At 44.6% G+C, this 144,179-nt stretch overlaps 1 long non-coding RNA gene and 1 other non-coding gene across 4 annotated transcripts; both read left to right on the plus strand.

The window, feature by feature from the left end:
• Window positions 1-7,471: 7,471 nt before the first annotated feature.
• Window positions 7,472-40,208, plus strand: LOC122237195. 3 transcript variants are annotated; one of them, XR_006215460.1, is made up of 6 exons: window positions 7,472-8,075; window positions 20,803-21,114; window positions 27,279-27,417; window positions 38,805-38,976; window positions 39,510-39,731; window positions 39,809-40,208. It is a non-coding gene; the product is annotated as an uncharacterized LOC122237195 (long non-coding RNA). The 3 variants fall into 3 exon arrangements; XR_006215458.1 differs by having other exon boundaries at window positions 39,510-40,208; XR_006215459.1 differs by lacking the exon at window positions 20,803-21,114 and having other exon boundaries at window positions 39,510-40,208.
• A 12,338-nt stretch (window positions 40,209-52,546) lies between these two features.
• Window positions 52,547-52,677, plus strand: LOC122237535. Its single transcript, XR_006216137.1, has one exon. It is a non-coding gene; the product is annotated as a small nucleolar RNA SNORA27 (small nucleolar RNA).
• Window positions 52,678-144,179: the final 91,502 nt, after the last annotated feature.

Here is a 144,179-nt window from a genome sequence, read left to right on the forward strand (position 1 = left end):
TTCTCAGCGAGAAATTGCTTGAAAGGCCATTCCTATCCCAAGGCAGGTAGTATGGGGAAATCTTTATGTGCGAGAGTTCCCTGGGAGCCAGGGTGAGAAAAGAAACTCTCTGAGGTTCAGATCCTCATCTGCACGGAAGGATCGGAAACTGTACCATTTCCTCTTGGCTTTGATGTGGGGGTAAAGTGAGAGTGTAGTTTATAAACTCAGTTCAGTGCCAGGCAAATAGTAAGAATCTTTATATCATCAAAACTAACTGCTATTCTGATGGCAGCTCAATAAGATAAGAGGTCTGCAGAGGCTTCTCCCATCAGAGCAAAGGCGGAAAGGCACTACACCATAGCAAGGGGAAAATAATTTGAAACAGCTTTTTATTGCTTTAGAACCTTGATAATTAAAGAGGAAATAGAGTGTAGTGCTTAGGGGTAAAATATGCTTGAATTCTGGTTGTGCTGCTTGTATGACCTTACAGGTTAGGATCTTGACCCCTACAACAGTGGCCAGAGTAGTCTTTTTGAGAAATAAGTCCAATGAAGTCTCTCACGTGATCAAAACTCTCTGATAGGTCATCATTTCACGCAGAATAAAAAGTCCCTGGGGAACCTGGGTGCCTCAGCCGGTTAAGTGTCTGACTTTGGCTCCGGTCATGATCTCACGGTTTGTGAGTTGGAGCCCTGCATTGGGCTCTGTGCTGACAGCATGGAGCCTGATTGGTATTTTCTTTGTCTCCCTCTCTCTATCTCTACCCCACTCATTCTCTCTCTCTCTATCTAAAAATAAATAAATACATAACTAAAAAAGTCCTTATGACAGCTGCAAGGTCCTGTGATCTGGCCCTATTACTTCTCTGGCCTCCTTCCTCTCCTTGTCACTAATTCCACCCACTGGATGGAGCCGCTGATCCTGCCTGCCTCAGGGCCTTTGCATTTGCTGTTCCCACTGCCTGGAATGCTTTTCGCCCAGATATCCACGTGGTCCTTTCCTTCACCTCCTTTAAGCCTCTGGTCAGATATGGCCATATCAACGAAGTATCCCCTGATCCCTCTACTTAAAATTACAACCCAGAACCCACCTCCACCCTGACTCTCCAGGTAGATTCCAAGTCCGTAGTACTTCTCACCAGCTAATATCCTAAGTTAACTTACTTGTTAGAGTTCTTGGTTTTTTTTATTTCCTCTCTAGAACATAATCTCCATGAGGGCAAAGCAATCTTTATTTCATTTGCTGCTCTACTCTAAGTCCCAGAAAGGGGACTGGCACATAGCGACACCCAAATACTTGTGGTAGGAACGAATGAATTCCTTAACCTCTGTAAATCCCAAAGTCGTCTTCTTTAAAAGTATTACTAGCAATTTACAGGATTATCAGGAGGATTAGGTGAGATGGCAGTGTTAGCAAAGTTTTGCCACATGATAAAACACTTCAAGAACTTATTACCATTAATCTCATTTGGTCATACCAGTTTGGGTACAGTCTTCGTTTGTAGAGTAGCTCATCTCTTAGTCGAGGATTATTTTAATGAGTCAGTATTGGTTACATGATCAATTACATGACCATCTATGATCAGGAAGCAAACTTCAGGCAGACCACAGGGCTCTCAGACTAGGAATCAAGGAATGAAGCTACTCCTTTTTATCTCTTGGGTGCAGGAAGATGCCTTTGGCATGTGCCCGTCCTTTCACTTTTGGGGGAAGGTTCACAGCTCCCCCTTCTCCAGGAATTTGGGGGTGTATGTGGCTGTGTATAACCTGGTTGTCAACTTTCGCCCTAACTGTATATCCCCCATTATTGGCCCAGTCCATGAATCACTTCTGAATTCCAGGAGAGAGCGTGTGGTTGCCTTTGGTGGGCCGGTTGTCCATCACTGTCTCATTGGGACAGAGCTGCTCATATAGAAGCTTCCATTTAAGGGGACTAGGGCTTGGAGGCATGGACGGCCATGACTGTCCTAGCTATCAGGATGGCAGTACAGCACAATGCTCAGGGGCCCAGGCCAGGTTTAAGTGTTGGTGATACCACTGATCTCAGATAGGTCACTTGACTCTTTGTACTTCAACTCCCTCATTTGTAACATTGGATAATGATTATAATAACCATAACCTTCTAGGCTAGTTGTAAAGCTAAGTGAGCTGGTGTTTCATTAAGTGATTTAACATATAGACAGATGTATAGAAGTACATGATTTTTAGAAGCCCCGTCTCTAAGAAGCCAGTGAATATTTCCAAAGCAGCTGATCACATCCTGCAGGAAGTCAACATATATAAGAATCTATATAATCTGCATGCCTTCTCTCCCTCTGTGCTCTCTTCACATCACTTCTGATGAGCTTACACCCGAGTGTTTTCCTGCAGAATCCAGGGAGCAAGGCCCCTGATCTCTGCTGGCCTGAGAGATTAATATGTCTCTCGATACCTCCCGATCTTACGGGAAAGTTCAGGCCTCTGAGTTGAACTGTGTGCATTTCTTGGGAACTGCATGCTGGAATATCTCTCCCATCAATATCCCTCACAGATTAAGTACTTCTTTTCCTTTTCTTCAGTCAGCTCAGCCCCATTATCTTTGAATCACTGCTGTGTATCCTAGACCTGTACCTCTCTTTCTGGCCTAAACTTAATCTCTGCCCCTAAAAGCCATCAATTGCTCCAACAGTGCAAGCCCTGCCAGCTGTTCCTGGAACAGTGGTATCCCCAGGCCCCTGAACACCACTATCCAAGAATTCTAATCCTGGAAGGAATCAGGGGAGGTCAGAGACCATGCATCCATCTACCCATCCATCCATGTTTGCCTTTTAGCAGATGGCAGCCAGCCCCTGAGGGTCTTTCTGCTGGCAGAGTCATGTCTGTGACATATGCACCACTCACCAAGTATGTTTCACAGCAGCCGCCATGTTCAACAGGTGGGTGTGGCATCCTTCTTCGCTTAGCCAACAGAGGTCAGGCCTGGCTACTCTAGTGGCTGGGAAGGGATTCAGACCCCTGCTGCTGAGTCCCAGGCCGCAATTAATCAGAGCCAAGGGCCAACGCAGGGTCTGGACGTTAAACTAGGCAGTTAAGCAAAGGGAGCAATTAGGAGCCAGGATCAGGGTACTTGGGCAGGGTCGGAGAGATGGAGGTCAGGACCTGGGGGAAGCACAGGCTAGAAATGGAATTCAAGGTCAAGAGTGTAAGAGAATGGAGGCTGAATGTCAATCAAAGTGAAGAGCATAGGGAAGCAGAGTGAACAAGGGCACTGGTGACAGTTGTCTTGTTCATGAGCTGGAAAGGAAGAAAACCAGAATGGCAGAGCCCCTGTGCAAAAGAGGGACCGATGCCCAGGTGCCTGGTGGTGTGGCCTCCTTTCCTGAGAGTTCTCATTTTCACTTTTGTGTCTCCCCTTCAACTCTTCATCTGGTCTTGCCCCTCTGGGTCTGCCTTACCCCCTCCACCATGGAGGTTGCATGCAGAAGGATGATGAGTGGTGATGAGCGCAGGCTGGGAACCCAGGCAGCCTGGGTGTGAATCCTGCCTCTGCCCTGTACTAGCTGATCAACTTTGGACACGTAACTAAACCTCTCTGTGCCTCAGTTTCCTCAGTGGAAATAGCATGCCTCATTGTTGGGCTGTTAAAGGAGATTGCATTTTTGTCAATACAGGGAAAGCACTTAGAACAGAACCTGACACATGAATTTGCATCATATACATGTTTGCTTATTATTATAAAATAAATAAATACTTGTGTCCTTGGAGAAAGGGTCATGCACAGGCCATCAGAGCTTGGAAGTTGTCCAAATCTTTTGGAAGACAAACTGCCAAGATTGAAGGAAAAAAAGGTTTCAAATTTGGGATATTGTTATTATTGTACATACGGGGGGGGGGAGTTCATTTTTCCAAGATTTTGCCTGATTGCCCCAGAAAGAAAACATTTTCATTGTGTGGTCATGATTGGGAACACATGTGAACCACACCCCGTGTAGCTCAGCCCCTTTCTGTCCTTAGTCTGTCTCCCTCACTCCCTCTCTCTGTTACTAATTAGAAAGAAACCAAGTAGAATTTGGTGTTTCCTTCCCAGTCGTGGTAGGGGAGCCTGTAGTGGATTAATTACCTCAAGCAGTTCTGGCTTCCCTGAGGAACAATCAGCGATGGGGCTTGGGGTCCGGTGGCTTAGGGAGGCATGACAAATTTAAATCTCCACCCGAAGGGAACAGAAATTAATTTTAATAGGAGGCAGTGTGGTCTGAAGTTTAGTGGAGGAGGATAAGCAATCAAAAGTTATGTTTTCTGTCTTAGCTCAACCACTAACTTCTTGTGAGACTTGGCTCTGTTGTAGAATTTAGCTTGTGGGGAAAATAAATCTACCTTTCAGCTAAGCGGCGCTGATGGTGGGTAAGGACAGTGCTGACGTTTAATGAGTTGTTACTGGTAAGTACCAGGCATGGTACTTACTGTTTGTGTATATTTTGCCTATTTGACGTATAAAATACATACGGGTACACACAGCACACGTGTGCACACACAATACATGTGCACACAACACACACACATGCACACACAACAGATGCACACATAACACCTCCACATAACACATACATGCACATGCGATGCATCGTGTACACGTGATACACACATGTGCACGTGATACATGGAAACATGTGATACATGCATGTGCATGTGGCACCTATAATGCATATGCGTGCAAGGATGTGCGTGCATGATGTGTGTGTGTGTGTGTGTAATATATATACGTATATAATAACATACGTGTATGCATTTAACCCTCACTGATAGATAGGGCTGTGATTATCTCCATTGTATAGTTGAGGAAACAGGATTACTAAATGATCTGTGGTTTTCCCAAGGACCCAAATCGGGAAAATGAGAGCCCACCTGTCACATTCAGTTCTGACATAAGCTCAAGTCCAAGACCCTAACGCCCCATCCTATCGTTTATTCATGCAGAGGTACACTCATACATCTTCGAATTACCTCAAATAAATCAGGAATTGTATCTGAAGGGTTAATAAAATGGTTCAGTTGGCTGAGAAATCCATCCCTCAAATACCCTCATTACTCTGTATTACTCTGCTAATTTACTTTGGATATGATTTTTGGCTTTGAGGTTCTAATAAATGAAGCTAATTTTTAGAAAGTTTCCAGAAAACAGCTAGTTCCCATCCCTATAAACATAGTATTTTCCCCTGAAGGAGTAAAGGGGCACAGAGCTGAAGCAGATTCTGCACAAGATGCTCGGGCCGAAATCAGGAGGGCAGTGGAACGGGAGGGCGGTGGTGGGCACGACAGTGCTTCAGGGCCTTGCCCGACTTGAGGAAGGACCTGATGTCCCCTGGCAAATCGGAGGTGGAAGTCAGAGCGGAGTCAGGCTGGTCATCAAGAAAGAGGAACCATACGAAGGTTGGTTTGGATCTTGTCTACAAATGATTCCTTTGCTCCCACAGTCACTTCTGATTGGCTTACAAATGAGTCCTTTGCTCCCAGAGTCACTGCTGATTGGCTCAGCTCTACAGGCAAATCCACCGCATGGCCTTGGCCACCAGCTGCTTTCAGTAGAACATTGTAGCTATGTGTCTTTGTGGTATTACCATGGCTCCCGATCTGGAGCTCCAAATGGCTAGTGGCCAGATTCAGTCTCCCTAACCCCTTCTGTAAGAACAACTCCCAGTTTCCTGTTTTTTTTTTTAAGTTTATTTATCTATTTTGAGAGGGGAGGTGCATAGGGACAGAGAGAGAGAGAGAGGGAGGGAGGGAGAGAGAGAGAGAGAGAGCGAGAGAGAATCCCAAGCAGGCTCCATGCTGTCAGCACAGAGCCTGATGCAGGGCTGGATCCCATGACCCTGGGATCATGACCTGAGCTGATAAAAGAGTCAGACACTTAACTGGACTGAGCCACCCAGGGGCCCCTCCCAGTTACCTCTTACTCTGGAACCTTGCAATACGAGTATTATACAGAGCCTCCATTTTCCTCAACGTGCCCACTCACACACTCAGAAGAACTCAAACAGAACATTATTAAGGGATAAGGAATTCCCTGGGGACAGGAGGGAAACGAGGTAATTTCTTTACTGGTGGATATTGCGTGCCCCCATTAAACAGCAGCAAGAACCCCAGAGAAGAACGTATACTTAACAGTCCAAAACACAGCTCAACACGGGGAAGGCAGGCTTGTTTCAATCATCTGCCCCTTGTTCTATAATAAAAATGTATTTTTTTTCCAGAGAACAATTTAGTGTGGCCAATAAAAGCCCAGCTAATTTCTAAATCAGCATGGAGCCAAGTCAGCCACCCAGGAGCTCTCTCCTAGGGCAATATTTCTGAGGCGCACACAATCTATACTAAAGCGATCAGCTTCCCTCCATCCTGCCAAGGGGATACGTTAGCGAAGCCCAAAATATGACAAGAGGAAATTTATGTGCAACTTTTACACATAATATCTCATTATGACTCTTCCCAATCTTTCAATTTTAAAAATAAACAGCCTTTGTAATGATTTTACCAGGGGAACATCTAAACTAAGATTAAAAAGGAAAGAGAGAAGGGTTCAGCTGCTGTGATTTCTTTCCTTTCTCCTGGTCTTCATGGAAATTCACTCCTTCCCTCTTCTTTCCTTCTCTCCTTCCTCCCCCCCTCCTCCTTTCCTCTTCTCCCTCCCCTTCCTTTCTCTCCGTTCTCTCTCTTTCCCCTCATCTAAGGAGAAGTAGAAATTTGGGGATCTGACATCTCACCTAAGGGCACGAGATCTCCGTTAGAAGCCAAAAGGACTCTGACTCTTTGGTAATTGAGAAAAGTTTCCACTTAGAATTCAGCATCATTTGCCCAAGAGTCTGGTGTTAATTTGTATCCTACCCCCAGATTCTACTGTGTCAGTGTCCTCCTCTCTCCTGCTCTTCTGTCTCACAACAAGATTGCAGACAGACACGCCCACGAGACACAGGAGAGGCCATGGGCCTCCTGTGTTACATACCCCTGTGCTGTCTGCTCTGTTCATGCTGGGCCCAGGACTCCTGGCTTGGCATCCCCTTGCTTTGTGGGGCAGCCAGAGGAGCAAGAAACAATGGATTGTGGTCACTGGGTGGGGCCCAGCTCTTTAGAAAGACCCATCATTTCTTCCTCTGATATTGGCCTGCAGCTTTATGACTTTGCCCATTTTTATTTGGTGGAGACATCCAGCTCCTGGGCTCTCTCCTCCTTGAACATATGTATTTTTCCCTTCTGCCTGAGCCCTGGGGCCTGTATCCTTGGACACCCTTATCCCCCAGAGCATCTCCCAAAAGTAGGGCTCGGAGGCTGGTTGTTTATATTCAGTAACTTATTTGTTCAGGCATTGTCTACAAAGAGGAGACTCTGTCCGGGCTTGGAATCCATAGATGGATTAAACAGCATAGCTGCCCTTTAAGAATTCCCTTTAGCTGGGGACACAGAGTCATAAACAAAAGTCATTACATCATGAAAGTGTCAGAATGGAGGGTGGACTGGGGTGGGGCAGGTGTGACCAGCTGTGCTTGGGAGTGTCAGGGGCAGCCTTTATTCAGAAACTATTTGCCTTGAAGTCAAACCTGGGTATAGGACTTTCTGATGAGCACTGAAGAAATATTAATGGAACTTTCCAAACACCATGTTTCCTTAGCATCTGTGGCTCTGAGTTCTCAATCCGAGCTGGACTCCCGTGAGATGGGATTCTACTTCAAGCTGGCAAAACATGGTTTCCTGTGTGTATAGGAAGGAAGCGCTCTTTTAAGGGCATCCCAGGCATCAAACAGATCCGGTCAAATTAGAGGCAGATATACTGAGGCAGAGATGCTGATGGTTTGATCCTTGACTTGGAGGCCTAAAGGCGTTGGCTGAAGCCATGAGAAGAGCAGGCTGGATAATGGATGTTACCCTGGGCCTCTGATGGAGGCTCTTAAGTCCTACAGCGTATTGCCTCTCTGCTCACTTCCCATTTGTCTTGTTCCTTGCTTCCAGTAGACATGTTAGCTATGGTTAATTGAGCATGTCACATGCGGACTATCATCAAGATGGTACTTGCGTCCATGCCCTCCTTTAACCTCCTTGGAAGGAGACCTTCTCACCTCTGTGATACAGGTGAGAAAACTGGGGTTCATAGATACTCAACAACTTGGCCGTGGCACCATAGTCATCAGTGTCAAGGTGAGGTTCAGCTCTGGGGCTTCTAAAAGCCAGGAAGTACCCCTTGAGGCTGCTTGCCACTCTCTTTTGCATCTGAGCGCTTACTTCTGGTTGCCTCCTTTGGTTACCCAAGTCCTTTCCCTGCCTCCACCCCTCAGCCTGATTTTTCTGACTCCCCGCCCACCCCACCCCCCACCCCAGATCTTCCAGAAATGTCCCTCTGCACAACAGCCTTGCCCTTTTGTGAAGTTTCTTCTCAAACATTCATGGAGTCACTACCACCTGCTAGGCTCTGGTGCAGGTGTTTTCACGTGCGGCTTGGTTTTAGTCCCCATGTTAAACTTGAGAGATAAACCAGAAGGCCAGCCCCCACCACCCATTACAAAAAGTGGAGGCTGAATTCATGGAGTCCAACTGACATGCAGAACATCACATCCATGTAAGTGATGAGACCAAGCCTTGCATCCAGCTCTGTCTCCCACCCCAGAACAAAATTCACTGCCACCACCTCTGTGATGCCCTCCCAGCTTTGTTTTGTTTCAGTGAACGCCATGGTGTGTTGCATTCATAGACAACATATTTTTGAACAGTGAATGAATAAATGAATTAGTATACGTTAGGGAGGAGAAAAGCACATGGAGTCTGAAATTGGACTGCCGGGGCTCAAACACAGACTCTGCCACTTGGTAGTCATGGGATCATGGATAGGTGGGCTTCTCCTCTGTCTCATTGGCTGGGATACGGCCACCTGCCTACCTATGACCAATCACTAGCGAAGCCATGAAACTGGTCCAAACTGCCTCGCATTTGAATATCTGCCATATTCTTTATCACAGGGACACACAGTGTAGCTCTATTATTATTGTTATTGATTTATCATCATCATCATCATCATCATCATCATCATCTCAATTTTCATTCAAAGGTAATAATGCTAGCTGGAATTTTTCCCGAAATGGAAAAATAAGAACAACATGGAAGGGGAAAAGGAAGGAAAGAAGATAGTATAAAGTTGATATTTGATAGGCACTTACTAAGTTTTGGGCTCCAGATTTGTACATAGAGGCCATTCTCTAATTTAAACGTCCCAACCAACCAGCTTTCAAGTGGAGAAATAATGTAGATGCCGAAGGAGAATCACGGAGAACGTGTATAATCTGTCCAAGATCACAGAGCTATGGAGTATCTGGCCAAGATGAGGACGTCTTCCAATTCCAAATCCAGTCCGTCCTTAGTCACAGAATTGGGAATTTTTGCTCTCTGAAGTTCAGTGCAAGGGCTTGGGGTCAGAATTCATGGTCTGGGTGAGACTTGGCCGGCAATAAACTTTGACTCCTCTATTCCAGAAAGCAAACAGATTTTAGGACCCATCACCTGGAAGTGCTCTCCTGAACTTTTACTTCCTTGTATTTCTACTCCACCAAGCCAAAAGGCAAAGTCAGGACAGTCTTGCTTTTTAAAAAAAGAAAAAAAAGACTTTATTTGAAAAGCCTCAGAGAGAAGGAGTTAACTGTGTGTCTTCTTTTTTCCCCCTTAAAGCGTAAACAGCCCCCCCCCCCACCTCTTTAAGTGATAAATTTGAGTCTACAACACAAAGTGGAGCACATTATGTAGAAAGTGCTTATTTTCTTCTGATGTTTGATAGGAATTAGGATTGGTAAAACCCAAACTCTGTTTCCCCTTTCACGCAGCCTGTCATTTTTGTCAAACAAGAAGCTGATTAAGTTTCAATCAAAAGAACAAAAGGCTCCAGAAAGATTCTTCTTGGAAAAGCAGTGGCTTAGGCAATTACCCCATGGAAAGTAAATTTAGTGTTGAGCTTGTGACTTAACTCTAAAGCTGGTGTGCTCTTTCTGTGTGGGAAACATGCTGACCAATCACATTTAATCCAGCCTCTAACACATGAGAGAACCTTATTAATGAATAGCATCAAAATCTCTGCATGTTCCGCATGCATGTTGGAGAGATTCCTCTTTGGTAGTGAATGTAATTCAGGTCAGTCATTGTAAGTGGAAGGAGGAGGTGATTCTGTCAAGAGGAAACAGGATGAGTGGAAGGGAGAAAACAGTTGTGGTTGATTGTACAAATGGTCACACGTGATCTTCCTTCCTCTGTCCATGGCTTTGGTAGTGCCTTCCCACATTGTCTCTGGACTACCTTCATGACATGTGACCCAAGCAATGCTTGGAAAGTGAATGCACATTAGGTCCTCTCTGGCCACACTTGAGAATCTTGTGACCAAGGCCATATAAATGAGCCTGAGCTAGCCTATTGGGCTATGAGAGACATGTGATCAAATCAACCCCATAGCCCCAGCTGACTTTGTGCCAACCACTAGATGTGCGGCCATCTTAGACCACCCAGCCTCTGCCAAGCCAACCCTGACCAGAAGAGCCCTCCCCTACCCCTACCAGAGAGTCATGAATCTTGGGAAATCATGAGAAATGATAAATGTTTACAGTTACAGAGGTTTTAGGGTGGTCTGCTATGCAGCAAAAGCTAACCAATCCACTGATCTTCTCTTTCCTCTCCAGATTCTAGTCTTAGTCTGTTTACTATGACAGAGTATAGTTGTAATCAGAATTCAGAATGCCCTGTTTTTGAGATCTACCATCAAAGACTTTTAGGCATAGAGCCTATACTTAGTAAATTCAAAACGTTGGCCCCTTTGTTTACATGGCTTGAAGTTTTTCCCTTTCAGAACTGGTACATTTTGCTTCTGTCTTATTGTTTGACTATAACGCATCCAATTTTCTATTTAGATAGTGCAGCCCTGATGCTTCCAGATAGGAGATTGTTTGCTAAGTGGAGCAGACTGATGAGACATCAGGTACCCAAGTTGCCTCTGTCTTGAATTTTCTCATAATCATTGTCCCCAACCCCACACCCCCAATACTTTTTTTCTTCACCTGCCACAGATACCCCCTTATGTTTTGTTGAACTACATTGGAAGGGGTGAAGTTTCAGGAATGGGTAAATTCCCAAACTCTTTGGCCTTCTCTATTATGAGTGATTTAGACATGTTTCATGAGACAAGAGTTCCTTGTCTGGTCCCAGGGACTCTGAGTTCTGGCTTGCTTTGATGAGTTACCTTTCCTGGTACAGACTCGTGTTAATAACCAGTTAAATCCAGGATCTCTCCCCATCCAGTCTGCATTTCATGAGGTCTAACAGTCATCATAATCAAATGTGTACTCTTTGGCTGAAATCAACTTTCATTTCAGGGTCATTCCCTGGCCCTGAAAAAAAAAAAAAAAAAGCAACAACAACTTAAAGATGGTGAACTCAAGCAGGTCAGGAAAATCACCAAACCCACACAGCTTTGAGAGTTTTCTAGGTACCAGAAACTTCCTACATTTTCTGCAAAATGTGGCAAGACTCCAAGCCCCAGTGCCAGACCAGATGAGCCCATTCTCATACAAATACTGGAAGAAAAGCTGTCACATTTGTTTTCTTACTGGCAGCCAGCCCTGATTATCTCTGGTCTCACCACAGCCTGCTTCCCCAAATCAGCCAGGAAGACATGCCTGTTCACAATCCCCCTTCATTTCTAGCTTTATTCATTTTTTTAAGAAAGTCAAATAAACTTAACCTGGGGTTTCTCAGGGGATGTTTCGTGTTCTTGCAGTTTAAAGCACGGAGTGTGCCAGTAACAACATGGGAAGGACACCAGAGTTATAGCAGAATGAATGGTATCTTCTTATTAGTCTAATGGAGAGGAAAGATGTTGGTGTGGACGCATCTAAGACCTCTAGACTTCATTTCTAGGGCAGAAAGTGAAAACTCCAGTTATTCATACCAGGAACCCACTTTTGTTATGGGCATGACATCATGTTGTTGGTTGGGAGATGCTGCTGTTTGGGAGATGCCTGGAGAAATGGCGTACGGTGTCTGACCTTAGACATCAGCTTCTGTATGACCCGTTTGGGAAAGCTCAATTCTGCCATAGTTCTTTCAATTCTCTTATCAGATAATTTCTCAAAAGTGCATTATAGCCTGAGTCCTGAAACAAGGGCAGCTTTAGTTGGCAAAGCCATCATAAGGGGACTGTGAGTCAGAGTTGCTTTGTCTCTTATGGAGGAAACTCGTAGCCATCTTCCTCTCTTTAGTTTTTGCTTTAGATGTAATTCTGTGGAATTCAGTAACCGCAATGGATGCGGATAGCGCTGCAAAGGGGCTGCACTGGAATGTTATTGAAGTTAAGCTGGTATAAACTCAAAGTAAAGTATTAGAACTATAGGGCGCTTAATGGTAACCACAAAGGAAATAGTTATAGAATCCACAAAAGGAAATTCGAATAGAATTAAAACATTTCACTATAAAAAATGAACTAAATGCAAAAAGAGACCGCAATATCAATAATGAGGGACAGAATGCTATAGGGTATATGAAAAACAAATTGCAGAATTATAGAAGTCCCTTCTTATCAGCTATTCATTTAAATGCAGATGGATTAAACTCTCCAAAAGACAAATATCCACAGAATGAAAAAAATGATCCAACTGTGTGCTGTCTGTAAGAGATTCCCTTTAGATCCAAAAACACACAAATGGTTGAAAGGGAAAGGTTGGAAAAGACATTCCTTACAAAGAGCAAACAAAAGAGAGTAGGGGTGGCTGTACCAGTATTAGACAAAACCAATGTCAAGTAAAAAAGTTAAAGAGACCAAGAAGGACACACCATATTAACGAAATTTTCAGTGTAGCTAGAAGATATATAAATTATAAACATTTGCACACCTAATAACTGTCCATCAAAACACATCCAGAAATTGAATGAGTGGAAGGGAGAAATAGACAGTTCTACAATAATAGCTGGAGACCCCAATACCCGACTCTCAATAATGGATAGAAGAGCCAGGCAGGAGAAAAGTAAGTAAATAGAGGACCTGAGCAATACAATAAACCAACCAGATACCCAACAGCAGCACACTGGACATTTTTCTCAATTGTACTTCTTGGGACATTATCCATGATTGATGATACGTTAAGTCACAAGTTAAGTTTTAGGACATTTTGAAAACTAGGTGTCGTACAAAGTATCTTCTCTGACCACTGTGGGACGAAGTTAGAAAGCAATAACGGAAGGAAAACTGGCCATTTTGTAAATTTGAGGAAACTAACACTCTTGAACAGCCAATGGATCAAAGAAGAAATCACAAGGGATATTAAAAACGCTTAGAGATGACCAAGAAGAAAACATACCAGAACTCATGGGACTCTTACATCACATACGAAAATGAATTCACAGTGATTCAAAGACCTAAAGGAAAGAGCTATAACTATAAACCTCTTCAGAGAAAACATAGGGCAAAATCTTCATACCACTGGATTTAACAATGATTTACTGGATATGACACCAAAGGCACAGGAAACAAAAGAAAAAAATTGACAAATTGGGTTTCACAAAAATAAACTTTTGTGCATCAGAGGTGACTATTAACAAAGTGAAAAGGCAGCCTACATAATGGTAGAAAATATCTGTGAAGCTTATATCTGATAAGGGATTAATTACCATAATACATAGAGAACTCCTAAAATTCAACAAAATACAACTAATCCAATTAAATGACTAAAGGATTTAAATAGATAGTTCTCCCCAAAACATCTATAAATGTCCAATAAGCACATGAAAATATGCTTAATGTCAAAAATCATTAGGGAAATATGAATCGGAACTACCACGAGGTACCACCTCACACCCGCTAGGATGGCTACCATCCAAACAAAACAGAAAATAAGTGTTGGTGAGGATGTGAAGAAGTCGGAATCATTGTGTGCATTTTGTAGGCATGCAAGATGGAAAACAGTATGGTGTTTCCTCCAAAAATTAAAAATAGAATTACCATATGATCTAACAATTCTACTTCTGGGTATATGGTCCAAGAATTTAAAGCAGGGTCTCAGAGTTATCTTTACATCCACCGTGATAGCAGCATTATTCATAACAGCTTAAATGGGGGAGCACCTCAAGTGTCCACTGATAGGTGAATGGATAAACAAAGTGTGGCATAGACATAAAATGTAATGGAAGTCTTAAAAAGGAAGGAAATGTTGACATTTGCCGCAGCCTGGATGAACTTCAAGTACATTATGCTGAGTGAAATAAGCCAATTACAAAAAGACCAATACTGTAGGGTTTCACTTATGTGAGGTTTCTACAGTAGTCAGATTTATACAGAAAGTGGAGGGGTGCCTGGATGGTTCAGTCGGTTAAGCATCTGATTCTTGATTTCTGCTCAAGTCGTGACATCACATTTTGTGGGATGGAGTCCCACGTTAGGCTCTGCACTGACAGCGTGGAGCCTGCTTGGAATTTTCTCTCTCTCCCTCTCTGCATCTCCCCCACTCACACACTCTCTCTCAAAATAAATAAATCTTATACAGAAAGTGGAATGGTGGTTGTCAGAGACTGGGGAGAGGGGAAAATGGGAAGTTACCGTCTATTTGGTATAGTGTTTCTATTTTGCAAGATTCTAAGAGTTCTGGAGATGGATGTGGGTGATGGTTGCACAATGAGTGTCCTTAATACCACTGAACTATGTACTTAAACGTGGTTAATGTAGTAAATACAGTATAACCTTGGATTTTAAGTAACTTGTTCTGCGAGTGTTCCGCAAGACGAGCAAACATTTCTAATAAATTTTAACTTGATAAACGAGCGATGTCTTGCAGTACGAGTAGAACGTGATGCCGAACATCACATGATCACAACTGAGCCAATGGCTCTTGAAATTCACTTTGATACACAAGTGCTTTGGATTACAAGCATGTTTCTGGAATGAATTATGCTCACAAACCAAGGTTTTACTGTATTATGTTGTATATATTGTACCATAATTAAAAAAAAAATTTAATGACAGAGCACATTATCCTGGTCCTAGAAAAGAGCTCATAACAGTGAGTGAAAGAGTCAGAGATCAAGCTAAGGGGTCTGCAGTTGAGGACCCCTGAGTACATAGCAGCAGCCTTAGAGGAAAGGCTGATGCATTTGCTATCCTTCTTCTAGGAACACTGGGGATGATGACAGTTCAATGGGTATGGACGGACCAGTCGTTCACCTTGGGTAGACTCAAGGGCCCAAGGCAGCCAGACTTTGAGTTGAGGACCTTCAGTTAAAGTGGTTTGGGAAGCACGAGTTAACAGAAAACTTACCCAACTGGGGCTAGGACTCTAATCCTCGATATGTATCTCCCACCCCTGTTTTCTGATGCTGTTGTCAAGCTATGTTTTGTTTCAGGCAGGGACAAAAAAATCCAGAGATGCATTAGCCTTGAGAGTTGGATATCCCAAGACTCTGTGAGTGCTTAAATAATAAAAAAAAATGACTCTGAATGTCCTCATCACTGAGGTGTATGGAAGGACTAGGGTGGAGCTAGCTGAACCAACCCAGCAGGGAATTGTTTTAGGAAAATTCAGTCTCCTACTACGATTGCTTGTATTTCAGAATTAATCCAAACAGTCGCAGAGACATCATTCATGGATGTGAATCAAAACACTATAATTTGCTATCTTTTCCCTTGAGGAAGATCCTGGTGTCTCCCAAGGGCTCTTTAGAATTAGACAGATTTCTTGACAGATTTCTTGAACTAACATGAAAACTTGCTACCTTGGCCTCAATCATTTTTTTTTCCTTGTTTGCAGCAAACACATTCTCCTTTGTAGCAGTGTGGTTTTTTTTTTTTTTTTTCTTCCGTTGACCCACTGTGTAGGATGAGGGTGTTTTGGAGTCTGGGGTGGCTCTGAGTCCCCAGATGGAGAGCAGAGGGAAGTAGAAGTGGGTGGATCTTGTTCACTTCCTGCAAGGCTCTGCCGCTGGATGTGGACCAGCTACAGATTTGGAGTGACTACTACAATTTCACTCCAGCTGCCAGTGGATGAGGCAAAGTGTGTTCCCATCGTACCCCCACCCTGCCATCGCCAGGCTCTGGGAAACAAACAAACAAACAAACAAACAAACAAACAAGATAGGGAGGATGTGGAGCCATCAGTGAAGGAAATTGCATGTTATAACTTCAGTAATGGATACTATGGCCTAGACAGGCTGGAGAGATGGGTGAGAATTAGTCTCACAAGGATAAAGGAAAAACAGTTGCCTCCAATTACCATCTAAGAGGGAATTAAGAACTGTATAAATCAGGGATAGCCGTAACAATTATAAAGTCTGTAACATTCTGTATTTGCACCTGCCTTTTATTTTATTCAATTTTTTTTAAGCTTATTCATTTATTTTGAGAGAGTGTGAGAGAGAGCCAGGGAGGGGCATAGAGAGAGGGAGAGCGAGAAGGGATCCCAAGCAGGCTCTGCACTGTCAGCACAGAGCCTGACTTGGGGCTCGGATGAACAAACCATAAGATCATGACTTGAGCCAAAATCAAGAGCCAGATGCTTAGCCAACTGAGTGATCCAGGTGCCCCTGCCCCTACCATTTTTTAAAACAGATTTTCTCCCCATCCTTCTGAAGGCTGTGTCTGATTCCTTTCCCCCTCCTTCCTGTTAACCTGATCAAACAATGTACATCAGATAGAGAGGCCTCAGTGTGGTTTTCTGGCACACTTTTCAGTATGGTACAGTGTAGGGAAAACCTGTATGGATCAGGTTGATGTGGATGTTCTATTAGAAGATAATGGAGGCTATGGTACTTCAGTGAAAGATGGCATTCATTCATGAATCCATCTGTCTATCCATTCTTCCACCCCCCAACGAGTGTTCATTAAACATTTATTATGTGTAGACAATGGGGGCGAGACCAGGGTTGATGTAGAGTCCTGCTCCTTCAGAGCACACGTTACAGGAGGGGAGGCAGAATTATTATCAAATATGTAATGGACAGTACAAGCATCCCATTGGTACGAGTGCTATACAGAGAAATTAAGCTGGGTCACATGATCAAAAGTAAGGTTAGGCTATGTGGTTAGGAAAGATCTCTCAGAGGAGGAGATATTGAAGCAAAGCTCTGCATGATGAGAAGAACCAGAAATGAGAAAAGTAGAGTAAAAGCTATAAGCCAGAGAGCCGTCCGCACAAAGGCTCTGAGAAAGGCACTACCATCCACGTTTGCAGCATTGAAAGAAAACTGATGGTCTGCGGCAAAGAGAGTGGTTAGTCGTGACATCAGAGGCAGAAAGGAGCAGAAATTGTTACGTGTTTAAAGCTCAACTAAGGAATCTGGCTTTTGTTCTACGCCTGATTGGCAACCATTAACGTATGTAAGCTTGGGAGTGGCGAGATCTAATTAGTGTTTCAGAAAGATCACTCCTGGTGCATGGATGTAGAATGTAAGAGGGTCAGGAGTAGGCAGCAGGAGAGTTACTGCTGCAGGCATGAGAGGGTCTGTGGAAGTTAGAGATGTATGGAAGGGGGTGAGTTATGGAGAAGTAGTGGACAAGTTGGCCGCCGGTGGTAGAAATTATGAGTTCTCTTTCATTCTTTCCAAAGAAATGTGTTGAGCACTTAACTTTACTATGTACCTGCTATGCAAAAGTCAGTAAGTTAACCTAACATTGTGTGTCAACTGTACTCAAATACGTTTTTTTAATTAAAAAAATCAGTAAGTTAAAATCCCTGACCTGAAGGAACCCAAATTCCTAGTGGGGAAGACTGAGCGGCAAACAAATAATTAAAATACATTTTGATAAATACAGCAATCAAGGGGTATACGTGGGGGCTGTGAGAGTCCAAAGGAAAGACTGATTAGCTATTTTAAAATTAAATATGTCAGTCTTTTGACAGACATTATATTTATTGAATTCTATCCATTGGTCCATTGGGTTGGGTTAATGTGAAAAAGCTCAATAAAATTTATGTCAGTCAAATGTTTGCATTCATGTTCTTGACATAAAATTGACAACTCTGGACAACTCACTTTGGCTTCTTTCACATCTGTAAGATAATTTAAGTCATTACCACCTCAAACTTTGCACGCTGGTGTAGACTGTGGTAGTCGCTCCCTGGTTTCACCTGCTCAGTGACCTCTGGTTAAAGTTGGAGCTTTGGGACGCCTGGGTGGCTCAGTCGGTTAAGTGTCTGACTCTTGGTTTCAGCTCAGGTCATAATCTCTTCGTGCTGTGGGTTTGAGCCTCTTGTTGGGCTCTGCGCTGGTATCCCGGAGCCTGTTTGGGAATCTCTCTCTCCCTTTCTCTCTGCCCCTCCCCCCACTTGTGCTGTCTCTGTCTCTCTCAAAATAAATAAAATTTTAAAAACTAAAAAAAAATTTTAAAAAGCCGGGAGCTCTGGAAGCCAGCTTGGTGTAGGGAATGCTCATTCCCTCTCTATGGACCACTGGTGATGAGAGAGAGGTTGCACTAGTTCCAAAATGTCCTTTCTTTACAGTTTTGAAATTAAAGTCTGGTGTTCCATATGGTAAAAATAACTGTTTCTGGTTATACAGTTCTGGGAGTTTTGAAAAATGAGTGACATCTAACTACCACCAAAATCAAGATACAGAACATTAACAACCTCCACAAGCGCTCCACCCACCTCCAACTCCAGGGTCTGCTCTGTTTTCCGTTCCTGTAGTATTTGTCTTTCCCAGAATATCATTTGTCTTGGTCCATTCAGCCTATTATAGCAAAAATACCGTAGACTGCATGGCTTATAAAAAATGAATTTATTTCTCAAAATTTGGGGGGCCGGGGGGTCCAAGATGAAGGTGCTGGCACATTCATTGTCTGGTGAGCTCCCGCTTTCTGGTTCACAGATGGCCAACTCTCACTGTGTCTTCACGCGGAGGAAGGGGGTAAAGGGGCTCTGGGGGGGGTCTCTCATAGAAAGGTGCTAGTCCCCTTTCTGAGGGTTTCATCGTAATGGCCTAATCACGTCCCAAAGGCCTTGCCTCCAAATACTGTAACATTGGGGATTAAGTTTCAGTATTTGCAATTGGGGGACACCCTTCAATCCATAGCATCTTCTACACAAAACCGTATAGCATGAAGCTGTTTGTATTAGTGGTTGGCTTCTTTTTTAATACTGAATAGTATGCCAGTAGATGGATATACCACAGTTTATCTGTTCTGCAGTTCAAAGGCATTTGGGTTCTTTCTAGTTTCTGATGATTATGAATAAAACCACTGTTCACCATAGCTGTTTGGTTTTGTTTTTGTTTTTGTAAAGTTTCATTTCTCTTGGGTAAATACCTATGAGAGAAATTGCTGTCATTTGGTATATATATATATATATATACATACATATATATATATATACGTATATATATATATGTATATACATACATATATATATATACGTATATATATATATATACATATATATATATACACACACACATATATACACATATATATACATACATATATACACACACATATATACGTATATATACATACATATATACACATATATATATGTATATATATGTGTGTATATATGTATGTATGTATATACATATATATGTGTATATATATGTATGTATGTATATACATATATATGTACATATATACATACATATATACACATATATATGTATATATACACATATATACATATATACATATATGCATATATACACATATATACATATATACATATATGCATATATACACATATATATGTATATATATACATACATATATACATATATGCATATATACACATATATATGTATATATATACATACATATATACCTATATATATATATTTAACATCATAAGAAACTGTCTATTTTCCAAAATGGCTGTATTATTTTGTGTTTCCACTAGCAATTCATAAAAGTTCCAGTTAACCTGTAAAATTGCCAACACTCGATAGTGTCAGCATTTTTTTTTTTTCCATTTTACCTGTAAATCTTGTTATTCAGGTAAACTTATGTGTGTTTAGTCTTCTCTTTGCAGTGCTAGAGATACACAAATAATTAAGTCTCGGGGTCTCCCCTCAGGAACTTCCTTCCATGCAATGCAGACAAATATATCACACTCTCAAATGTAATGGGAGTGGTTCTGTGCAAATTCTGAGTAAGGTAAGATTACAGCCTTTTAGGACAATAGGAAAAGTCTTCAGAAAGCACATAAACTTTGGGAAGGCTTCAGAATTTCATTTTGAAGGGCATCCTGGGACTGGGCCATGGGAGAGTGCGTCCCCAGGAGAGGTAGGAATCCCATTAATGATGGAGACAGAGAAGAAACGGACTATATTGGAAGCAGAGGGCTGAGTGCAGGACAAAGATGGGGAAAAGGAGACTACACAGAACATGAGCAGGGAGGTCCAAATCAATCAGGGAGATGGAAGTGTGTGGCGGCTCAGAGACTGTCCTGACTACCCTTCCCCCCAGCAGGGTTCTCCTGCCTCCACTGCCCTTGCTCAGAACACCCTGCTGGGCCACATCCTCGGGGCAGAGATGGAACCGGTTCATCCGCAGCTAAGATCCTTCCTCCCTTCCCCCTGCTCCGCCTCCAGCCCCAGCCTCCAGTCCGGGTGGCAGCCAGTTTGGCAATTTGCATCTTCTTCCCACCCGCCATGGACCTCCCCATCTTCATCTCCAGCTGGCTGCCAGGGCAGAGGCTCCCTAAAAATGGAAAATTAATGAGGCACCTCCCAACACCTTCTCCACCGGAGCAGTTGCCGCTGTGTTGGGGCCAGGGCAGGACCAGGGCAGGAATCTACCGTAGATCCCAGTCTTTTGTGACAAAGTGGCCCTGTAGTTCACAGCATCTCATTTGCCATACTGCAGAGACAAAAGGGCAGTGCAGCGGGAGAAAGTCCACGGACTGGTGGTCTGATCCTGGGAGTAGAGGATCTTGTCTCACCCGGGAAGAAGACTGAGGCAGAAAGACGAGACCTGCATGCTGCGGCCATAAAAGTCCTGAGCTGTGAGCTTGTGTCGATGGGACCACAAGTCTGCCCCCATCATTGCGGGCACCTTGCAGCTGCTTCTGGCAACCAGGTTCTATGACCGCAACGAAGAACAAGGTGGTAACTTGCATCCTTGTCGAAAAGCGTGACTAATGTGAAGCTTTTGCATTTTCCTTTGTTTTGGCACCAGGTAAGAGAGATGGCTATTACTAGCTGATATTTGTCATGTCCTTGCTCTACCATTAAGCAATTTATTTTCCTCAAATAGCGGGTAAGATTTATTTCTCCATTTTAAAGATGTAAAAATTGAGCTTTAAAGAGGTCAACTAACTTGGTCAGGGTCATCTTGAGAAAGAGACACAAATGGGATATAAATCCAAAAGATCTGATTAAAGAAAATACGTTCTTGCCCTCTACGTGAAATCACTTCCTTGCGATGTACTCCAGTCACCTCTAAGGAACTATGCAGACTTTTTCTCACTTTTGAAATAAGGTTATAGTGAAATATCAAAATTAAATGACCCATCACATCCGGCTTGAGATGTTTTTGAGTGATGGTTGTCATGTTCATTATACCCTGGCTAACTGTGACATAATAAGAAATACATATTTGGTCTCTGCCCCTGGTTGTTGAAGCATAGCCCTTAAAAACCCTGGTAATATCTGGAATGATAGGAGTTCTAGGAGCATCTTTTGTTCTTATATTTGGTTTTTGACCCTGTTCCTGACAGAGCTCCCAAATCCCTTGCAATCTCCTGGATGCTAAGAGGGTCTTTTGTTCTAATGAGGTGACTCATGGTGGGCTTCTGGATGGGAGCTGGTCACCAGAAAGACCAAGCATGGTTAGAGACTTGGAATTTTCAGCCCTACTCTCTATTCTTTAAAATTTTTTTTAAGCGTTTATTTTTATTTTTGACAGAGAGAGACAGAGCATGAGCTGGGGAGGGGCAGAGGGACAGGGAGACACAGAATCCGAAGCAGGCTCCAGGCTCTGAGCTGTTGGCACAGAGCCTGACGTGGGGCTCGAACTCACACTGCAAGATCATGACCTGAGCCGAAGTCGAATGCTCAACCGACTGAGCCATGCAGGCGCCCCTACTCTCTATTCTTTGGGAGGGAGATTGAACTTCTAATCAGTTATGCCTATGTAATGAGGCCTCCGTAAAAATCACATAACTATGGGCCTTGGAGAGCTTCAGGGTTGGTGAACGCATCCACGTGCCAAGAGGGTGGTGCACCTCAAGTTCACAGGGACAGAAGCTCCTGTACTCAGGACCCTTCTGGACCTCACCCTGTGTTCTTCTTCATCAGGTTGCTCATCTGTATTCTTGGTAATATCCTTTATAACAAACTAGAACACTAGCTATTATGTAGGTTATTTAATTGACTGAGCTCATTGTCCAAGTCTGTGGCTATATTCTGCACAGTTTATGTCCATTTTACTGTATCAAGCTTTTCATGAGGGTTATTTAAGAAAAAATCTGCCATAATTGTCTTTCACATTTTTTTTTTATAAATTCTTAGACATCTTCTATCGTTTATTGCTATTGAAAAAGAAATCCTTAACAACAAATTATTGTAAATATCTCTTGCCGGTTGTAAGGACGCCAGCTTTTATATTAACGGAATGGTCAGCTATCTTACTGTATTCCTATTGCGTCCACTGGGTTCAGCGAGGAATACATAGACCACTTCAGGGTTGCAAGCAAAACTGATTTTGTAGAAGCGACTGATGGCTCACAAAACCCCAAGAAAAGCTGAAGGATGTAAAATCAGGATGAGGGGAAACACTGACTCTCAGGTTTGGGTTCAGAACAGTGAAGAAGGAATTGTCTCACCAGAGATTGAAATGTACAATAATGTGACTGTAATAAAATCAGTTTGATACTGACATAAGCCAAGGGGGATCAGAGAAACAGACTAGAGTGCCCAAAACAATTCCAGTATGTATGACCACTTAATAAATTAAAATAGTATTTCAATCCAGTGGAAATATAATAAATGATGCCAGCCCGACTGGTTCTCCATCATAAAGAAAAAGTGAGGTATTCACTTCATGTTACATTTAAAAAAATTCTAGTTGGGGTAAAAACAAATATTTTTAAATGTTATGAAAAGTTAGGAGACAATATGTTAAAACCTAAGGGTTTGAGAAACTTTTATAACTAAAACAAAACCCAAAAGCGTTAAAGAAAAGGCAGACATTTGACTGTATAAATAGTAGATCTTTTAAAATATTTTTAAATCAATACTAAAGCAAATAAAAAATAATAAATTCTACACATGCTAGATTAAGAGTTAGAATATATTAAAAATATACAAGTTGAAAATAAAAATATATACAAATAAGCTGGAAAAAATGGACAAAATATATGAAAAGACAATTGCAAACAAATGGCCAATGGAAATCAAAGAATGGGTGCTCAATCTATCTATTAGGACCATGCAAAAAAAATTAACAAGGTGGTCCTCTATATACCCATCAGATGAGAGACAAATGTTTATTGTGAATAGGGTTATAGACTATGTGGAGTTCATATATTGTTGATGTCAGTGTGAATCAGGAGTATAGCTTTTTTTTGGACAGTAATTTCCAAGGATCTTTAAAAATTAAAAGTATACATATCTGTTGGCCCAAAATCCCACTCCTGAGAATCCAATTTATGGAAATAAAAATACCAACATGTAAGGACCCATACATGGAAAATAAATATTTATTGCAGGATTTTTAACCTCAACAAAAAATGGAGGTGAGGGAGTCAATACTATTCAGATGAAGAGATTATGGTACATTCACAATAGGGAATATTATGTTATCCCTACAATAATGCCTTAGATTCAGACCAAGTGATTCAAAAGGATTACCATAATCTATGTGAGGGAGAAAATCAAGATGTTGAGAAGCCTTATGGACTACGGTCATTTTTTAAAATAATAGCAAAACCTTTGCTACTTATATCTATATTGGTACTTAACTCTGTATCAACAGTTAAAGCCACAACTGTAGGCACTGGATGTGTGATCATTGAGTAGGGAAGTATGATATGTAAACTTCATTGTTAGCTCTCTGGGGCAGGACGGGGGAACAGGAAAAGAAAAGCAGGAGGCGCACATCAAAACTGAAATCTGTGTTAAAACAGCTAAAATAAGAAACAACTTAATATTTGTATATACGTATATACACATATATAAAGAGGTTCATGAACAGATGATCAGTAACACTGATTTTGGTTACCTTGGTACAGCAGGAGTTCAAGGAACCATTACATTTATTTTTATTTTCACTTTATTTTTACTGTAACACGTATTTACAGAATCATAAGAAACCGTGAAGCCAGTTTCGCTGTTGAAAAATAAGGAAGAAAGTTATTTCGTTTCTTCCAGTTGTCTCCACGAGCCTTCTTGGCCACCTCAGTGTGAACCCCAAATCAGTAACCGCTGATACTTGGAAGACAAGTCCCTCTACATATCTGGGTGCACCTCAGTGGATCCTAACAGATCTTCACCTGATAAACTTTCTACTTTCCTGAGTTATCTGTGTGATGTCAGCTCATCGGACAGGACTTTCCTGACCACTTTACCCACTTGACCATCACAAGTCATTCTCTAACTCTTCACATTGACTTTTTGGTAACACTTAATGCAGACTCCCCTTTGTTCTTTTTTTACTGCATGCAGTTGAAATCAAAGTTTGTTTTGCTTTCAGGCTCCCTGTTTTAATAATAATTTTAAAAGTTTAGTTCAGGCTATGTGTTTTCCTCTGGGGAAAAAAAAATCTAGCTTTAGCTGTGACCCACAGGTTTTATTTTGAGGGTTTTTTTCCCCTCATCCTCGTTCAGTTTTGTAAAAATAATTTGTGATTTACATTCCCCCCCTTTAATCTGTTGTAGTTTGAAAATGTTTTTTAAGTAGAAACGAGCTAGGTGCATATTTCAGGGGTAAACATCATTTGTTACTGATTTCCATTTTTCGAGGGACAGGGAGGAAGGTGTCAGAAGTCAGGGCCTATAAAATCTGTCCTTTGGAGATTTATTAACTTTTTTTGTGTGACTAGGTATATTAATTCTTTTTCTTGAAGTATTCCAAGGGCATAAAAAGGACATTTTTTATATTTGGTTAAGATAACACATTCTATTATATAAATATATTAAATTGTACTATTGATTGTATTTCTCAAATAGTCTGTTTTTACCCACATGAATTTTTATATTCCAAAGTAGTTACACAGAAATTTTCCAAATTTATTTTAACAAATGACCATGTTTTGAGTGTTCTAACCCAAAGTTTACATTTTGCTGCAATGTTTTTTGCTATATAAGAATGTACATCCTCTGTAGGTCTCTTTGTGGGTTGTTCCATTTTATTATTATCTAATATCCTGTTGAATGCACATGACCTTGATTTCTTTGTCCTGACATCAGTGTTTTCTCTAACCCTTAGGTATATTCATATTTGTCTCATAACACGCAATAATTACATTTTTCTCCATTCTCTCTTTGTAATTTAGAAGCTCTATTATATTTTTAAGTCTGCTAATGATTCTCCCCCTCTAATCGTCACAGTGAAGCCTGTATTTCTCCCACTGATATGTCACATATCTACTCCCCCCCCCCCCCCATGGACAGGAATGCTCTAGACAGTGTCACTTTTCACCTTGCTATGAAACCTTTGGAATTGCAGTGAACCCTGCCAATGACGAACATGGAGATGAGCTATGAGTGAGTGGCTCCTGGCCTCTGTCTAGCTCCGGCTCCCTGGCAGGGGCGGGTTAAAGTTCTTATGCTTTAACAGGGTGGGTTGTGGTTGGAACATAAGGACCTCGCGACCATTTGGGACGTTCTCAATGCAGGCACCTTTCAGTTGGATACACTGTACTTCTCACCATCTCCACTTTTATGATTTTTGACAATACAGACCTGCAGATACCATTGTATGATACGTTTCATCAAATTCATAATACCAATCGTCTGCATTTTTCAACAGTTGAATTGTTTGGACCTCACTTCTCCTATTATGGTGGAATTGTATCATTTTTTAAATTAAACTTTAATTATCTGCTCTTTGCTACTCCCTTCGTTTGCCTCCCCCCACTCCCATTTGGCTGGGAGTTGGGTTTTGGTTTCAGGGGGACAGTCTATTAAAAGGTCTTCCGTTGCTGCTCGTGTCCTCTTTTCCAAGGCACCTTACTTAGTACCTAAGTACTAAGTACTTAGCTTAGCACCTAAACTACCAATTCATAGCAGCATTATCATCATCCAATCACCCACTAGACCATATTTATATAAACATATATATCATATCCATCTACTTTTTCATCTATCTTTACCTGCTAAATATTTAGTCATTGCCCGTCACTGTTTCTTTCCCTTTTATATGTTCCAATATGTTGAATGAAACCTCTGATTTTACTGTACTGACATTCAGAGGGCACAGTTATCAATGGACACAGATTGCATTCTCAGAGACCTTTCCTGATTCAGTTTTTTGCCAATGCATGTATGATATTTTCTCACATGTACGATATAGACATTGTAGCTATTCCTCTTAAGAGTCTGTGGTGTTGCAGAATAGGTTCCCATGTTAAAGGGAAATCTGATATTAGGCAGGTTTACTCTGCTATGTAAAAATAATCAGCTATTTATAACTGGGAATGTTCAGGATTTATATGTGGCTTAGAAATTAGGAGTTTTAAAGGCTTAGATTTCTTTTCAGTAATTTTTTTCTTGAGACCCAGTGAGAACATTAAAACTGCAAATTTGTCTTCCTTTAACTCTAAGAAATTATCTTATGTTTCTTTTAAAATTACTACTTTCCCTCTCTTTCCTTTTTCCCTCCTGTTAATCTGGTGATTCCAATCAGATATCCTGATTCTGCCCTCAAAACTCTCATTTTCGGGCGCCTGGGTGGCGCAGTCGGTTAAGCGTCCGACTTCAGCCAGGTCACGATCTCGCGGTCCGTGAGTTCGAGCCCCGCGTCAGGCTCTGGGCTGATGGCTCGGAGCCTGGAGCCTGTTTCCGATTCTGTGTCTCCCTCTCTCTCTGCCCCTCCCCCGTTCATGCTCTGTCTCTCTCTGTCCCAAAAATAAATAAATAAATAAATAAAAATTAAAAAAAAAAGTTAAAAAAAAAATTAAAAAAAAAAAAAACAAAAAAAACTCTCATTTTCCCTCTTGAATCTATGGCCATGTGTTTGCTCCTTCATCAACTTCATCTCCAGATCATGACAAAGTTACACTGCTTTGTATAATTTATTGATTTTTGAAACTGCAAAATCATTAGCTGCTGAAATTCTTTTCCCTAATTTTACCTCCTTGACAAATCTTCCATAGACTAAGCACCCCTTCTCCAAACCTAGGATGAAAATTGACCCCTAATACGAAGAAGGCCTTGATGCACTTACTCCCACAGTTGGATAGACGGACCCAAAGTGTCGAAACTTCACAGAATCCAGCAGAAACAGACCCCTGCTGTTGTTAGATTTTTTTTCCTTAAAGGTAAGATATATTATTTAAAATGGATAGAGGGATTCATTTTAACTCCTAAAACCTCCGTGCTCAACTCCAGTAGTTTCACAACGCTGGAGTAATAGAAGCAAACATTTTACGCAATAATTCAGGAAAGGTTAGGAGACGGATTCTTCTGGAGCATCATGAAATACAGGAGCTATGCCAACAGAAGTTCTCATTTCCACTCTTAAAGTGTTTTGGTCCCTCACCCAGAGACCAGACCTAAAAGAGGGCTGCTTTCCTCTCCTTTTCACAATCTCAGCATCTGATAAGCCCCTTCTCCACTTCCGTCCTTCATTGAGCTGAGGGATTAGACACAGCAGTAAGTGACAGTAACTGGCTCCAGCAGGCATGCCAGAGGCCGGGACATAGGCGGTGGGGCCTCGTGTGCAGAAGGGGAGCCTTAGGATAAGTTCAGACCATCAGGAAGAGCAAATGGCAAAACAGACCAGGTCCCTGCTGCCCAAGGTCCACACAACAGGAGACAGGGCTCAGACCCCTCTGCCTGTGGAATGAGCTCAGAGAAGAGCTGAGTGGATCAGCCCTGTAGCTCCAACTCTCATTTCCTTCAAGCTCTGCCAGGGTTGGGTTATTTTGTTACAAGTCCATTACTGATTAAACTTTCTCCAGGATTCCAGCAAGATCTTTCTGTCACTGACTTGAACCACTGTTCTTTCATTTCACAATAAAAAACCGTTTCCTGACTTACACACAAAGCTTTGAGAAATGGAATTATAATAAATCACAACTATAATTCCTCCCATAAAGTAGAAAAATAGTGATTTTTAGTGGAGACATCTGGCATGACCTTAACCATGTGATGAAGGTGAACATCACCAGTCATGTCATGTGGAGATCATGTGCCCCTGTGGGATCCTTGCCAAAAATCCATAACCATGAGGAGAATTAGACAAACTCAAATTGAGGCACTTTCTATAAAAGCCCATGATCCTTCAAAATAGTCAAGATCATGAAAAACAAGGGAAGACTAAGAAACTGTCACAGACCAGGGTGGACTAAGGATGAAATAAGTATAGTATGTTTCAGTTGGTTCCCAAACAAGAACAAGAACAAAGGACAGTAATTGGGGGAAATGTGAAATCCAAATAAAGCGACAATTAACTGCCAATGTTGGTTTCTTAGTTTTGACAAATATACCACAATAATATATGATGGTAACTTTAGGGGAAACTGAAACTGAGTGAGAGGTATATGGGAACTCTGTACTATCTTTGGTAATTTTTTAATCTATAATCAGAATAAATTCATTTTTAAAAGAACCCCCCCCCCCCAATCTAAATACTGCAGTTTACTGCTCTTTAGCTCTAGGCTAGATGCAGTTTACTTCTTCTTTAGATCCAGTTACCTAGAAGAGCAGGTGTACCAGGAATATGGTGCTGACCCTCAGAGATATGTATTGAGCACCTACTGTATGCCAGTGATATGATCGTTCAACCATAATGTATAGATATTACCCATTGGATGTGGCAAAACCATCATCACTGGGGAACAGTTTCCTAGAGCTTATTTCTTGTTCTGCTGATTTTCTATCCTTCATGTCTCTAGCCATCTGAATGCTTAATCAAGATATTGAGGACTCTCCCCCACCCACCCACCCACCCACTGAAATTTTCTTTTTAGTAGCTCTTTGAATACATTCAGTGACTCTCATTTGGGTAATGCACTGAGTTTGCTACCAGCATTCAAGCTAAATGGGAACAGTCTCTGAAATGGTATCTCTTTGCAAAGATAGAGTTGTTCAAAGGACATGGGACACAACTGGATGCACACCTTCATTCCTGCCCTCAATCAGGTCCAAACCGGATGGTGGGTAGAACAATGGGAGGCAGATAGCATCAATTTCTTCGCCAACAAAAAGTGCAAGAAATAGTATTTCCCCTTCCCCTGAAACCTGATGGGAATTCAAGAATCAAGAATGATCCTGGGGTGAGAGGAGAGGGTGTTTGGGAAAGGAAAGAGGAGAAAAGGCAGAAGCTGAGCCAAGGGTCCCGCTCTCTCTTGCCTTCTTCCTCTGCAGGGATGCATGTGGGGGAAGGAAATAGGCCATTAGCAAGTGTGTGCTCATTCCTGACAAATTTGAGATAATTCCCGTCAGCCATGGTCTCATCATTGTTGGATGGGCCATTGGAAGTTGAGTGTGTCCTCTCTGCATTTAAAGTCAGAGGAATGGATTTGGGTCACAGCCAGATCCCCTCTGGCTATCAATGTATCCCGCCTTGAACTGCAGCAAGAGAGAAAGCAGAATTTTCTCTAGGACCCCACGCTTCCAAGAGCTAGGTAGGCATTCATATGTTTTCTTTGTAACAAAGTCTTTAAACATTATATAAAGAAGCTTAGGTCAATTTAAAAATCTCTGACCAAGTAACACCCGGTTTTCCAGAAACAGAAAACATGGTGATTGCTAACTTCTTCCTAAACATGACTTACTGAAAGCTTTCTTGGTTAGGTGTCAGAAGATCTAAATTCTCAAGCTTTGCACAAAGTAGGTACTCAGAAGTCAATGGGTCCTGATGGCTGTAAAAATCCATCTAAAAATATAATACAGGCTGTTGACTGAGAGATTAATGTTCACCGTCTGTCGGGTGGAGCATGACAAGGGGTATCACCTAGGTGGATGATCAAAACTTAGAGGTGAAGGACAGAGTAGGTAAATTTCCAAACAATTGAAACAAGCCAAGGAAGCATCTTGGAGCCATTACCTACATAAAAAGCAGGAGGGAAACACCACCACAAGTCCTACCGTTATTAAAACTACATTCTAACCTGCTAGCACACATTCATTTATACAGCATGCGGTTCAACGTCAGACAAGGCTGAGACAAATCAACAAATGTGTGATAATCTCATTATATTCTACACCAACAGCCACAGGGCCCCAGACTAGGGGTGCAGCTCAGTAGAAGGGACTTTTTTTTTTTTTTTTAATGAGGCAGGTTTATGCCTGTAATGCCAAGGAGGCAGCTAGCATCTTGAATGGTTTGCTACTTAGTGTTTTATTATAGAAAACATCTCTCCTCTGAAAGATTATTTCTGAGGTTCATACCCTGGAACACAGGGCTTCTTCATGTCAGTAAATTTCTTTGAAGGGAGTCCAAGATTATATTTGCAACTAGAAAATAAAACAAAACAAAACCTTAGAGGGATGATTGGAGTCTGCCTTTTCTATGCTAACAACATTTTATGGGTTATATAAAAACTCAGAAATTGTACAAGTATCAAGAGCGAGCCCAGGGGAGACTATACCAGAGAGAAGGACACAGGAAAAAGTACAGCCTCTCTTCCAGTCTCCTGTGAAGGCAAATCCAATCGTGGGCTGGGGGGTGGGGGGGTGGGGGGGTGGGGAGCCTCTCCAGATGGGCTCAAGAACAAACCTCCACATCTTACTGATCCCCAAGAATTAGATAAGAACTCTCCAAAATAGAAATTTTAGAATATTTCTGTTTAATGTTCTATAAGGTGTGAAATCTAGGAAATCAAAATAAGCATACATTAAGTAAAATGATCAAAAGACAGAAAAGATAGTTAAGGGGGAAGATTAAAAGATGCATTATTTGCTTGATCTTTGCATTAAGGACCCATGGTAAAAGTGGTAAATAATAGATTTTATGATAAAAAATTACCTATATTGGAAGAGACAAAAGGGAAAGGGGACTTTGAAATTTAGATGCAAACAAACAGTAAGGAGCCTAGTGCAGTATAGGGTATATATATATATATATATATATATATATATATATATATATATATAAAATCTATGGTGTGTGTGTGTGAGAAAGAGAGATGTGAATATAAATAAACTATGCATATAAGACCCATCAGAAGTAATATTTAAAGGAATATTAGAAGACATTCTTAAGTAAAAGAAGGCTGCTGACTACAATAATTCATTAATCCTTGTAAAAAAAAAAGTTAACAACAGAGTAAAGCTCAGGTAACATACTGGTAATTCAAATATAAAGCATACATCCTACGTGGAAATGGGAATAAAAGGTAGCTTGATTTAAATAGACCCCGAGTCATGGTAGCTTGATAGTTGGATACCCGCCACACAAGTGTCTGAATAAACCAACCGCAGAGTTTTGAGGGGAAAAGATAATGGGCCCAATATCCCATACCCAATTACTCCGTGAGGGCAGATGAAAAACATTCTCAGACAGGCATGGGCTCAGAACAGAGGCAATCCGTGTTCTCTTGCTGAGAAAATTACTCTAAGTCACTCTACCTGAGCAAAAGATAAATCAATATAAACAACTCAAGAATGAGGAAGTTGTGGTAATAAGGGATTGATGGTGTCCCTTTGGGCATTGTACTTCTTAGCCCTTATTGAGTTCTTTCCACGGCTTGACTAATGGTGGGGCAGATAGCATGTGGCAATCTCTTCCTTTTAAGAGGGAAAGGCATTGCAGTTGTAAAACAGGACAAATGGATGTGCCTCCTCCCACCGGCCCCAGAGGGGAACAGAGAACTCCATCAGAACACGCCGGTCCTTTCCATCTGCTTCAACTGTGGTCAGCAAGGGCACAACTCGGTCAGCCCCCAGAGTGAGCCCCGGACACCTCTTGCTGGCTTTGGCAACACTCCTCACAGGTCTGGCTGCAGCCCACTAAAATGGAAAATGAACGAGCAGGGATGAATTCTACGTCCGCAATTCTCTTTCTCTAGCTTTTTCTTTTTTTTTTTTTTAATCAAAAATAACTCCTCTGGATTAAACTGATGCAGTCAGGACCTGATTTTTCTCTCCCATTACTGCTTTCTCCTTTACGTGTCATGAACAAATAAATGATTTGGACAGTTAAACTTTGTATGAGAATTGCATTTATACATATAACGAAAAGCTCGTTTTCACACTGTCCCAAGTTTTCTTATGCAGAAAACCCTATCTAATCATTGGGAAAAGTTCTTGGTAGTGGAAAAGTGCGTATTTTTTTTAAATCCCGAACACTAATACCATTGTACCAAAGCTAACTGATCTTCAGTGTGAAACTTCCCTGCTATTTTCAGTGCAACTGGGATAGACTGCATTTTAAATGGTGGCGATGCATTTACAAGTGTTTCTTCCTAAAGACACAGGTCGCAGCCAGTCAGGATCTGTATGATGATCTGGAGATAAATAGTCCACACAGCAGGAATGTGAAGAAAACCCATATGTAGGAAGTCTCCTGCAAATAAGAGAAAGCATCAAGCCTGCCTTTAACCAGTTGGAAAGGCATGCAGACTTCTTTGCACTTTGCGATTCTTCCCTCAGCACTTAATTCTGTAATCATCACACAATCATGAAAATTAGGCATTGCAGTTTCATCCCTGGGGGGAATATGTGGACGCTGGCACCCTGACAAGTGTAACAGTATAAAAGGAAAATTACCTTAGGCTTACACTCCTTTTCCCCCGCGTTTCCAAGAAAGAACTAAATTTTTGAGGTTCATAGCAGAGAATTCTGCTGTGACTTCATCGGCATGGTCTTCCACCCTGTTGAGCGCTTACAAAACTCTACGTGTTCCAAACTCGGTTTCCTGTCCTGGAAGGTTAACCATCCACCCTTCATTTCCAAACATTCCACAGATGTATTCCGAGCCCCCCTCTATACCAAGCCTGTATGTAGTGACCTTTGGGAAGCATTACAGCCTAGCGGGGAAGAGTGGGCACTCCAGGCACACGTAGTCTGGGCTCCAACCCAGCTGTCACTTACTTACCGTCTTGGATGGCCTTTCCTGTGTTCCTTAACTTCTCTTATTTCTTCACTCGTGAGGGAAATACGAAAGCCAGCCTAACAGGTTATCGTGAGGACTACAGGAGAGTATGCGTGTAGGGTGCTTAACTTCTTATTATTAGCCATAGTAGCAATGTTAGTAGAAATAGTAGTCTGCTCAGGCTGGCATTAAAAAACACCTCGGGTGGGTGGCTTCAACACCAGAAATTTCTTTTCTCCCGGTTTTGGAGGCTGGAAAGTCCAAGATGAAAGCCTGTAAGATCAAGTACGGTTTCTGGCATGTTCTCTTCCTGGCTTCCGGATAGCCACCTTCTGTAGCTGGAGAGAGAGTAGTGGAGAGAGATTGAGCAAGCTGTCTGGTGTCTCTCCTTATCAGGGCACTAATCCCACCAGATCATGGCTCCACCCTCGAGACCACATCTAACCCTGATTACCTCCCAAATGGCCCACCTTCAAATACCATCATATTGGTGGTAAGATTTCAACATATAATTTTGAAGGGACACAATTCAATCCATATTTTTTATTATGATGATGATTATTATGATTATTTCCACTTTTAAGCAGCATGATGGATCATTTATATCCTTAAGAGGAAGAACACACATTTTTTAAAAGATGTCAGAACCTACATGGAAGCGTAACTCAAAAGAAATCACCGTTAGACCTTCAAGAAATGATTCAGCTCCTCATTTTAATGACTGTCTATCTCCAAGTATACTGTATATTTGGGGGACCGGTTGTCTGCCCAACCAGGCTCTTCAGTGACCAACAGCAGATAAACATCGTAACATAAGGATTGTAGACATTTCTGAGGCAATATTTAGAACGGCCCCAAGCCATCCCTCTAATTTGGCTGAAATGTGTCCACAGCGTCAGGATTTACCAGTTGGCTTATACCATGTGCACACAGGAGACTCCAACAACAGGGCTCCCAGCTGGCCTAAGGAGAAACTTTCTTAACCCATCCTTGAAAAGAAAAAGCCAGCCTCTCACTCACCTCTGGATGGGCGTATCAGGGTTTCTGGAACACCCATCTCACTTTATGGAAGGAGGCCGAAGATTCCTGATATCTGGGAAGAATGACACACTGAGTGGGGATGGGCTGATGTCATGAGTAGGGCCGTGTCCTCCTTATACCCTTCAGGGGAAGGTAAGGAACCATACAACAGTATGCTGGACCTGGGCCAGACAGTCGTTAAATACTTGGGCCTTTTGCAACCTGATTGTTGAATCTCAGCTTGAAATTGGTCACGATGAGAATATTTACACCATGAGAATCAGCAAATACTACAAGTCAGGACCTTTTTCTTCCCTAGAAGTGTTGGTGTATTAGCATACCACTGGACTTCAGTGCCTCCCATTTCAAAAAGTCCTACACTGGGATATATCAATACAGATTCTTGGTTTCCACACAAAATTTAATGCATTATACTCTCACTCCTGACTCGGCATGTGTATTTTGGAAGGAAAAAAAAAAAAGAGTTGCTACAAACCTGGAAAACACATTTTGGAGGAATTTCTAAAATCCAACTATATACGTGAATGATCTTAGAATGACAGTGAGGAATGGGAATAAAACCAAATAATAAAGAAAGTGAGGGATCTTGACCAGATGACAAAAACATGCCAAGATCCCTGATATTTAAATTATCTTACCATTTGCACCTGAGGTATAAAGAGTTTGGGTCCAAAGTGAATCGAAGATATTTCAGTGCTAAGTGTGGTCCACGCACACGTCCCTGTAATCCTGCAAGCCAGTGATGGAAGGAGTCACGTCTTAACTAGTTTCGGCGCTCATTGTATTTACCACAATGCCTGGCACGGAGAAAGCATTCAGAACATGGTTCTAGAATATAGGAGCATGTGAGTGAAAGAGTGAATGGTGATAATAATAACAATAGCCCCAATAATAATAAAACTCTAATGTTTGAGCAATATTTGTTGCAAATACACATTAGATGCCACCACTGACTTGTTTAGGAGCTACTAACGGCTTCCCATGTCACCCACACTCACCAGCCCTGGCCCCAAGCCCCTCCCTGCCCAGTTGCCTACCTGATTCTCATAGTCTCGTCCTCCGCGTCTCATTCGCTTGACTCTGGCTATGCGTAACCTTCTCTCTTCTCCTTGAATGTCCCTGGTTCAGATCTTTTAGACCTTGACTTGGCTCGCTCCTTGACTCATGCAGGTCTTTGCTCAAATGTCATGTCCTCACGGGAAATTTCCCTGGCCAATCTACCTAAAATGGAATTTCCATCACCTGGACAACGTTTGATCTCCTTAACCTGTTTTCCAAAGAGCCCTTATACTTTCTGGCATTTGCTGATTTAGTGGTTTGTTATTTGTCTTCATCTCTCTGAAGACTGAGTCTTTAGGGGCCTAAGGACTTTGTCCACCTTGTCTTGGTGCTGGAATGGTGCCCATTATAGCAGGTTCTCATTAAAAACTTGATAACTGATAAATAAATGAGTGACTTACTTTATTAACAAAATGCAAAAGAGTGACTGGCCAATGCAGCATGGGCTCGAGGTGAGTCCTGATTTGCAGAGGTGAAAAACAACCCTGCTACCTGCTCCCCGAGGCAAGCTCCTGTTTCCACATTGTTCAGTGCAACAGCTTTTCCGTCTGAATCTCCTTGTAATCTAGCTCCCGAGCCACAGAAACAGGACATACCCACGTGTGCGATGCAGACATGCCTAAAAGCTAACTAAATGCATTCCTCACCCCCAATTTCATTCTTATTCCAATTCATGACATTAGCAAAGCCAGAAAATGGGATATCATACGGCATTTTCTGATTTTCCACACTGCCACTCTCAGAGATAATATTCAGAAATGAGAGCGATCATACTATGCCCTTGGTAAAAACATGTTGGTGCTTATAGGTTAAAACCCAGATCCCCGGGGAAGGCATCAAGACTACTACTGCTCTGACTCAGACCTACCTTTCCATTTTCGTCTCCAGATTTGTATCCTCTTTTCTTGCCATTAGCTAGAGTCTTTACTCCAAGCATGCTGAATCTGGGTTTTGGTTTCTTGGGTCCACCATGCTCGTCCATGCCGCCATCTTTATACTTTCTATAACCTCTAGATTGCCCTGTCTCTCCCCAGCCTGACACGTGGACCGTCCCTCCCCCATCCCAAAGCTGCCTCTGGTAAGAAGCCCTTCCTAACAACCACCAAGCTCACTTAGTTGACTTCTCCTGCTATGTTCTTTGGAAATACTAAATGGGCTCTGGTTCTAACACACTTTCCCTCTTGAAATAGCTCCAATAAGAGTGTTAATCTCTCGGGTACACATATTTAACCCTCATCAACGAACCAGCTAAGTATACAAAGAAATTCTCTACAAATGCTGAGAGGAGAGAGCCAAAGGCCTAATTAATTTTTCAACACTGAAGTCTGAGTTTTACAATTTGTCTCTTTTTTATGGTAATAAATTTTTCTAAAACAAGCAGGGCCTAGTGATTGGGCAGGGGGCCAGCAATTCCCATTTGGCAAGGAGTTTTCTTGACTCAGACTGTGTATACTGGGAGAACAATGCCACAGGTCAAGTGTCAATGCTAGCCCAGTTCCCTTCTAATGAGAATGGAGGCCTTTCGTGTGTGCTATCTGCCAAAAGATAGCTGTGGACGTCCCGCCGTCTCTCACTCCAGTCTCTACAAGCACTCAGGGCCCTAGCGTATGCCAGTATTTTCAAATTCATTTCACAGACTTGAGGAATAGGTGATCTGGAAGTGAACTTAAGAGTTAGTTAGTTATTCAGTTAATCGTTTATTTAGTTATTCTATATGCAAGAAGTACGCATGCTTCCAACACTAGCCTTTGATTCATTCTTGCCATTTACCCAATCCTAGCTGTTCACAAAGATCATCTAAATGTCCACCATCCTCTCTCTCTCTATTCCTGGGTCAAGTCCCAATATTTCAAGAGGTCAGATTTCTAACTGCAAGTTGCAACCAGGGTAGAAATAATCCCTGCCCTTTTCCTAAGGCCGTAGGTGATGTGTGCCCACTCAATGCTGTAGGTGATTATCTGGATTAAAAAAACTTCACAGAGAGGCATTGGTAAATGATCAGGAAAATACCCACTTGAGTATAGCCAGGACTTTTGAAAGTTGAATTTCCTTTTTGCATCAACCATTAGTTTTATAGTCCTGGGTAGCAGCTTAAAATGACGTAAATGTATGATCTCATAGTTTCCGTGGGTCACAAGTCTGGTGTAGCATGACTGGATTCTTAGTTCAGGGTTTCGCTCAACTGATGTCAAAGAGTCAGCGAGGCTCCTCTTCTCATTCGATGCTCTGGGTCCTCTTCCAAGCTTACCAGTGGTTGGTAGAATTTATTTCCTTGTGGTTGTTGGAATGAAATCCCTGTTTCCTTGCTGGCTGTGAGCCAGGGGCCACTCTTGGCTGCCCACATTCCCTGCTGCACGGAACCCCTCCACCTTAAGCCAGCAGTGTCGCATTGAATACTTCTTATGCAAATCTCTGACTTCCTCTTCTGTGATGCTGGAGGAAACATTCTATTTTCAAAGGGCTCCTGTGGCTAGGTGAGGCTCATTGGATAATTTCTCGATCAGTTGATATGGGACCTCGATTATACCATCTGCAAAATCTCTTCACAGCAGCGCCTAAATTAGTGTTTGACTGAATAACTTGCAGTAGATATGTGTAAAGCAGGGGCCACAGATCTTGAAGGGTCATCACAGAATTCTGTCTACTGGTCCTTCTCAGAGCATTCAAAATGTGGCTTTCAGAGAGAACATGGACACTGTTCTCCTACGCCCACCTTGAGTTTTCTCTTATACACATCTTTGCCAAGGTGTTGTGCAGGCATCCTGACGTCAGCGTGTTGTCATTTCAGATGGCTTGATAGAATAGAGTGGGATGAATTTGGAGAGATAAGGCAGATACAGCAGAACCATGCTGGTCATATCAAAGAATCTTGACTGCACCTATAGTGTGGTGGGATGTTATTAAAGGGAGCAGGTAGGCATGTAATATGGGATGCAATCATACCATAAATCAGCTGTGCCGGAAAGAAGAATGAGTGCATGTGAAGAGACCAGGGTGGAACTGTCACGGTGCCCCGGCAAGAAATGACCATGGCCTAAACTAGATAGGACGGGGCAGGAAGGAGTCCTTTCCCACTGGTACAGCCTGACTAGGCGTTCACTTAGCATCCTCTACACTTCCCTTTCATGTTACTCATTCCATTATGTGGAACTGTTGCTTAGCTTGTCTCACTCCCTCTCCTGACTGCACTGCATCCCTGACATGGCACCAGGCACATGTAGGCCATCGGGTAAATGATCACGAATCACCTAATGGGTTCTCTACACCGCAGCAAACCCCAGCACAAAGTCCAGCTGCCTCCTTTTGCAAACCTCTGCTGGCCTTGCTCCTGCTTTCTGTGCCTCAGTTGCACGGGTGTGCTCCACGGGACGCAGTGGCAGCTGGGTCCCTGTTGTCTTCCCTCTGTGCCCGTTCAACCCAAATTGGTGTTCTCTCCTCCCGGCTCCCCTTGGCTCTTGTTTACAAGCCAGGACTGCACCGTCTCCATCGCGATTCTGGCAAACCTGAATATTTTATTGCCTCCCCCTACCCTAGAGGCTATAACAGAGACCACTTTTGTTCCACCAGTGAACAAGGACAGGAGTTTCCATAGCCCCAGAATCACCAGGACAGAACAGTTCCATTGAATAGACCATTGCTATCCTATCCCAAAATGCCCCTGTGAGTTCTGATGAGTCCAGTTGCAAATGCTTCCGGTTTCCCCTGTTCGATCTTCGATATGACCGCTCCTCCCTGCTGGGTAAGTCCTGTGAAAATTACTTTGCTCGTAGACTTAATTGACTTCACTTGAATTTTGCTTGCAGTCCTATTAGAAGACGAGCCATTTGCTCCCACACCCAACCCTCCCCCTTCAAATGAGTGTCAAGGGAACTGTTTGTGTTCTGTTACTAAGACTGTTGTTGGACTTGAGGCTCCGGTAAGAGCAGGACCCTCTTGAGTCTTGGAAACCAAATCCCACACGGCCTCACTCTGTTGGTTTTGTCCTCTCAGCCCTGTTCCCTTGTGGACAATTTGTAAAATTAGGAAATTAAGAAAACAGAGACTGGAAAAAAACCTGAGAAATGCTTAGTAAGGAAAATCCCTTCCTAGAGATGAGAAACCTCAACAGCAGATTTGCCAATGGAATTTGCACCGTAGATTCTCATCTAGGATGCCGTAAATAATGAACATTCTCTCTCTCTCTCTCTCTCTCTCTCTCTCTCCCTCTCTCCCCCCACCCTCTTCCTGCAAAACACAGTAGATGCTAATTGGATATTAATTTATTTTCTCTAGATGGCTGGGAAGGAAAGACTTCCTTTGGATTCAAAATGGCGATTGATGCATGAACATCTTCCATAAACACTGGGACTCAGTTGGAGACTCACTCCAAGCTCTTTCTTGCTGTAATTTTTCTTAGAACCCTGCATTGTACTCCATCCTTCCCTTTCCTGGGTTCATGGAATCCACGTTCCCAATCACAGAAGTATGAGGGCTGTTGCTTGAATGAGCTGACAGGTACCTCTTTTCATGCCATTAATGTGGCCCTCTTCTCCACGTGTGAAATATCACACTTGTAAACATTTTACCCACAGGTTTATTTGAAAGGAGAAGCTGTTTTCAGGAGAAGAAACAGGCCCTGGTTCTGATTTTCCCCATGAATGTTCTGAGTCAGCCAAAAGGATACCTACACCCAATGGGCATCAAGAATGGGAAAGAAAGGAATTCCATATAAACTTCTGTAAGGCAAAAAACAAAGACGGGTTTTATCTTCAGTGTGACCACAACTTTCACTTTAAATAAGTTTTACTTAAATCACAGCGTTTGAAATTTACATCCAGAGTCTGCCAGGCATTAGGCTCTCTGCTTTTATAGGAAGATAGTTCCCTCTTAACTGGCTCACGGGGTACAAAGGGAGGCATCTGGGTACCATGTGAGGCATAGCTTTAATGTCACCTCTCCCAGGCTGAGAAGTCAGCTCTGCACTCTGGCACGGGTCTTGATTCCACCTCCTTGGCTACAAGCTAAAGAAACAGTGATCACAAACTGCTCTCAGTCTGTGTCCTCAAAGAGACTGTGAGCTCTTTGAGGCAGAAGGCTGTATCTTATTCAGTTGTAGTCGTTGGTCCTGTCCCCCTTGTCTGCTACAACTGGGGCACAAAGACCAAAAATGAAAAAGAGAGAGAGAGAGAGAGAGAGAGAGGGACAGAGAGAGAGAGAAAGAGAGAGAAAGAGGAAGGGAGCAGCAGGAAGGAGCAGGAAGAGAGAAGAGGAGGAGGAGGATAAGATAAGGAAGAACAGGAGACAGAGACAATCCCTACAGAACATGCTGCTATAGGGGCTCCTGGGCGGCTCAGTCGGTTAAGCGTCTGACTTCAGCTCAGGTCGTGATCTCATGGTTCGTGGGTTCGAGCTTCATGACAAGCTCTGTGCTGACAGCTCAGAGCCTGGAGCCTGCCTTGGATTCTGTGTCTCCCTCTCTCTCTCTCTCTCTCTCTCTCTGCCCCTCCCCTGCTCTCTCTCTCCCCAAAATAAATAATCAAAAAAAATTAAGAATATGCTGCTATACAGGATCGGAAGTAAGAAAGGCATAAAAACAACTCTACTACAAAATTCCCCAAACCACCAGCAATGTGCTGTTTCCCTTCTTCAAGCAAATCTGCTACAGAGGGACAGTAACTGGTGAAGCCATGAGACCACCCTGCCGTCCTTGTCACTACACATATCCTGAGGTCCGAGAGGGCTCAAAGATCATCATCACCTTCTCCACCCCAGGAACTGGGGCAATGGGAGCTGTGAGCCTGTTACTTCAGGGAGAGAGTGGCAGGGAGAAGTGATAATGATGTATGAAGTGTAACTGTTCATTTATGCTCATTTAGTGAACAAATTAGACACTTCACATATCTTGTTAATTTTTGCAACTTATTCTGAGAGTTGAGATTGAGATATTTTGTTGACATTTTACATAGCATGACCATAAACAACTCCCATCATACCGAGAAACATTATTCTGAATTACGGAGGGTCCTTAACGTTCCCAGAAAGACCTCAGGTACCTATTCTCAGTTCCCATGAAGGGTCTTTGTGAAGGAAGGGTGGATCTGAACTATCAGAAATAGAAGAACTATTTTCGGAGTACATTCTATGGGCTGGGCACTATGCCAAAGGCACTTTTTTTTTTTTCCTACTCTAGAGCATTTGACTTGCCCCCAAACCCAATTTTCACACCCGAGTACCCGGGTCCCAATTAGAGATGAGCAAGTGGAGACTAAGTTATTGTCCAAGATCATGCATTCTGGTGAAGCTGATATTTGAAATGAGATCTATCTGCTTTCAAAGCTCATTCTCTTTCCATCACATCATGCAACTAAAAATAAAGAACCAACTGGAATTTAGTTGACATGTGCTTCTACATGACCCAGTAGAGGCAAAGACTGTTCTGGGGACAGGGACTTAGAAATTCTGAAAGTCCCCACAATGTTGATCATCCTAGATGATGGAACGTTACATGCCCATGACTTCACCATTGACATAGCCAATACGTACTGTGAGAACCAGCATTCTCCCATGTAACATGATGGAAACTCGACATGGGAACCTGGATTAGAACTGATCTTGACACAAAGTGATCCTGAGATAAAAATAGCTATCTCCCCACCCTCTCCGTTTTCCTTTTCCTTCCTCCCCTTTTCTCTTTTGCCTTTCCCTCTCCCCCTCCTCTTCGTTCGTCCCCTCCTTCTTCTTCTGTCTGTATCCTTTGCTTTTCCCTATGTTGGTTGCATTCCTTCCTACAGCTGACTTCCTCCATTTATTTGGACAAATGAGAAACAGAAATGTCTACAGAATGCTCCACACTTACGTCATGCCAGCCTTGCGATGGCAAAGGTTGGAGACATTGTCATTCTTCTGTTATCAATACATGAAATCCTCTGGAATTCACTTGATGGATCCTTTGAGATCATAGGCTCACCCTCTGTACTAATCTCCGTGAACAAGGCCTATTACTGGCAGCCCATGCTGTGGTCTAGTGCAGTGGGAAAATGTGACTTGTCATCCCCATCAGAGCCGTATGGAATAGAAGAATGGTTATTTCTCGGGAGGGAGGGTAGGCTATTACCACAAAAAGGGATGAAGAGATTACAAGCAGAAAGTGATTGACAAATGTCCACAAAGATTCATTTTGACCTAACCTCACTCAAATTCCCAGAAGCATGGTCTTTCTCTCCTTCCTTGATGTCCAAAATTTGTAGCTCTCTTCCAGGTTTGGAGTTAGTCCTTATAATTTATTTTAATATCATCATCCTATAGCTGGCACTAAAATATTGACGTGCACGCTGTCTAGCAAGGCATAGAGGCCCCTCACGGTTTGGTTAGCCATCATGATGATGACGAGGACAGTGATCACCACCACTGTTACCAAGTGCCTACGATATGGTTATGAATCTGGACTCTGAAGGCCTAGATAGATAGAGGTGGTTTCAAACCAGCTGGTCACTTGCGGTTCGTGGGATCTTGTTCCTGACTTCCGGTTTCCTCGTTGGCAATACGGTGCCAGGGTGATGGTAGCATAAGCCCCCGGGCGCTTCAGTGAAGTTTAATTAGAAATGTACTTATAAGAGTGTCGGGCACATTGCTTGGCACATGTGAAATACATCAATAAACTGTAGCTACTCTTTGTAGGTCCCAGTCCCAGCTCTGGACATGTTATTTGATCCTAAACAGCTGAGTAAAGGGGGAAAGTGTTTCCTAATTTGTTTCGCAGGGGAGAAAACAGAAGCTCAGGAAGAGCCGGATCAATTTGCCCCGACACATGTGGCTCATGAGTGGCAGCCTGGGATTTGAAGGCATCTCTTAGACTTCAGAGCCCTAGCCGTTTGACCGCCAATGGATCTCTGTCACTTTGGGATACAAATGTAGGTCAGAGCCTGGTAAGGGACAAGACCCTGAAAGCCGGTTCTGTACCTGAGTATGCAGAGTGCCCAGCGGCCAGGACAGACGGCAGGCATCCCCGCGGTTCTGTGCGTGGCTCTACCACTGCTGTCTCAACATCCCTCTTCCTTTAATGTTCCATTTATCATCTTGCAGACAGTCTACGGGGTGGTTTTGGAACTGCTGCCTTGGGCGTTGCTACCCAGAGACTCCTGGGAGGCGATGGGGTTGCTGCCTGGTGTTGTTATTTCTTGAACATGCTGGGAGCGTTTTGCGGGATGGGTGGGTTGAGACGAGGGCCCGTGCCAGCGGCCTGCGCCTTCCTGTCAGAGAGTAGCTTCTTGGGGCTACCCAGCTGCGGGTGATGATGCTGTTGAAAACAATTTCTGTCGAGCAGAATCCTGAGCAGGGGCCAGGCTGTGTCTGTCCTCCTTCTCCTGCCGCTCCAGTTTACGTCCGATCCCGGGGTAAGTGTTCCCATCTGTGTTATTCTGTTAACTGAAAAGGAAGGAATTAGCGCATGAACTTGTCACATCTTGTGACCTGTTGCACACTGAGATGGGAGGTGGTGGCAGAACGAATACCATTCTTTCTCTCAGCGCCTCGCAGGCTTGCGCAGGGGAGTCAGAAGAGCCCTTCTGGCTCCGTGAAACACGCCGGCACCAGCCCTCAAGTCAGACAAGGCCCCTCCGAGCTGCACCTTATGGAGAGCCGAAGGGAGAGGGTGGCACAACCTCAAAGGAAATCTCCCCTCTCTGCCAAGCTCCAGATGGAAGGCCTTCCCACGGAAATGCTTGCTGGAGACGCTTTGCTGACACAGAGCGTTGCCAAGGGAAAGGGCCTCTGGTGGGGCTGCTCTTGTCCTTTCTCACGGGGGGGCACAAGGCTGGGGAGGGGGCACAGCTCCTCCTTGGCGGAAGGACCCTACGGGAGGGCCCCGTGTGAAGGGTGTCGGGGAAGTTCTGACCTCGAGCTGCTGGTGGCCACTGACCCCTCACGCAGAGGTTTTCAACGCGACAACACTTTGAAGGTGTCTTTGATCCGTGTTTTCTTTTCACAAGGCTTTTATAGGAATCCATGCTTGGCTAAGTGTTGGATGCAGATTCAGGGAAAGAACACACTCGGGTATGAAGTGTTCGGGAGAACTGGGCTCCATCTCGAGATTTCCTGATGGCGTCGGTTTGTACCCGTTTGCCTTGGCAGAAACTCAGTTAGGAAAGGAGAGGAAGAGGGAAAAAACATAGAAAAGAGAAATCCTTTTTGAATTCAATGAAATCGTGCCCCCGTAAATGGCAGAGACCAAGGGTCAGAGCAATCGTAGGCTCTCTCTTCAGAGATAGCAAGAGACGGGACCTCTCTCTTGGGTGAGTTGGTCGAGGCTGAGAGAAGGCTCTGTAGGCCCCAGAGAAGTTTTGCCCAGAAGAAGGGGCTCCCTGCCAACTCGGATTGCCACCAAGAGGCATTGTCTGTTTCCCACTTCCCATGTCCTCTCAGAAAAGAAACACTCAGCTCCACGAAGACAAACATTGATTCCAGGATCTCACAGACCCAGCCTATGTCATGACCTCTAGAAATAATTTCCATCAGCAAGAATATAAATACGCTTTTTTTTTTTTCCTCTCTCTCTCTTTGATTTCCTCTGTTTTTAAAATTTTATGGCACACGCTGGGAGCCACTGTTGAGGTAGTTCCAGGCAAGCTATTCTCTGCCTCACCCGTCACCAATAAGCTGCGAACCGGTGAGTCAGGGCTGAGGTCAAGGAGTTTCAATAAGCATCTGACCCACAGGACTGTGATGCCGATGGTGCATCGGCCTGCTTGGAAACACTTTGCATGGGGGACTCCATCTGTCTGTAAACCCACGGATAATACCTGATTCAGCCAAATGCCCCAAGCCTCAACCTGAGCCCTCCTGTTGGAAGGGTGTATTGGATCCCAACGGCCCTAATATGCTGGAACAAGACAGAATAACATACCATCCACACTTTCACGCTCTTTTGGTACATAATGTCCTCAATAATTAAGGGCTCTCCTAGATTATAGATAAGCAGTGATTAATCCAGCAAGATTAATCCAAAGAACATTTTATCAGGCACATTTTTTTTTAAATACTGTGGTTGCCTTTGGTAACCTACAGATGATCACAATAAATGGTGGTCTAGAAGGAGTCGCAGCCTTGTAATAAATATTTTCAATTGGACATAATAAAGATATTGGGTAGTATCTAATTCAGCCTTTAATATCACTCAAGGGCTGTAAATATATTAAAGCATTTCATCAACTGTATGGAATAGGTGCCTGTGGTTATCCGCATTTTACTGATGAGGAGACTGAAGCTCCAAGAATTTGGGTAATTTGCTCACGAATATTCTACTGGTGATGCCACTCTGGTGCCCAACCTGGCATGCAACTCCAGAGCACATAGTCTTTAAATTAAGCTGTGATAGTTCTCTGGGGAAACTGGGAAGGTGTAGTGTATCGTACTGGGACAGAGAGGGCAAATTATGGCGATTATTTCACACCCTGCATTTTCCTCTATGTATTATTTGGTAACCACCAAAGCCATGACCCCATCTCCACCTCTCGTGAGCTCCACTTACCATGTCCAACGTCCACTGCTCATCTGCACCCACGGGGCCAAAGGCACCAAGAAGTCAACACATTCCAACATCAACTAATTACCCTTTCCTCTAAATCTCTCTTTTCTCTCCCACTTTCTGGAAAAGTGGAAGACTTGGCTTTTTCCTTAAAAAGGAAAAAAAGAGACAACTAGCTATGGCTGTCTCCAGCCTGAAAATAAAGAGATCATAGGCTACAGCATCAAGAAAAGACATTCCCTTTCTTCCAATAAAGATAAATTTCCAATTTCCAATTGAAGTCAAATGACCACACATGTGTTTATTCATTTCAGGTCTGTTTGGCCTTGAGGGTAAAACTAAGTCTCTCTCTCTCTCTCTCTCTCTCTTTTTTTTTTTTTTTTTTTTTTTACTATATCCATGTACCTAGTACAGTACCTTTAAATACTTAACAAATATTGTGGGACCAGTAAATGAATCCCTACATTGGATTCTGTACATTGTACAACAATCCCTACATTGTTGATTCTTCATAAAGCTGATGCAATACCTACCGTGTGCCAAGGGTTCTCTTGGTCTTGTGAATGCAGAGCCACAGAAGACAACAACTTATGCTTAAGAAGCTGATAGTTTTGGAAAGCCGTAGGGGTCTTTTAAAATCACAGATCAAGCTTCTTGTCTGGCTGCAACTCTCCAGTGGGTCCCCATGTTCAGGAAGGGTAACATCGGAACTGGAGCATGGTCTGCAAGGTGCTCCCAGCCCGTGGTCGGTGCTTCCCACCTCATGGCACCTTCCTTGTTGTTGAAAATGTACAAGCTCCATTGGCCTGTTGATCTTTGTCTGCCGTGAACCTGCTAAGCTCATTTCCCTCTTTGAGCCTTTGTATCAGCCGCTTCCCTGAATTCCCCTTTCCTGATCTTCCCCTGCCTCCATCCTTTGGCCATTCATTTACCAGCCTTAATGACCGCTGCTTGGAGAAGCCTTCCCAGATGATCCAACTAAAGTGGATGATGCTGTCTCATACCATCCCGTGTTGATTCCTCATGTAGTGCTCCCGGATATCTAATACGTCATTTGTTTATAAGTTTATAATCTATCTCCCCTGTTAGCTTCTATGCTGTAATAAAAGTGACATTCTCTGACTTGTTCTCCATTGCATCCCATTATCAGAGGAGGACGAGATGCATTGTGGATGCCCAATAAATATGAGATTAAGAATTGAATTACTGACTAAAATCAACCTCCAAGCCAAGGTGCTGGGCATGGCGTTCCCTTCTCATTCTGTAGCAGCCTGAAGTCTGTTTGTTTTAATTTTCAAGAATCTATGATGTTTTCCGATCTCTCTGGTACTTGATGGTTTTGTTGCATCGGGTTCAAACTGTTTGTGGAAGTGCTGTTTGTAATGTTCAGAAATTAGAAGGGCTTTATCATCAGTAAGGACTGGGTAAATGAACTGCCTCACCCCCATAAAATAGAAAACTGTGCCATCATTAAAATGCTCATGGATGCCTTTATTTATTGACATGAAAAGCTAGTCACATAGATTATTGACCAAAACATGTATAAAATATTAGTTCATTGAAATTGTGTGCTTTCAGAAAGTTCTTCAGTGAAATGTTAGTGGTCGTTTTCTCAAGGTTGTGGGACTTTAGGTAATTTAGAAATATTATTTATAGGAGCCCCTGGGTGGCTCAGTCAGTTAAGCGTCCGACTTCGGCTCAGGTCATGATCTCATGACTTGTGGGTTCAAGTTGTGCATCGGGCTCTGTGCTGACAGCTCAGAGCCTGGAGCCTGCTTCGGATTCTGTGTCTCCCTCTCTCTCTGCCCCTCCCCTGCTTAGCTCTCTCTCTCTCTGAAACATAAATAAAAAATAATCATTTATAATTTTTCTGTAGATTAGTATGCTTATAATAATTATACAAGATTTCCCTTGATGGAAGGACATTTTTAAAAGTTTTTTTCCATTTAAAAAATAAAGTAAGAAAGCGATATTTGGAACAAAAAAAAAACCCCAGAGACAAACAAGAATATGATTTATTGTTCTTGGAGCTTTCTCACGGACCCCTATTTCCCACAGAGTGAAGTCTGAACAACTCAGTGTGGCCTCAAGATCCTTCTCCGTGGTACCATCTTCTATAGGCTGGCTTTCCAACAAGACGCCCGCTAGGATTCTAAACCCAGGCACACCTCTCCTTTTGCAGTTTTCTAAGACGGCCTTGCTCGGCCATGACCTCATTTCCGTAGCTGCTCCCTTGGACGACAGTGCCCTTCTCCACCTTGCTATCAGGAACACATCTGTGTATCTTTGCACCTGTGAACTCAGTGCCACACTCCCTTCCCTCTGAGACCTTCTTTTCTTTCTTTTTTTTTAAATGCTTATTATTATTTATTTTTGAGAGAGAGCAAGAGGGATAGAGTGGGGGAGAGTGGGGGAAGGGCAGAGAAAGAGGAGACCCAGAATCCGAAGCAGGCTCCAGGCTCCGAGCTGTCGTCACGGAGCCCGACGCGGGGCTCGAACCCGCAAACCGTGAGATCATGACCTGAGCTGAAGTTGGACGCTCCACCAACTGAGCCACCCAGGAGCCAGGAGACCTCTCTTCAAACCTTGCACGTGGCTGTGTCAAAGCCCTCCTTCTCTCTTCCGCCTACATCCTGGTATCTGCTTGTTCACATTCATGTCCTGTCTAATAGCTGGCTCTGTGTCCTGGTAATTAACACATGCCTAATAATTGTGGGAAACAGTCTTGTTCTTAATTCATCACCACCCTGCAAATACTAGCATTGCCTCCAATTGACAGTATGGAAGGAACATTGAAGAGAGTTTCCCAATTTCACACAATCAGTCATTCGGTGGGAGTGCCAGGATTCCAATCCAGCCAGTTCTGTTCCAGATTATTTGAGCTTAACCATGACATGCGGCTGCCACCCACCTGCCGTAGCACAAGACACGTTATGGGCCTTTATTTAGACTTAAGGAATGGCCAATGCCACAGAGGTATCCATTTTCTCACTGGGATGAATCTCCATCCTAAATACAAGAAATAAACCTCAACACTTACGTGTCCTCGCCTTTTTGTGGTTTAAGATACTCATCTTATACTACGATTCTTTTTTTTTTTTAATGTTTATTTTTGAGAGAGAGACAGAACACGAGGCGGGAAGGCAGAGAGAGAGAGGGAGAGACAGAATCTGAAGTAGGCTCTGACACGGGGCTCGAACTCATGAACCACAAGGTCATGACCTGAGTCAAAGTCAGATCCTCAATCGACTGAGCCACCCAGGCGCCCCATAATTCTTAAAAGTTTTCTCTGAAGTAAAGCCTTGTGAAGATGCGCCTTCAAGAATATGTCTCACGGTAGAAGGCCCCAATCCTGACGCCTTGTTTCTATTTGACATTTTAGTTAGTCCCTTAGAAGTACACAGAGGTACAGTATAGTCTGTTACTAGAAATTTAAAAATAAAATTTGGTAACTGATAGTACAGAATGGTGTTTCTCTGTTGCATGCAGTACTTAAGAGCATAGAGCTCTGGACTCCCAAGTTCTCCTTTCACCTCTTACTGTGGGCCCTTGAGTAAGTTCCTTTTCTTTTCTATTCTCCTCTGCCCCATGAAAAAAACATGCTATACTACCTTCCCCACAGGGTTATTTTTAGGATGCAATGCAATAATGCAGGGGAAATGATTAGCATGGTCTGGAGCATAAGTGCTCACTCAAGCACCAAATCCAAAAATTAGCTATGGCTGTCACTATTTTCTACTCTAGGGACCATATCACACTGGGAAGAATAGAGGCCAGGTAAGACACTCAAAGCTTGAGGTCCTGAAGGAAATGTACCTTCCTTACTAATCTGCAGACATATCATACAAGACCAACAAATCCGGTAACTGCTAACATTTACCTCTTCCCAGACTATATTCCCCTGTATTTTTTCCTAAAGGTTTGGTGCCTCCCTTTTGCCTATTTTTTTTTCCAGTAACACTTTTCTCTAATGCTAGCTTGCATCGACCCTAGCCCTAACAGGTGAGGGGCGGACAGGTAAGCACTCTGTCCCAGGGCAAGGGGAAGGGATAGGGATCCACATCTATAACTTTCTCTTCCACCACCCTCCCTCTTGGACCACAACCAAGTGGATCCTGGTACTGTTCCCAGCCTAGCAGGGTCCCAGAGTGGGAGCCTAAAGTGTGTACATCCTGAATATGCAGACTTGTCTGGAAATGCCTGGAGGGTTAGCCTGACAAGCAGGATGTTCGCCAAGGAGTGGGTGGGATTCCAACCTATGATTATCTTCCTACCTGGCCATCGCCCTGTTAGAGCAACTGTTCTGTTGCAGCTCTTAGCTTGCCTATTGGTTCTTCCCTAAATACTCAATTCACTGAGGCCTTCCAGGATGCCTGCCTTATTAATATTCATCCAGCACCCCAACAGAGAGCCTGACCCACAGAACACACGCACTAATCATGTGTGGAAAAATGAGTGAGTGAATGAGTGAATGAATGAATGACAAAGAGCTCAAAAGCTCCTGAGTTTGACCCAAGGAAGATAGTTTTCTATATACAGGAGAGGCCATTTTGAATCGAACATAGCATGGTGAGTCGTTCAAGTGGAATTTGGCTACCCCTGCCCCTAGGAAGTGGTAACGATACACTGTAAGAAAACGACTTTAAGTGAGACAAATTCCCACCAATCTCCGTAAGCGAGGATAACACCGAATGTCCTAGCTTTAGGTCTGTTTCCCAAGAGCATATAATGAGAGGGCCTGGATAATTTCTTTCACTAGTGCTTGAACACTTGAGGATATTGGAGAACAGAAATAAGGAGAAGCTACAAACGTTCTGGAAGCTGTCAAAGAGGGAGACATCCCTGAAATGACCTGGGAATCCCCGCGACTAGAGACTGAATAAGAATCCACAGGAAGGGTCACTGGAGAAGGGAGATGTTTCTGTGATAAAAAGGAGTGTTAACAGTACCAGCTCTGCCCTGCACTTATTCTGTGGCTTTGGGCATGAAAAGCTCCATTTTTTCATCACTAACGTGGAAGTTTTAATGGCATCCACGCTGGACATTATTGTAAGATTAAGTTACATAATATATGCACAGTGTTCTGCATGGTTGATAATTCCAGTTGTGATAGTTTAGGAAGCATGATGAAGAGGAGGGTGATGATGAGGAGAAGAATGATAGATGATGAAGTCACGTTGCAAAGCTTATCAGAAATACTGCATTCTGATCAGGGTAGGGAAGTCTTAGTGAGTTTTCCCAATTCTGGCATATGGCTAAGGAGCCAGAGAAAGAATGTTTTATAACCAGTCTGACAATCCAAAGGTATTTAAGACGATTGTGGTCAGGACAAAAAAATCAAGGATTGCAATTTTGAGGACTTACCCAGATGTATTTAGCAAGTGCCCATCTGGACATCAGCCAGTTTCTACTCCTGCTATTAGAGCCAGTTCATCCTTTGTGAGCAATGGTGTGAGACAACTCTGGAATGGAGTTCGCTGGTGTGAGACAACTCTGCGTCCTCACATATTTTTGTTTTTTTTCTCTAGCATGGGTGATACGAATGAGTTCCTCTAAAAGTCTGAGCAAGAGTTAAGTCTTGGAAAGTTGTTCAATACAGCAAGACATTAAAAGGCAGTTTTCTGTGAAGGTAGAGCTTTCTGTGAAGGTAGATTCAGTGAATATTCCCAAGAGTTTACTTGTATAATGGGAACCTAGAGAGTCCATGAGTCTCCGAAGAGCTAGTCCTTATTTATAGAAAAGGAGTTTCAAATCTTTCTAGAAAAGACTGGGTGCTTGCATGTATGGGAACACATGTATAGTGCCGACTCCAGAATGTCAGCAGAGAAGTATGACCATACGGGAGGACAAAATAGAGACATAATCCACATTCTTATGAAAACCATGCCCTAAGGAAAATTAAACCAGTCCGAGGAAGACTTCCTTGAAATTCAGCAGGAGAAAACTCTTGAAACATAGCTGGCTAGATGACTATTCATTCTTTAGGTGTATCAGGTGTAGCGTACAAGTTTGTGTGTTCGTATCACGTTAATAAAGCCTTCTCCCTCCTTATTTATTTTGTCTATATGATGTGTCTAGTTGAGAGTAATGTATATATTCCAAACAAAACATTTCCTTTGAATTTCTAAAAGATTAATTTACATATTTATTTAATACTCAGTCATTGAGACTAGCAAAGAATATTAGTTATTTGTTCATAACGGGATCTAACTCCAAGTAAGTTCACTCTTGTCCTCTTTGTATATTTTTTTCCGCCCGGGAGTCTACTCTGTCCGATATTAATACTGACACATCTATGTTGTACTTATTTGCATTTTCCTGATACACATTTTCCAAATACTGTGTTTACATCTTATGAGACATTTGAAAAAAATTGTTTTTTCCAGGAGGTGTGTTTTTGTTTCTCACCTGAACCGGTGGTTTCTAAATATTGTGGTTTTACAATCATTTACAGTTATCATCATAAAAGATAAATTCCCACTTCCTTCTGCGATCTTATGTTTTCTGTATCTCATGCTTTCCTACCATTTTCCTCTATTTCCTGTCTTTTGCTAGTTGAACTCTGATTTCTTTAATCTCCTACAGTAATTTGGGAGGAATCATCCTGTTTTTTTGTTTCTACAAAATTTTGCAAAATAACATACTTGATCTGATATTCCTCTAATTATCAAGGTCAAGAAGAAACAATAGCCTTGACTCCATCCTATTTTAGTCAAGAAATTTAGCACATTTTATTTTTTCGTCCCTTCTCCCGTTTCCCGGCATTTCGCAGTGTAATATGTGATTCTAGACAACTGTTATTATTTCTAAAATATTTTATATTTTGAGTTAGAAAATCCCCCTTCTTCAAATTAAAAAAAAAAGTGGGGCAAAGGAAATATCCTTTTAAAACTCAAGCATACTGGGTGTTTGCCTTGTATCCTGTCAGAGGAAACAAATTGAAAAAGAAAAGAAAAAAAAAGAAAATCCCCCTTCTTGTTTCTTTTAGAAACATTCTTCACACTGTCTCTCTCTCTCCCAAAAATAAATAAACATTAAAAAATTAAAAATAAATAAATAAATGAATGAATGAATAAATAAATAAAAAGGGGCACCTGGGTGGCTCAGTTGGCTAGGCATCCGACTTTGGCTCAGGTCGTGATCTCACGTTCTTGGCCTTGTTCTCATTAGTTTCCACTTTAAATGTTCTCATTCAGTTTGCTTTTCCGTGGTCTCTGCAGGGTGTTCTGATGTGGCAGTTCCTTAAATGCGATGGCCCCGGGTCCCTCTGTTCTGTGCCTTTTCCCTCCCAATCTCTATAGCCTCTTAGGTGATCTCCTATATACTCAGGCATCTGGTCATCACCTCTGTGCTTTTGACTGCCCGCATCTCTGTCCGTCTATTTCTCTGGTCATCTGGGCATCTGGTCATCACCTCTGTCCTTTTGACTGCCTGCATCTCTGTCCATCTGTTTGTCTCCTGACATCGAGATGCGTGCACCCAACCAGGTTGCTGGATGTCTCCACCCAGTCTTCAAGGGGTGGCCTCATGTAGGAAAGGAAACGTATGGCTCGACCTTGCCCTAACTCTTGGGTGTCTCTTGAAACTCAGTGATTGCCCGACCAGCTGACTTTACTTTTAACAGCTCGCAATTGCCGGTCGTGCACCAAGACCTGTCAGTGTCAGTACTTAGATCCAGGCTGATTGGAAGCCAGAGCCTCAGACAGCAGCTTTTAAAGTATGCAAATATATACAGGCTGTCTACCAAGAAGACGACGAGGCTGTAAAGCAACCAAAAGCGTTTATTTGGGGTTTTGGGGATTGCAATCCAGGAGACACAGAGTCGACTGAAATCGAAAGTGTGCTCCGAATTCCAAGTGGGGAGTGCAGGCGTATGAAAGGCAGAAACCACAGGGTTACATAACTTGTTGGCAAGGCATTGTGGTTGGGGCTGACGGAGTTAAACTGACCATCTAACGCATGATTGGCGATTTAGCTACCAGGTGTCACATTATCTTTGTTGCGGTCCAAAGTTGAAGGATGTGTTCCAGAAGGCGGTCCAGGTGCAATTGACAAATTACAATTGACAAAAGTCAAAAGTCCACGGTGTTCCAAAAGTGGAAACAGGATTGAATAGGGATTGCGTAGGCCTGCTTCCTCAGTATTCTCTAGAACCTACTTTTTGTGATGCTTATTTATTTGAGAGAGAGAGAGAGAGAGAGGGAACACGCCTGCACATGGGGGAGGGGCATAGAGGGAGGGAGAGGGAGAATGGGTTGTCAGTGACAAGTTCAACCCGGGGTTTATCCCATGCACCATGCGATCATGACCTGAGCTGAAATCAAGAGTCAGACGCTTCACTGAGCCACCCAGGAGCACCCAGACCCTAATTTTAAGGACTCTCTTAGCACTGCTTCCTTCACTTTGGAATCTTCTCTCACAGGTGCACCTCATTTTATTATGCTTTGCAGATAATTGTGTGTTTTGGTTTGCTTTGCTTTGCTTTTTACAAACTGAAGGTTTGCGGCAACCCTGTCTCCAGCAAGTCTGTTGGTGCCATTTTTCCAAGAGGGCTTGCTTACTTCATACCCCTGGGTCACATCTTGGTAGTTCTCACAGTGTTTCAAACTTATTCAGCGTTGTTAAATTTGTTACGATGACCTGTGATTACAATTCACTGAAAGCTCAGAAGGTAGCATCTTTTAGTGATAATGTATTTTTTAATTAAGCGATCGATGGACGTTGTTTTGGTTTTTAGACGTAATACAATTGCACGCTTAGTAGACTACGGTATAGTGTAAACATGACTCCTATATACACTGGGAAACCAAAAAATTCATTTGACTCACTTTATGGTGAGATACGCTCGATCACAGCGGCCTGGAACGGAACCCTCCATATCTCCGAGGTGAGCCTGTACAGTGCCGTGGGACCGCAAGCCCAAGCCCTGCTGGCCACCAGACCATCAATGCCGTCTTTCCCAGAGATGCTCCCAACAGCCCCCTCCCCCACTCCCCGCCCCGCCACCAGACAGCTTTAGGTCAGAAAATAATTCACATTCAAGACTGGGTGTTTTTCAAGTGGCTGCCCCTGCATCGGGCCCTGGAGTGAGTGAGCCCATGTGAGCCTTTGAGAGGTACTTCACAGTTTGCCTGGCCCGTTTGGATCTCAGGGAGGCGGGCCCCACTGGTTTTCAAGGCCAGATGTTTCGGGAGCTCAGGTGCAAGTCTTAAAAGTTGGGGTGCCTGATGCAGGGTATGAACCCTTCGCTCCTGAGGGAGAAGCTCCAGGGTTTTGAGTTCTCTCCCAGTTGTGGGTCTCCTCAGGGTTGAGGGGTATGGCGGGACTGAGTCACAGCCTCTCCTGCCTACCTCAGATGTGTCCCTTTTCACATTTTCCCCGTGGGAAGGAACCGCTCCACAGCTGTCAGGTGTTTCGCAGAAGTGGTGGTTCCATACATAGTCGTATATTTCACGTGTCCTGGGAGGAGGTGAGTTCATGGTCTTCCTGTGTCGCCATCTTGGACTGCCTTTCCTGGATATCTTCTTTAATATCTCAGAGACACACAAAGCTTTTCAATAGGAATGATCACAGAAATAGAGACTTCTCGCATTATTCTGCTGTTCTCTTAAGTCAAGGGAATGTGCGGAGAGCTAACTAATAATGAAGACCTATTATATGCCTGTCACTGCATGAGGCATTTTTTATACTCAATCCCCACTTTAACACTCTGGTCTGAGGACTCAAGTGTCTAATGCTAAGAGTGGGAAAACTGAGTCTCGGGAAGGTGAAGAAACTTACCCAAGACTCAGTTTTTTGTTTTTAAATGCTTGCATTTTCTATTTCATCCACATCAAAACTTTGCTCTATTGTTTCTTTGGATCCCCTTTATCTTCAAGCTCAATTTCCTTTCTTTAAGGAGACAAATCTTGGGGCACCTGGGTGGCTCAGTCGGTTAAGCGTCCAACTTTGGCTCAGGTCATGATCTCACCATTCCTGGGTTCAAGCCGTGCGTCAGGCTCTGTGCTGACAGCTCAGAGCCTGGAACCTGCTTCAGATTTTGTGTCTTCCTCTCTTTCTGTCCCTCCCTTGCTCATGCTCTCTCCCTCTCTCTCAAATAAACATTAAAAAAATTTTTAAAAATAAATAGACAAATCTTACTCTTTCCATTTGGACTCATCCTTGTAGGCTGCCCATTCCTTTCTGAGGTTGTTTCCAGGTTTGGTTTAACCGAAAGAGACCCTGACAGTGGAATGACTTCACCCTACGGTTAGCCAGGAGACCAGCTCCACTCCGTAGTGGGGGGAAGGGGATGTCCTAGATCCCAACCCCTGTGACTCTAGTGGAGCAATCCATCGGTTGCCAGGACCCAGACCTTGAGGTGAAAGGAATGGTGGGGATTATATCCTATGGGATTCTGCCTAAGAGATTCGTTGGCCTTCAGCACTATTTTCCTTCTAGTCCTTCCCATTTCGCTTAAGAAGATGGGTGGGACTAGAACAGCATACAGGTTTTTTTTTTTTTTTTTTTTTTTGAGAATGGACTACTGTGTTTGAAGTGCCATGTGGAAGGTTCTGGTTTAGTGTTAATCCTGGAGGATTCTTCCACTGGCCCTGTTTGTCCGCAGCCAGGTTTCTTGTCTCTGGCACTCCAGGTCAACCTAAAACATGGCAGAGTATTTACAGTGATCGAGCTAAAGGAGCTCTCAAATTTCCATGTAAATGGAACGGAAGACTGGAACTTTCCTACCTATACTTTGGGTGGTACAAAATGCCCACATTCCTGTAGTCCCGCTTCTGCAGACCAAGGCAAACAGATTGTCCTTTGAATGTCTCAAAAGCTCTTTATTTTTTTTCTTGTAATGCCAAATGCAATATTTGTTTGAAAAGACTACACCAGAAGTTTCCCAGCTGAGAAAACAGGCTTGTGAAAAATGGTTTCAGAAAATGAAATAAACCATGCAAAAGTTGTTCAGGGTGTGTTTGAAATGAACATCTGGATATGAACTGCTAAATTACCTCCTTCCTCCTCCTCTTTCTCACAGCTGTTTGAAAGAGTCCTGAGGGCAGGGAAACAGGTCAATGGACCAAATTGCACCTTTCCCCCACTGCTGATCCCTTTTGCACCTATGCAAGGAATCTAGTGCACATGTGTGTTTAATAAGTGGGCACAAATACAGGACAAAAATTATCTCAATTCCTGTTGACTCTCTACAGCAATACCAAAGGAAAATAAACTCTGGATTTTAAAATTTCTCAAACAAAACTTATGGTTCCAATAAAATATCACTTTTCAGTTGACTTTTTATATCAAGAGCTGAACAGACCACTCATTTCTCTTCATTTCTTCAGAAAGAAGGAATGATTATTACATCACACTTTCCCCAAAGTCAAGAAAGTCCAGTTCCCAAAGCCCTGCCTTTTAACTCATGATGGAGGCACATGAGAAGTTCTGCATGTTTGTGCCGTCACGCAGCCCCCTCCATAGCCACCTCTTCGACACACGCATCTAAAGAAGTACGTTGGGAAAGAACAAGTTGACGTTTGTCGATCTTCACGAGACTATCAGTGGCCACAACTAACGCAGAAAATATGAAATAATTGCCTCATGTTAGAAGAACGTGTAGGCGAGTCTTTGGGGAGACATGATAGATGTTTTCACATAAGAGGAGGCTGGCTGGTGAACTCTGTACTGTCAGAGGCCAAAACGGGCCTGATGAGAAAAGGAGACGCCATACGGAAACAGGTTTTATCCTCTGTTTCAAGTGTCTGTTTCCGCTACAGCCTCTCCTCCTTTCTAGGATAGGAAAGGAGCCTCGCTCACCCTTGGATCCTGGTGCTGTGCGGTCAACTGTATACAGTGCATTACAGGTGCTCCTGTGATGGACGAACGCCTAACTGACCGACTGAATGCAATTCCTAGTTTAGGTTTTCCAGAAGAAACAGGAGAAAACTCCCTTATGAATACACGGATGAATATTTGCAGGGAAAGTTGGAGAAGGCGTTGGGAGCACACTTCTGAGATCAGATGGATTCCAAGGCTCTCCCATGGTTTGGAATCTGAAATTCTAAGTTCTCCTTCTGTATTGTTTAGAAGGAGATGTCCATCCACATGCCAGGGCTCAATCTCAGCCATCCTCCTTTCTTATATCCCCTAGGCTCTACTCGACACTGAGCTGGTTCTTGGCTAGGACCACTGTAGAAGGAGTCTTTGAACTTGACTCAAAGCTGCATGCCTCTAATCTAGGCATCTCTTTCCAGCTGATTTTATTTTGTTTCGACCTCTTGTTCTGTACCAAGAAAACTGTGCGTAGTAGTGGATACCTACTGGGAAGCTGTTAAATTGCATGGCAAAGAGAAATTACCCAGCCCAGGAGATCAGAGAAGGCTTCCCTGAAGAAGCAGTGTTTGAGGCAAACAAAAGCAATGTAGATGAAGAAAGCATCCAGGAAAAGGGGCTTGGAGTACAAAAGATCATGAATGATACCGCACTGAGCAGGGGTACTATAAGCAGCTGTGGCTGGAGAATAGAACACCAGGGAGAGAATGTGTGATGGGAAGTAGGGAGCGGAGGCCATGGTGGGGAGTCTGTGTAAGTTCCCCTAACTCGCACTTGACAATAATCCAGCCCAAATGGATGACATTTACTTCTCAGGTCAATGCCATTCATCAGGCTGTTCCGTCTGCATAGTACCCTTCTAATTTCTACCTGTTTAACATTTTCTCTCTCCTCGAAAGCAACCCTAATGCTCCCTTCTCCGGGAGCCTTTGATGATTTCCTCCAGTGGACACACTTCCCCCCATGGGTGTTTGTACCTCTCAGAGCACTTCCACATTCTGCCTCTCTGCTGGCTGGACTTGTGACATTCCATCCCAGACACCTTGAGCTTCATGACAGCAGGGGGTAACTCCTACCACTCTTCCTGCCCCATTCGACTCAGTAAATATTTGTTGATGAGCTGCGGACAACATTCTGCTCAAAATAGAGTGTTAGTCAGGAGGCGCGCGGGCCAGGCTTCTTAGGTTAGAATCTGGACACTGTGACCTGTTCGATGTGGAATCTTGGGCAAGTTGCTTCATTTCTTCCAGTGTCATTTTCTTCAACTGCAAAGTAGGGGTGGTGACAACACCTATCCCCTAGGAATTGCAGGGGCATTAAAAATAACATTTGCGAATAACTTGGCCAAATGCTCAGATATGTTAGTCATGATAAAATCCCGAGGAAAGATTACAGAGACTGAATCGTCAAGCCTGATTCATGCTCATTTTTTTTTCCAGTTAAGTCAACATCTTCAGAGGATTTTGTATGTCTTATGTCCCATTCTAGTGTCTGTGTCCTCAGCCAGCCTACAAGAATGCAAATTGGGAACTGACATCAAACATTACATTAGTTGCAGGTGTACAATATAAAGGCTTGATATTTGTATATACTGCAAAATGATCACCACAGTAAGACTAGTTAACATTCATGGCAATAGTTACAGATTTTTTTTCCTTGTGACGAGAACATTTAAGATCTACTTTTTTTAGCAACCTTCAAATATGCAGTATAGTATTACTAACGGAAGTCACCATGCTGTACATTATATCCCCGGGACTTACACATTTTCTAACTGGAAGTTTATACCCTTTGATGATCTCACTTGTATGTGGAATCCTAAAAAGAAAAATCTGAGCTCATACAGAGACCAGACAGATACACAGAGCCTAGGTTGTGCTTCCTCACGTGCATGTACAAACAAAAGTTGAGCTAAAGGAACAAGCTGAGTGAAATCCCGGGCACACGAGGGTAAGGGATGCTTGAGAAATGGTGAAAAGCACTTCTTACTTGAGCCCCTGTTCTGCCTCCTGGTCTGTATTCCCTGTTGCCATCTGAAACTGGGTCTTCCTCAAGTGACTGGTTTGCCCCCAATGGATTGTATCCCATCCAGTCTCTCATTGTAGTGTACCTAGGTGTATAAATTACACAGTGACTATGTAATGTGTAACTAGGACACTTTTGTGGGGGGTGGGGGGGGATAGGCAGAGGGTGATCTGTTAAACTTTACACTGGGACCGCAGATGTGAATTGGGACAGTCACAGGCAGTTCAAGCTGTGCAATCGTCTAAGTTAGAACCAGCAGTCATGCTGACTTGGGTCACACAGCCTTCAGCGTCTTTCAAGTTCAAACCTCTAGCTCCCAACCAAAAAAGAGTAAAGGGTTTTTTTGATCCACTTTATTTTTAATTGTATCAGGACATTTTCAACTCAGTGTTGCACATAGGTTTCCTGGAAGGCTATGTCAATATATTGTGAAACATCTGGATCTTTGCATATTCGGATGTTGGACTATAATGAGCAGTTTTCATCCCAAATCTTTAGAGTCATGTAGATAAACCGATTGGTTTCGATTCAGGGAACTTAACTGCCAGCTTCAATTAGCCTGGGTTCTTTAATATATTCTTTTTTCTAACATAGTAGGCAACTTCAATAAATTATTATTTATAGAGTACTTATTAAAATGCTACAGGGAAATCGTTCCTGGAAACATCTCGCTGTGTAACTGTAAATGATCAAGCCCTTACTTGCTGATTGAGTGTTTGAGGACTGAAGTCAGATCATAGGATCACAGCTACTCATGCCTGAAGACCTCAGACAGCACCCACGCCAACTCTGCATCCAATCCCTGAACCCCTTCGACAACATCACTGCTAGATAGCTGCCCAGGAAATATTTGATGTCTTGGTGATGGAGGGATGCATTCCTGCTCAAAGTAGCCCTTTCCATTGCTGGGTGGCTTTGCCAGATACAAAATCTTGCCTGGTTTTAAGTGGAAATCAGCTTCCCAAATTGCCATGCACTGAGCCCCGTTCTCTAATAGGAACTCCATTCTCTGACAAAACGAATCGCCTTCAGCCCCTTTCTGTTCTCCTATCATGAGAGGTAGTGCAGACCTGCATCATCTGAGCCAGTAAGAAACAAGCACAGCCCATGAAGTGAAAGACAGTACAGCAAAGTGGTTTATCCCATCCACTAGGGCCAACAAGCTTGAGTTTGAATCCTGGCTCCACCTGTAACAAGGCGAGGCATTTAACCTCAAGGAATCTTAGTTTTCCCATATGTCCAATGGGAGATGTTCCTGGGTATCTTCTTGAGGCATTCTTGAAAGATTATAGGAGGTGGTGTAGGTAAAGTCCTTAGAATAGTGTCTCCTGGCACATAGTAAACACTTCATAGACTATTATCACATAGAATCCTAGCAAATAGAGTCTGGAAACCATCCTTCAGTTGTAAAATCACTACTCGGTGGGTCAGAAGTTATTACTGGACACTTTGTGACCTAAGATGCAGCCTCCTCAGAAAACTCCATCAAGCATTCCTAGTTCTTTGGGTTGAATGATACATTACTTTTTGGAGGGGATAAATCCTGGCAATTAAGAGTCAGGGCCTGGGAAATTGTATTCAGCACTGGATATACATTCAATTGATTGGACAGGTTTGTTTATTTTTTAATAGCCATGAAATGAGAAATACTGAGGGTTCAGCAATGGATATTTTCCCAAAGCTCCTCATGAAATGTGAATGTGCACTCAGATTAAGAACAACAGTGAATCTCTATGGGTCAGGGTCTGGGTTCCTTCAATAATCAGCTGCACAACTGTGGGGAAGTTTCTTCATTTCTTCAGGCCTCTGTTCCCACATCTGTAAAATGGAGATGAAGATAAAAGTTCCTTCCTCATAAAGCTGTAATGACCCTTAAAGGAACTAGCACATATGGAGAGAAGAGTGCTCATTGGGTATTTATTCTATTTGTTTCACTGTAATAAGTATCTTCCATTCTTAATTCTTACCCCATCTCCATCTACCACCTTTGCCTCAACCTTTTGGCAGGTGTCAAAGAGCACTGAGCACCATCTTGGCTATGGGTACAACCCAAGGTCCAAGACTAGGATTTATCAAGAAACCCTTTCCTAGCCAGGGTGCACTTCAGGCTGATGGTGGCCCAGTTTTCTTTGAGTAATTAAGAATGACTTGCATTTATACAGCACTGGAATAGACCTGGGTCCCTAGTGGCAAAGCAATTAGGAGAGATGACAGCATGATTATTGTCTTCGGCTATGGCTTACATCAGCATTAGAATCATCTGGGTGGTACCTGTCACTTAAGGATCTGCTTCAAGATTGGCAGAAGGGCTCTACATACCTGCTGCTCACACTCTGGGACCCAAACCAGCAGCATGGGCGTCACCCGTGAACTTGTTAGATCTACAGAGTCACTGGTCTCACCTTAGACCCACCAAATCAGAAAGGGTCTAGTTCACTGAATCCCCAGGTGGTCAATGTGCCCATTAAGGTTCGGAAGCATGATTCTTCATCAGCATTGAGAGGAATTCATACCCAAAGTTTGTGAAATGTTCCAGAAACCTTCATTCTACCACCCACCAAAAATGAGGCCTAGATAAAGCTCTTCACAGCCCTTGAATCACAGTCCCTCTGAGTTAGCAGCTCTCTCCATCTCCCCACCATCCTGTACCACTGGTTTAGCACTTATATAAATGCCTTCTTTGAGTTATTTTCTGGTTTGGATTTTCTACCTGATCCTTGGTCCTTGTTGAGAAACGGCACCTGATATTTGGCATAATGGAGGCCCCCCCTAAGACCTGTTCACTATTCTAGACATAGAAAGAAGGTGTGCTGTTAGTTATTCCTGCTTCTATCACTGATTGGTATCCCTTTCCTATGATGTTCCACTCTGGGGAATGCCATCTTCAGGAAGGGTTTGGAGCCGAATTCATAAAGAAAGAGAAGTCTGGCCTCAGGTAATATGTGCTAAAAGCTTTCACTAAACAAACAGACAAATAAACAGAAAACCCACAGTAAAGTCAGAAAAGAGTTTGCCCCAATTATCATTTGGCTTTATGTTGACATCAATACATAATGAAATCCCTGATTTCACTGGATTTCAAATAGCTGGGGAAAAGATGGAAGGGGGTTAGTGAATAAAATTCTGGGATAAGTCTTGGGGTGTAAGAGGCACACACACACACACACACACACACACACACAAACACACATACACATATTGAACATCTGTCATTATGCCGGACAATGGGGATCCAAAGATGAGCAAAACCAAGTCCTGTCTTCATCTCTCACCCTTGGCCCTTGTAGAACCTTGAGAGAAAATAGACATGGTCAAATAACCACCAAAGTATGTGTTACATCCTAACAGCGATCACCACCCATAAAACTGAGGCACAAGTGCCTTGAGAACGTGAAAAAAGGAGACAGATCTATTCAGGACATTTCCTCTGAAGAAGCAACAAAACTGTAGGGTGGGGAGGGTTCAGAAGGACAAGGCGGGTGTGACAGGGAGGGGTGGCCCAGCTGGTGCTCATGTCGTGTGACCAGGGAAATCTGTGCCCCTTGAGGAACTGAAACAAGCTGGAGTGCGGGGAGCCCAGAGGAGAGAAGGAAGGGGAAGGAGGATTGAGAAAGCTGAGGCTGGAATGATGGTGGACGCGCTTTGGTCCTCGACCTGAGAGCACTGGGAAGAAATGAAGGGGGCAACAGGGCCATATTTGTGTTCCCCAAATAGTGATTTTTTTCTGCCAACATGGAGAACAGATTGGAGAGGGACGAGAAAGGATGTGAGGAGCAGACCGATTAGGATTGCATCACGGCCCCCGGGGTAGGGACATGGCACCTGGATTGTGAAGGTGGTAGGGGCGGTGAAGAGAAGTGGGATATTCCAAGAAATAGGTGGGAAAATGGAAAGGACTCAGGTTAGTTTGGCGGGCAGGAGCAGGGGAGAGGGAGGTGTTAAGGATCACAGTTTGCTGAAGTTCCTAGATGCTGTTCTTTTGGCTAAGGCAGGGAGTGCTGGGCGGATATCGGATGGGGAGGTGGGGTGGGTCATGAGTTACATTTTGAACATTTTGAGTTGGAAGCCTTCCCTGACCTCCCAGACAAAGCTATGCAGGACTGGAGTGTGGATGAGAGTCCTAGGCTGGAGGGGACTATTTTATAATAATAATTTAAAAAGTAGAAATAACAAATGTTACCACTCATTGAATACTTACTCAGTGCCAAGGCTAACCATCCATTATCTAATTTAATCTCGCAGGACTCCACGAAATGACTGATCATCCCCACGTTACAGATGAGGAAGTGGAGGCCCAGGGACAGCGTCCTGTCCAAGCTGTTAACCACTGTGTCACATTGCCCCCTGCTGAGCACCTACTAAGTGCCAGGCTCTTAGAAAACGATGGTGTTTAAGACCTCCCCAAGGAGGGGCTTCTATTCTGGTAAGGTAAGTTCACGGATGTGTGTGTCTTCCCTAGCAAACTAAAGGAGGAGAAGCCCCGAGGTAGGAATTTCTGCCTTTTGTCAAAAATACGGTCACTCGCCTACAAGCCACATCCCTCTGGCATTCACGTGCACAGATTCGGGGCATGCCCCTGCCTTCTCTCTAAACTTTTTGTTCAGAAACTGAAAGAACAATTTTGGGTTGTTTCTGCTCCCTGCTTTTAGGTTGCCTAAGGGCAGGTAAGTTAAGTAAGAAGAGTTTCACCATGCATCCACCGGGCAACCCACCCCCGTTAGCCTTTGATTTCAGGGTCTGACACATAGGAGGGGAGGGCAGCCCCACACTGCTCTCCTTTTGGTAAGGCTCTTTATTTGCCGCGAGCGGCTTCTTGTGTTTACCTGTCTGGGCATTGTTCCGAGGACTGTGAGAATGACACTCCTCAAGCCAGCTCTGAGATGGAAACAGACTCACCACAGCAGCTAAAGAAAGAACGTGTATGCAAAATGATCTCTTCCAGCACGTTCTGCTTTTGCCCAGGCGTTGCACATAAGCATGGAAGAATTTTACTGCTCCTGTTACCCAGAAGAGCTTGAGATTTGAAACTGGGAACCTTTCCAGAGCTTACATGGAACGGAGCATACAGATCAGTACTGAAAACATAAATCACTCTTCAACCCTTGATTCTTATTATTTTAGTAACAATAGTCTAGTTGAAATTTAACACTCTGCGCCTCCGTGTGTGTGCGTGAGTGTGTGTGCGTGTGTGTGTGTGTGTCTGTGTGTGTGTGTACAGGAAAATAAATACATTTTCAATAATCTGCGTTGGATTTAACTAAACCTCAACTTTATCTATTGTCAGGTGTGCTTCTGCTGTTCAAATAATATCAATCTCCTAAAAAACAAAAAAACAAAACAAAACAAAACAAAAAAAACCTGGGGCCCCTGGGTGGCTCAGTCCATTAAGTGTCCGACTTTGGCTTAGGTCATGATCTTGTGGTTTGTGGGTTCGAGCCCCGCCTTGGGCTTTGTGCTGACAGCTTGGAGCCTGGAGCCCCCTTTGGATACTGTGTTTCCATCTCTCTCTGCTCTCTCTCTCTCTCTCTCTCTCAAAAAAATGATTTAAAAAATTTTTTAAAAATCCTATTTAGGTTTGGTACAAGTGATGATAATTAGTGCCAATTTGGGAAGTGAGAAGTCCCAAGCAATTGTGCCCCTTACTGTGTTTCACTTTTACACACACGATAAAACTTTTCTTTCTTGTATAGAGTCATGCTTTTCATATTTTGTGATTTTCCTTAAACGTATATCCCAGATCATAAAAGAAATGGTATTTGGATTATCCAGTGTGAGGCAATTCAGAACAATGCTGTATTTGAGCAGATAATCAATGCTACCCTCAAGGACTGTCTGAGGTTATGGGCCTTTTGCAAACAACAGAGAATATGTAAACCCGAGCCCAGAGGGGAGCATTTCATTTTGAGCGTATTTTTCCAGAAATATTATTATGATTTATTTTTACTCAGAGAGTAAAATATATTCATCAGAAGTCTTTTGACTATTAGGGGGAAATAGAAAACAGTCCTGTTGGGAGGGTGGGGAAATAACTGTTAGCAGTTCCCTCCGTGGCACCTCAAAGCAGAGTTTAGGATAACTCACCCCCCCCCATCATATAATTGTCCACACATTCGTGTGCAATAATGTTAATGACATCAAACCCAGATTAAAAGCAATTCTAGGAATTTCTGTATTTCTACCTGAGGCAGTTCCTTCATCTGTGCCCTGGATGACATTAATTTCTGCTTTTTCAATAACTTTGCACTCTCTAGACTGTGGATCTTTCCAGAATATCATTTGCTCAACAAATTATTCTTAAAATAAAAAAAAATTCTTAAAAAAAAATCTTCCTTGATTTTACTTCCCCATTAACTCTTGTGCCGCGTGCCCTCTGCGAACAGCAACATTTCTCAAAAAGTTGCCGACCCAACTAACACCCGTTTCCCAAGACTGTACTCACTTCTCCAAACTTACCGAATTTGGCTTTCATTCTTATCAGTCTAGGAAATAGTCTCTTTTCACCACCACAGGGGGGTCCGTACCACTAAACAAAATGGACACCTTCGATCTCTTTTTCATGTGTTTACTTATCCATGTGTTTACGGAGTGCCTCCTATGTGCCCAAGTTCTGTTCCAGGTATTGGGGACACGGCAGTGAAGAAAACTGACAGGAAAGCCGTTCTTTTGGACTTCACCGTTGTAGTGGAGATTACGGATAGTAAACTTAAGAAGTAAACTTGCATCTTCTGTATCAGTGAGGGATCACTCGCCAGACTTCAAGAAACTTGGCGATTTCCTGCTGGGGACACTCGTGGCTTCTGTGACCCAAACTCCCGTGTCTCCTCTTCCCAATCTGGTCGATTTTTTTTTTCTTCAGTCTTTGTCAACTCTTTTTTTCCTTTTTTTGTCGGTTACACCATCCTGGAGTCCCTCAGGATTTTGCTTTAATTTACTTCTTTGTATTCTTTCATTCATTTCTTTGGCCCTCACTTGTGTATATTCTATTTTATTCCTAGGTGATTAAAAAAAATACTCCCCATTGTTTCAGCCACCACCAGACCCCAGTGATGCTAAAAATGGTGAATCAAAACCCAGAAATGGTTGTAACGGGTTTATTGCAAAGCTAAGGAGGCTGTACTTCTGTCAGGCCATTCTCTTCATGGGCCTCTGTGAGTGTTGCAAGTTCCCAGGGATTATATAACATCTCAGGTGTGAAGGGAAATAGAAGTTACAACCAGGGAGCATTTCCTTGGAAGCATTCCTGGAAAATTGCCTAAAGAAATCTCAGAAGGAAAGAAACTGAATCTTCAGGATTATAGTCATTTGTTGTGACTTCTTTTCCCACTCCAAATAAATACTACCTTTTATACCTAAGTTTGTGCTTGTAATTCGGTTCGGTTTTTTTTTTCTGAAAGATGGTCCCCCAAATTGCACAAACTTTAGGCCCCATGAAAACTGGATCCTTCCCTGTCCAGAACTGGCCTCTCTTCTGAGGTCTAGTTAGTGCCAAAGTCTTTTTAAGTTTCTACTAATTCCATCATTAGCCTCTAATCCACTCCAGAATTCCTTTCTTGCTTCCTAGATTATTATAATATCTGTCTACTTGGTCTTTTCAATCACAGGGAAGCTCCCAACTATTTTCTCTACACTTTGTCAGCTAAATACAATCTTCAAAGTATAATTTATTTATTTATTTTTTAAAAACAATTTAAATGTTTTTATTTAGTTGTGAGAGAGAGAGAGAGAGACAGAGCATGAGCAGGGGAGGGGCAGAGAGGGGGAAGACACAGAATCTGAAGCAGGCTCCAGGCCCCGAGCTGTCAGCACAGAGCACGATGCGAGGCTCGAACTCTTGAACCGCGAGATCATGACCTGAGCCCAGGTTGGACACTTAACCAACTGAGCCGCCCAGGAGCCCCAATTTATTTATTTATCTTTAAAGATTTTATTTTTTAAAGTAATCTCCACACCCAGCACAAGGCTCGGACTCACAGGCCCAAGATCAAAAGTCACACGCTCCACCAGCCAGGCCAGCCAGGCGCCCCACCAATGTAAACCTTTATAAACAGAAATCTTCAGTGCTACTTGGATCTCAGAACTCCTCGGCAGTTATCCATTGTTCTTAGAATCCAAGGACTTACATTGAATCCAATATTTTTAACACTGCACCCATGTGCTGTGGGGTCTCGCCCTTGCTTCCATCCCCATTCTCATTCCTGTCTCCCCCTCGATGAGCTGGTAGGTCTTTCCTCGTTTCCTCCCAAAGATAGCATTCACTCCTCCGCTGGGATTGTGCTCCATGATCTTTCCACTTGTTGAGACTCTTTTCTGCAAGATTTTCACCTGGCTAGCTCTTAAGATCTTGGCTTAAACATCTTCTCTTTAGAAAATCCCTCAGCCCCTAGAGGCAGGGATAGAATGTGCTTCACTAAAAATATATGGGATCAGGAGGAGGTGAGTGGTATACAAAGCAGGAGCAGGTTGCCACTGCCACAAGAAGGTAGATGAACCCAAGGGAGAAAGGCTGAAATAAACTGGTGTAGACAGCTGCGTTTATCATGCCCGGTTTCTTCTTCATCTGGGGTACATAGCCCTATGGTGGAATGAGAGTGGTTCAGATCTGGCCCCATGCAATCCTCCAAGGCCATTCTCTCTTCCCTTATCTTCTGGCAGGATGCAGGCGATCTACTGTTAAGACTCGGGGGCCCTAGAACTTCATGGAAGACCACCTTCCAAATACCCAACTGAACTTTTGATGATCAAGAAACAGACTTCAGGGGTACCTGGGTGGCTCAGTCAGTTGAGCGTCCAGATCTTGGTTTTGGCTCAGGTAATGGTCTCACGGTTCCTGGGTTTGAGCCCCACATCAGGCTCTGTGCTTATGGGGTGGACCCTGCTTGGGATTCGTTCTCTCTCCCTTTCTCTCTCTGCCCCTCCCCCACCTGTGGACGTTCTCTCTCTCTCTCTCTCAAAATAAACAAATAAACTTAAAAAAAAAAAGAGGGCACCTGGGTGGCTCAGTCAGTTGAGCGTCTGACTGGTTCACGTCACAATCTTGCGGTTTGCGAGTTTGAGCCCCATATCGGGCTCGCTGCTGTCGGCCCAGAGCCAGCTTTCCAATCCTCTCTTTCCCTCTCTCTGCCCCTGCCCTTCTTGTGCACAGTCTCTCTCTCAAAAATAAATAAATAAAAACATAAAAAAAAAAAAACCTTCACTAGATGACGCCTCTGGAATGTGGGGCTTGTTTGTACTTTAGTTAGTATCACTTGTTGTAATAACCTCAGACAAATTAAGAGAGAAGCACCCACTGTATGCCCTCATCCCATTTCACTTTCTGTTCAAGTGGAAATGTTTTATTTAACCTCCCATACCCCTACATGGAGATGGACTGTCTCAAAGAACTCATCTGAAAGGCCCACTGGACTATACCCTTGCAGAAATCCCAAGACTCAGAAGGATTGTTCGTTTTGATGGGCAATAGACGTAGTGGTTAAAAGCTAGGACTTTGGAATCTTTCACAAGCGGACTAATGCATTGTGGCCTGCCTGCATGCATGATCACTGTCCTTTACGTTGTAGTCCCTTCCCTTGTTGGCTCTGGGTTCAACCATGTGACTTCCTTGGTTACTGAGTTATTTGCAAACCTGATGCAAGCGACATCTTGAAAAGCACGTTCATATTCCTCCTTTCTCCTTTCTTTTGCCCAAGTGGGCTGCTTCATTCTCATACTTGTTTCTTTCCAGAAGCAGGTGCCGTTCTAAGCTCCTGGAAGTATGTGAGGGATACATGGAGAAAAGCCAAGGTCATCTTAGATGACTTGATAGCTAGCTGACTCCCCCACTCCCCCGAAAAGTGAGAAATCCCAGCCGAGATTAGCAGAGTCACCTACATAGCTCCCAGTTGACTTCGGAGACATGAGTGAACCAGGCAAGACCAGAAGAGTGTAGCCTACTCGAACCTCATTAACAATACGTGGCTATTGGTTTGAGCCAGTAAGTTTGGGGTGGCTTGTTGCAGGGTATTATGGAAGTGATAGATCAGGGTGAAATAGGTCCAAGTGAAAATCCCAGGGCTGACCTTTATTAGCTCTAGGACCTTTGACAAGTTACTTAATCTCTCTGCCTCAAGTTTTGCATCCAATAAATGGGATCTGGCAGTGTTTATTTCAAAACACTGTTGTGAAAAGTGATCAAGTTGGTGGGTGAAAAACACAGCGCTTAGTTATCAGTGTGTTGAAGAAATCAGTAAATCTTAGATGTGATGTATAGGAGACGTGAAGGCAGAGGAGAAGGAAAAATAGAAGGGCAGTGAGATCTTCTGTGGGTCAAAAGTTTGGGTTGCTCAGCATTCTGGGTATCTAAGAGGGAAAAAAAACATTGAGAAATATAAACCATTAGGCAGCCCATCCATTCATTACTGAATAAACTAAGCTCTGTGTTTTATAAGATGTGTCACTGGGAGGTTGGTATGCTTAGTCCTTGTGAGCTTACTCCCTTGGAAGACATTCTCCACCAAATCTTGCTTCCAGATTTTACCTTTGGTATGTATCAAAGCTGTTTCCTCAAATAACCGTCTAAAAACCACTTTTGTCTTGGTTCCAATGTTGCCATAAGGGTGTTTTCCATTTTACCTATCAATACCCCCGTTAGAAGTTGTCACGTAACATACTTCTTTCCAATAGAGCAAAATACAGAGAAAGAAATGGGGCTTATTATATCTCCCTAGGGATCAACTTATGCCCTCCTTTTTGATAGACTTTCCTCTTAACCCTGACCACCAGGAAGCTCAAATATATTACTCATCATAACAACTACATTACTCTTAAGTTTAGCATTCTGTCTAATTCTCCAAAGATTCTGGTTTCTTACAAATACAGAGTTTCTCTAATGCTCTTTCTTATATGTCATATGTTTTAGCCACCTCAAGTTGTGCATAAGCAAATGGGCCTTTTCTAGTGTGTGACAACAGTCTAGAACCAAATGTTCACAAACATTTGTAAAATCTAGATGAGAAGCTGTTTCCTAAGGGCCTCAGCTCAATCTCTGAAACCTGTTTTATGGTTGCTCAGCCTTGGTTTTGGAAAAGTCATCAGGTTGCTAACTGCTTTGGCGATCATAAAACAAAGTTTTCTCCTAAACAGAGGAAAAGGCTCCACGAAGGAAAAACTTGTTCACAGAACACAGAGTGAGAAAAGGCCCCTCAGAAGCCTTGCTGGCATCAGTCCCAAGCTCATGTTACCAGGAATATTTACATTAAAAATATATCTCCAGCTTGACCAGCAGCTCTGAGGTCAAGCTCAAAATCCTGCCTGGGAGTTCTTTGGTTTTATTACCATTTGTCAGCTCAAGCTTTGGCTATGATTTCCCTGCCTTCTGAGGCATGAAGGCAAACAGAGCAGAGCGAGGGCTGGGAATAGCAGCCCCGATAGTGTGAGGTGGGGATGAGGGGCTTCTGAGGTTTTTCAGCAGGAAGTATCTGGTTGAAGTCCTCTTGGCCAAGAACTTTCCTTTTACATACTGGTCTTTTATACACAAGGAAATGCCCACAAGGGAGGTTAGTAGGACTAAGTAGGCAAAAAGTTTGCCTTCTTTTCTGAGACCTTCTCCTAGAGATAAACTTACTTGGTCCCCTTTCCCCACCCATCCAGAGCCCCCCCTGAGAGGCCTCACCAGCTGGAGGAGTGAGAAGGAGAGATTTATGAAGTTTCCTTTGTAATTAGAGCTATAATTGTATTTTGATTTTCACTAGGTTGCTACTCAGCCTGACATTAACAAACACCTGCTGGAGAAACGTGTAAAATATAATTTTATCATTCACACTGTTTTGTTTTAAAATAGTTCAAGGATCTATGATTAAAGAAAAAATAAGTGAATAAATAAACCATTCTAATTTCAGTCCCTCTCAATAACAATACCAGCCAAGGTAATTCTGTGAGAGACATAGTACAGGAAAAAAAAAAAAAAAGATTATTGTCACACAGAATTGAGGTCAAATAATTCCATCACGTTGCAGTGACATATAAATAGATTTCCAGCTCTCACCCACATTCCAGTCCTGGTTCTGAACATCTTGTCCCAAGTCATGCCTCACCTTTTACTCAGTGAAGCTTCCAGGCTTCTTAGTGGATTGCTTTTTCACCAGTGTTAGTTACCTGCTGTAGTTTGGATTTGACCTTAGGGCAGTAATTACCTTTTGACCTTTCACTGCTGCATTCGAATCTATTTTCCAGTTCATGGATTCTCTCTTCAGCTGTGTCTATTCTGGTATTTAATTTGTTCATTAAGGCATTTTAAAAAATTTGTTTTCTCTATTTTTTCCTAGAAGTATTATTTGGCTCTTTTACAAACATCCTATTTTTTATAGCATGTTCCCATCGTGTTTCTTATTATGTCATTTCATCTTTAACCACATTTAAAATTATCTGATAGAATATTGCAGATTATCATCGTCCACTCAAATCTTAGAGTTACCTGTGTATGTTGCAGACTCATTGACTCTCCCTTATGAACTTTCAGGCTGACTCTTGGTTCCGCCCCTGCTTTGGGCAGCCCCATAGGAAGAGCACATTCCCTCTGGGTCGTGATAAGGAGACAGAAAGCTTTTCATCTTACAACACCACAATCCTTCTGGTCAATCACACTGATGAGCTGAACACAGAATAGAATGTGGATGTACAGCTTCATGATTAATAGCTACATCCTCTTAAGATGGCAGGAGAAGCAATAAATAAACAGCACCTAGAAGCTCTTTAGAGCATATAGCCTCAGGTTAATTCTTATCAGAAAGTATGACCTCCTCCCTTGATGTGCACCAGAGACCTCCCCAGTACATCCTCCATGGGGTGCTCACCAGACTACAGGTGCCTCTTCCTACCACCGTTGCCATGGATGGATGATAGGAAACCTTCTCCCCTGTTTCCAAATATAAGGAAACGAAGGGTCAGAACAATGAAATAATTTTTCAAGGTCATATAAGTAAGTAGAAGCGTTAGAATTTGAACATTCTTTCCGATTCCAGGGCCTAAGTTTATTTTCCCAGCAGTAGAAATCAGAGGGGAGTGGGCACATCAGCCTACTGAATCAGAGGCCCTCCCAAAAATGCATAGTAAAGGCAAGTTTGCTTTGTGTCTTTTGTTCTATGTTAAAAATTAATATGAGTCTTATATATTAATTCATAAAATTTTGTGTCAGTTTTTTTTTAAATTTTTTTTAATGTTTATTTATTTTTGAGAGAGACAGACAGACAGAGCACGAGCAGGGGAGGAGCAGAGAGAAAGGGAGCCACAGAATCCAAAACAGCCTCCAGGCTCCGAGCTGTCAGCACAGAGCCTGATGTAGCGCTCGAACTCACGAACCGTGAGTTCATGACCTGAGCCAACCCGGACACTCAACCGACTGAGCCACCCAGGCGCCCCTGTGTCAGTTTTAAAGTGAAGACGAGAAGATGTTCTGAGTTAAATTGCCTAGTTTTCATTTTAATCCCTTTGCCTTCGTAGATATTTTCCTCCTTTTTGTTGAGGCCTGGGCTAGCTGTCCTCTAAGAATCCATGCTCCCTCACCATGATAGTGCTGTTATGGGACTGTGGCTACCTGATCAGGAACGGAACTTCCTGACCCTTTTTGGGTAATATGACCAAGTTCCTTACATCCAAAGGGATATGGGTAGAAGTGATGTTCCATTTATAATCATGACTTGTAAAAATTCTCCAACTGCAATTTTCCTCCCTCTCCATCTGACACCCCCATGTAGATGTACATGACACCCCCATGTAGATAGATTTCCCAGGCAACCTCGGAAATTATTCTCTAAAGATGGCCAAGCCCGCATCAGCTCAGTCCTTCTCAGGGAACAGAGAAGGACTTGCCTCTTCCTTGCCTCTTCCAGTTTCCCCTGGCTTCTAGGCTTGCTTGGCTTAGAACTCGCATCTCTACTGCCCTCTTACGATAACAGGTGATTCGATTTAGGACCCACTTGGATAATACAATATACACCCCCCCACCACCACCAAGTCAAGACCCTTAACTTAATCACATCTGCGAAGACCCTTTTTCCTTATAGGGTAACATTTACAGGTCCCAGGGATTAGGACCTGATCTCTTTGGGGGCTATTCAGCCTAGCACACCACCAAAAACGGCTTGAGTGGACCCAGAACCAAAGACCACGAGGGAGGAAGGAGCTCTTAAAATGGGGAGAATGTTGAATTGGGGGCGACTAAGATCTTCCAGTGACTTCTTCAGTAAGGATCAGAAAATCCAATCTGCACACGCACAAACATGCACACTCGGTGAGGAGAGGGGTTCACAAGCTCTCAGCAGTGGCTCAGGCCGTGCAGAGAGCCTCACGGTTACCCGATGTGTGCACTGAAGCCCCGAGGAACGTCACCGTGGGGGGCTGCAGGCTTACCTCCATCCCCCCCTTTTACTTACTCGGTCAACAAACGTTATTCAGAACTGTGTTCTATGTGCTGGGGATACATCAAGGGAGGAGATGAAAGCAAGAGTCCCCGTCCCTGTGGCGGGTTTGGCAGTGAATAGTACTCTTGGTTGATGGCGAAGTTAATTGTAAATAAAAACATTCCAGTTTCCAGCCTTCTGGCATCTCTCCTTGTTTCCTTGACTCCCCAAAGATGTAAAGTAGAAACCAGTAAGTCATCGCTGGGCACGTTCTCGTCACTCAGGTTGTGTTTGGTCCTTTTCTCAGAAGTGTTTTCGATTCCTTTTTATTTGGGGTTGATTTTTTTTTCAGCACATAGTAGGTTGCCGCATAACGTCCTATTGATTTGCAGGTTAGAATTACTCTCCAAGGACTGGGGCACCTGGGTGGCTCAGTCTGGTAAGCGTCGGACTTTGGCTCAGGTCATGATCTCACAATTCGTGAGTTCTAGCCCCGTGTCAGGCTGTGCTGACAGCTCGGAGCCTAGAGCCTGCTTCGGATTGTGTGTGTGTGTGTGTGTGTGTGTGTGTGTGTGTGTGTATGTGTCTCTCTCTGTTCCTCCCCCACTTGCGCTCTCTTGCTCTCTCTCTCTCTCAAAACTAAATAAACATTTTAAAAAATGAAAAAAAAAGAATTACTTTCCAAGGACAAAAATGTACTCTGCGCCTGAAACTTCAGCTGCACAACCTTGTGCCTTAGTGTTTATATATATATATATATATATATATATATATATATATATATATACTTTTTATTTTTTTAATGTTTTATTTTTGAGAGAAAGAGACAGAGCATGAGCAAGGGGAAGGGCAGAGAGAGAGGGAGACACCGAATCTGAAACAGGCTCCAGGCTCTGAGCTGTCAGCACAGAGCCCCACGTGGGGCTCGAACCCATGAACCATGAGATCACGACCTGAGCCAAAGTCGGATGCCTAACCAACTGAGCCCCCCGGGCGCCCCTAGTGTTTATATTTTTGTCCATCTTTCCTTGCGGTCAGTGCATTGCCTCTGCCCTCCCCCCCACCCCACCCTCCGCCCCGGTTCTCCCATTTAAGCTCACCCGGGGCTGTACAGGCAGCCAAGAGACAGACAGGCAGCTTATCACAGCCCCACCGACACCCCAGCCTCTCCCGTCTGGCCCCACTCTCAGTACAACCTGATGAAAAGATGTCACACCGCAGACAAGCGGTTCACCTCCTCACCTCTCCCCTTTGCCCTCTGCCTTGTCTAAGCAGCAGTGGGGGGAGCTGGGGGGGAGCAAAGAGATTAAATCAGGTAGTTGAAAGCTAACACCGTCTCTAAGCAACCCTCAAAGCGAACCCAGGAATTTCAACTGTAATATTATCCCCCAGGAAAAGGAGCAAGAAAATGAGAAAGTCAGTGCCTTGCTGGGCTCAGCATTGGGGTGCCCAGGCCCAGCTGGCGACAGGGAAGGGACAGCAGCCTGGCCTTAGCTGGAGAGCATCTGGGGGCAGAAAGAAAAGTGGGGCTCACACAGACATCCATGTGGGAACAATCAGGAACATGCCTGCCAAGGCTCCAGGGCTCTGGGACACATTCACAAACTCCAAACAAGTGCATGGGAAAGATATACTTTGTTTCCTTCCCCCCAACCCCACCTCTTGCTGCCCCGCTGAGAAATGCTGGGTGTTGTGTTTCCAGGGGAGGCTTTTGTGGCTAATTTTGAAAAATGAAGCGAGCAGGTAAACTAGAGCTAATGGCCCCAGGCGGGGGGCAGACATCTGGGGCAATGTTGACTTTGCTGTGGGAGAGCCAGCTGGCCTTTCCACGGCTCTCCCTCCAACCCCTTCCCTGCCCGCCTCCAGGGGGCCTTCAGCTCCTAAGCAGCCAACAGCCCAGCCCCTTGCTTACAGCACCAAAAATGTTTGGTTTTTATGCATGACCTTGGCCCGAGCACACCTTGTCCCTCATCCTGAGGGGCAATGGCTTCCCACCATCCCTGCCCATGCCAGGGGATGAGATTCTCAGACCCGGGGAGAGCCAGACTTGGTAGAACTTGTGATATGAGCTCATCTTAACGACCAAGAGGGCAGGGAGAAAAGTGACCTCGATGCCAAACACTGTGCCAGCTAGGTGCTTGGCACACTTTGTCCCTGCAACTTAGGACATATGATTTTTTTTTCTCATTTTATACATGAGAAAACTGGCGTGTAATGCATGTAACAGAACTAAAGCCACAAAGTAACCAGTGCTCAGGTTGGATACAAACATAGGTCAAATTTAGTGCAAGGCTGAAGCGTGTTGTTCAGGAGGTCCTGCTGGCCCGGATGCTGCCCGGGCTCTGCCGGCTTACTTGCTGGGAACCTCAGGGTAGGTAAACTTTCCTCCCTGAGCCTTGTTGCCCTATGTGTTAAAGAAGGGGTAATAGCTTCTGCTTCTCGGATTGTCCTGATGGCTGAGTGAGATGATGAATGGAGAAGCTTTAAAAGGTAAGTGACCCGTGCAAATAAATGCTCAAAAGGTATTTGCTATTGATATTAGAACATTAGCGATCTTTCCACTGTACTGTACGTAGTTGGTTTCTAGAGAGTAGAAAAGTGCTTAGCTTTTCAGTACATATAGTAGGAGAGCCCTAAGGTACGTGCGGATGTCCCAGCTGGGCTGGGGCTGCAGAGAAGGACATGTCACCCCAGGGCTGAGAAGCGAGGTCTGGTTTCCCCTCGTCACTGCGCCAGCAACAGAAGGTCACCTTCCCAGAAGTGACTGGAGTCAACTCTGTCAACAACCAGGAATCCACAAGACTCCTAGAATGGAGTTCTCCAGTGCCTCTTCCCCATCCTTTCTTTGCCTCGATCCGGGATCACGGGCATAGAAGAGAAAACGGGGGTTAGGAAGCCCCTTCTCCCTGCTACATGGTCTCATTCTTTGTCCGTCCATCCATCATCCATCCATCCATCCACATTTTCTTAGCATGGTGCTAAGTGCTGCACAGGAACAGAGAGGAGAAGAGACATCTACGGTGATACCCGGATGTAAGTTTATTGCAGGAACAGTGCCCCGCCCCTTCCCAGCCTTCACTGCAAGTCGGAGGTCTGGATGTGTGCAAGGAAGGTGTAGGCACCCGCAGCCAGAACAGCACAGGCACAGAGTAAGGACATTCTGTGGTTGTGATCTGACTAACCATTTCGTGTTAGCCGAACACAGACTCTTGTGTCTGTTTTTACTCTTCCACTCCTGCCCTGGAGCCCCGGGGTCCCCCCCAGCCAACGCTCCACTGCTCTGCCTCCCCCATCCAGTTGTATCCTTCTGACTTCATGTCTGAGTTTACAGGGAGGGACTGTCCAGCAGAGCTTCAGACTGAGCTCCCATACTTTCACAAAGAGCAATTCCGTGTTTCCTTCATCCAGAACATCAAACAGAATATCTCCCGCGGGGCCCCTGAAATCTATGTTGCCACCTCGTTAATGACTATCTGGGGGAAGGTTTTATGAGGTATCGGGGCAGATGTGAACAGATATGGGAGAACGGATGTCTTCTAGCCTGAGTCATCATGGGGTAAAAGCAATGCTGACCTTTTTGTGTATCTTCCCAAGTCATTAGCATGCATTTACTGGGTTTTTGCCCTGTGCCCGCCCTGTGCTCATGACCCTGGGGAGACACAACAAAGCAGGGTTACTTTGATGGAGGAGTGTGATGGCTTAGCCTCAAAGTCTGCAAAAAAAGCATGTGAGAGCAGGGTTCCGATCCTTCCTGCTGTCCTGGTGGCTGCGGTGGAAAGTCACAGTGTCGTGGCATCCAGAAAAAGATGTGGATACTTCAGTTTCCGGTAGGGTTATCTGCTGGCTGTAGAGACAGTACCTAGCATAAAGTGAATGCTCCATAAATATTAACTGAATGGATGATTCCATGAACAAGTGAATGAGTGGGTGGTGGGAGAGATGTGGCAGCTGATATCCCGAGATGGTGATGATGTGCGCAGTGCTGTCAGAGAGAAGAGGTAGGGTGGGGAAGACCTTGACCTAGGAGATGCCCAGCACAAGTTAAACTATGTACTTTAGATTCTGCAAAGGAAACAGGACTTCAGGGCAGCTTTTTAATCACTGTAGGGAAACTGAGGCGTAAGCCCAGTCAACAGTACTGGTTACTATTGGCTAGTATGATAAAAGAAATAATAAAGGCCAAATAGGTTGAGCTTTTATTCTATGTCAAGAACTTTCTAAATGCTTTAACATTTACTCTTCAGAGCCAAGCACTATCACATACGCGCTACGTTTATTCCAAATTTGCAGAAAAACGGAAAGGAAGGTAGAGGCTAAAAAGCCTTCCACATTCTGAGTGCAAAGGTTCAAATCCAAGTGGTCTGATCCCAGAGACTGCATTCTTAAAATGATCATAGAGGCAGGGGAAAAGTTCAGTTCCGCGAGCAAGTGGATGTCTGGGGCTCCTCCCACACAAAAAGGGCAAGATCCTGTCCGGACTCCACCCGTCGTCCGGGAGGCTAAATCAGTCTTGCAGGGTGGACATGGGGACTGGACAGAGATGTGACTGGGAGCAACACAGTCACATGAGCGGGCAGGGACCAGGCTGTCAGGCTGCTGCCGTGGACGTGCTGTTCTTGGTGCACATGGCTTAGACCTTCTCTTCCTTTCTCTTTCTGTCTAGTCCTGGCGCCCACACTCCTGCGTCTGTCTCTGAGCTGCAGCACCCAGCTCCGTGCAGGCGGGTTCCATCTACATCTCCGTCTCTGATTTGTCTTCAGGTTTCCACTGCGCTTTCCCGAATGCCTTCTGGTGTGTGCTCTCCATGCCTTGTCAGCAGCTACGACCTCCAGCAAGGCCAAAAGGGAGCCATCTTTGTCCCCAACTCAATCTCCACCACCTCCCCCCCTTCCTCTCTCTCTCTCTCTCTCTCTCTCTCTCTAAATATTTTTTATGTTTATTTATTTTTGATAGAGACAGAGCACACGTGGGGGAGGGGCAGAGAGAGAAGGAGACACAGAATCCGAAGCAGGCTCCAGGCTCCTAGTTGTCAGCACAGAGCCCAACTCGGGGCTCGAACTCACAAACCGTGAGATCATGACCTGAGCTTAACCGACTGAGCCGCCCAGGCGCCCCTCCCACTTCCTCTCTTCTGCCCACACCGCCGACATTCTGTCTCCCGGGGCTAAGCCTCAGAGGCTCCAGATCACTCTCTCTCTTTACATAACGTGAAATCACTTAGGAGTCCTTGTCAATTTTCCTCTTATAACTGAAGAATTTTTTTCGTTAAATTTCTATGCCTGCAGCTGCTCTTTCCTTGCCATTCCTACTGCCCATCCCTGAGCGCAGTTGCTTCGTGTTTGAAATAGCGTATGGACTCTCAGCGGATTCTTGCCTCCAGTTTCTCTCTCTTTGGTTCCATCCCCCACGCGCTGCCAAACCAATCTCCCTAAAGTGCACTTCTGAACATGTCAGTCCCCTGAGCCACAAGCTTCAACGGCTCCCCATTGTCTGCCAAATAACGTCCAGATTCCTTATCATGGCTTTTCACATCCACTTAGATCTGGTCTCAACTCAGTGCACATTTATTGAGTCCTGTGTAGTCCCAGACCCTGTGCAAGGCGTTGTAAATGTAAAACTGAGCCCAGGATGCTTCCTGCCCTTGGGGGAAGAAAAAGAAGAGAAGCTGGTCCTCAGATCTCCAGCCCGTACTTCTTCCCACTCATGCCCACCTGCCTAGGGTATGAGTGTGGATTTTTGCTCTTCTCCGGAACTTCCTTGGCACTTTCTTGACTCTGTGTCCAGGAATTTCCTCATTTCCATCAACAACCAACCCTCTCCTGGTTTACTATCCCCTCCCTATATAGACAACCATGAGCGGCCCTTTTGAAGATGAATGCTTCTGACCACTCTCCTTTGCACGATTCTCGTGATGGATCACGGTCCGCTGTACGTTACAGATTTGCGTCTACCTTTATCTCCGTACCTTTATTCCCCAGACTGGTGTGCAACAGCCAGCTGGTCCGCTGAGGATTCATTTATGTATGTTCTTAGAAAAAATCAGCAACCTTAGGTACTGTTTTCATTCAACAAAATGTGGCAGTTTTTTTCTCCTGCATGCCTCCTCGGAGAGTTCACCAATTGTGTTTTATGGATTCAGAATCCGTAAGAGAATGGTGGAGTGTCTTAATGTTTTCAAAACATAGGAATATGGGATATTTTCCTCACATCTATTTTATTTTCATACGATTCGATCACATCTCCTGGAAATAGGGTTCCACGGAACACAATTGAGGAGACCCTGTCCTAGAAAATGAGACCATGGAGTAACAGTGAGAATAATGATGCTAAGAAAAACTTGTTATTTGAACATTTGCTCTGTGGTAGTCACGACACCAAGGGCTTTTCCATGCAGGTTTTTATTTAATTTTCACGAAAATCCAATGCACAAGTGGTAATTTTGACCCATTTTGCAGGTAAGGAAACGGAGGCTCAGAGCTCTTAAGTGATGTTCCCAAGGTCATTACTGTCATCGAGAAAGTAGTTAAACTACAACATGAAACCAACCTAGCCAACCCCAGAGCCTGTGCTCCTTGAGGGAGGGGGGGCCTGTTTTTAAAATCTCTGTGATCCCTCTCGCCCCCAAATTCATAACGGTCTGTGACTCTCGAACACACTTAGGCCTTTGCTTTTGCAGTCTGATTTTTGCATTCGTGCTTTGATGCTTTACAACAGAGAGTAGAAAGAACACTGCTACACTGCTCCTTGGCTCGGGAGACCTGAGTTTATGACCCCAAATCTGCCTTTAATTAACCATGTGTCATTAGGCAAAGAATTTCTTCCCTCTGGGGCTCAGTTTCCTCAGCTGTAAAATAACAGTGAGGTTGGACTCGTTGATATCTGAGGTCCTTTAACCTCTTTTCACCACGCTCTTCTTTTTGCCAAGTTTCTGTGATTAATAGAATTAGATGAGCCCTTTGTTGCCTATTGTATCTGCCACTGAGAGAGCTGGAACCGTCTCTCAAAGGAATCCAGGCCATGGCCAATTCAATGTGTTGACTTTGAGGCCACCTCGATGACCCACACAGTCGCTGGCAGCATGAGGAGCAGAAGCATTGCCTTTGACCAAATATGTTCTTCCGTTAGAGTATTTTTTTAATGTGAAACATCAAATGAATTTCGAAATTTTATCTGGATGATAGAAGTATAAATGAGTAAAAAAAAAAAAAACAGATGGGATACATTTCCCTTGCAATATATATGTGATTAAAAAATTGAGGGGGAAAAATGTTTGTAGCAAATATGTTTTGGATTTTCTGAACCAAAAGCTCTTGCAGAATAGTTTGAGGCCTCCAGAGTACCAGTGTGCAGCTGCTTTGGCCGGCCTTCAATGACCCATCAAACCCCAGTCGTCTTGGAAACCCGCCTGCATCCTGGGAAGTGTTCTCCATTGAGCAGCTAAAATGGCTTCCAGTCTTCCAGGGTAACATAGTTTGACTATAGTTCACCTCTTGGGAACCTTCGTACAAACAAGATGTCTATCTCCTGACCCCAGAGCCGTAAGTGGCATAGCTTGAAGAAATACAACAACAGTAGAGGCTGATGTTCGTTTGGGGGTTTTCCTGACGCAAAGCACAGAATTTCAAGGATGGGGAATTTCACCGGTAAAAATGTCTCCCATTGAATTATCCTTACCCGTTGAGTGAGGAATTCGGGGTTAGCCTGAGCAGCCATAACGGTTGGAAGGGAGAAGAACAACGAAAGGGAACGGGGATGATTCTCTCGTTAATTAAAATGCTCTCAGGCTTGGGCTCACAAGACTTGGATTTCAATGTGAATTCTGCAGTCGTTAGGATAATGCTAATGCTATAATTTTAATGATGGCAGTTAGCGTTTATTGAGCACTTCCCATGTGCTAAAGCCTTAAACTGATCATTTTACTTATCTTTTTAACACTGGTAGCAGAGTCTGTTCGTGCCTAGCCCGGTCACCTCTGCTTATCTCAGAGGCCACCACTGATGCTGAAGAGAACTGTGCCTCTCTGCCTCAGAGCGTCCCCTGGCCACAGGAGGGGTTTGGCCCACTGTCCTGGACAAGCAAGAAAGGCCAAGGTGCTACAAGAACCGTCACTAACCCCCAAGCCACGAGGGGTGTCAGTTGGCGAATAAACTCCCACTTTCCTTGCCCTCGGCAGGACAGTTCTGAGACGTGATCTATATGGGTTCGCAGACAGTCCCAGTGGGATCACTGGAGGAGTTAGTGAGACAGGGATCCAGTGAGACAGACGCCGGTGACGTATTGCGTGGGGAGAAGCCCAGGAGGGTTTGAAGCATAGTGACCCGAATACCAGCGAAACTGGAGGGCAGTCTTATGTCTTCTCACACACTCACGCACGCTCACGCACACACTCACACACGTGCACACACACACAGATAACCCACGTGAGCATTTACCAGATGACCCACGTTACAGCTGAACCGAATGACCAATCTAGAAATGAATTGTTTTCTTCTTTCGTGGCAAAGCAAAGATTGAAGCTCGTGTTTGCGTTACTATGGTTTGTTTTTTTTTTCCTGTAACACACCGTGTGTGTGAACAACATGAAAAGATTCTTGAACCTTCGTTACTTCCATATGTTTGTCACCCAGTGCCTTTCTCAACATTTCTCTCTAGTAAATAATTAGTAGTAAAACCACGAAAACAAAAATGACCAGTATTCTTCTCAGCCTTGACAGCAAAACCCGGGAGAACAGAGGATCCTGTTCTGGGTCACTTCTTCCCGTGCCTCAGGGAGCTTGCTTTAACAATTATCCACTCTTTCATTTGGTTTCTCAATTTGTTTTTCATGGCACCACCCCCTCAGCCTCCAAACAGAGTCAGAGGTTTCCCATTCTAAGAAGGGTCTCTTCCCTTAACTTCTACACCTTACCTGTTAGTTAGAATAGGTCACCTGCAAAAAACTGCAAAATCTCAGTGACTTATACAGTCCTAGTTTACTTCTTGCTAATAGCAGGGGGCAGGGCAGGCCAATGGTGAGGGTCCCCATGCTATGCAGTCATTCAGGGATCCAGGGTCACTTTATCTGCCATTTCTGCTTGGAGTCCTTGTCTTCCTCTTCCTTCTGTGGCCGTTGGGGGGCGGGGGGGAGACAAAATGGAAGATCTCCAGTGGCCAGTTTTATGGCCCAAGATTGTAAGTGATGCACATCACTTCTGCACATCACGTGAGATTGGTCACAAATAATGACTTTGCCCCGCTTATGCAAGAAGAGTGCCAGGAGGTAGAGAAGACCCCGGATATAATGAAAATCGTCAGCCTTAGTCATGCCCTTGTAAGCAACCCCTCATCTCTTCCTATTGTTTCCCCTTCTGTCCTCTTTGAAAGAAAAAGAAAAGTTGCTAACCTCTGAATAGGGTGTTGCATTTAACACAGCATCGACCCGCCTTGGCACTCATTCTCCCTAATGTTTTACAGTCTTGGATTAGCACCATTGCCCACCCCCGCCCTGATTCACTGTTCTCAAGGCACTGAAAACCGGCTCCATCTATGTCAAAATCTAGCACCTAGAACAGAGCCTGACACAGAGTAGATAGATGTTCAGCTTCCATTGGATGGATGAATAAAATACGTAATTTTGGCGGTATCAGCTTCTTTCTTTGTGCAAAAAAAGCCATTGCTCTCCTTCGATGTGTCAGATTTTGTTCTAGATGCTGGGTAGTCACTGGCTGAGGCCGTCACAAGCAGATGGTGAGACGGAGTTTGACATACAGTGTTTTATCAGGGGTTAACACTTTTGGAAGGGGGAGGCGAGGAGTAAGATAAGGCAGATGAAGAAGGCAACTTGTGGTGGAGGCCTGACAAAGACTTAGGCTACCATACAGGAAGTTCTGCGGAGTCATTCCAGCCACGGGTTATGGGCTGCCATGGGGAAGGTGTGCCCTTGGGTGAAGTGGACCTCTGTGACTGAGGCAGACCCTGTAGGAGTTGACAGCTGAGATGCCTCCTTCTGTGAAGGGACATGTGAGTGGCATAGTTCTCTGTCCACAAGTGGGACTATAATAGTAAATGCAATATGGTTTTTGCTCCAAGATCTAGTAAGAGACGTGATTATACACACTGCACATTTCAAAATAACCTAGCAAATGTGATGATAAAGATTTGCAGAAGGTGCTTTGAGTGTTCTGAAGGGGCATTTGGACAAACTTAGGTGATAAAGGTGTTCAGTTTCCTAGATGAGTTTTAAACGTGAGGTTTCCTAGACCAGATGGCCCTGCTCTGGCAGTTGAAACATTCACAGGAGTCAACAGGAGATGAAGTGGACAGAGGGTTTTCCAACAGTGAATGCAGCCCGAACAACGGTATGGAGGCTATTTCTTCTCTGACTTCTCCGGGCCACTCCTTGCCTTACTGATAGATAGAGCAGTTTCTTTATTTTCCCCTCTTGCTTCCTAAATATTAGATCTACCTAATCTCTTTACTTATGTTCTCTTTTGCATGAGCTATACAAATTTCCCTAATGCCCTCCCTAGCCCCCAGCTCTAGCAGCCATTACCTCTAAAGTAGCCTTTCTCAAATGGGACCATTTGATGATTAGAGTGGATCCTCTCCATTCTCTCAAGGACGGTACATAGCGAATACCATTTCCACGCACAGGAGGAAGGTCAATTCGTTATACTCAAGGGATGCCTTAGGACATCTGGTTTAATTCTTTTGGAAACCTGATTGAGAAGGGCCATTCTAAACCGAAGACCCCAAATTTGTATCTGTGTCCTCAGCCTCCATACTGAACTTCAGTGCTATTGAGCTGATTTCCAGCTGCCCCCAGTAAATCTACAGTATTGCAAACTCCACGTGTCCTAAGCTTCCCCTCTTTCCCTCCTCACGCTTGCTCCTAATTTTGATCTTTCTCTTTGAGTCTGTGGTATCACCAGCCAGGTAGCCATCAGGATCCTCAGCATCCCTTAGTGGCCAGCATACCTCGGGGACTGTCGGGTCCTCTAAAACGTCCTTCCGTTTTTTTCTCATTCTACTCCCAAATCCATGCTTTAAAACCATTTGTTATTTGCTTTTACCCAAACTCTCCTAACTATCCCCTCGACAGATACACACACACACACACACACACACACACACACACACACATTCCCACACAGGTTTTCTCTAGAACCTTCCAATTCCAGTGTCTCCTTGCTACAACCACAAGTACCAACTTGCTAAAGGGAAGCCCTTAACATGTCCTTCCCCTGGTCAAAAAGCTGCAAAGCTTCCTAGATTCCTTCACATGACCGTCTTTTCATCAAAAGCCACAGGTAAGTTAGGGGCTACCTCCTTGTCACCATGGCAATATTCTATAAAGGCCCCAAATAAGAAGGATGGTTCAGCACCATCTGAATGCCTAGCCTCAGGTCCACACAATTCCTCATCCGTGTATGCGAAGTTCTCTACCACACTGCGGTAACTTCCCTTTTCTGCCCAGCCCCCATGATATCATGATTCATCGTCTCCAATCCAGCCAACTCCATGGCTGTTCAGGCTCTGGAATCTCCTTGTTCCAGGCATTTATCACTACCATCCCGTCCCCTCTCCAAGTCCTGGTTTCCTTTCACTTGTCAAAATCCAACTCACCCTATCATGTCATATTTTTCATGATATTTTTTTTTTCTGATTTATCACCGGATGTTAGTTCTCCATTCCTAGAAATACTACAGCACAAAAACGTGTGCCCTTATCATTTTCTCGCTGGTAATATGCTTGTCACTACACAGGTAACGAGGCCCCATCTGCATTTCTACCAGGAGAATTCCAGCGTGAGATCTCCGCTGAGCTTGTCTAAGTTTCTGCCTGAGCGCAAAACTCGTGAGCCTTGTAGCAAAAGATGCTTCTGCTGAGAGAGAGCTCCCTTTCCTATTTTCAAGTATTCTTAAAGTCAGATATGTCTGTGCCTTACCTGCAGTTTGGTTTTCCATCTCTGATTACATGCTGCAGTCCTACATTTGAAAGATACATGTGGCTTTTGCCTGAGCTAACATGATCTGGATGTCTTTCATGGGAACAAAAAATGTTCTGCCCAATACACAGGCCAGGACAATGCAACTCCTTACATTGGCTTTTGAACAAGCCTTGAACTAACTAACTCCCTCCCTCCCTTCCCTCCTCCCTTTCCCTTCTGTTCTTCCTCTCCCTCTCTCTCTCTCCCCCACCCTTTTTCCCTGCCTCTCTTCCTTCTTCTCTTCCTGCTTCTGACATTTCCTGACTCTTCTCTGCAAGAAGAGAGATGGAGCTTTTGGGCAAACACTCTGCTATTAGATCCTAGAACCGCTCTGTCACAAGCTCCCTTTAAGAGGGTGGTGATGGGTGCTTGGGTGGCTCAGTTGGTTAAGCGGTTAAGTGGTTAAGCGTCCGACTTTGGCTCAGGTCATGATCTCATGGTTTGTGAGTTCCAGCCCCGCGTCGGGCTCTGTGCTTCAGCTTCTGTGTCTCCCCCTCTCTCTGCCCCTCCCCTGCTCATGCTCTGTCTCTCTCTGTCTCTCAATAATAAATAAACATTAAAAATTAAAAAAAAAAAAAAAAAGAGCGTGGCGAAACCCAAGGAAGTGTGGCTCAGTAAAAGAGTACAGGATTTGGCTGACAGGTCTGGGTTCAAATTCTAATTCTATCACCTGCTATCTGTATGACCCCCAAAAACTGACTCCTACCCTCTACGTTCCAGTTTATTCGTTTATAAAAGGTTCACATAGTTATGAGTTCTCCAACCCCACAACACTCCTAGGGCACGATTGGGACCCAGGGGAACGAGGGTGCCCTGTTTAAGGGGGCGCTCCCTCCTCACAGCCCCGACAGTGAACACCTCCTTGCATTGTGCCTCTGGGAGCCTCCCTCGCCCCACCTCAGTCCAGGCCTGGAGAGCTGTGGGGAGGATTGAGCGACTTGTTACACGGAAAGCGTTCGTAGCGGGAACCGGTCCGTAGTCCGTGTTCACAAGCACGAGGCATTGCTGTTTGCTGTAATTACGATAACCGTCATTCTTCTTTTTTAAACAATGATTGACCGTGACCGCAACCACCGCACCGTTTTCGCATCACCATCACCACTGATATCGGAATACACTGATGCGCATTTGACTTGAGGATAAAATTAATTTATGGACGTTTTTTGCAAGGCGGTGCTTCTCCATCTTCGTACCTCTTGAGCAAAGTGGCAGCCAGACGCACAGCCTGGCATCACGTCGCTTTAGAAGGGAAAGCACAGTTGCAGCAAAGCCGCGAAGAGTCTGGTGCGACAGCAGCTCGGGGCTGCTTGGTCCATGTGGCTTTGGGGAAACTGGGAGACTGGCGACTCCCCAGAGGCAGAGAGATGTGATGGTTATGCGCTCAGGTTGGGGTACGCCTGAATTTCAGAACGGGATTCTCCATTTCCCGACCGTGTGAGCCTGGGCGGGTCATTCTTTCCCCAAGAGTGATTTGTCCATCAGGTGGCTGTGTGACGACGACATACGACAAGGCCTGTGAGTAACTTAGCACCACCGTCGCGTACCACGTGTACATGTATGGGACTTATTTTATCTTTCCCATCTTTAGGCTATTGCTATGGTGGAGGTACTGGGATGCTGCCGTCCCCCGTCCCTTTACTTCCAACCCCAGTGTAAGATCACCCCCTCTAGGCTTGTGTGGCCTGGGAAACCATGAAACCCCAGCCGCCTGGCTTGAATGGGCCACTGTTCCCTGCAAGGCAAGGCTGCGGGTGGGGGAGACCTCACTGTGATCTTGTGCCATGCTTGACACATGGTCAGCACCTGTCATGTGATGGGAAGTGGATTTTATGGTTCAAGTTCTTCCATCAAGGGAGAGCATAGTGGCTCGAACGTTTCCTTTTCTAAGCCTGCCCCGCGTTCTTCTCTCTTTGTTTTCTGGGTATGTGTTGGCTCTGTCTAGTGAAGTAGCTGACATCTTAATGATACCTTTCTGTGGCTTCCTTCTACCCACCCCCACCCCACCCCGATTCAGGATGAGGATGCCTTCTGTGGGCTGGCCATGAAGACCATGTGTCTACACTGGATCCCTGGGGGGAAGATACCTTCACTCTGAGCCATAGCTAAGATGTTCATATATTTTCATATTCCAAATGGGTGGAAGGGAGGGATGTTGGATGGGACGTTGACAGGACTGGATGGGATGCTGGGTGGGACTGTCTCTAGCGAACAAGGACATACGGTCCCCTGGCCATTACCTATTACCCCTTCCACGGCCACTTTAGGGAGCACCTATTCAGTGTGTGTAATAGATCTATAATTGGGCTCCTGTCATGTAAGCCTGTGTCATCAAGACAAGCAGTCATGGGACTGTACTTGATGGAAGGGGGGAAATATCAAAAGTGGTCTCAGGAACACAATCTGCACTTTCCGTCCGGAATACAGTCTTGCTCCCTGAGATCCACGGGGGCGGCTGGTCATGAGCAAAGGCAGTGCAGCACCAGGCCTCTTGGCTGAAATTCCATGAGCACAAGGGTGTTCCTTCCCTCCCACATTGCTTAGGGAACCCACACAGAGGAACATCTGGCCAGATGCAATCTACAAAACATGCTGTGAAACATACTAGCTCCCTCAGGCCAGTGGGACCCCACCTAGTCAATGAACAGGAAAGGGCCCCACAGTGAATTCTGGAGGCTGAGATCTGTCTCACACGGGACCTGTCTCTCTGTGAAGAATGAAGTCCAAGCCAACCATTCATACTGAAGTCTGACAAAATCTGGGAGGCTGTCTTAGGAGTCACGGATGTTAACATAAGGGATCAGTCAGGACCTGGGGCCACTGTCTGCCAGTTTGTCACAACAAAGAGGAGAAAGGAGAAGGGGGGAGAGGCCCTGGGTTGTCAAAGGCAAAGCATCCACAAAGAGCTAGCCTTAATCCAGCAATTGCTGGGCCCCCAAGTCCTCTGCTAAGCGCTTCAGCTGCAAAGCTTCATTCGATTCGCTCAACAACCCCAACTAAGATCTGTACCCATTTTGCAGATCAGGCAGGCAAGGCCAGAGGCTACAAAATGTTCTCAAGGGCACACCGCTAGTGGGGGTGGACCCAAGGAGAAAACCCAAGTCAGTCTGCCTTTTCAGAATTTGTTTGCAGGGAGTAAAGCACAGATTTTTCCGCCTGCAGACGCTTCCAGCCTCCTGCCACAGTCTGGGTCCTTGAGATTAGGGAGGTATTGTCTCTATGTCACAGCCTCTGAATCCCCATCTCCCAGGACACTGAAAATAGGTATGAATATTTTGTTGGCTGCCTGTAGTGGTGGATAAGCCCTGCCAACTTCTCAGGTGAAAGGTGGGCGCATGCAATGAAGAGTGCTTTTCCCGCTGGACGTTGCTCAGGTGTGAAGGCAAATAAAAAGGGAGGACAAGGGAGGCATTGCATAATTAACCGAATGACTTCACAGGTTCCAAACTTCTGATTCCAGTTGACCTCTGAACTTAGTGCCCTCTCAGTCTGCTGACTCCCAGCGTGATGGACCCAACCCCCCAAAGTGGGGAGAGATCTGTTTCTAGTAGCTTCCACGGGATCCTGATGAGGAAAGGGCCAAGTGGATCCATAAACAGGACTGCCAGGCAGAAAACCAGGCCAGTGATTACGAGGGAAAGAGCTCAGACTCAGGGAAGCTGACCCGGGGCCAGCACCTCGAGTGCTTTTGAGCGCAGAACATCGGGGGACAAACAGATGACTCAGACCAGCAAGCCCGAGATCCGAATCGGCAGAACCGGCAAATAACCACCCGTCCATGTGGACCTGTCCACTGTCTCCCGCTTAACCGCTGCATCGTCAACATGCCACTTTGCGTAACGTCTCTGTTACCTCTCATTTACGAGGCTCAGGGGAAGTGAGTGCCCCTCGGAGTGACTCCACTGGATGGCCCTTCTCTCCCTGAGCTTCTCCCGAACTGCAAGGTGAATCAGGCCCCAGGATTTGGCCTGGTTCAAATCCTTGTGGTGCTTCTTCCCACTTTGAAAATGATCCTTACATTCTGTAGGCTCCAAGACTCCATTTCCTTATCCATGTAACGAAAATAATAACTTCACCCGCCTCACAGGAGTATTTGGGAGGGGAAAATTAAATAATGCACATAAAAGGCCGTAGCCCATGGCTGGTGCATAATTAATGTTCAATACAGTTTTGTTAATATTATTACTGTTACTAAGGATGTAATTACAAGTGTATAAGTTTGTTAGAGCTGCCATAACCAAGTCCTGCAAAATTGGTTGCTTAAACAACAGAAGTTCTGAAGCCTCCAACTCCTAAATCAAGGTGTCCTCAGGCTTGCCTCCTTCTGAAGGCTGCCAGAAGAATCCATTCCAGGCATCCTCCGCGGCTTCCGGTGCTTTGCTGGCGATCCTTGTCATTCCTTGGCCTATAGATGCATCGCCCCCAATCTCTGCGTCCACCTTCGCATGGCGTCCCCCCACGCACGTGCCTGTGTCCACATTTCCTCTTCTTATAAGGACATCAGGGTTCTGAAAGATTCAGGGTTTATCCTACTCCGGTATGTCCTCGTCTCAACTAATTCTGTCTTTCATGATCTTGTTTCCAAAGCACGGGGGCTTAGGGCTTCAACATAAGAAATTGTGAAAGAACACAGTATAACAAGTATAATTTTCACTATACTTAACATAACATTAGACCCATGTAATTACGACCGTGTATTTTTTTTGAAGTAGAATCATATTCCATTTCCTTCCCGCCACCTGCTCACCCTTCAGGAGAGCCCGTGTTGCCGTGTTGGGATCTGAGGAGCAAGGGTGGGTGAAGAGGGGAAAAGCCAGCATCACAGGTTAGTGGAACCCATGCGGGTAGACCTGGTGGACGAATGCAAAGGCCACTTGTCCAATAGGAGGTACTCAGAATGATGTCACAAAATTGAGTTAGATTCAGATTACTGTAGTTACCCCAGGCGTTCCAGCGTAGTGGGCTGGGCCTGGAAAAAGACTGCGACGAGTGACGACATCTACCATTCTGGATGAGCGGATCCAAGTCTAGCCCCGGCTAGTGAAGAGAAACAGGTCAAAGACATTCCGGTTGCAGGTGAAAAGAAGAGAGCTCTGAAGAGCTTTTCACCACCACACAGGCCCAAACATGAGGGGAAAGCACTCATTTCACTGCTTCCTCACGTCGGCGCAATATCTGAGACGCTGCAGCTTTACGACGGACACACTGTAAAGCTTGCTCTCGCGTCTGGAAGCTAAATACATCATTTCGAAATTACAATCGTTTCTTATTTTTGACTCTTCCCCTTCTTGAGATTTTGTGCTCGTGCGCACACGCACACAGACCGGAGACCGTCTCAAAGAATTTTCCAGAATTCTTTACTCGATTTACTCTTCATGATAACCTTTTTAGAAGCTTCTACTGCTGATACCATTTTAAAGATTCGGACCCTGAGCTACAGAGATGTTAAGAAGCTGTGTCACCCAGCTGCTAAGAAGAAGAAGAAAGAGGAGAAGAAGGGGAACTAGGAAAAAATGATATTTCACCACGGGTAGGACCCTTGGTCCTACTAAGGACTAACTCTTGGTCCACTAAGAATGTCTAAGCCAGGGATGAGCCAACTATGCCCCCATGGGTCAGGTCTGGTACAGTGTTTGTGTAGGTAAACATTTATTGTAACACAGCCATGAACATTCATTTACATGTTATCTATGACTGCTTTTTAAAATGATGTCAGGATTGAGTAGTTACTGCAGAGACCATATGAGCCAAAAATATTTACTGTCTTGCCCTTTACCAAAAATGTTGACTGAACTTGACTTAAATCAGCTCACAATGTCTATGTTTCAGACCCGTTCTGTGTGGGTGCACTGAACTCTGAGCGTTAGAACCGAATTTGCTCTGAACAATCCATATTTTTATCATCAGAGTCCTTGAAGTTAAAATACCCCATTGGTAAAATAGTGCAGCTAATGGAGTAGAAAAATGCCAGCCAGTCCATGGACCTCACCTTCCAGCCAGTGAACTGGACCTAACCCTTGGGGATCCAGCCACATTATAGTAAAAATCACTGTCCGAGTAACTGACCCTTTTGCCACATCTTCCGTGGTCAATAACTCCTACCTAACTTTCCTTCTCTAAAGGTTGCATAAATTATCACCTATATGCAAATATGATTATGACTTAATTACTAGGGCTGATTGGTGATTCATTTTTTGATTATGATCAATCACTTCTCACGAATCATAATAAAACATTCAGGGCAACTGGCAGAATGCTGATAACGCAGTTTTCCTTCAAATTTTGTAACCGCCCCCAAACCAGTCAGAATAAGCTCTTAGCTGAAGTCTTCATTTTGTAAAGAAGTGTTCTGAGGGCAGTTCATAGTGGGGATAAGTCAATAAAACTATGAAAAGTGCTTAATATTACTCATAAATAAAGAAATGCAATATAAAGGGAGTTATGATTTTAACCCATCAAAATGACATTTAAACATTAATAATAATACCCAAATATGGAAGCTGATTTAAAGGAGTAGACAAATTGTCAAATTTGTCCAGATTCAAAATGGCCTTACACTTTGACCTAACTAAACCACTTCCAGGAATTTCTCCTAGAGAATTTTCATAAAGTTTAAATCATCTATCTATGTATCTATGTATCTATCTATCTATCTATCATCTATCTATATATCTATCCATCCATCCATCCATTCATCTATCTATTCATCCATCTATCCATCCATACATACATACGCTTATCCATCCATCCACCCATCCATCTTTTCATCCATATTTCCATCTGTTCATCCATCCACCTGTCCATCCATCTGTATCACATAAATATAACACAAGTATTTTTATTATAACTTTGCTTATGATACTAAGAAACTTGGATACAGACAAAGATGTGGATTTGTTTAATGAAATGTGATGTATACACATGACAAAGTCCTGGGTGTCAGAAATACACACACACACACACATTCATATATGTATATACGTATGTATGTATGTATACATATATACACGTAGGTATATATGTATACTTGTATATAGGTTTATGTATGTACATACATATGTATATATATACATACACACATATGTATATGTGTGTATGTATATATGTATGTGTGTATATATGGCTGTAAAGCTTTCCAAGATCTCCAAAAGTGAAAGAAGTGAGCTACAGAATGGTATGTAGGATCAAAATTTATCATGCATCAGCACCGTCTGAAGATTTTGTTAAAACACAGATTGCTGGATGCACTTTGGAATTTCTGATTCAATAGGTGTGTGTGTGTCAAAACCTGAAATTTTGCGTTTCTGACAAGCTCCCGGGTAATGCTGTTGCTGTGCTGGTCCTGGGACCATACTTGGAAATCCGTTGATCAGTGGATGATACCATTGTATGTCTACTTACATATGAAGAGATACATTCTGGGAGAAAATAATATTACTGGTTTTGAGGCATAGGACTGGGGCATGAGAGAGTTTACATTTTACTTTATAATACTTATACTCTCTGAATTTATACTAACTACTAACATTTGTAGCATAAACCTATTAGCGATACTTATTGCTTTTAAAAAGAACCTTCCAGTCACTTGATTCGTTTTCATCTCCCCTTTTAGGCTAAGTACAAGTTTCTTAAATAACTTATAAATTCCACGTATCTTCTTCTTGTCTGAGAGTAGAGAACACATCGTTGATACGGTCTGCATTCGTTAGCTATTGCTGTGTAACAAATTGCTGCAAACCTAGCAGTTTAACCTTAGCAAAAAGATTTACTATTGCACACAGTTTCTGAGGTTTAGAAGTCCACAGGCGACTTAGCTGTGTGATTGTGGCTCCCCTGAGGTCTCGATTATGCAGTCTGCTGGGATTACCATCTTCTCAGGCTTTGATGCAGGGCTGGAGAATTTAGCTCCAAGTTTACTTACGTGGCTGTTAGACAGGCAGAGTATTTTTATTCCTTACCTAGTAAGTTAAGCAATTTTTCATTATGACCTGAACTCCCAAACATCTTCAAATTGGTCACACGATGGCTTGTCACTAAGATCGAAATATTTTTTGTTTATATTACAAGTCTGTTTTTTCATTGTAAATTAATCAATTATTCTAATAAATAAGAAGTAAAGGAAAGACTATAGGATGGAAAAGAGGAAGAAAAAGAAGGGAGGAAGGGAGAGAGGGAGAAAGGAAAAAAGGGAATGAAGAATGAGAGTAAGGAATACAGAATAAGGAATGAGAGGCAGGGCCCCCGTGTTTGAGGCTAGGACTCTGAGCACATTTCAGATTGCATAAGCAGGTGACGTGTTAATGTTTAACTCAGGATTAGAATTAATCCATGGACTTTTCAACATTTGTTGAACAGTTGTTAAGTACTTGGCCTTATCTTGGGAGCTCAAGGAGCTGTCAAAGACAGGGGCTGTGCCCCCAAAAACTCCCAGGGAAGACTGACCTACAGACCGAAAGAACACCAAACAAACAAACAAACAAAAAAAACCAGCCAGTCCTTATTTAGTACTAGTATGCTATACTACATATTATTCTTGCATGATTTCATTTAATTCTTACGATAACTCTGGAAAAGAGTACTTTTATGCCCATTTTATTTTATTTTTTTATTATTATTTTTTTAATGCCCATTTGTACAGGAGGAATTGGAGGCACTGCTAGGTTAGGACTTGAGTTAAACCCAGGAATGTGTGCTCTCAGAGCCTGAGCTCTTAATCACATCAGCCTGAACCTCAGGCACTTACAATATAGCTTTGAGATAAGTCCTTAAGTAAGTCCTTTGAGGTAAGTCCCTACTTTGATATAAATGAGGGGAAATATGGGAACACAGAGGAGACTGGTTCCAACCTAAGGGCATCAAAGAGGAGGCTGTCACATTGGGGCTGGGTCTTTAAAGACGACCTGAGGCTCACCGTGGAAAAAAAGAAGGCGATCGATGTCTTGGCCAGAAGAAAAAAATATTGTGGAGAGAATCACAGGAAAGCATCTCTATAGTCATGGAATTCTAGTTGGTGCCTACGATACAGAGGAAAGCAGTGGGGGTGGCCTGGAGGAGAGATGTGGGACAAGGCATGAAGGATTTTGTGTACCGAGTAAATGATTGGAATTTAGTGTCATGGGAGATAGAAACCAGTAGGTTCTTTAAGCAGAATGAGTTATTAAGATTGATCTCTTGAAAGACTCCCTCTGGACCAAAGTTGGGGAATGATCACAGGAAGGGAAATTACTGGCGGGGAGGCAAGCTGGGGGCGATGCCAGTCATGAAAGAAGTGATGAAAGCCAAGTTGGACATTTGTCTTCCAGAATACGAGAAGAATGGGCTCAGTCAGGGAGACAGTTGAATGGTGGCCGTGAGCTGGGGGAGAAGAAAGAAGGGAGAGGAAGAAGATGCCCCCCCGTTATGCCTCGGCCACTTGGGGTATGATAATGCCTTTCAATGACACTGAGGACAAGGAGAGCCATGTGTGGGAAAGGGATTTATCATTCATAAAAATAATAACAGTAATAATGACAGAATATTTCCTAAGTGTTTACTATAAAGCACACACCATGCTAAATTTAATATTTTATGAGTACTATCTCATATTTTACCCTGAGAAACAAGATAGGCACCAATGTTACCAGGATTTTGCAGAATGAGGAAATTGAGGCACAGAGGTTCATTCATTTGTTTGTCTGCAGACCATTCACAAACACTAAAGCCAAGATGCCATCGAAAGCCTTCAACTCTGGAGGCTGTATCTTAACCACTATGTAACATAGATATATTATTTCCTCTTGCTTTGAACACAGATGTCCTTGGAGGAAAGCGGTGGAGGTGGGACTCTTTGTTGGGGTAGCAGACAGTCTTCAGCGCCAAGGAGGTGTCTAGTCCCATCACATATCTTCAGAGTGAAAGATGATGACGCTCTTCAGAGGTGACAGAGCCAGTGTGGCCTGCTCTGAGTCGAGAGTTGTCTTTCCTCCCCCTTCCACACCAGTAGTGAAGTTGCATTTGCTCTGAACCATTAGCTCTCTCTGGCCGGGTTGCCCTGGTGATCAATGGTATTTGCAAGGCAGCTGGCTAAGGTCACAGGTCAGGCTCTAGCTATGGAAAACACACCCTGGGTCTTTGTCTCTTCAATAACCAAGCTGGTCTCACCAACTGAGAGAGCTAATTGGCCCCATCCCTTTGAAATGAGGACCCAGCATAGCGGGAAGTTAATAAAATGTATCTAAGAAGAGCACAGGATCACATCAAAATCACCAGGGGAAACTTGGAGGAGACCTGGAGATTCCTGAGTCCCAGCCCAGACCTCCTGAATCAGGATCTCTTTAAGGGAATCCCATGGATCTACATGTTTTCTTACGTTTCCCAGGTTATTTTTATGCACGGCTAGGTTTGGGTACTACTGAAAATAGCCTTCTCTCTCATGTAACTCCAAAGAGAATCAGGTGGAATGGGGACTCCAGGTGCTGAGCTGGGGGAAGAAAATGGAAGGAGAATTGGTGTATATCGTATCTCAAGCTTGTTCCTCTGGAGTGCTTAGGACTAGTGGAACGGATGACAATAATAGGGGCAGGGGCCCAGGTGTGAAGAGGTGACTTAATATTCCTGCTTTAGTAGAAAGGAAGAAGCTACTGCTCCTGGATTCCCCCAAGACCCCAATAGTAAGTGGTGAGAATATAGTGATGTTTATATCTGCAGAAGAGACCAACAAGGCAGGAGGGCATGGCTTGACTCTGTTGGGTGGGAGTGCTATCCTCGACTATGGATTACTTTATTTTCCAAGCGGCAAAGGGTTATCTGTGGGGGAAACTGGCAACAGAGACTGTCACTGATTTATGATCTTTGCTCGGCATTCGTGTGGTAGGCAGCAAAGGGGAAACTCAGGTCTCAGGACCTCCATCTCCTTGGAGACCTAGGGTTCCCTTAATCTCTTCGGATGTTGCAAGTCATACTCCTGTGATTGCCACTTCCTAAGCTTGAGTTCCTATAGGGACTGGGAGGCTGGTCCCATTCCATCTACTCCTTTAGCCAAGTCTGTCAGAAAGCACCCAGCGTCTCTTCCAGGCCTTTCTGTGTGTGTCGCTGGTGCCTTCTCCTGTAAACACTGGACTGGAAACCCAACTCCTGCTCCCAAAGTATATTCCTTCTCCTGGGGTCTAGGAAGACTATGGTGGCTGTGACCGACAGGATGTGGCAGAGGCTGAAAGAAGTCAGGAGCTTTCACTTCCTGTCTTCAGAAATGCTCACTCCTAGATCCCTGAACAATCACGTAAGGACTCCAGTACCCTCCTGGAGAGACCGCTGGAGAGTCCCTGAGAAAACACGGAGAGGGGGAGGAGCCCAGGAAAGCCTGGACAGCCTGCCAAGAGAACTCGTTTTCCACCAGACGTGTGAGTGAAGCCATCTTGGATCTTCAGACCAAGCAAGTCATGGCCGAATACCACCTCGAGGTGCCAAGCAGCTACGAGGGACGGAACAGCCCCACCAAACCCTGCTTGAACACCTGACCCACAAAATCATGAGGTATAATAAGACGGGTTTTGTTCAAAGCCACTAACTTTAGGGATATTTTGCCAGATAGCAATAGACAACCGGAATAGGATCCCAGTCTGAGCAAAGCCCCCCTGAAATGGTGGGTGATTAGTATCCCACGTAGCATGAATCTCAAGAGCTGTAGTGTTGGCCGCTCTCCACCAGAGAGAGAAAGTCAACACCTTCTGGGAGCAAAGAGCCCATCAGTTCCCATATTATCAAAATAATAGCCTATACACGCAAGGGAATAAATGGATCAACCCATTTTAGGACTTCCCCTTCAACACACGCTCGCCTTCCCCTTGCGCCCCCAGCAGGGGCTGGACCTCTAAGGAGAAGCTGTCATACACCCCACTTAACAGAGCTCTCCCTATTTCAAAGGTTTTTGTTGAAACGGGGTCAAAATAAAGGAAAGTCCCTGGGAATCCAGAAGGAATGACTCGGAGAAGTATAATCCAGTGACCTCTGTTACAATGACTCAGCTGGCCTGGCCTGGCCTGGCCTCAGGAGTAGGCCGGGCCCGGGGAGAGAAATGAACCCTGGGGCCCCACAGCTGCAGGTAAAGGTTTTCAGTTAGAACTGTTACTAAACCCAGCTTCCAGCACCCGTAGTCCCGGGGAGAGATTGCTAGTGGTTTTTCAGCAAAACACACACACACACACACACACACACACACACACACACACACACACACTGTCTCTGTCTCTCGGTGTTCTGTACCCTTCTTGTTAGCTGAAACCAGGAGCGCCTGGATCCCCTAAAAACTCAGTCCTGGAAAGACAAAGACAAACCCCCAGTCGTGTGTCCAGGGAAAACCAGATCTGTACACGCAAAGAGGGAATGCCAAGGCGAGGGCCCTGCTAAGATTACGGGCTGTTAATAAGGAAAGACAGAAGCCAAGAGGTTTGATGTACAACTCGACAAGCAGAGGTTAAGGGGAGAGCCGGGGCAGGCTCATTTGCAAACTTGGTCCTGTTTCATTAAGTGAGAGCAGAGACAGCCTGTCTCAGTCCAGCAGAGAAGGACCTCATTATCCACGTAGGGAGCAAGAGATAAGAATCTTTTAATAATTGTTGGGAATTTTTTTATTATGATGTGGAATGCCAATTTAGGCCTCTCCTCACAGACTGGATACAAACAGCCTCCTTGGAGTTAAAGCTGCCCACCCCCCCACCCCCCCGGCTGTGGTCATTAAGGACAAAGAGGAGAGAGACGGATGTTTGCTCGAAGAAAGGCCGCTGCTCAGGGGGGGCTCCCGTGGCTGCCAGGGACCAGCAGCCTCTGGGCTGGTTGTCCTGTCTCCAGAACTTTCCCAGAGTCCTCAGACCCTTGCCATCCTGGGCCCTGTCTCTCTCCCCTACCTTCGGTTGGCAATGAATTTCCCCAAGATATTCCAAGGATCTGCAAAGGGTTGGGCTATTTTTCCGTTCACTTTTAAGAACTTCTCAGGTACAGGGATTTGAACATAACTTTGTGTCGTTAACTTGAGAGACAACGAATCCTTCCCGCACTGAGCAGCCATTAGGCACGGAAGTGCAATGAAAACCAGACAGTTTTATCGTGTTGTGTACCTAGACACGCTTGCCTACCAGAGACTGGGCTCTTTCTTTGTTGGAAGGGACGGTGGGGAAGGAGGTAGGTGTCGCTCCTAGACACTCTAGAACTGACCGGATGCGTTGCCCTTGGTGTCATCCAGGGATTGAAAAAGAATTGAAGAGAGAATTTCTTTTTCTTTTTCTTTTTCTTTTTCTTTTTCTTTTTCTTTTTCTTTTTCTTTTTCTTTTTCTTTTTCTTTTTCTTTTTCTTTTTCTTTTTCTTTTTCTTTTTCTTTTTCTTTTTCTTTTTCTTTTTCTTTTTCTTTTTCTTTTTCTTTTTCTTTTTCTTTTTCTTTTTCTTTTTCTTTTTCTTTTTCTTTTTCTTTTTCTTTTTCTTTTTCTTTTTCTTTTTCTTTTTCTTTTTCTTTTTCTTTTTCTTTTTCTTTTCTTGATACGATTTTTACTTCATGATGTGTGGAACAGTCCAGAGGTTGGACACTCCCACTGGGGGGCTCTTGTCAGAGGCTGTGCAGGCCCCGTTGGAGACCCGCGTCTTGAGGTAGGATTTCCATGGGCAGTGGCTGGACTGCCCTCAGAGGCTGAGGAGAAGGGAGATCAAGGCCTAAGGAGGCCTACGTGGTGCTGATCCTCTGGCCCTGGGCTGCGCTGGGGGCTCCCCTTTGATCCCACCCAGCTGGGCCGTTAGCCCCGCACCCCCAAGGACTCCCACAAGTGGGTCCTTACTTCTTCCAACCAGCCTCTGCCCCCCTCCCTCCCTGGCTCCGCGGGTCCCTTCTATTTTTCTCTCCCTCTCTCCCCACATCACGCCCCGCGGGGTAGATGCTGACTGACAGTGATGGTGGGTTTTAAGCCCGAGGTGTCAGGAGCGATGAAGCGTCTTCCAGGGAGACGGGCCTGGCCGTTGTCATGTTCCCAGGCGAGGGCTCGGTGCCCAGGCCTGGAGGCTCCGGGAGCCGTCTGAGCGCTCGCGCAGCGCCTGCTCCTTGGCCGGGTTTCAGAGAGGCCGGAGGAAGTGAGGGGTGTTGCCGGCTCCCTGGTGGGATCTGTGCTGACAGATCTAAGGCTTCCGAGGGTCCCCGGTGCGAAGGCAGCTCCAGGCAGCTGCGGCCCAGCGAGCTGCCCCGCGCACCCCACTCGCCTCCGACTCTCCGCTTGCTTCTGCCGTTGCCCCGGAGCTGTGATCCCATCACCGTCGGTGGCAGTTACCCAACAGTCACAACCACTGCTATGGAGAGTGATGTCCAGAGAAGGAACCAGCCCTCCCCGGCTCCGGGTTCGAGAAATGGCATTTGCCGCGTCCTCGCCGTCGGGGGGGGGGGTGGTCTGACGCATCTGAGCCCCAGTTGGCTTGTGGAAATGGGACCCTCGTGCTACAGATCTTTCAGTTGCGACTGAAAGACACAGGGGAGCAAAGTTTGGCTGTGACCTAAAGGCACGCGAGGACGCAGGGCAGGGAGGGATGGAGCACGGGGGCAGCAGGGGGGGGGGGGGCACGTGTGCATGAGTCCAAGTCCCGTTGCAGCCACGTCTTGGTTATCCCAGGGGGTCGGGAGAAGTGAGGCACCGGCAGGATCGAAGTGCTCAGACCTGGTTTTCAGGGACCCCGCTCAAGGGGTCCTTGCTTCATATTTGTGACCTTGCCTTCTCGCCAGCCCAGACGTGCTCCAACCCGGCGTGTCTCCACCCGCACAGGGACCGGGTGGTACACACCTCCAAAACTAGGCAGCCTGTTTCTTCCGTCTGGGATGCGCCTCTTTCTCCTTTCCTCCAACTGGCGTTGTGTACGTCCTGAAGTCACCTCCTCCAGGAGCCTTCCCTGACTGCCTTCCAACCATACGGTGCCATTCAGAGAGACGAGATCATGATTTCCATGTGAAGAAGCTCGCGTCTCTCACTGACGTTTGAAAAGCAGGTGGCCCGGGTGCCCGAGATGCTTGTGCAGGGCTCCTGTTCAGGGCAGGCCTGAAGCAGAAACCCTGTGGACAGCGGGTCGGCTTCAGAGGTAGCCTCGCGGTCGTTCTGTTCCTCTGGTGACCTTGGGCCAAAGAGATTCTCCAGAGTGTGTGGTCAACTTCCACCAACACCACGGAGGAAACAGGATGTGGTAGGACAAGACGCTTCTTGTAGTTAGAGATCCAAGTGAAGAGAAAAGAAGCAGTTTTCCTGGCTCACTGGGTGCACGGGCACGGTGGTATTCCAAATCGCATTCCGAGACCACGCCGGTGCCGTCCTGATGTTGTGACCCTCACGGATGCACCTGTGGCTGCCAGGGCAGTCTTCTGACTCCCTGTGCCTGGAGTTCTCTTTTCTGCTACCCTCACATGCCTGGCTTCTTCTCTTCTCCTTCTGCAGGCTTCTGCTTAAATGACACCTCCTCCAGGAAGCCTCCCCTGATTACACTACCGAAAGTAAAACAACCCGCATTATTTTCTCTCTCTGCCTCCTGAGTCCTTTGAGACTAGTTAACTGCAACGTAAAATGATTTTATTTTTGTGATTAGTTATGTGGTTACTTTTTGCCCCCGAGTTTCACAGTTTTAAGACCCTTCTTGTTGGTCACCATAGCTCATCACGTAGAACAGTCTGGTATCTTAGGTGTTGGTGAGCGTGTGTTGACTGAAAGAACGACGGTCCATACGCACTCTGAGCAGATTATGGAATAGGGCTTTTGACTAGAAGGGCCTGCTTAATAAAAGTAGCCTGTGAACTGCCAACATGTCATTGGTGACATCACCCCCTCTGTTCCCTTTGTCCTCCTGCACTGCTTTCAGCCACAAAGAATTGCCCCCAAATCAAGGCCAGGGAAACATGGGGGTGCTACCCAAGCAATTAGATAAGATCCCTTTTGCATCTGAAAACTCTGCTCCGGGGACGACAGGGCTCCACTTGGATGGGGAGGTGGATAAGAATGATCCGGAATTCCCAGTGAAGTGTTGGGCCAAGCCACGCAAGTCTTGCTCGCTCGTTTTGTTTTCACATTAAGTGCTTTGAACTGTCGACATCCCAGAGAAACGAGTCTGTAAACCCTGTTGGAGGCAGACCCCCTGAAGAGGGCGCTACAAATGCCTCTCTTACGGAATTCTGCGATTCACTGTTAAGTCCAGCCTCCGAGCTGGTCAAGTACAGGCACCCGATCGACAGCCCCCACGTGGAAGGGAGGTTTCTACCTTCTCCCTCTCTGTTTCTACCGTGGCTAAGAGCTCATGTGTTAAATGGAGACAGAGTGGGCTTTAAAGCCAGCCTTCCATACCAAAAGCTACCGTCAGACGCCGGACAGTTCCATTAACCTCTCTGCGTAAGCCTCAATCTGGCATCTGCAGAATCGGAATAAAAATACCCCCCTCATGGGTTTCATGTGAAGAGTAAACGAGCGAATGATTGAGAAGAACCCTTGCTAAAATTATTGCAATGTGTTCTGGGATTTTCTCCGCCATAGTTGTGACTCACTTGGTCATTACACCCTCTGCTCTTTCGATTTGCCTAGATCTACTTAGCAGAACACCGGCAAACAACAATAACAAGTGCCCCGTGCCTGATGACATAAAACCATCAGTGACCTCCGACAGTCACTTGCACCAGTGCAAGAGAATGCCAGATAATTGGAGAACCACTTGGGAAATCTGAAATCAAGGTAAGAAGATGTGTGGGCTGAGCATTCTCATTTCCAGGGCTTATCATGGGAAGCTTCGTGGAGAAAGTGCTTTTGCGGTAGATGTTGTGTCATGAAAATGACAGGGGACAGGGCATATGTGAAGGCCCGGAAGTAGACGAGGGCACACGGCATCCTGCCGGGGAGCCAAGGACTCAGGCTGCACTGGAGAACTCCAGGTGGCCTGGTGGCAGCTACAATATATGAGTCACACAGGCTTGGTTGTGCTTTCTTCTGGGGCCCAGGGAGGATCAAAGATGTCAGGGGGCGGGGGTGGGGCACTTGAGGCCGAGATAAGCCCATCCTACTGCAACACGCCTTGGAACGTGGGGCCAGCTTGTGACCCGCAGTTCCTCTGGGCACCTCAGACAGTTTCCTGCTTTTATCTCAGATTTCCCGCGTTGCTTTCCAGTTGTCTGTGCACGTGGCATTCTCTTGCCCTCGTACGTCCACCGTCTGAAGGCAGTGGCCGTTTTCTGTCGCCGCACACGGGGCACCTGGTATTTTGGTTGCAGGGCGTCCTACTGAGCAGATGTAGGCAGGTCGGATGGGCAGAGCGTATAACGACCAAGTGAGTCACAACCGTCGTGGATCGTTCGGGATCGTTCAGTGGGTCGTTCAGGGGCAGGAGGCCTTCATTTATCTTCTGTTCCTTCTAGAGGCTTTGCATACATCGCCTCACCTAGGGGACCAGAGAGTCGGGTCCAACACCGAATCCCGGCTCTCCCGCCCACTAACTAGCACTGCCACCTGGCCGAGTTACCCGCCCTCAAAAAACGCCCATGTCCTCATTTGTGAGATCGGAGGACCAGTGGAACGTGCCTCGTCCAGTTGATGGAAGGGTGAGAGTCACGTGAAGGCATTTCACGTGGCCCCTGACAAAGTCCCCACTGTTCCCTTCAGCAAGTATCTGTGAGACACCCTCTAGAACCCAGCCACTTGATCGGCTCAGAGAATACAGTGAGGGGGGTAACCAGCCGGCTTCCGTGGAACTCGCGTTCTAGGTGGGGAGACAGATCGGCGACAGAGAACTCAGGGCGCGTTGGATGATACGTGTTCCAAAGGAAGGATAAAATAGAGCAGGTTCCAGAGCAGAACTGGGGGTGCCATTTTAGCTAACACAGCCAGAGAAGGCCTTTCCGAGGAGGAGACATTTGAGCAGACACGGGTGAAGTGAGAGAGTAAGCTTCGCAAAGTTGCGCAGGAAGAAGATTCCAGGCCGCGGAACCGGAGGCGCAAAGGTCCTGAGGCTTGCGGTGCACGGAGCCGCGGGACGGCTAGAGCGGTGGGAGCAGGGTGAGCGAGGAGGAAGGGGAAGAGCAGAGCAGGTAGCCTTGGCGGCCCTGGTGAAGGCCTCGGTGTTTATTCTCAAGGAGACAGGGTCGTCAAAGGAGTCTGGAAAGGGCGGCTCCATCATGTGATTGACAGATGTGGAGGGTGGCTGTGCCCACCGTGTGGAGGCGAAAATGTGGTGGAGGTGGTCGGGGGGTAACCTCCGGAGGGGTCCTTGCAGTTATCCAGGGGAAAGGGGGTAGGGATGCCCTTTCCTCATGCAGCCGTCGCTGGTACATTGCGACCGTGTGAATGTCATTTCTCCTTATACAGGCTTATGTAATGCCTCTCCCTGTCATTTTGCCCTTGTGGCCTATGCAGGACCCTGCCCGGTCTTACCGGTCCTTGAGTCTGAGAGCCCCCAATCGCTCTCCTCCTGTGGAACCAGGGCCGCTGGGTCCTCAGAGAATCAGTCCAGCTGTAGGCAGCATCCTGAGGCCCTGTCTCCCGCTGCTGATCACTGGGGACATACTTTCCTTAGCTCAAGGCTTGGGCCCAAAGGCAAAGCTACGCGGTTTGCTTATCCACAGGGCGTCTTTCTGCCCAGTCTCCTGCTACGTGACTCACTAGATGGCCAGGCTGACCTACAGGTGGCCTGGGGTTGCAGGGAGAGGTCATTTCCAATGGATATCCGTTCCTGAAACTGCTGGGTTCTGAGGCCTCACTCCCCCCTCCCCCCCTCCTCAAAGGAGATTCCACAGCCCGGTTAGCACCCAAGGGAACAGTGGGGATGGGCGTAATCCAGAGACAATATCCTCTGGGAAGCTGGTCTGGCAGGCAGACTTTAGTCCGGGCTGCCGAAGTCCTTGGGATCGTTTCATACCCAGGTATTCGCAATCCGGGCTGTGTACAGATGAATCCCTTAGGGGGGAATCATGAAGCGGGGCTGCCCCAGAACCCAGGGAATGCAGGGCCGCAGAAACTGCTGCCGGCGAGGAGGGACTGTACCTTCCCTGTGTCACCTCAGTCCTGCATCCCTGACGCCCCCGCGAGGTCAGCTCGCCTCAGCCTCCAAGCAAACCGCTGCTCCATGATTTCACAGCGGCACGGAGTCTGGACTGTTACTGACACCGCTTGCATTTTGCAGCTGTGCGTCGCGTCCCCATGGCAAGACCCTCACTCTGTGCCTAGCTCAGAATCCATGGCTTTCCAGAACAAGCCCAGCCCAGCCCCAGTGAGGCACTTCCAGGCACCTTTTTGTGGGTCCTGGCAACTTCTGCCTGCCTGTGGATTTCTCGTGACCTGCTCGCTAGCCGCTCTTTTTTCCTCTGGGCCACCTACTGGTACCTTCGAGATGCCCTGTGGTCTTCTTCCCTGGGCCCCCAGCTTCTTCAGGTTTTGCCCATTTCCGTCTCTGGATTCCAACCAACACACACACCCTGGGGCCACCTCCATTCCGGTTTGGATGTCCTAATAGAAAGTCAAGGACCAACACTCCGATATTAAAAATTTGGTCCATTACCAGAAATGGCAGAGCCCAGGACTGTGGGGAGGGGTCCTAAGGAGGAGCTAATTTAAAATTTAAATTACGTGCACACTTTGAGCCAGCACATATATCTTGGTATTGATCGAAGCTCTTTGGAAGCTATTTATGTTTTCAGCCCACCTATAAGGCTGAGATTTATACTGCATTTGGTGTTTAACTAGCCTCTTAATGCATCCTGTTGAGCCCTGGTATTGGTGGGTGTGTTGTAAATTTTAGCCTGGGTGCTAAATTGATTTGCTTAGTGGAGTTGAATTTAGGCCATTAAAATAAATAAATAAAGCGAATAAGAGGAACTTCCAGGCCTTCATGTCATATTAAAATCAACCAAAGCCAGAGAAACACAACCTCTGGAGTCGTGATTGGGTTTCGTGTGCCAGACTTAGGGCATGAAGGGTTCCTTTTGGTATGGCCTCCCGTAGGGAACACTTGCAGTATGGAATTGAGGGAGAGACCATGGAGAAGCACGTGTACATGCTGATTGGAAAATAAGAAGGACCACGGGGCGCCTGGGTGGCTCAGTCAGTTAAGCGTCCGACTCTCGATTTCAGCTCAGGTCACGATCACGCGGTCCGTGAGATCGAGCCCGGAGTCGGGCTCTGTGCTGACAGCATGGAGCCTGCTTGGGATTCTGTCTCCCTCTCTCTTGCCCCTCCTCTGCTCGTGCTTCCTCTCTGTCTCTCTCTAAATGAATAAATAAACTTATTTTCTAGAAGAAGAAGAAAAAGACCTGAATTCACACCCTGACTCTCCCTGTATACCCATAGTGGGATCCTCTTTTTCCCAGTTTCCACTGGCCTGGCCCAGTGGTTCGATACAGTTGTGGTCTCCTTCCACGGGTCTCATCTCATTGTATTTAGCCCGCCTGTGTTCAGCTGGACTCTGACATATGTCCAGCCCCTGGGTTGGAACAAGAGGGCAGCGGCTCTCAGCCATCCAGGGCCGACTTTGGAGGCATCTGAGAATCATGGAGGGTCTCCACCGTTTCCACATTCCACGGAATCAACAGCTTCCACGAGACGTGGGCTGCCAGGACCTAAGCTAATTGGAACACAGGCCAGATATTTTCCCGAAGATTCACTCCAGATAAAAGGCTTATGTTGTCTCCTCGAGAGAGGTTAAAAAAAAAAAAGTTCTGAAATCAGTAGACCATTTAGGGCCTGTTGCTGTCCCTCCTGGTTCTCTGACACAAGAACATTTTCCTTTGCAGTCAGTACAGAGATGGTGGTCATTTGAGCTGGCTTTTTACCGTGGTGGCTTAAGGCATACTGGTCACAAGCCACCGTCAATGGCAGGCTGCGAGAGCGTGGGCAGAGGAGGGGCAAGAGAGAGGGAGAGAGAAAATCCCAAGCAGGCGTCATCCCGTGACCAGGATGCTGGTGGCTCCCGGAGCAGATCTGTGGGGATGAAAGTGCCAGCAACACTTTCTCTCTCCTCACGTGGGTCGGGCGAGGTCTCAGTCACTCTCGTTCAGCCTGGGGCTCTTGATCAGCGATTTCCGGATTTCCCAAAGATGGCATAGTCCTCTCTTCATGAGGCACGGGCCATTGTCTCTGACAGTGCTCGACCCTGAAATGGGAAGTAAGCTTGGTTCGTCCACTTTTTATCCACGCTTATCTAGCCTTTCAGTGGCCCTAGCTCGAACCTTACCGTCGGCGCTCACAGATCCCATCGGAGAAGTGGCACATTCTTGAAAGTGTTGGGATCGTGGGAGAGCAAAGAGCAAAAAGGAGACAACATAAGCAGATGTTTGCGTTTGTGGACATCTTTTTTCTCATCCCCTTGGTTTTTCAACAGAGAAATATCTGCTTGGCCTCCTCTCAACGGGATGATTAGGTCTTTGGCAGATGGATATGTTAGCAGTGAAGACAAATGACACAGCAGGCCCTGGTGATTCCCTGTGGCCGAAATGTAGGACGCTGTGGGTGCAGGCTGGCAGGTAGACAGCAGCTGCTCACGTGGAACTTATAAATGCCGGGTTAGGGAGTGTGGGACGTTAATCTCTAGGACATTGGCTTATACCGAAGGGCGTTTGGGCAAGAGAGCGCATTACATAATTTGTATACTACAGAGAATTTTCTGATGCAATCTTCGAGGAGATTGGACTGGGTGAGCTTTGAAGCACAGGGATTGATTAAGGCACAGGTGCTCTGAGTGAGCGGTGGGAGGTGGAGAAGCCCTAAAATCATGAGTAAATTGTAATGCGGTTTATTAGTAATTAATCATAAATGAGATGACCACCTCCCTAAGAGGTTATTTCCCCAAGTTTGTAATCCGTCCATTTCTACACACACACACACACACACACACACACACACACACACACCCCTACCTCACACCATGCCTCCACACCACAGTGACTATGCTCACTCATTTCTGAAATATCACTTTTAAAAAGTTGCATTTCAAAAACAGCAGAAGTTACCATAACTCTCTTTAGTTTCTCTGAGAATATGATCTGTGCAAAACCCTGGGCATGGGTGAGGAACTGGAGAAAGAATCGATATTGCTGACTCCGCAGAGTCCTTCGGCTGCCCTCATTTCAGTCCAGTGGGAACACTCAGCTTCCTCTTTCCTCCAAGTACGTCTACAGAGCAGAGGAGAAGTTGCCACAAACTTCTTCAACGCGGCTTGGGCCCTCTTCAAAGCAGCGATACTATTTCAGCAAAAAGTCCATGCAAGAGCTCAGCCGGTGGTAAAAACCCATTTAAGCAGGCTCTGGTTTATTTACTGTAACCAGAGCAGAGTGGAATTGGAGCTGGGATAATTAAGCCCTAATTCATCAACACTTTGGAAACAGCACATTTGGACTGGAGAATTCCAAAACGGGATGGCCGGACTGGGGCCGACTGGCCTTGACTGAATTCTGGGAAGGGGCAGACATTCTCTTGAGTTGCCCAGTGATCCTGACCTACCCAGACATAATGCCTTCCTCTGGGTTCAGGGGACTGTGGAGCCAGCTGGGGCCAGTCGACTAGTCTTATCCCCTTGGAGGTTTCTAGGTACCCCTCATGGTCCGATGTGGGAGAGATCAGATGCTGGCAAAGCGTGAACATCATTTGTGTGCCTGGCACTGTGCTATTTTTTTTTTTAATTTTTAAGTTTATTTATTTATTTTGAGAAAGAGAGAGCACAAGCTGGGGAGGGGCAGAGAGAAGGAGAGACAGAATCCCAAGCAGGCTCCCTGCCGTCGGCACAAAGCCCGACGTGGGGCTCGAACTCACAAACCATGAGATCGTGACCCGAGCTGAGATCGAGAGTCAGAAGCTTAACTGACTAGGCCACCCAGACTCCCCTGTGCTGTTCTTTTAAAACTAAAATTAGGTTCTAGGTTTCATGCCAAGTCCCATGTTCCTGACAGGGTGTGCTGAGAAAACAGCCATTCCGAGCTGCTTCCCAGGCATTTCACAGCATGACAACCTGCTCAGACCCAGGGCCTGGGCATTTAGATAAGGACCCTAAAATGAGAGCTTAGGATTCCTACCACAGGTTCCCACCTGGCTTTTCCTGGGGTGCCTTTGAACATAGCCAATCAGAGTTGAGTCTGCGAAAACGTAGTGAGCACTTCCCCGGCCATCTTTCTAAGTCACAAGTTCTTGCTGCCCTGCTCTCAGGCTCTTGCCCGCCTGTGACCTGGGTTGGAGGACTGGCCTCCCCCAACTCCCCCGCCCCCATCCTGGGACTTGTAAGCAACAAACCTTGTGACTCTACTCCCTTTGAGTGTATTGACGCTGTGCCTTCAATCAAAATGACCCTGGAGTTTCACTTCCCCAAAATGGGAGCCCCAGTGCTGAGGAAGCGACCTGCCGATCCTCTCGTGGCTGGCTTGTGCCTCCTCATTCAGCAGGTCATAATCTGCATAGTCTTAAGTCAGCACACAGGCTCCAGGTCGTCCAGAACAGAGGGATCCAATGAGACTTGTTTCCAGCCTCCTGTCCACACACATTTGTAGCCAGTGCCTCTGGTCCTGTCTGCAGCTCCCTAGTTACTCAAAATTACCAGCAGTCTGGGGCCAAGACATTTTGCTAGCCTTTGCACATGCTATTCCCCTAAGCCCCCTGGCATCATGCAAACGGCTCTACCCCTCCTTCAGCTTCCCTCAAGCATTCCCGTCTGTGACTCCCCCGGGGAGATGTATGCCTTTTACTCGCTGTTCACTCCAATTCTCATTCATTCATTCATTGACTCATTCATTCCATTGAGAACTGTTGATTGGTGTGTTTAATTACATTACAGGCATCGCCCTAGGTCTGGAGTAAACAAAATACCATCTCTGACTTCATGGAGATTACATTCTAGAGAGGGTAAGGGAAGGACGGGAAAAAAAAGTGTATTTCAGACTAAGAAGAGAAGGAAGGATAAAGGAAATGGAGTGTGAGAGAGTAGGTGTTATTTTATACAGGGTGGTGAGGGGAGATGTCTCCTACAAAATGATATTTGAGCAGAGACCTGAAGAATGTTAAGGAATATGCTGTGCAGATACTGGTGGGAGGAGTTTAAGGGTAGAAGGGAGAAAGCAAGTGCAAAGGCCTTGGAGTGGGTTCATGAATGGCATATTCTAGGAAGACTTCTCTCTTCTCTCTTATTTCTATTTTATATACATAATGTATAACCTTGCTGTAATTTCTCATTTGCCCTTTCCCTAGAATGGAGATCAGGGACCTTGGTATGTACCTATACATATCTGTGCGCACACACACACACACACACACACCCAGGGACTACCACTGCTCTCGGAATATAGTTGATGCTTAATAAATGCTTGTTGAAAGAAAGACTAATCATCTCATTAATACTCCTAACCATCATATAAAGAATATACCATTATATCTTGCTAGCTAAGGAAAGAGAGACATTAAATAATGCTCCTATTTGCACAGCTTGTACATGAGCAGTGTTGTCTAGATTCTGACCCACATCTCTGAGGCTCGGAGCAAGAATATTTTCACAATAGTCTTACTCGTGGAGTCAGGGCAGGTCCTCTTACAAGCCTAGGGTCATGGGCCTGCAAGGTGCAATTCGTGTCCTATCAGCAGGCATCCTGAACGGGCGTGACTGCCTACCCGCTTGCCTACCTTTCTGGCTGCCTCTCATCATGTCCTTGGGACTAACGAATGCTGCATTTGTGACATTTGGCTTGCCGTGCAACCCATCAGGGAGTGTTATTTGAGCAGAGCAGATCTTGGGTGGAAGGCATCTCCACAGCTGGGTGATGGAAGGGAGAAAGGACCACCGTGGAATACTGGTGAGAGCTGGAACAGGGTACAGGGTGCAAAGAATAGAGCAAGGCGAAGGGCCTCCGGTTGAGGATGGAGAGATTTCTGTCTACATACCTAGCTCCAACCAGCAGGGCTTTCACTGGGGCCCAGGGAAGTGAGAAAAGGGCACCACTCCTGGCGGGGCTGGGCAGGTGACAGGGTCACAGGGACTGCTGGGAGCAGGGGCGGTTGGGCCCTGCCCGCCGTGTCTACCGTGGGCAGGTGTGAGCACCGGCAGGCGCAGGGTCCCATGCAGTCTGGTGGGAGGCCCCGGGTCCCTGGCTCTGGTGGGTTTACTCCAGGCCTGGATGTTTGCCTTGGCAGCCCTGGAGCATCAGCCTTGGCCTTGGCCATTCCCCAGTGGCCAGACAGCCGGGCCCGCACACCTGAAAGTCATTAGATTGGGGGTCCTATCTTGTTCTCACATTTCCAAGCGGTGACCTGCAGCCATGTGTGACGGCACAGGCACTTTATCGACCCCTTCTCCGGCCCACCCCGCCCATTTACCTTTCCCTCTTCATCCGTCCCTCCCCAAGACCTACCGATCCCCCAAAACCCAGGGCTAACAAGGACCCTTTTCTTTCCTCTTCCATAAATATTTGTAAGGGTTTTCACAAGCTTTTTAAGTCAGTCAGTCTTCTTCATTTTTCCATTAATGAACACTCTGAGGCTCAGAGTAGCGAAGCGACTAGCTCGGAATCACACAGCTGATAAGGTGTAGAGCCTGGGTAGGCACCGAGGCCTAGAAGATACCAAGAGGCTGTTGAAATGTGGGCGCCATACCACCAACCACCCCAAATACTCTGGCCGCTCTGCCTTGGTGCTTCCCATCTGTGATGTCCGAACCCACCTTTTTCTCCTCGCGTGAACCCGGTGCTCGATTTATCTTGTTCTCTTTCCTGTGTATTTACAGCCATGCGGGCACCTCGTATAATTTACCTTCCTTTAAAAATATGTCTTCTGGAAATATCGTTTTCTAGCCTGTGTTTGTATTTTGCTAGAGCCATGGTTCTCCACCAGGGACCTTTTGCCCCCCAGAGGGCAAACATCTGGAGACACTCTGTGGTTCTCACAAGTGGAACAGGAGGGTGGTTGCGGTGCCTCATGGGTAGAGGTCTGCAGTTGTGTGCGACGTTCCACGATGCACAAAGACAACCCTCACAATAAAGAATTATCCAACGCTAAAGGTCAGCACTGACAAGGTTGAGAAACTGCGCTAAAGGCATAAATAAATGCACGTAATACTTTGTGTGCATTATTATATGTTGAAAAATAAATACTTAACCATTGACCTGTGGGAGCATGAATCACTCCTATCCCGTCACAGGCAGTTTCTGCCGGCTCGTTACAGCTTCCCGTGCGCCTCCCTTCCCAGCTCCAGCTTCAGCGACAGTGTTGGGGTAGCTTGACGTCGACCACAGTGGGAATATTTACACCATGGAAATTGGCAAATACTATACATCAGGTCTTTTGTTTGTCTGTTTTTCTTTTTGCTTTGGAGAGTCAGTTTGTCATCACACCGTTAAGAACTTTCCATGTGACAAAGATTGCACATTGTCTTATTTAATTCTCACAATGCTATGAGGCAGCTAACATCACTACTCCAATTTAATGTTAGGAAATGAGGCCCAGGAAGCTAAAGCAACTTGTCGTATATAATATCGTTGTTAAATGGTGGGGACAGGACTTGAAACCAGGCAGTCACATTCCAGAGCCTTTGCTTTAAGCACTACCTGCCTGGCCCCACGTTAATTAGAAAATTAATTAGTGTTAATGATACACGGTGTATTCCTGAGTTGGTCCATTTGAGATGGAGAAATGGATATTTACACTAAGGGCATTACGTTCCGGTACCATGTTACAAATTTGATCCCTTGATAAATGATAGCATCTGTATGAAGTACTTCCTTTTGGGTAAATGTATATATTTTACAGTAAGTGAAGATTAAACCAACTTGCCCTAGAGTTCTTAAAACCCGAAAAGGAGCGCTCCTTCAAGATGTTGCCTAAGAGTCACATGCTCAGTGAGATCTTCTCTAATCAATAGTTTAAAATTACAACTTCATTTTCTCCCCCGAAGCACACCCTATCCCTCTTCCTTCCTCATTCTCTCCATAAGCACACATTCCTTAAGGTATTGTTTTTCACGTCAACATCCCCAACACCTAGAACAGCACGTGGTACATAATATGCTCTGAAGAAAAGATTTGCTGAGTGAATAAATGCATGACAAACAGAGACTTCGCCAAAATAGAAAATAACCCTATCACTCATGCAAAGGCTCCATGTTTGATACCTATTTAGGAGAAATGCAAAGAAAGGTGGGATCTGCCTTTAGACGAATTTATTAGACATCGTTCCGATAAACCAAATTGGAAAAGATAAATTGGACACCTGAAACCGTGAAGCTGGTTTGGCTGAACAGATGCTACGCTTTTGAAATAGATGGAGCTTTCTCCCCAAGTCCTCCAGAGCACTGAACATTTGCCACCATGGTCTTTGGGATGGACTTGGGGCCCATAGAACAGCCAGCCATAAGCACTAAAGAAACGTGTGAAAAATGGAATCTACCAATGCTAAGCCTTGCAGAAGGCCATGTTTACTAAAGAGGGACCTCCTTACCATCGCCGGCTCTGTGAGCAGCTCACAGGAACAGAAGTTCAGAAAGCTCAAAAAGTATTTGTTGTTCATTGTTCATCTGAAATTCAAATTTAACTGGAATTCTATATTTAATCTGGCAGTCCTAGCAGGGAGCTCAGGTCAGACGCCACTGTTGCTTGGTTACTGTCAGGGACTCTGCCCCACGGAGTGCTGAGGACGCAAGGATAGAGACCAGGGGCAGGAAGCGGTCCCAGGACACGATCAGTCAACAGTTCTGGGCACAGGCTGTCCCTCCTTTCTGCCTCAGAGAATCACAATATTTGAGAATCAGATAGCCCCGTTCCTGGTGTTCACCTAAAACTCTTGGGCTTTGTTTTCATTTCTACCTACATTCAGTGGTTTCCTTCTCACTTCTGTTATTGTGGCAACATTGAGAATTGTTCTAAAGCCTGGCTGATTCAAAGAACACAAGGGACATTCCTAAAACTGCAGATTCCCAGATCCCACCTAACAAGTAGGTCTGGGATCGGACCTGAGACTCTGTTTTCTAAAATCTCTTCGGGAGATCCCAATAGTTAGCCATCTGGGGGAGCCACCTGAACACTTCAGTTCCACTACTCTATGCTGTTGAAGACTCTTGGAATTCAGTGCCATGGGAACAGAGATCAAGGCTGGAATGAAATTTGGCCCACCCATGGAATGGGACCAATATTGGGAAATAGGGCCCAGGATGCTATGGAAGGATGGACCAAAACCCTGGTACATGAAAGGTTCAAACGACGGCAGTCTATGGGGAAAGCAGACACATACTTGGCAGGGGAATCGGGATAATGTGAGTGGGAGGTCTAAGACCAAGGAAGGTGGTTGCTCCATGAGGAATATGGGTCACAATTCTAAGTCCATAGAAAAAAGCAGTTGGCATGAGGAAGGCAGTGCCCTGGGCTGGTTGGCAGCACAAAATCAAGTGATCTGAAAAATTAATTCATCTGAGTTTGAATGTCTTTATATGGAAAATGAAGAATCGTTAATTTCTGCATTTATTCATTGAACACGAGTGTCTACGCGCCAGACATCTACTGGAATATTAGAAAATCACTAATGAATAAAATACGTGAGATGCCTGCCTGCACAAAGCTTATAGGCTATCAGGGAACACAGATAACAAACAAGGAAAATGAAAACCCTTTTGATGATTTGATAGTTGGCTGATAACAAAGAAGTTGGTTCATGCTCTAGATGTCCAGCCGGAATCTTGAACCATATGTCATCGATCAATTTTACCTGAAAATCTTCCATGTTGGGGCTTAGGATTAATGTTTGGGTAGTCTAACTCTCCAAAGTTAGAGACTCTCCAAAATGATATGGCGGAGTCAGCCTGTACCAGGTCACGAGAGTGACTGTTAGGTTTTCCAAATTATTTTGTGCCGGTTGTTATCATAGCCACTATTAAAAATTAAATTAATAAACTCGCAAATAATTTGCATTAAAAGCAAAGGTCACAAATACTCAAAACTCATTGCTTTCTAATGGCTTACCACATTTTATTGTTATGTATGTTTGTGAGATTATTTATACCTACTGTATTCGTGTGGCAGAAACGTTATTGAATGGAGTATTACTGTCCGCCTATTGTCAGCATCCACATTCAGTGACTTCGCATTGATAGTTTGAAATTGGCCATGATGGGAATATTTACGTCATGGGAATTTGCATACGCTACAAATCAAAGTTGGTTGGATTCTTTGTTTGTTTGTTTGTTTTCCAAGAGAGCAGGTTGTTGACATTTACCAGCAGAACACTGGAGTCTCCCCTCCCCATTGAAACTGGACCAGACTTGGAACAATGAAGAATAAAAAATAATGATGTCACAAATCCTTAAATGCCTTTACCTCTTTGATGAGAAAAGTCATTCAAGGGAAAGGCAGATGCTAGTTTTTGAAACTTGGGCTTTCTTTCCTCTTGCCTGAGGATTTAAATAAACAAAAAAATTTTTTTGTCTTTTTCCATGCGAAACTTCAAGTAGTTAGAGAAGGCTTGAGTCTGAACTAAGAGGGTACATTGGAGAGATGCAAAGGAGTGGGAAGTGATGAGAACCAGGGATTAGGCGGTGTCTGGGGTTTTATTACACAACTCTGGTGTGTGTGCTTGTGTGTATATATGTTACATGTATAAATTATATATACCTACATATACATGCAAAAGATCCTTATGTATCCATATTTCCCCTTTATCAGAAGGTTATGCTGGAAGAGGGTGAACTTAGAAGTTAGCCAGACCTGGACTTGACTTTCTCAGCAATGTGACGATACTGGGGAAAGTTTCTTCTTGTTTCCTTGTCTGCAAGTTCGAAATAATAGCATATAGCTCATAGATTGGCTGGAGAATATATCTGACAGAAACTGACACCATTCATTCGTTGGCTGATTCACTTAGCAAATATACTTTACTGAACGAATACAGTAAAGAAAGTGAATGCAGTCGGCCCTGTGGAGGTCATGGTTTTGCAGGAGAGACATACGTTAAATACTGTGCTTAAAATAATTTTGCTATTCTGATGATGAACCCAGTGAAAGAGGGCATGTGTCCATTAAGCAAAACCGAAGAGCCAAGGAGGGTGTGGGCACTCAAGAATATTTATGTTTTCTTTCTCTATTCTGTCTTTCCCTCATGTGGCAGCCAATATCAACCCTTGCCCACATTTCTTGGGCCACATCCCTTCAATTTGCTGGTGCAGAATATGCACCAGGTTCTGTAAGTCTTTGCGTATAGCTTTTCTCCAAAGCAGCTGAAGGCTGCTGTGCCCTGCTGCAGGCAGACAGAAAGTGCTAGAAGTAATGCCCCTGGGAACAGTCTTCCCCAACACAAGGAATGCTTCTGTGACGTTCGTTGTCTGCCAGAGTTTCCTCAGTAGAATTCGACTCCAGTTGCCCGCAGTACAGTTTGCTAGCACATCTTTTTTGGCTGCTGTCCCTTTTTCTCACTCCCCCATTCCCTACAGGTGTTTGTGCCATCCGAATACACTATTTGCATCCATTCTTTGAGTCAGACCTGCTTTTCTGGGAACCTAAGCCAAGAGAACTCTTCTCTCAAACGTGTCTGTGTCCCTAAGCCGCCACATGCCTCCCCCTAAGCTGGGCATGAAGTGTGGCCCCCAAATCATGCACAGACTTCTAGGAATAGATTGGTTATATAACATATGGTCTAAACCAGGGCAACCTGGAGAGTGAAGGGGGCCGAGTATGCCCCCTTCACTTGAAAATATGCCAAGAGGACAATAGACATAAACAGAACTGTGCTGGCAGACACGGTCAGCCTGTCTCAGAGAAGCTTTAATCCTTCCAGTAGGATGTCCAGGCTAGGGTTCTGGGGGCTGACAGGGGGTCTCTGAGTACCTCTCAGGAGAAGGCAGCATGGGTGCCTAGGTCATCTGTCAGCCCCTCGGGGCCTGTCATTCCCAGAAGAGTGGCTGACTGCAGCCAGGGGCCGGGTGGGGGGGAGCTCATCTCTACTTAGAGCGCTCACATCAACTCACCATTTTGGGGAGAAAAACAACACAGATTTGTCAATGTCTGTCACCTCCTTTGGGCAACTGCACCTTTTTAAGAGCCACGGGGTCCCCGGTGAACGTGGATCACACCAGTGCATGGGAAAGGAGTCACTGGGGGAGCTTTGCTGAAATGCTCACTGATGTTGGCAACATACTGAGCTGGATGTATTTCCTGTGCACTGGGGCTGCTGTGGGTGCACTGGGGACAGGGAGGAGGGATTCCCAATGAAGGAAGTTTCTATGCAAACCCTGCAGCCCATAAGAGATCAGGTTTCAGCTTCGATTTGCTCATTCCCCTTGCGTTTTTCTTTCCCCCAAACATTTAAACTCAGATAGCTATATAAGTTCAAATGTTCTTTTATAGAGTGAAATAAACAGCTTTTATAGCCTGAAAACAGCAAGCTTGGAGATCAACCATTCACCACTGAAGCAGGCGTGTTTAAGTCGAAGAAATAGATGGCATTCTCTTCCTTATTGTTAGCTATATTTTTTCCCCCAAACTAAAAGGAGGTAGCTTGTAAATTAGCTGCCTTCCAAGTTGCCAGGGAGAGAAGTTAATGCAGCCTCTGGGCATTTTGCTACAAGGCTGCCCCCCTCTGGTTCCCACCACTATGTGATTTGTTTTTCAGAAATTTGAGAAAGAACGGTTCAGAATGCAGGCAGGTCAAGGTCAGGGTCCCAGGAGCTAGTCACTCTTTCCCCACATTCTAGTTACCACCCCTGGCTTCTCAACACATCCTACACTTTTCTCTAGATGCCAAAATATAGAACTGCGTTTAGGGTGAACTTTGGCCACCCATGGTTCCAAAGTACACATGATGAATGGGTTAGGTTGAAAGGCAGGGAGCATGGTGAAGACAGAAGAGGGACTGGACCCCACCCCCTCCATTGCCAGCACTGGCCTTTCCATTCCGGGTATCATTATAGCCTTTAGGGCTATTTCTTAAGGAAGCAACTGGAACATTCATGCAGGAGGCTAGCAGGTAGAGACTGATGCTGGAGATACCCGGGTTCCCAAGTCTTGCTTATTTGCATCGAAGGAGCCAATTCTGGTCTCTTCATATAACAGATAGCTTTTGAATGATGGTTAATGCCAGGCATCCGTGGGCACATCACAGGGTGGCCCTCATGCTGTTCCCATGCCTTGAGCCCTCTCTTTGGCCAGTAGTTGTAATTAGACGTTGCAGCCTCAGAAAGCATCTCTTTACAATTGCCCTGACTTTCTCTCCAGCCACACTTCCTGATCAGTCTCAAGCATGCGCTCCAGAAACACGCGTTATCTCACAGGGTTCCCCAAAGTTCTTTTTTGTCAAGCAACTGAGTCTCTATTTCCACCCCTTCAGCCTGGAGGACCTTCCTTTCTTTTCATCCTTCATCTAATCTCTTAAACTCTCATCAAAACTGCTTATATTAATTTGTTAGGGCTGCAGTAACAATTTACCACAGATCGAGTGGCTTAACCACAGAAATTCATTCTCTCACAGTTCTGGAGGCTAGAAATCTAAAATCAAGATGTCTGTCGGTAGGGGTTGGGTCCTCCAGAAGGTTAAAGAATCTGACCCATGCCTCTCCCCTTGTTTCCAGTGGTTTGCTGAAATCTTTGGAATTCCTTGGCTTTTAGAAGCATCGCCCCAATCTCTGCCTTTATCTTCATATGACATTCTGCCCCTGTATATGTCACTGTGTCCAAATTTCCCCCTTTATATAAGGATATGAGTCACATCGGCCACCCTAATGACCTCACCTTAGCTAATTATATCTTCAGTGACCTTATTTCTAAATAGGTCACATTTTGAGCTAGCGAGGGCTAACGCTTCAACATATAACTTTGAGGGAGGCGCATTTTAATGTCTTTAACAACGCTTATACCACATGAGTCAATACAACAGAGTTGAGAGCTCCCCCTACCTCCCTGGGCACAGATTTAATTTTTTAAAAGTTCAGTGATCTCACCGAACTTCAGTTGTTTGTTCAACTAGGTCCTACCCTTGTTTGCCAACTGGACGAGATCATGACCCCATCTATTCCCTTCAGCCTGTGCATACTCAGTGCATGTTTCTGGAATACATAATAACCCATTCAGAATCGCCTCCTTTTTGCTAAGGGCCAGAGGAGAAGCATGAAGAACAAGGCCATAAGGGTACCAGCAGCCAGCTCCCCTTACGGAGCTATCATAAGGGAGAAAAAGTGTTCCCTCGGCTCCCAGGTTCACTTCTTCTGGCTTTTCCCCCCTTAAAGTCATTATTTATCCACCCATTTCTCCTACTTTGCTTTTCTTTCTCTCCATTTCCAACCCTGCTTACTCCCTGCTGCGTCCCACATATGCACCCAATGTGTGCTGAATCTGAACAGCTATCACCATGAGGTTAAGGGAAGTATGGAAAACTGGGAGTTTATCAAAATATTCTTAATACCACTTCTAGGCTGTCAGCAGTTGTTTATGCCTTCATGTTAATCCAGGGATTTATATTTACTTTATTCTGATGATATAATATGATGTATAATTGCTTTTGAGAGTTTGGAATTGCTTTTGTAGAAATACGGGACTTGAGTCATGAATCCTAATGCTTTGCTGCTAACAGGCTTTTGTCATGCGGAGGAGGGTGCTTCCTGTCTCTTCCTATTCAGAAGAGAACTTCTCACACCCCAGTGAGTTAATAAAAATGGAGAGAGTGTGTGACGGTGATCTTGAGCAGGCCCTCTGGGAAGCTCTTACATTTGCTAGACACATTTGAAGTACTTGCCAGCTCCGTGGCCCTGATCTGGAAATGCTCCTCCCACTCTACCCTAAGGGAGAGGCCAGGGCAGCCATGTTGACCCTGGGTGGCCCTGCTTTTTGGTCCTACCTGAAAAGCTCATGGGAAGGTACCCTACTCAGGTGGAGCCGATCAGCTTTAGTCTTGAGGATCTGAGCTAAGCCTCGCAAAATGAGCTGTAAGATTGGGACGGGCTCTGGATCCATAAGGTCATAGAAAAGCAAGAAACCAGTGTTGCTGACAGGAACCGTATGCCGGTCAAGGTTACGGGGAAGTGGAAGCTTCTAGCCCCACAGAGGCGGCGGCGGGCGGGGGGGGGGGGTACGCAAAAGAGAATGTAGTCTGTGGGCAGGGAAAGCAAAGCTCTGGAGCCACCTTGACAAACGTCTAACCCGAGGTCTTCTATTTATTACCGCAACGCTGTCCATAATGAAGATCCTGTTGTGTGGGAGCTCTAACCAAAAAGACAGAGCATAGGACTGTTCTGATTTAGGGTTCAAAGAAGAGATGATTCTGGTATCTTAGTATATCAGTAACCTCTGCTGCATAGCAGATTATCCCCGAACAGAGCATCGTCAAACAATAAAAGCTTATTGTTTCACCCAGTTTCCATGAGTCCAGAATCCAGGAGGAGCTCAGTTGGGCGATCCTGCCTCGCGAAGTAGCAATGTGGCGATTGGTCAGGTCTGCCTTTGCCTGAAGACCTGACTGAGCTGGAAAATTCACTTCCAGTGTATCTCACTTTTCCTGCCTTGCAAGTTAGTGCTGGTTTTAGCGGGAGGCCTCAGTTCCTCACTAGATAGGCCTATCCATAGGTCTGTTGTCTTTTGGCAACAATGACAATGGCATTGGCAAAAAGCCAATGACAGTTGGCTTTTCTACAGCTGGTGAGACAAGAGAGAGCAAAGCAGAAACTATTTTATGACATAGCCATGGAAGGGCCACCTGAATTTTCACCACATCCTATTGGTTACATAGGTCAGCCCTATTCAGTGGGAGAGACAACTGCACTGGATAAGAAAACCAGTTGAGAGCCGTCTTGGAGCCTGGATACCAGAGTCTGACCAAGAAAGACACCAATCTAATGTGCAAGAGAGAGAAAATTGAGGCAGCTTCCTTCTCCAGGACTATTCCTAGATGTCACACAGACTCTCTACCTGCCAGACACGCCAGTCTCTATACAAGTGTTCAAACTGTTCCCATGTTCTTAACACCCTCCCTTCCCTCTTCCTGACACTCCCTACTCATATTCATCCTTCAGGGCCCTATTCACATGATCTCCTAGCACCCAGGAAAATAGTTAGGCCCCTTGCCTTGTTTCATGTGCTTCTTGCATTGCTGTCTTGTCACATTTATTCCATTCTCTAGCTAAATCTTGAGAAAGAAACTATGCTAAGTATCGTAGACAGGAAATAATGAAGAGATTGATTATACAGTTGTTGGAAGAACTGATAAGCTAACAGACATGGTCTCAACACTGGCTAAGGCCTCAACTGGGATGCAAATCCCTGGAGTTGAGTCTCAGCCTCTGGGTTGATTTCGAGAGTTTCCTAGAATCGCCAGCCCCAGCTCAGGGCAGCACAATCCAGTGGATGCTGAAATGAGCAATGCTCGGTAATTCCAAAGCAGCACTGGGAACATCTTAGAATACGTGCTCTGTCCCCAGGCCTTCAAATTACTAAGTTGTTCTCATCTGTCACTTTGTGGTAAATAAATCCAGAGTGATCCCCCGGTAGGACTGAAACGGAGCTTATGTGTTGTTGGGCCAATGACCACAGGTTTCCCCTCGCCTTCTCCATTCAGCCTTCTAGTAGAGAAAATGGATCAGGACATTGTCTTCTGGGGAGCAGGGGCAACATGCTCTGAGAAGGGGTGTGTGTGTGTGTGTGTGTGTGTGTGTGTGTGTGTGTGTCCGTTGAAAAGGAGAAGCATCTCCCAGGCCCTGGGGATGGATGGCACAGTACTGTTGAAGATGAGTTTCACACAGTCTTGATGCAACTTTGTATTGCCCTCCCTCCATTCCTGAGAATTAACACCATCAACTAAGATTTATTGCTGTATATTATGCACCAGGCACCGTTATCATACGGAGGCTCAGAGTAAGCAGGACGGGAATCAAGGAGTCTCCAAATCTAGGCCCACACGCTACGTGGAATGCGAAATTGCTTCAGTGCCGAGGCCCCAGGATGTTCTTGACTCTTCTGTCCTGCTCCTTGCTTATATTTTAAAGGGTAAGATGAGAGTACAATGTATAACCCCCATTACACATTCAGTCAGTCAACGATCACCTTCCTAAGGGTAGGGAAGGTTAACTCCAGTGGGTTCAGAATGTTTCCCTCTCTCTAGTATCCTCAAAAGTTGCAGTTTGCATGACAAATAACTCGATCACTCAATATAGAGGCACCATTTGCTGCTGTGCTTAGAACATAATAGCTTCGCCCTAAATATTGGTTTACTTGAAAGATGTTTAGTTCTCTGGGGAGCAGTATCATGCCCAGGCTGAGTGGTCCGTGCCTTCTAAAGGAGGTAAGGGGGGGGGGGCCTGACAACCAGAAATGCCCCCAGATCAATATCTTTTACCCCGGTATCCTGACATTTTTCCCTTTCAGAAATAGCAGTGGGGCCAGAAGTTCAAGTGCCTGTGGTTTAACCCGATGCTTCCCAGCCTGAAAGCTGTGCACCCTTGGCCCTGGGTCCCTAGCACCATGACGTGGCCTGTCCTCCTACTTCCCCTCCTTCCTCTCACTCTCTGCACACGTGTCCTCTTCCCTCCCCTGAGTCTGGTCACTAATAATGCTCACTCCTGATGAAAAGCTCCAGCCCCGTGGGACCACCTAGTAAAGAGATGTCAGCATCCGCCGGGCCTGGGTCAGGCAGGTGTCAGTGGCCTCAGCCTTCTCTGTGGTCGCTGCTGGCCCACGTTTAAAGGCGTTCGTCGATCCCAGCCACACCCCCATCCCTGGGGGCCCACACCTTTGATCCTCCTCAGGACTCTCTCCATAACCACATCCTGGCTCTTGCAAGTTGTAAACTGCCGCGTCTGCCCTCTTTGGATGCCTATGATGTTTGTGCTTCTCCTTCCATTTTACAGTTGAAGGCTTTATACGTGTTGGCTCAGAGGCCAGGATCTCCTTCCTCAACACGACTGCCCGTCTGGCCCTTTCTCACACTTTGTGTCTCAACTGCCACGCCATCCATTCTAAGACTTCCCATGACCACTCGCCACCAGAGTATCCCTCAGCACACAGTTTAGTACAAGTTAAATTACTATATTTAGCTTTGTCATATGGTTTCTCCACTGGACCTTAAAGCCCACCAGGCCAGTCACGATGCCCGACTTTCCCCATTATCTGTCCATCCGAGTCCGGCTGGTGAGGTATGGATAGGTTTCCCCTGCACTGTGCTCTATCTCCCAGGGCTGTGCCTGCTTGTATTTTTCCGAAAGGAATCACTCAGTGTTTCACTCTCCCATTCCGCTGGGGAATGATTCAACCTTCTATCTTTGTCCTTCTGACACCTCATTAGACTTCACGAATCCTCCGATGCTGAGGACAACAGCTCGTGCTCGCATGTGGTTATTATTCTAAGCTGACATTATTGATTACTGGGGAACGCTCTGTGCCACGAACTGGCCAAGAATATTTACATACTCCAGAGCCATGTACGGTCTTAGACTGTTCGGGGTGCTGAAACAAAATGCCACAAACTGTGTTGCTTTTAAACAGCAATCTGTTTCTCACAGTTCTGGAGGCTGGAAGTCCAAGATCAGGGTACCTGCCCAGTCAGTTTCTGGTGAGGAATTTTCTCTGGGCCGCAGACTTCTCATTCTGTCCTCATGTGGTAGAGAGAGAGCTGGCCAGCTCTCTGGCTTCTCCCTAGAAGGGCACTGATGGCATTCGTGAGGGCTCCTCCCTTGTGACCAAATCACCTGCAAAGGCCCCACCTCCAGTTACCATCGCCTTGGAGGTTAGGTTTCAACATACGCACTTTGGGGGAGACACAAACATTTAATCTGTAGAAGAAACTACATGGGACACTACATTTGGCATGGGACATTGCCTTGCCAATAGTGATTTGGCATCTAGAAGGCTGTCTAGAAATGTTAGTTTCCATGGTTTGGTCATAGTTACCATTAGTCCTTGCAACATTAACTTACTATTTCTCGCTTTTTTATGGTTACAATGAAGAGAAACCTCAACTCAACTGGCTTAAAGGATAACAGGAATTCAATGGCCCACGTAACTAAACAGTTCAAGTGTTCAAGTGTATCTACTTTGTGGAGTACGATCCAGGATTTAAATGTTGTATTAAGGAATTGGTTTCTATCTAGGTATTTCTCGGATGTGCTTGTTCATCGTGGGCAACATTTTCTGAAAAGCTCTTCTCACGTCTGATGGGAACCACCCACGGCTTCTGAGGGTCACACCCTTCCTCGTTCACATCCAGTGTGTGCGGGGGAGTTGGGGCAAGTGGGGGCTTCTCGTTTCACCCTCTGAAGAAATAGGCTGTCCTCTCCACACAACTTCAGAAAATGTCCCCTCAGGAGGATTCTGGCTGGGTCACAGGCTGGGTCCTGAGGTCATCACGGTGGTCAGGATGGAAGGAGCTGGTTGTCCTCAGCCAGAGACTCTGGGCTAATGGTCAGCCCCATCACAAATGCATGATGGGAGAAAGGGAGGAGGGTGAGGGTGAATTCCCAGTTGGAAATCAGCAAACTGTTGGAAGAGAAGCCAGGGATGAGCCCTGGAAGGAGAGACAAGGAATATTCTTGTGATAGCTACCCGTAGATCATGATGGTTTGCTTAGAGGCCATCATTAAATTGTTCATTGAAGGAGGGAGGGATGAGAGTAGTAGGAAGGGAGGAAGGACACAAGGAGGGCCATGCCATTTTGGCTGAATACACCACTGTGCAAGGAACTGGTGGTGCTATGGGTGGATCTTAACCACAGGTCGGAAAGAACTGGCTAAACAATTAGGAAGAAAGTAGTTGCTTCCTAACTTTTGCTGTCAAAGAATATAAATAGTCTATGGCTTGAAAAGTTAAATTAAAAAAATGAAAAACATAAGAAATAACTTTGTGCCTAGGAAAGATATTACTGAGTATTTCACAAAAACTAAAAAACAATAACTAAAACTGAGGCATAAATGTCTGAACTCTCTTTCTTTCCTTCTTTCTTTCCCTCTTCCTTTCTTCTTTCCTTTCTTTTCTTCCTTCCTTCCTTTTCTTTCTTTCTTTCTTTTATTCTTTCTCTTTCTTTCTTCTTCTCTTTCTTTCTTTCCTTCATTCTTTCTTTTATTCCTTCTCTTTCTTTCTTTCTTTCTTTCTTTTATTCTCTTTCTTTCTTTCTTTCTTTCTTTCTTCCTCTCTTTCTTTCTTTCCTTCATTCTTTCTTGTATTCCTTCTCTTTCTTTCTTTCTTTCTTTCTTTCTTTCTTTCTTCCTCTCTTTCTTTCTTTCCTTCATTCTTTCTTGTATTCCTTCTCTTTCTTTCTTTCTTTCTTTCTTTCTTTCTTTCTTTCTTTCTTTCTTTCTTTCTCTTTCCTTCATTCTTTATTTTATTCCTTCTGTTTCTTTCTTTCTTTCTTTCTTTCTTTCTTTCTTTCTTTCTTTCTTTCAATTGAAGTATAGTTGACAGACAATATTATATTAGTCTCAGGTGTGCAACGCACTGGATCAACAATTATATACATTACAAAATGCTCACCAAGTAAGTGTAGCTACCATTTGTCACCATACAATGTGATTACAATATTATTTGCTATACTCCCTATGCTGTAATTTTCATCCCTGTGACTTATTTATTTATTCACTCATTCATTTTTGTATCTTTTTTTTCATCATGGTAAGTGTACTCTTTAATCCCCATCACCTATTTCACCCCTTCCCCCACCCCCCTCCCCTCTATAGTTTGTATTCTATAGTTAAGAGTCTGTTTCTCAGTTTGCCTATCTCTTTTTTTCCCTTTGCTTGTTTGTTTTGTTTTTTAAACTCCACCTATGAGTGAAATCATATGATATTTGTCTTTCTCTGACTGACGTATTTTGCTTAGGATTATGCTCCCTAGCTCTAACCATGTTGTTGCAAATGACAAGATTTCATTCCTTTTTGTGGCTGAATAATATTCCATTATGTGTATATATACCACATCTGCTTTATCCATTCATCCGTCAGTAAACACTTGGCTGCTTCCATAATTTGGCTATTGTAAATAATGCTGAAATAAACATGGGCGCATATACATCTTGGAATTAGTGATTTTGTATTTTGGGGGTAAACACCCAAGTAGTGTGGTTACTGGATTGTAGGCTAGTTCTCTTTCTGATGTTTTGAGGAAACGCTACACCGTTTTCCAGAGTGGCTGCACCAGCTTGCATTCCCACTGACGGTGCACAAGTTTCCTTTTTCTCCACATCATCATCGATCCTTGTTGTTTCTTGTGCTGTTGATTTTAGCCATTCTGACAGGTGTGAGGTGATATTGCATTGTAGTTTTGATTTGCATTTCCCTGGCGATGCATGATGTTGAGCATCTTTCCATGTGTCTGTCGGCCATCGGTATGTCTGCTTTGGAGAAATGTCTGTTCATGTCATCTGTCAATTTTTAATTGGATTATTTTGTTTTGGGGCATTGAGTTGTACCAGTTCTTCATATATTTTGGATGCTAACCCTTTATCAGATATGTCATTTGCAACTATCTTCTCCCATTCAGTAGATGGTCTTCTAGTTTTATTGATTATTTCCTTCACTGTGTAGAAACTTTTTATTTTGATGTAGTCCAGCAGTTTATTTTTGCTTTTATTTCCCTTACCTAGGGAGACATATCTAGAAAGATGTTGCTATGGTCGATATCAGAGAGATTACTGCTTGTGCTCTCTTCAAGGATTTTTATGGTTTCAGATCTCACATTTAGGTCTTTGATCCATGAGTTGATTTTTGTGTACAGTGCAAGAAAGTGGTCCAGTTTCATTCTTTTGTCCATAGCTATTCAGTTTTCCCAACACCATTTGTTGAAGAGACTTCTTCCCATTGTATATTCCTAGCTCCTTTGTCATAGCTTAATTGACCATATAATTGTGGGTTTCTTTCTTGGTTTTCTGTTCTATTCCATTGATTGATGTGTCTATTTTCATGCCGCTACCATACTGTTTTAATTACTACTGCTTTGTAATGTAACTTGAAATCGGAATTGTGATTTATCTCCAGTTTTGTTTTTCTTTTTCAAGAGTGCTTTCACTGTCTTTTATGATTCCATACAAATTTTAGGATCATTTGTTCTAGTTCTGTGAAAAATGCTGTTGGCATTTTGATAGGGGTTGCATTAACTCTGTAGATTGTTCTGGGAAGTATGATATTTTGACACTAGTTGTTCTCACAATCCGTGCGCATGGAATGCCTTTCCATTTCTTTGTGTTGTCTTGAATTTCATCAGTTTTTTACAGTTTTCAGACTACAGGACTTTCACCTCTTTGGTTAAGTTTATTCCTAGATATTGCATTGTTTTGGGTACAATTGTAAACAGGATTGTTCTCTTAATTTCACTTTCTGCTGCTTCGTTATCAGTGTATAGGAATGCCACAGATTTCTGTACATTGATTTTGTATCCTATGACTTTACTAAGTTCATTTACCACTTCTAGTGGTATTTTGGTGAAGTCTTTGGGGTGTTCAATATATAGTATCATGTCATCTGCAAAGAGTGAGAGTTTTACTTATTTCTTATCAATCTGGATGCCTTTTATTTCTTTATGTTGTTCGATTGCCGTGGCAATCTTTATGTTGAATAAGAGTGGTGAGAGTAAACATTCTTGCCTTGTTCTGATATTAGAGGAAAGGCTCTCAGTTTTTCACCATTAAATATTGAGATATGTTCCCTCTAGACCCACTTTGCAGAGGTCTTAAAATGAACAACTCTCTTAAAATTAACGACAAACAACTAAACATCTAAAATATTAAAAAAGAAAATGGAGAAAATATTAAACACATATGTGGAAGCAAACATTTGATATCTTCAGTATTCAAAAGGACCTTACGTGTCAATTTACAAAAAGTTGTAAAGAAATGGTCAAAACTAAAACCTGAGAAATAATAGACGATAAGATTATGAATGTATTTTTAACTTATTGATAGAAATGAATGCAAACTAGATGATAAGTTTTCTAGCACCATGACAGAGAATTTTTGTTATTTTTATTTTGTTTGTTTTACATGATACTTACCATTGCTGGCACATGGTGGGGACCCTCATCTTAGTACAGTCTTTCTTAAGGACAGTGTTGCAGTGGGTGCCACAGTTTTAAAAATAGGTCTGCAATGTCACCAGTTGGAATTTACCTGAAGTACATAATTAAGGGTATGATCAGAAATGTACATACAGTGATGTTTATCTCAGTATTGTATATAATAGAAAAACATTCCTTTTTTGTTATGGTGGTTTATTTATCTAAGCAATGTCTACACCCAGCATGGAGCTCGAACTCACAACCCTGGTAACAAGGTTATTCTGACCGAGCCAGCCAGGCACCCCAGAAAACATTTCTATAAAAGGAAATAGTCTCATAGTCAATAGCAGGTCAAATTAAACAAGGGATACTTATACGGTATGAGACTGTTCAGTTAATTAAAATTGATGTTGTTGGGGCACCTGGGTGGCTCAGTCGGTTGAGCGTCCAACTCTTGATTTCGGCTCAGGTCATGATCCCAGGGTCATGGGCTGAAGCCCCGAGTCAGTCTCTGCACTGGGCATGGAGTCTGCTTGGGATTCTCTCTCTCCCATCCTCTGCCCCTCCTCTGCTTGCTTGCTCTCTCTCTCTCTCAAATAAAGAAAACTGATGTTGTTGATATTTATTGAGATGGAAAGATAGATATTGTACACTTTAAAAGCATATAAGCAGGTTTCAATATATTATATATATTACAACACCAATTTTGTTAAAATTTAAATATATATGTATTTGATCTTTTATACTTATAAATTTAACTTTATAAACTTAAATATGTCACATATTCTCAAGATTAAAAAAACCTGGGGCTAATATATGCAAATATGAGGGTATTTATAGGCTTTTTCTTAGTTACCTCTGAGTGGTAAAATTACAGACCTTCTTTTTCATTATCATGTATATCTGTATTCTCTGTCATTCATTCCCTTCCTTTTTGCTTTCTTTCATTCTTTTAAATCTATAACCTGTCGCATATAGTGAAAATACCTAATTCTGATTTCAGTGATTGAGTCATTTAATTTAAATGTGATGGATGTGACAGTCAGGTGAGAGAACTTTGGGTGAGGAGAAAGTAGGAAGCCGAGGTAGAGAAATGAGGTTTGGACTGAGAGCCCAGCATGAAAGGAGGGGTCTGGCAATGGGACCAGCACTGAATGGTAACGGGGCGAGGGTTCTAACTTGCTCTGTGGGAACACATGATGAAACCTACAAGGGCGGAGCTCAATACAATCTGCAGAAACATTTCCTGGTGGATGGATAGCTGTTGACACGAATGGATGAGAGAAAGCCTCAGCCCTGTTAGCTTCTTTTTTCTGCAAAATGGGGATCATAATCCTTTCCCTTTCCCCAGGGTTTTCACAAGGATCCAAATGTATCCTGAATATGATGTGCTTACACACCCTAATACAATCAGACGTGAGCACTCACCAGCCCTAAATACCAAAACTGTCACGGGAGTGATAAAGGAGTGGTAATTCCAAGTCAAAGCCGTCTCTGTAGAGAAGGAATCCTGGCAGAACAGAGGCTGTCTCCCCAACCCATCCATCCCAACTGCTCACGTGTTTACAGGGCTTGGCCTGGCTTGGTCCTCCGCACTTCTGTGTGTATTAACTTCTTTATTCACACGAGGAAACTGAGGCACACTGCAGGCACGTGATGAAGATCCGTTCCTATTCAGGAGCAGGACAGGATTTGGAACAGGGGCATTTTGGTCCCTGAATTCATTCCGTATCGTGTGTCTAGTCCCAAATAAGATAGGACAAGCGGATGGAGGAAAAGACGAGGGCTCGGGAGGAGGAGAAAGCAGGATGATCATGACGCTTTGTGTGGTGTATTGAGGAGACAAGTCAAAGGAGGCACAGTCACTTCCGTTTAACTCATGGATTTGTCCGATCCCGTCTATAGCAAAGAACAGGGCCATAGGGGGTTAAGCAGAGCGAGAAATTCTTGCCTCTGTCACCAAGAAGCTAATGGGGAGAAGCAGCTTCTAGCAACTAAGTTTGCTCCAATAACCAGGGAAGATTCTGTTTAAAGAATATTTTCTCTGTCATAAATTCATAAACGGTTCTGTCTGCCTGGCTCAGAAATGTGGGACTTGACCTTGCCGGGAGGGAGAGATGCACCCTCATGGCCTGAGGCATCCCTGAAGGCAGGGTTCTGCCAGAAGAAGCCTTCCTCCATAGTAACTGTAGACAAGAAGCCGAGGGTCTGAGGGTCTCCTAACCCAGGTGTCTATTCTTGGGCCACCTCCCTCTGCTGGTGCAGGGCTCCCCTGGGTGCTTAAGAATTCCTCGCTCGGTGAATTCACGCACAGTACAGTCCATCCTGCCACGATGTTGTTGGAAGGCTAGCCTCCAATCTGGGATAAGAATGGTGGGACTCAGCTGTATGTGCTAAACCTTGCCTATGGCCCCACAATTCCACTCCTATTAATATACCCAAGAAAGATGAGTGTGATGTTCGCCAAAAGAATGCTCAAAAAAAATGTATAATTCAAACAGCCGAAAACTGTTAACAATCGAAAAGTCCATCAACAAAATAGGTTGTTATTATAGTATATCCATACCATGGAATGCTCTCACACACACACACACACGCGTGCGCGCGCACACACACACACACAAGCTTCCCAGATCTGCAGAGGGAAAATAGCCAGACACAGAGACAGCATACTGAATGACTTCATGTAGATGAAGTTTAAGAACAGGAAAAGCTAATAATTATAGGGCTAGAAGTCAGAGAGTGCCCGATATGGGAAGGAGAAGGTGGGAGTCTTGTGGGCTGCTAGAAATGTTCTCTGTTGTGATCTGAGTGGTGGTTTCACAGATGTCTGCATGTGTAAAAGTTCATCAGCCCGTATAGTTGGTTGGTGGGCTATACTCTTTGTCGATTGTGTCTAATAAATGACTTCAGATACTTGGGCTTCTACTGTCTTACTGAGTGTGTTCCTGAAAATGGACACGTATTCCAAATATTTAGAAGTTGAATTACTGATTTCCAAATCATAGAGTAATTCAGTTTCCCCAACGCCAAAGCGTATTCTAAACCTCCAAATAATTCTCTCATGCTTCCAGTATTTCATGCATATTTACATTTGAACACAGTGTTAAGCCCAGTGAGGAGCGTCTGATTAAAAGTAATGCTAACAGTTAATATCTATGTAACACTTGCAGTGCACTGGGCATGGTCTAAGCCCTTTGGGCATTTGATGTAATTACACAACAGAGCTAGGAGTTATCCCTCTGACCATGATAATTTCTGTGTTGTATATTTGGGAATGGGCACAGAAAGGGTAAGTGATTGCCCAAGTTCCCATAGGTAGTAATTAGGGTCCAAACCCAGGCATTCTGGCTCTAAAAGTTATGTGCTGACCCTGCTTCTTCTGTTTAGCTAGTCACCCCTTTGCAAGCATAACAATTGTCATCTTTACTTCTGTTATATTACATTTAGGAAAGTCTCATTTCTCAGCCCTAGCATTAGCCATTGAATTTGTCTGTTTTCTGTTTATTTTGAAATAATATTATGTGCAAACTGCAATAAAAAAAACTATTTTCCAAATGTGTTTTAGTAGCAGAATTCAATCTTTCCAATAAAATTTTACCCTGAATCCCGGGATAAATAAAAAGTTGAGCTCTTTCAACCAAAGCGAGGTGAGCAGGCTGGGGGTTTGGGAAGGAGGAGGAGTCGGGGTGGAGGGGGGGAGGGGAGGATGTGAACTGCATCCTTGCTCTGGAGTACACCGAAATTTCCTCCCAGGGAAACTTGGGGCCATAGAATTCCAATAACAGTCTCTTTTAAAAAGTAAATAAAAACAGAGGTGGCATTTTTTGTGTGTGTGAAAGATGGAAACTTGCTGAAACAAGAACTATTGACCATAGTATGCCAGTGCGAAATTGGCTTTCACCAGCTGATGGAAACTATTTAGAAGTAGTTTTGTAGAACATCAGTCTATAATGTAAAGAGAGGTGAATTGACAAAGCGTTGAATCCACTCAACCCAAGGACCACCACGCACTCACTGTAGGATATAAAGAACAATTCTGCAGTAAAATTTCCAGGCCTTCAGTCTTCCAATCAAACTCATCTAGTTCTTTAAGGGAATATTCCTCGGACTGGGATGCTGTTTGCTTTCCAGAGTGTGGGCGTTTCTCGACCTTTCTGTGCTCCAGTTTTGAAAAGTCTCTGCTGTCATACTTCACATATCGACAGCCCTTCCTGAACTACTTTTCTGTGTCACTGTTGCCTTCAGCTTTTGATTTATTTTAATCAAAAAAATTAATGCATGCACATGGTAAAAAGGAAGACAGAAAGAAAAAGAAATCAAATACAATGAAAACTTCAAATGGCCAAAAGGGTACCATGAAAGTAAACTTTCTTCCCATACCGGAATTCCAGATGTGCCCGCGGTCATTGTCTGTTTCATCTTTCCAACGTTTTCTGCACAAGACTGACACGTATATGAGTGCACCCTTTGGGTTTTGTTCTACACACCCTCTGGATCATGTCACTGGTGTTTTCGTTTGTTTGTTTGTTCGTTTTTTTTTTCTTTTTTAACTTGAAAATATGTAGCTGGTGAAGCTCATCCTCTGTAAAGACTGAGCACTTTTCTGCATGCTGACGAAGTGAATTATTTAAGCAGTTTCCAGGGATGGGTGGTTAGGTGCTTACTGATACTTTGTCGTTGTTAAGTGAAGCTACAGGAGGCCTCCTCAGATGTTCTGTGACGCTCAGATTGAGGGTAAATTCCTGGAAGTCTAATTAACGGAGCAACGTTTAAATGCACTGAAAAAATTGAGAGACGGTGGCCAACTGGCCTCTAATTCATGTTCCAAATAGATCAGGAGGGGCCCACGTCCCTCCCCGCCCCCAGCGGTGTGCATCGTCAATTCCAAAGGATTACCCTTGAGCTAAAGACAAAGGATTGCAGTGTCTAGAATGGGGGTGCTCTTTGCCAGCCGGGAGTGTACCACCCTCGTGGGCGGAACAGTGATTATTCGGCAACCAGTCCTAGTTAGAGGACAACTGAGGAGCTCTCTGAGGAAGGCTGAGCCCAGGTCAGTCGTGTCGCTCTTTTGGTTGGCCCATGATGCCTTGCGGATATTGGGGGCCGATGTCTACTGTCAACACCATTAAAGTATGTGTGGCAAGAGATCTTCTGCACATCGGAGGGAGAATCTGAATCAGGCACAGCGATGACGTGCCTCGGAAGCAAAATCCCAAGGTGGGTAAGGCTCCTGAGCAAAAATCGGTGCTCGAGTCTTGACCCTTCACACGGTGCGTGAGAGTCAAGGGGCCAGGCTGAAATGACCTTAAGCCCTTGTGGATAGGCCCTCTCCTCAGGCAGGTACACAAGCCACACCTGTAAGACCAAGGCGGACAGACTGCTACGTCTTGGGTTTATACGGCCACGGTCTTTATAAAGTGCCTGCCTTCGAGGCCATTTTAAAGAAAGGCCTTAACACAAAAGCCGTTTGTCAATGGACCAAACTCGATGTGTGTACATTATCAAGGAGAGACCTTCTTGTTATTTTTTATTAAGTTTTTAATTTAAATCTCAGTATAGTCAACATAGAGTGTTCTGTTAGTGATCAGGTGCACAATATAGCGATTCAACAAGTCTATACCCTGCTCAGTGCTCACCGTGAGTAACTGTACTCTTTAATCCCCATCACCTGTTTCGCCCCTTCCCCCGCCCCCGGCCCCCGATAAGCATCAGTTCTCTGTAGTTAAGGGTCTCTTTCTTGGTTTCTCTTTCTCTCTTTTTTCCTTTGCTCACTTGTTTTATTTCTTAAATTCCACACATGAGTGAAATCATTTGGTATTTGTCTTTCTCTAGCTAACTTATTTCACTTAGCATAATACTCTCTGGCTCTATCCATGTCATTGCAAATGGCAAGATTCCGTTCTTTGTGGCTGGATAATATTCTGTTGTGTATACACACCGCATCCTCTTTATCCATTCACCGATCAGTGGACATTGGGCCGCTTCCATATCTTGGCTGTTGTAACTAATGCTGCTACGAACATCGCGGTGCATGTATCTGTTCGAATTAGTATTTTCGTATTTGGGTCAACACCTCGCAGTGCAATTGCTGTATCATTGGATGGTTCTTTTTGTGCCCTTTTGAGGAACCTCCATGCTGGTTTCTACAGTGGCTGCACCAGCTCGCATGCCCACCAACACCGCACGAGGGTTGCTGTCTCGAGGGGAGAACTTCTTTCGGGTTCCTACCTCACATTCGACATTCAGGAAAGCAGAATTAATGAGATTTTACTATGCAGAACCCTGAACTCGCAGAATAGATAAATCAGGAGGGGTTTCGGGTGAGGGGCGGAATTTACCCCGGGGTTGATTTAAGAAGCTCTCCGTAGACTTACATTAAAAATAAGATTTAATTTGCCAGGGCAGCTGTGGTACAGGGAACAGGCCAGGACTTGACTTCCTGGTGGAGCTGCCATTTATGGGCTGTGAGACCTGGGAATAATAATACCTACCTCACAGGTGTTAATGTGAGCTCTGAAACAGATGATGTATGGGAGGGCTTCGGGAGACCGGAGTGTTGTAACAAATGTGCAAGCTCGGCTTTCCCGGCCACGGCAGTCCTGGGAGGAGAAGCAGGTCACAACGCACAGACCCCCGTTGGCCTCAGCCGGGAGGGCGGGAGCGCCAGCCCTCACTACACGTTTTCTTGGCTACTTGGGGTGTCCCCGCAGGGCGCCTTTGGATCCCCGCATACGTGGGCTTCTCTGCCATTCCACGGTGTTCTTTATGGCCTTCATTCCTGCTTCCGTTACTGCTGTGGCTCCAGCTGCTCGTAGTTCATGGGGAAAGTTCGGGTGCATCTCCCCGTCCAGGCGAAGCTGTGAGGCCCTCCTCCTCCTCCAGCCCTTGGCAAGCGATTTTGTTCTAGTCCGGCCCTGGGGCTGGCTAGTCCACCCAACTGTGTCTCTCCCCATGCCAATATTATCCCTCAAAAAGAAAGTGCCTCGTTCTGGTTATTTGTGTATAAAAAAACACCCGCGAACCTAGTGATTTAAGCAGCCGCAACGTTTCTGTCACTCACGAGTCTGCAGTTTGAGCAGAACTCTGCGGACAGGTCTTCTCTGTTCCACTCAGCTTCAAGGACAGGGGACTGGAATCATCTGGAAGCTTCTTCACATCTGTCTCTGATAATTAATTATACCATAACCAGTCATTCTATTTATTTATTTATATCGTAAATAACCATGATATCTGTCTCTGATAATTAATTATATCATAGCCATTTTATTTATTTATTTATTTATTTATTTATTTATTTATTTATTCATATCGTAAATAACCATGATATCCGTCTCTGATAATTAATTATATCATAACCAGTCATTTTATTTATTTATTTATTTATTTATTTATTTATTTATATTGTAAATAACCATGATATCTGTCTCTGATAATTGATTAACCAACCAGCTAATGGTTAGCCGGGGCCTTAGCTAGAACTGGGGCTGGTCTGCTTTTGTGGGCCTTTACGTGTAGCTGGTTGGCTTCCTTGTGGCGTGGTGTCTGGGCTCCAAAGGCAAGGATGCATACGCAAGAAATGGAGAGAGAGAGAGAGAGAGATCATCTTTTATGACCGAGACTCAGAAGCCACACAATGTCACTGCAATAATATTTATTAGAAGCAAGTCACTTCTTGCCCCAAAGACTGGTGCGTAGTCAAGGAGAAGGGAATTAGACTTCGCGTTTTGTCGTTAAGAGTGTCAAGAATTTACAGACATGCTTTGAAACCACCACACACATCTTTACACCCAAACCCTTAAGTGTTTACGCTGTGCAACGTGGGCTAAAAAACTGGCATTAGCAGGCCCTCAGTCTTTATTATGATTTATTAATGAAACACCTCTTGCCATTGTATTTGTTGGCAGTGTTTGTTTGCAGTCCCCTTGCCCTGGGACTCAGACACAAGTTGCCTGGTGCTACCCCGGGAAAATGACACTCTCCTGCACTCAGAATCCCACTCTGATTTCGTGACTCTCACTCCGTACGGTTTTTGTTCGTGGACGGCACTGTTAACTACTCCAAGCCATCCCTAGACTCACAGGTCTGCATGGTGGCTGGAGTTCAGCTGGTCCAGGTTGGGCTTGGCTAGCGGAGCTGATCTGGGGCAGCTCTGTCCCGTCCTTCAACCACCACCTGAGACCAGAGCGCTCGTCAGGGCACGTTTCACCCCCAGTGGTGGCGGAGATGTGATGAATATGGCCGGTAGAAACAGGGGAGGCCTCTTAAGTCCTCGTCTCTGAATCTGCCCACTGTCACTTCCACCCACACGCTATGGATCAAAGCAAATCACGTGGTCCAGTCCAGAGTCAAAGGTCTGGGAAATGCACTGCACCTATGATGAGGCCAGGGCATGTGTGTGGATTCAGGGAATGTGGAGAAGAACGCAGTGTAACTGATGATTCGGTCTTTGCATATTGACCTTCTCCTGTCTTTAAGGCAGAGATTACAAGTGTCACTTTCCCTGTTCCTACTCCTTGTCAGTTACGGTGGGTAGATTCCAGCATGCTCTATGAATGATCTGGGGCCCACTTAGGACTTTTCTCAGTACGGCGTTCCACAGTAAACTGATTGGGTCTGGAAAATGAAACATATAGAAGATATATCCTGTCCCAAGAGGCTCCGAGGCCCCTAATCCAAAGTCCTGACCCCAAACGTGCTAAGCTCTCCAGGCTTGCAAACACCGTGTCAAGGTGCTAAGATGAGAAGAGCAGAGGCCACTGACAGAGGTGTGTGAGCATCATCACTGAAAATATACACTTAAGTTTTCTTTCTTTTTCTTCTACAATGAGGGAGGCCAAACTGGTATAACCTCGCACAAAACCGTGAACCTGGGACACATCATCCTCAGCTCTATGATAAGTCTGTTCTCAAAGAGGAGGTCTTTTTAAATGTTTCCTTGTGGAAGGGAGAAGTCGGGTGCTGGTTAGAATGCAATGGGTGACACGCCAGAAGTTAAGACTGGGGTCTGTGTCACACACACACACACACACACACACACACATGCATGCACACAGGGAAACATCTGGAGTCAGACATTCAGAGGTGATTCCTGTTAATCACACAACCCTAAAAAAGATGCTAGTGGTAAGGATTCTAGAACACAGTGCCTTGTTCTTTTTCTCCAGTTGTTATTGCCCCTGAGCAGTTGTGACATACTAAGAAAATAACATATCTGTTACCTTATTACAAAGCAATGAGAAATGTATTTCCTGACTACGTGTTGTTACCGTTGAGAGGTAAACAATTTTCGCAAATGCATAAGTAGCATCTTAAGATGTAAGAGAGCAATTAATTAAGGAGAAGTTTCCCCTCTGGGGGGGGGGTCTCTCTTCTCCTCTCGGGGCTCCCGTCCTCGCTGCCCTCAGCCACAAGGCCAGCAGAAGTCAATGGGGCAAGATCGGTGTAGGGGGCCCACATGAATGAAGGCAAGAGGCAGAGCTCCCCAGGGAAGAGAGCAGCAAGGTTAGGGGCCTACGATCTGTAGGAGGTGAGGGCAAGGATGCTTCAGAAATAAAATAAATCCCATTCTGGAATCTATATCAGAAGTGACAATAACTCCTATGGATTAACGTTGTCGGCCGGGGAGCCGCTTAACTTCCAGTCTCCCAGGCAAGTTTGCTTTGTTGCGCTTCTCTTCACCATGGAGGGGATGGCCGACTCCACCTGCCCCCGATCGTGACGGTCACCTCTCAGGGGAGAATGGTTACCTTCTAAAGACAGGCTGACATCTAAGGATGGAAACCTCCCTTGGAAAATTAACAGCGTCCCTATGGCTAGAGCAACACACCCCCCCCCACCCTTTCCAGGATACACTGGATGACCCATCTGGATGGTAGAAAGAGGGCACCAGGTCAGATCTTATCACAAAATACTCCATGGAGAAGTCTCGAAGACACATCAGCCAATCCAGCCCAAGTGCTAATTGGTTTGCAATTCCCCTAATTAGTGTGTCGTCTACCTGGGCAGCTCAGCAGCTGGCAGGAAGCCCAGACCCTGCCCAGCCAAATTCACAGCTCCCGGAATTTGGAAGTGTAGCAGCAATGATAATTCCGCACCTCGTCCACACGTGGGCATGCCCACCCGCACGTACACACCTTCCCGCTAAATGTTAACACCGATCACAGATTCTCACAGTGCAGCTAACAACCTCATTAGGCTGTTTGGTGTGAGGAGGAAGCCAGAGCCCTTCTAACTTTGCTCTAACACTTGGCGAACCAACTACAGAGCTGCTCGGGCCGGTGTCATCGGGAAGCAAAGGCTACGGTGATGGTCAAAGGCGCCTGGAAGGCTCAGGCTCCCAAATCCGTCTTCCATCAAAGGTGAGCTGTTAGTCTGTTTGGGGTGACTACCACCTGTGCTCTCCTTCCGAGATAGTCTCTATCTCTGCTTAGAGTCCCAGGATTTTCAGTGTGGGTAACACAGCGACCCTGTCTGAAGGGAAACAATTACATGTATGCTCAGCATTGTCATAATGTGCATCATCATATTACTTCAGTGCACACAAACGTAAAGCTCCGTATCAACAGCGTCCTCATGGCTCATAGACAGCTGGTATAAAACACATCCGCCAGTTGAACAGAGGCAAAACAATACCCATTACGTGTGAATTGAAATATTAATTGAATGTGGCATCTTGGGTTGCTGATACTAAATTGCTGTTTGAGATCTGAACATGACACTGATTGCTGTGTTTCTACACTATCTTTTCTGTCTGGAAAGTCGATACTACAATGCGCTGCATCCACCCCATTCCGTCGTCTCACTTGCCTGTTTAAACTATTCCTAAAGCTGGGTTCATATAAATGGGTCGGGGATTTTAACTGACCTTCATTTGGAACGGTCACTTCATTTACGTGTAGTTAGAACTCCTCTCATTTTTTTTCTTTCTTCTTTTTTTTTTTTTTCTTTTTAGTAACTACAAATGGAAGAACAGGGAAATCAAGGTATCTGGCAGTATCTAGTTTTAGGGGAGTCATCTCTATGACCCAGAATATATTTCCATTTAGACTTTTTTTCTATTATTATCAAAACGATAAAGACGCTGGTGGTCAAATAATTAACACTTCCTTCTTGTGGAAAATTGTACACCTGCCTTTTCTCTTTCCCAGGACGCTCCTTTATTCTGCATGTAAACTGGCCCTCAGCAGCCTTCCGTTAGGATGCGTGTGTCTCAGGCTAAGGTTACGGGTCCTCCTGTCCTAGTACAAGTCTGGTTTTTGCAAGATTTTTTTTTTTCAAACCAAAGCTTTGCAAAGCCTTGTGTTTTTCAGTTACCAAGACAATTAGACACTTTGACACTTTTGAAATATTAAAATCTGCCAGTACATGTCTGGAGAATAAGGCAGCTAAATTAGGACTCTCCGTAATGGACAGAAAATTCTATAAAGATGTTTCTCTAGAAGCTGGGTTGCCCTGAGCAAGGGCCAGGACTACGGTGAGGAAAGTAAGGCATTCAGTTCAGGTGTAAAATTGAAGAGGGAGCCAAGAAACTCGGGAGTCAAGATAAGTAATAATTAAATGCAATATGTTTCCTAGAAGTCAAAATTAATGCAAAACAATCCATGATGAACAAAATATGAGAATCTTAAATAGAGACCATTGCTCTATTGAACCATATTGAGCCTGAGGCAAAAGGAAAACTATGGGCCCCTATACACATATTTTTGTGTATTTTATTAGTGTTTTATATGTTGTGTTTTTTTTTTTCAAAAGACTGTAGTTTGGGAAATACGGAAAACGTTTAAAACCGACACCGTTTCCAATTTAAGTATCTTATTTATACCGATATACAGTTTATGATCATTATACTTCAGCTTAAGTTAATTAAGAATTGCTTAAGACTGTCACTTGGTGAAGAGAAATTGTCAACATGACACTCTCTCAACTGAACATGAGATAAGCAATAAAGCAAATTTTGAGAGTATTGTTGATGTGTTCGCTTCCATTAAATCCAGAGCAGACATGTTTCCTTCTGTCTCAGGTTCCAATGTGATTTGATACAACATTCCCCGGGAAAGGCAGAGGGTAGGCTTGAAGATCAATTAATGCCTGGAACAGCATAAATATTTATTGAATGTTAGTTGGTGTCACCATTACCGTGATCCCTTCCAGCGAGTTCCAGAACAGAAGCAGGACTTCTGGCTGACTGTGCCAAACACAGTTCTCAGGAATTGAGAGGTAGATGGGAAAAGCAAGCTGGACCGTATTGAAAGTTCTCAGAAGTCTCCATGGGCTGCTCCCACCTCACGATGTTGGCTTCTACTTTGCGCTGTCTTCGTGGCAACCTCAGAAGTAATGTTTCTCATTCCTCCCCTGCCCGAAGATTCTGCCATTCCACTCCACCATGTCTGTAGAGGAAACTCCAAGTCTGGTATGAAAGAGGGGGGAAATGGAGATGACCCAAAGTTAGAGAAAGATGTGGGCTATAGACCAGTTTCCAAAATTCTAAAACCTTATGCCCATGCTTACGAACGTGGAGATGGTAAAACTTACTTCGTATCAGTGTTTTGTGAATTAAATGCCCTGATTTTTATAGGGTGTCTGAAGCAGTACCCAGAACATGCTAGGCCAAGAATACATGTTTATGAATGCAAGAAGAAGGAAGGAAGGGATGGGTATCAGTCTTAAATTGCTGCCTGACAGATTATCACAAAATTGAATGCCTTAGCCTAAGACTCATTTTATGTTGCAGTTCCGTAAGTTTGAAAGTCCTGGTGGGTTCGACTGCTTTCTCTGCTGAGACTCTCACAAGGCTGAAGTCAATGTATCAGCTGGGCTGGGTTCTTATCTGGAGACTCTGGGAGTAAAACCACTTCCCAAGTCATTTCAGGATGGTCCTATGCAAGGTCCTTTATTTTCTACTTAATCCTCATAATAACATTATAGGCTGAGTCATGCCCCCATCTTATGGATGAAGAAACTTCAGTCATTGGACAATTTTATCATGGTCCCAGTATTAATAAGTCTAATTGAGGACTCCAAATTTTTGTTTGAAAATAAGAGAAGACACACACTGAATGTAGATAGAAGACAGTAATGAAAGGCTTTTGGGGGCACCTGGGTGCCTCAGTCAGTTAAGCATCTGACTCTGGATTTCCGATCAGGTCACGATCTCACAGCTCGTGAGTTCAAGCCCCACGTCAGGCTCTGCACTGACAGCGTGGAACATGCTTGGGATTCTCTCTCTTTCTGCCCCTCCCCGCTCCCAAAATAAATAAATAAACTTAAAAAAAAAAAAAAGAATTTTCTTTCATGGAAAATTATGTGGTCATTGACAAGCTTGTCAGAGACAGCTATCCACCATATTAACCCTGTTTCCATATTTCCACTTGTTTTCTCTGAATATTTTGGTGATCTCAGGTCTTAGGACTGTATGTGCAGTAAGCTGGTAAGTACCCTGAGTCCTTCCAAAAATGTAAAGGAACATATTGGGTAGAGACTAGGCTGTTTACCCTACCTCGTGTGGATTGCTATGAGAAGCGTAAGTTTCTAATGCCAACTGAAAATTGCCCATTTGCATATAACTTTATCTTCTAGTCTTCTAGTTTGAAAGCTATAGTTCTGGTCCTTAAGTATTGGAACTTCGGGGATATGCCGAAGTTTTGCGGAGGGTGTTCTGAGAAAATTCAAGTGAATGTTCATTCGGTCACCTACTCCATTCCAGATCTGGAGGAGTCCCAGGTGATTTGTCTGTGAGCACCATAGTTATATCCTTGGCCCTCATTGAGTTAGGCATCCTGTGAGATTATGGGACTATACTTCGATCGCTCTCTTATAAGGTAGGACCAGGAAACACTCAATAATTCAAAAAGATGTCCTCACCAAGGGATTTCCCTAAAAGTCAAAAATGCTGGATGGTGTACTCATCTATATTGTGGTTCCCTGTATTCTACCTTAGAAAATTTAATACAGCCTATGCTCCAAATGAAATCTTGTGTGACACTTGGGATTTCTTTAAACTATTGGTTAACCTTCCGATCTCTGTTTTATTCTTATTTTTCAGTGGAAATTCTTTTTGAGAAAGTCTGACCTCTTTTGGAGAACAAAAAGGGAAATGGATTTTCCCCCTATTAAGTCAGGATAGACAGGGAAGCAATGTGACCCTAGATCATTAACACAGGAGTTCTGGCTGTCCTTGGGAGAGGGCCAGTGGCCCAGAAGGAAAGCCAGATGGGGTCAGCGACCTCAAACTGACAGATGTGGCAGTGGAGGATTCCAGGAAGGAAGATCAGAGGCTGGCCAGGAATGAGAGCCACTTGCCCAGATGCTAAACCCCAGAGGGGTGAAGGTAAAGACTTGGGCAGTATTTGGGCTGAGTCATGGGGATAAACTGGTCAGCAGCCAGGGTCAAGTTCAGGACAGCAAAACACTGTCCAGGGAACGTGAGAAAAGAAAGAGAGGGCAGGGAAGAAAGTTCTTGTGGGACCCTGGGGTAAAGTTAGTTGTGTCATCTATATAATAGCTTTATTTAACCCTTCTTGTGGCTCTATCATGCATGTCTAAATGTGATCATATGTCCACCTCCCAAGAGTCAAGGGTGATGGGCCAGCATAAAGATCAGTTCTATTGTGTGTGGATCACAGAGAAACAAAAAAGCAGGAAGTTTGAGAGCAGAGAGAATCAGTAGGAACTGTCTGTGAAGATATGGTGCCTGGCGTATCTCAGTCCCCTAGCTCTGAGACAGCCAACACTCTCCCACTTGAGAGAGGAGGGGCTGGAAGCCCTCACTCTGAAGCCTTTTCTCAGCTTACAAAAGGGGTCTTGGGACACTTTTATCTTCTCTGACAACTTTTACAAAAGGCCTTTATCCATGCTAATTTTTTAAAGACCCACTTGAACTGTAATCCATTTAAAGTTTACTGAACGACACATCCTATTACGTAGGCATAATTTCTTCTCTCAAACCATGTTCTTGCTTCAGATGTTTCAATGATAACACCAAGTAAATAACTAACTAAAACAACTCGCACAAATAATGCCTTCTTTGGACCAGACCGAACTAGACAAACAGGACACAGATGGAAAAGACAGGCCAGAATTCCAATTAATAAACTTAGAAGGAAAGATGGAATTAGGAAATCACCTCTTGGCAATCACCACAGTAATAATTGTTTCAGGCAAGGATCGTTAGTGGATGCTAAAATGAGTGAAAGTACTATGAGAAACAAAATATTTACAGAGTCTCAAAGTATTGCCCCATGAGATACTCATTAATTACAAAGAGAATAATAGTAACTTTGCAGCAGAGAAGCCTGGTAGATATAACTTACACGAAACAATTAAAGTAAACATCACACACACACAAAATGGGACAGTCACATCATGTGCCTCATGATATGATGCAATGAGAAGGACATAAGATCGTTTTTATGGTTCTTCTGCCAAAATGCATAGCCTGAATCTAATTATGAGGAAACCTCAGACAAACCAAAATTAAGGGATGTTCTACTAAATAACTAATCTGTACTATTCCAAAATGCTAAGATTATGAAAGACAAAGAAAAGCTTAGGACCTGTTCCAAATTAAAGGAAAATAAAGGTACATGACCGATTAAAGGGATGTGACAACTAAATGCGACGATGTGATCCCAGGTTATATCCTGGACCAATGCCTGGATTTAGTGAGACAACTAGTAAATTTGAATAAGGCCTGCAGATTAGATACTAGTAACGAATCAATGATAATTTCCTGATTTTGATGATTGAATTATGGTTGTAGGAGAAAATTTTGATTTTAGGAAATTCACACTGATGTACTTAGGGGTGAATGAAGGTATCATGTGTTAAACCTCCATTCAAATTTCAGAACAAAGTGTGTGTGTGTGTGTGTGTGTGTGTGTGTGTGTATAGGCAGATAGAATTATAAAGCAAATGTAAATTTTTTAGCACTTGTGGAGAATCTGGATGAAGGCTATAGAGAAATTATTTGTATGTTTTTGTTGTTTTTTATTTTTATTTTAGAGAGGGTGAGAGCATATATGGGGGAGAGAGAGAGAGAGAGAAAGAGAGAGAATCTTAAGCAGACTCCATGCTCAGCATAGAGCCCGACATGGGGCTCAATCCCACGACCCCGGGATCATGACCTGAGCTGAAATCGAGAGTCAGATGCTCAGCCAACTCAGCCACCTAAGCACCCCTATACATCTCTGAAACATTGGGCTAAGTCTGAAATTATTTCACAATATAAAGTGAAAAATAATAAAACCAGAAACTTTTAAAAAAGAAGACATGATCTCTACCATCCAGTTCCTCACAGCCTCATGGGGACAGATGGGCAAGTCACCATGAAGAGATGAACATA

The sequence above is a fragment of the Panthera tigris genome, chromosome A3 (assembly GCF_018350195.1).
Source record: "Panthera tigris isolate Pti1 chromosome A3, P.tigris_Pti1_mat1.1, whole genome shotgun sequence".
Lineage (NCBI taxonomy): Eukaryota > Metazoa > Chordata > Mammalia > Carnivora > Felidae > Panthera > Panthera tigris.